The sequence below is a fragment of the Rosa chinensis genome, chromosome 7, assembly GCF_002994745.2.
Source record: "Rosa chinensis cultivar Old Blush chromosome 7, RchiOBHm-V2, whole genome shotgun sequence".
Classification (NCBI taxonomy): domain Eukaryota; kingdom Viridiplantae; phylum Streptophyta; class Magnoliopsida; order Rosales; family Rosaceae; genus Rosa; species Rosa chinensis.
Window position 1 is genome coordinate 32099088 of NC_037094.1, and position 118200 is coordinate 32217287.

The following is a 118200-nucleotide window of genomic DNA, read 5'->3' on the forward strand; positions in this document are numbered from 1 at the left end:
TAAATAGGGCTGCAGGGAGGTCATATAATGTGTCCTCAGATCAGAGAAGAGATCTCAGAGAGTTCTCAGTTAACATACAAACACAGGGGCAGGGAGAGCCAAGGGTGATAGAGAGATCTAGCAAAGAGGTTGGGGATTAGCATAGGGATTTCAATAAGTACTTGTAATCAAGTTGTTATTCTCCATAGTGCTAGTGATTCTCAAGAGAGATCACACAGAGGACGTAGGCAAAGTTTTTGTCGAACCTCTATAAAATTCTGTGTTCGTGTGCTGTGGTTTGTCTTGCTGTGATATTTTGCATCATCATTCTATTACTGTTTGCAGTCATAAGTCTATAAAGAGAAACAAGGTTCTGGGTAAAAGGTGCATATTTACTACAAAGTGGTATCAAAGCTCAGGCTCAAGGTGTTTCTGAGATGGCAGATGACAAGGCAGACACAGGCAGCAATGTGATGCCCATTATGTTGAATGGGAAGGATAACTTCACATTATGGCAGAGGAAGATGAAAAGTGTCCTGATTCTACAAGGTCTGTACGAGGCTATTCTCGGGATAGAGAATAAGGCAGCTGATATGGCAGACAAGGTTTGGCAGAAGATGGACAAGAAGGCAAAGAGCTTTATAGAGCTACATCTTGCTGATCATGTATTGGTTCATGTATTGGCTAGTGCCGGTGAGAATATGAACAGCAAAGAGACCTGGGATTATCTCAAGAAGGTTTACGCGGGTAAGGTTCATATTGGTGAGAATATGGACAGTAGTAAGACATTGGACAATGTCAAAGAGGTTGACGCGGATAAACTCTTCTTGAAAGACGAACTCTATAGTCTTCGGATGGAAGAAGGCAGGGATCTGCAGGATCATCTTAATAAATTTCAGATTTGTGTTGCCAATTTATCAAAGGTGGATGTGAGGTATAAAGATGAGGAGAAAGCACTTATGCTGCTAAGATCTTTACTAGCTTCATTCGAGCACTTCATCACTAGACTCGTTTCCGGTAAGGATTCTCTCAAGTACGGTGAGATTACTGAAGCTATTCAATCTTATTTTAAGATGAGTAGGGAGACCGAAAGCTCTCAAGAAGGAGGCATTCATGTCAAGGGCAAGGAGACAGGTCAGTTGACAAGTAAGAAGGATAAATCTGGTAACAAGGGTACATCAAAATCCAAGGAAAAATACAAGATAGGTTGCTTCAAATGTGGTGCTGCCGACCACTTGAAAAGAAACTGCAAAGAAGGGAAGATGAGAGTAGAGGCGATGGCAGGGAGTTCAAACACAGCCAATGTAGTCATCAAACCAGATAAAGATGACGGTGAACTCCTTGTGGTAACATCCAGCTCCAGTGCTTTCAGCAATTGGATTTTGGATACCGGTTGTACATTCCACATGTGTGCAATCCGAGAATGGTTTGACACATTTGAGGACAGTAGCAGTGCAGAAGTTTTTAGGGGAGATGACTCACCGTGTAGGATCCTAGGTATTGGATCAGTGAAAATTAGAATGCATGACGGAGTTGTTAGAACGCTGGAGAATGTCAGATATATTCCTAAGTTAAGGAAGAACTTGATATCTTTGGGTACTTTGGACAAGGCCGGATATAGGTATTGCTCTGAAGAGGGACGACTCAAAGTTCTTAAGGGATCACTTGTTGTGATGAAGGGCAACATTCAATCTAACAACTTATACAAGCTTCAAGGGACTGCAATAATAGGGGGAGTTGTAATTTCTGTTGAGGTAAAAGACAAGACTGAGCTATGGCATCATCGCCTTGGGCACATGAGTCAAAGAGGAATGCAGGAACTCCACAAGAAAGGTAAGCTAGAAGGTGTCAGTGTTTGCAAACTGAACTTCTGCAAGGATTGTACTCTTGGGAAGCAGAAGGTGGCATTCAAGTTAGCAAATTGTGAGAACAAAAGTAAAGCATTGCTGGATTATATTCACTCAGATGTATGGGGCCCGGCAACAGTAAGGTCTATGGGAGGCTTCAAGTATTTTGTTACTTTTTTAGATGATTTTTCGAGGAAGATTTGGGTCTACTTTATGAGGGAGAAATCCGAGGTTTTCACCAAGTTTAAGGAGTGGAAAACAGAAGTAGAAAATCTAACAGGCAGAAAAATCAAGTATTTGAGAAGTAACGGTGGCAGTGAATATAGAATGAAAAGGTTCTTACAATTTTGCAAGGATGAAAGAATCACGAGACACTTCACGGTGAAGGAGAATCTCCAACAAAACGGAGCTGCTAGAAGGATGAATAAAACTCTCTTGGAGAGAGAAAGAAGCATGCGGTTGCATGCAGGATTACCGGACACGTTTTGGGCAGATGCAGTTAACCATGCGTGTTACTTGGTTAATCGGTCACCATCAAAAGTCTTGGACTTCAAGTGTGCAGAGGAGATATGGTCTGGAGAACCAGTTGACTATTCTAACTTAAGGGTGTTTGGTAGCAGTGCATATGCTCATATTTCCAACAATGAGCAAACCAAACTCAAGCCAAAGTCACGCAAGTGCATATTTCTCGGAGTTGAGAAAGGAGTAAAGGGCTACAAGTTATGGGATATTGTCAGCAAGAAAAGGGTTCTAAGTAGACATGTCATTTTTGATGAGGAGACAATGCCGTTCGATGAAGTTAAGACAAGTGAGGTGAAGAAGAAGACTGATGTTGAAGAGAAAGCAACCGAAGTTCCTCTAACCAAAGGGATCATGGAAGAAACTCCAGCTCAGGTGGAGCATGATAAAGGGGTTATTGAGGATGAAGTCTTAGAGCAACAACAACAGTCATTAATACAAGCTCAGGTGGAGCAATTAGCACTGCGAACCAACGACTCAGTTCGTCAGTCACTTGGGCAGGAATTCCAAAGAAGCATAGCATTGGACGAGTATGCTCTAAGTTTGAGTCCAGGAGATCCAACCACGTATCAGGAAGCTATAGCAAATAATGTACGGGAAAGTTGGATAGGAGCTATGTTAGAACAGATGAAGAAGTCCATACAGAAGGACTTGGTTCAGGAGTCGATTCCTAAGCCCAAAGAAAGAAATCAGGTTGGCTGTATGTGGGTTTATAGGAAAAAGGAAGGAATGCATGATAAGGAAGCCATGAGATTCAAAGCTCGGGTATTGGCCAAGGAGTATTCGCAGAAAGTAAAGGTCGATTATGACCAAATATCACCAGCGGATAGCTACATTTATTATCGTGTGTTCAAGGATAGTATGGCTTTACTATTGCTATTTTATTTAGGTGACGTGTTAACTACATGTCAGGATATGTCTAGAATTTTGAAGTTAAAGACACAACTAGGGAAGGAATTCGACATAAAGGATCTAGAAGCTGCACAACAGATCCTAGGAGTGAGGATAAGGAGGGAAAGAGAAGCGGGAAAAATATGGCTGTTATATGAACTTGTGTCTTCTCCACCAGTAGCACACTTCCAGTTGAGTGTGCAGAGATCATCTACGAAGGAGTTAGATGAGATGATGAATGTGTCTTATGCAAGAGTAGTGGGATGTCTTATGTACGCTAGAATCTGCAAAAGACCAGGTTTAGCTCAAGCATTGAGCGTTGTGTCAAAGTATATGGCGAATCCGGGTAGACGACACTGGCAAGTAGTGAAGTGGATTCTATATTACTTGAGAGACACCAAGGAGCATGGATATGTGTTTGAAAGACAACAAGAACAAGCATGCAATGCTGGTCATGAGGGTTCAGATTTGGCAGGAGACTTAGACAAGAGAAGACCTGCAACAAGTAATGTCTTGACTTGTGGTGAAGGTTTAGTGAGTTGTAGAGCAACTAAAGAATCAGCTACGACGTTGTCTACCACTGAAGTAGATTGCATGGCACTAACAGAAGCTTCCGCAGAAGCATTATGGCTTAATGGGTTATTGAGTGAGTTTGGAATTCAACAAGTTGTTGTGGTGAAGAATGGGGTCATCAATTTGACAAGGAATCAAGTGTTTCAAGCAGAGACAAAACACGTTGATGTTCATGGTCATCGCAGCGAAGGTTGGGTCAACTCAAGGATGATAACAATTGAGAAAGTTCATTCAAGGGAGAATGTCTCAGATTGTTTGATCAGGACCATTGCCATGGAGGAGTTCAAGTGTTACTTGAACCTGCTCATTCTTACAGCATGTTGAGATTGAGGTGGAGCACCTCCTCACTTGAGGTGCGTTGAGGCAAATAGACTTTTGCCAAGGTGAAGGTTCTTGACGGTTCTAGGATTACTTCAAGAAGTACAAGATATCCTGGAGGTTGCAGCAATCAGATTTTGGTATCAACTCACCAAGGTGGAGATTGTTGTGAATTTGGCTCGTTGATATGCCTAAGTTGATTAGGATTCAAGGCAAAACCAGATGGGTAAATGAAGATTAGTGCGCACAGGAATTCTTCTAGTATCCTAATGGGTTTTGGAATAGGAAGAGTTATTCCTATTGATTTAGACCTGGACAGTGAGTTCTATTCTAGTTAGGAATAGGAAAGCTAGCTCCTTTTCCTTGTTCTAATAGTTTTAGGAATCCTAATGTGACATGTTTGTAACCAGCACCTATAATCTATAAATAGGGCTGCAGGGAGGTCATATAATGTGTCCTCAGATCAGAGAAGAGATCTCAGAGAGTTCTCAGTTAACATACAAACACAGGGGCAGGGAGAGCCAAGGGTGATAGAGAGATCTAGCAAAGAGGTTGGGGATTAGCATAGGGATTTCAATAAGTACTTGTAATCAAGTTGTTATTCTCCATAGTGCTAGTGATTCTCAAGAGAGATCACACAGAGGACGTAGGCAAAGTTTTTGTCGAACCTCTATAAAATTCTGTGTTCGTGTGCTGTGGTTTGTCTTGCTGTGATATTTTGCATCATCATTCTATTACTGTTTGCAGTCATAAGTCTATAAAGAGAAACAAGGTTCTGGGTAAAAGGTGCATATTTACTACAAGACCCTCAAGTTTCATGAGGCAGTTCTTGATCTCATCTTTGGTGCACTTGGGAAAATGAGATCTGCTCCACTTCCTCAGATTTTGTTTACATCTGGATAAATTAGATGACCAGAAAGACACATTCAAACCCCTTGCCGACTTTCTCCACCTCTCAGTAATTATGGGCTGACACTCAGAGTCATCAGCCTAATGCGCTTCAAATTTGAAAGAAGGCTTGGGCTCATGGGTTGGATTGGTTTCAAAGAGAATAGGATTATGGTCAGACCCAACCCTAGTCAGGTGAGTCAAACAAGAATCTGGCCAAGTCAAAAGCCAATATTCATCCGCTAAACTTCGATCAAGCCTCTCTTGGAGGACAATCTCACCATTAACTTTCCTTGCCTAAGTGAAACTTTGTCCCTTGAAACCGATATCTAGGAGTTTGTTTGTGTTTAGAAATCCTCTCAGATACAATCTGCGATTAAGACTCCAAGCAGCTTCGCCTTCTTTTTCATGTATGTTGACCATCTTATTCATATCTCCCAATACCACCCATGAAGTACCATCATTCCAGTTCCGATGATTCCAAGAATTCTAGAAAGCCTCCTTATCCTCATTGTAAGGGGGACCATATAGCCAAGTAACCCGGACGCGAGGCGATTAGGGTTTAGTAATCACTCTATCAATGTAATTCTTCGAAAAATCTATAATGCTGACTGTAAAGTCTGGCTTCCCCCACAAACTAAGGCCTCCTGTAGAAAGCATAGGCTCAACATTGTAGTACTTGCTATAACCAAACTGTCTTCGAATCTTATTTACCAAATGATTGTTCTCATGAGTCACAGATAAAAAAATGAAGGAAGGACGATGGGAGCTGGTAATCTCCCTCAATTACTGCCAAGGACTTCTCCAAGCCTTGACAGTTCCATGCGATGTAATTCATGGATCCCTTGCAGCTGCATTAGGCTAGCCTCCACAACCCTGGATGATAACACTCGTCCCGGATTTCACTCTCTGAAATCTGAAGTGGCCCTATGGGCCCACCTTAGAAGAAATCCTACTAAAAATTTGGCAGAACTTCCCCTAAAAATAGACTACCCAAAATCTGTAGAAAGACATTTACACTTCTAAACAAACCATACTTATTCCCTTGGAGCTGCCCTGCTCCCCAAATCACAACATCTCCCATTTCACAAGTACAAGTCTCAACTTATAACATTAATCCCACGGGTTATCATAGCAATTCTAATCCACTAGATAAACAAGGAAAACATGAATAAAATGAATACGTGGAAGCTGTACTGTTGACTATGCCTCAACTCCATGTACACCCGACCTCAACTAATCTAGCCTGCAACTGGGCAATTGAAACTGAAGGGCCCAGGAGAAAGTAATTGAAAAACACATTACCGTGAGTGGACAAAAAAAAAAAATAAGATACTTCAATTGGAGCAAAGTTTTGATACTTTCCCACGTAGTTAAATTTATAAAATCTTGATGCCTGCAACATTTAGAAAACATATTTCTTCATTGTCAAAATCTCGTAAAAGCATACCAGCCCCGCTGGTTAAGAGTAAACATAAAGTAAGGGGAAGATGAATATCACCATACAACATGGAGTCTCTCAGACTTGGGTTGGAGCCTCTCAAGCTCTATCATCGATTTTGACCCAGAAACACAAAGTAAGTGAGGAGGAGCTTCGATTGCCACTCACGTGAGGAGGAGAACTAAACAAACAACTTATATCAATCCAAGTATAGTGAAGAAAATAATTGAAAAACCAATAAATCCATAAATCCATAAACCTTCCCTAAAATCTCACGATAGAAAACACGAGTACGATTCCCAATCATACTAGGTAAATCTCATGATAATTTCATAAAATCAACGACGTGTTCCACACGTCAAAATAATCTCAAATCAATAACAAATAAGCGAGATCAAATGATAAATCATAAATCAGAAACAAAACCAAAACTGAAAGTCGATAAATAAACACGAAATATAATTCCATCGAAATCCCATTTCGAAAAATCTTTCAGAAATCTCAAATCGACGAATAGAAATATATTTAATTCTGGAAACCACCTTAGAAAATAATTCGTCGAAAATCACTATAAATCGTAAATCCAAGTTCAAGCATAGAAAACTCACATTCGAAAATCATGATGGAAAAACCAAACGATAAACCAAATTATAATCGAAACCAAAATAATATGCTCAACAAATATTATGATAATTAAGTGAAGCATTAATTTGAGAAATAAATGTCTGCATCATTATTTAATACAAAAGTCCACTCACAGTACTATTTAGGCGACCACGCATAAGGGTTTCTTCATCGAGCAGTAGCTTGGTACGTCGCCTTGTACACAATTATATTTCGTAAATAACTTTTCGCAAATTGATAAGAGCACAAAGTGTGACATTTTAATTATGTATTTTACCTCATTTTGCTAAGTTATTCTTTTAAAATTAACAATTATAACATAGTTTATGTTTTTAGGTACTGTAAGGACTGAAATGGAGAAAACAAGCGAAAAAGAGCAGAAATGAGAGTAAATGAAGGATGAGTTATTTTAGAAACTTTCTTCTTTCATTTTAGGAAATATTTCCTATTTTGTTTTAGGAAACTTTCTTCTTTTAAACTTTCTAATTTCTGATTTTCTTATTTTAAAAAGAGTCCATCCCATTAAGAACTCTTGAGTGATGTATTCAAGGAAAACTTAAAGGAAAAATCAGGAAGAATTCAAGGAGATAAAAGGGAGTGTTTATAATCAAATTTATTCTTGATTATCTTATTTCCTATTGATTATAGACACCAATTAAAATCTGATTTTTCTTGATTGTAGGAGTTCATTATGTGCACAATTAGAAGAAGATATTAGTGCAATTTAAAGGAAATGAATAAGGGATGTATCTGGTCACTATTCAAGGAATATACAATGAGTCATTAAGGGGAAAAGAGATCAGAAAAATCAAGACTTTGTCATGAGAAAATCAAGCAAATTTGGAGGAGAAATCACCTCAAGATGATTGGCCATGATTGCATCACAAGAGATGAGAATTCCACTATAAATAGCAGTCATTCTCTACTCCAAAATCATCACTTCTTCATACAAAATTCAGTTCATTAGCTTAGCTCTCTTCTCTCCAAAACCCTCTCCAAATATTCAGAAAAAGCCTCTTGTCGTGAAGAGCTTTAGGACTTCTCCAAGGCTGTTCGTGTTCTTGAAGGTCAGGCCTTGTGTTCTCTTGAAGTTCTCCAAGCTTCCTTGAAGATCAAAAAGTGTAATCCATGGCCCTTATTTCTGTTTTCCTTCTCTTTAGTATTGAATTTCAGATTTCGTTTATGAACTTTGTCATTGGAATTGGATTTTTGTTGAGAATGAGTTTATGTTAGTAATTTTCAGATTTGTTTCTTTATGTTCTTGATTTGTTTATGATATCTTTACAATATATATTTATCTTTTCGCTTTATTTCGTAGGAACTTAGAAACCAAAAGTTGAATCCCCCCTTTTTATGGTTGTTTCTTGTATAAATTTGTAGATAAATACTTGTTTTATTAATTACTAATTTAAATTGACCTTTTTGTTTAGGTGTACCCTACAATCCCCGGACTGAACGATCCCTGCTTATCTTATACTAACAACTACATTTTGCAGGGTTAAATTGTGAGGCTATTTTAGCCGCATCAATTTTTGGCGCCGTTGCCGGGGATTGTTAAAATCTCTAGCACTTAAAGTGTCATTAATTTTGTGTTTATATAGAATTCATGCTAAATTTTTGTACTACATTTGTGGAATGGTGACAAATTGCGATTTCTGCTAGGCCAAGCTATAATTGTGATTTAGTTTAAGTTTTATGAGTGTTACCAAATTAAGCATGTTTTTTATAATTGTTGTGCAATTTGTATAAGTTTTTTTTTAGGGTCCTTGACCCAAAGCCCCAAAATAAGATAAAATTATCCCACTTACCCCAACAACACATTTTTATTCTCAACCACCCAATTTAATTTAAAAAGACAATTTTACCCTCAGCTAAATTAATAAACTACACTATATGGCATCGAGCTCTCTCTCCTCTCCCTTATCTCTCTCCTCCGATCTGACTCTCTCTCTCTCTCTCTCTCTCTCTCTCTCTCACAGAGCCGTGAAGGTGCAGCCGGCGATGGTCGTGCAGCCCAGAAGCCGACTCTCGTGCAGCCCGTGGCGAGTTTATGCAGCGAGCTCGGAGTTCCTTTACATCACCTTGGTGCCCGGCTGCCCGCCGATGAACCTCGTTGTCGTCGCCGCAGTAGTTTCCGATCAGATTGGGGAGCAGATCCTTCATTCTCTCTCTCTCCCTCTCTCTCTCTCTCATATCAGATTGGGGAGCAGTACCACCGTCATCATCTTCTCTCTCCTCCCTCGGCTCCGTCGTCTTCTTCGTCGTCGTGGGTGGCTTCGCTGAAGTCGATGATGGCCGCAAAGCCGCACGCTAGGTAGGGGAAGGATGAGGTGAATCTGTCTCCGTTTGGTTTTTTTTTTTTTTTTTTGGCTTGCTTCGTTTTCGAAATAGTTCAGTGGCTCGTTGCGTTGCTTCAATTATGCAGGCGTCGCTTAATTGATTAATTCATAACAAAGTTCACTGCTCGAATTGCTATACGGTTGCTGAAAGAATCAAGCTCGTACGTGGGTTATAGAATTCCATGTGATATGTTGGTTCAAGTCATATTTGACTTATTATTATGAGAAATATTTTTGGCATTGTTCCTTTGGGATGGTATGCAGTTTGTCAATTTATCGTTGCGCCTTTCTGTTCAACAATTCATAATCAAAAAGTTCTACACAAACTACTTTGCTTTTGGGATGGTACTAAAATTGCTGCAAGCGGTCTATTGCTTTTGGGGGGCAATAGACGTCTATTGGGGGGCAATACATGGCTGATAGTCGTCTATTGGGAGGGCAATACATGGTTAATAGACGTCTATTGGGGGGCAATATATGGTTGATAGACGTCTATTGCCCCTTTATTGGGGGGCAATAGACGTCTATTGGGGGGCAATACATGGCTGATAGTCGTCTATTGGGGGCAATACATGGCTGATAGTCGTCTATTGGGAGGGCAATACATGGTTAATAGACGTCTATTGGGGGGCAATACATGGTTGATAGACGTCTATTGCCCCTTTATTGGGGGGCAATAGACGTCTATTGGGGGGCAATACATGGCTGATAGTCGTCTATTGGGGGGCAATACATGGCTGATAGTCGTCTATTGGGAGGGCAATACATGGTTAATAGACGTCTATTGGGAGGCAATACATGGTTGATAGTCGTCTATTGCCCCTTTATTGGGGGGCAATAGACGTCTATTGGGGGGCAATACATGGCTGATAGTCGTCTATTGGGGGCCAATAGACGTCTATTAGGGGGCAATAGACTATTGGGGCAATAGACGTCTATTGGCCCCCAATAGACGTCTATTGGGGGGCAATAGACGTCTATTGCCCCTCTATTAGGTGACCGAAATCCGGCGACCGGTGACCGGATTCCGGCGAAAGTTGGCCGGAATCCGGCGAACGTTGGCCGGAATCCGGAGGCCGGTGACCGGAATCCGACGGCCGGTGACCGGATTCCGGCGGCCGGTGACGGGCTCCGGCGAAGTCTCCCATGGTTTCTCTCTCTTCTATTTTTTCTCTCTCTCTCTAAGTAACAAAGGGGTGAGGGTAAAATGGTATTAAAAAAAATTAAAAACAAAAAAAAGGTATTAGGGAAGACTCCCTTAGAGTGTATTGGGTAAGAGAGAATTAAAAAAACTTAATGGGGTAAGTGGGAAAAAAATCCCTAGAAATGGGGTAAATGGACAAAATCCCTTTTTTTTAAGCATGTTGTAAATTGTATGTGTTTCACTTAGATTAAGCATGTTGTAAATTGTTTGCGTTTCACTTAGATTAATATACTTAGCTTGTTTTGAATTTCGTTAAATACTTAATTGTTGTAAATGTGGAAAAAAAAAATAAAGAAAATTAACTCAAAAAAGAAAAAAAACATTGTTGTCTGAGCAAGGAGAAGAGTCCAGGCTGAAGGACTATAAATATTAAGCGCTGCATGGGAGGCAACCCATTTCAACCGAAGCTGTGGAGGAGCCATCAACGAGAGTTTGACATTTCTATCCCTTCACTTGTTTAGGTTGAATTGTACTTGTGTCTCTTATTTTCGTTTTTGCTTCTTTGTTTTCGTATTTATTTTCATAAATTTCATTCCTATATGCTTAATTGTTTCATTGCATGCTTATGATTGATTACATTGAGGACAATGCAATATTTAAGTGTGGGGGAAGGGATTTATACTTTTGTCTTGAGTCATATATATTGTCAAAACCAAAAAAATAAAAAAATGTCAAAAATTTTAAAAAAAAGTTTCGTTGCTTTTATTTATTGAGTCAAAATGATTTTTGGGTGAAATACTTTCTTCATCGTAGGCGCATCTGATGGGATGTGATGTCTAAGGTCTAGTTTGGATCCGAGAAGTGCTGACAAAGGGTCTCGTCCCCTGTCAAACAAGTGAGCTGAGCTCCGCCAAAATCGGTCCCCTCTTCACCTGGTCATGTTCCAAAGGAGTTACCGAAATGAAAAAGGAAATAACCCTAGTCCAAAACCTTTTTGGTGTCAGTCTTAGTCTTTTGTTTTGTTTTGAGTCTTAGGATGCCCTTAACCGTCTAGGATGATTCAATATCTCTGAAATTATGGCTAAAAGAGGATCACAATATTGAGATGATTTTAAATAGTATTCTTTAGTTAATTGAGATATATGAAAAGCATATGCATGTGTAGTGGATATGGATTTCGTAACCTTGTGTTGAAAAAAAAATAATAATATAAAAAAAAATGCAACAACACGGCAATTATTTTCCAATTTGATTATGCTGCAATATCAAGATAACGAGATAGCTATCAAAATTCAAATAGTGGTCAAAGCAAGAGTTTTGTCAAAGTTGGAGGCATTCACGTCTCAATTCAAATCATGCTATACAGATTTTGTGGGGTTTGTTTCAAACTGAATGCAACAGAATCTATCTGCTATACATGACCTGCCATGAGATAAGCTGATTTGAAATTCAAATTCAAGACTCGATCCTATCTTCGACACACTCTATAAAAGCAAGCATAGTGCTAGAATGAAAGGACACGGGGGAAACACATCAAGAGGAAGGCGAAGCCCTGCTGCAAAGGAGAGAAGAAGAATCCAGCAACTTTGTTCAAGGGAGGAGCCAGGAAGCAGACGCTAAAAGGTTGATGCCTCTCTGACCTACCAGTGCTACTTCTTGTTTTTCTTTTGCAGTGTCTCTTTACTGGTGTCACCGCCATGGAGCTATGGAGATCCCCGAACGGTCGCAATCTCGTATATGATACATGTGTATCCACGAGTGTATGACCAATTGGTGGAATGTCATGAAAGTCAGCAACGATCCTAACCAAAAGCCTCCTGTCTCCCTTTCCACCACAGCGCAGCAAATGGCCTTGCACCCCAGTTGCAAAGTAAGCCACGCAAAGAACACACCAGCCAAAACATCAACTTCACAAAACATAAAATTGGTGCATGGAGAAAAGAATTTACCCTTGATGTCCTCTTGGAAGTGCTTCTAGCAACCTGTAAGCGAGGAGAAAGCAAATCAGAAACCTGAGACCATGCTGTGAAGCAGAAGCTTGCCCACTTCTCTATGAGAACATTGGACTCACCTTGTCCACCAAATCCCGGTGATGGAATGATGGTTGCTGTCAAAATTCCTGCTTCTACTTGCTGTCAAAATCCTTGCCTGCGCTGGCACTTGCGTCATTCACAAAAGGCTCTCAAACGGTGGATTCTAAAGGATGGCAAGGAAAAGGAAAAAGAAAAGAAAAGAACTTGGCCTGGAAGAAAAAGAAGGAGAAGACGACGATATGGAACCATGACTCTCAGAGGACACTCCACTACAGCTTTGTACTATTTAAAGCTAAAAAAAAAGAACAAGGAACAAGGCACTCTCCTGATTCATAGTCCAACACCGATGTCTACTACGTGGACTCTTCTCAACCAAAAGAAAACAAAAGCAATATTCAAAATATAATATCCTACCTTGATGATTAACGTGTGACCTGAGTTGTCACCTACACATGAAGCCATATAATGGTTAGTCATGGTAGACAAGCTTTTTGAAGCAAAAATAAAAGAAGGAGACAAGCGGTGGTGTAGAAAGGAAAAAGCAATAAGACTTTGGACTTTGATGCATAAAGAGACAAGGCCAAAGTGATGATGATGATATCCTCTGTAAATAAATTCTTGGCGGTGAGAAACTCAACAATACACATAAAAAACAAAAGAATCTCAAAGCATGATTTCAGAGCATGAGCATCCAATTATATTGTGCTGCAAGTTTCTAAAGTTTGTAAAAGGTGTGAAGCATGCTGTAGTTGAATGGCAAGATGACAAAAACACAAAGTATGCAGCTGAAATGATAACTCCAAGTTTGAATCGGTGGTCTACGTGGACAACAAACAAATGCCCAAAAAAAAAAAAAGAGAAGAAGAATGGTTCAATTAATTATGTGTTCACAGAAGGAGGTCGTACCAGAAAAGCTGCATAGCCGCAACAGGGATCTGTACTACACCTGCAAAGAAATTAAATCCGCTCAGCGTTTCAATTAATCAAAACCCAGGGAGAAAAGAGAAGAAAGCTGGAGGCTTTACCGATTCAAGTTTCCGATTAAGAGTGCAGCATCGCCTGCATGGATCCCGCTATTTATGAAGGGCCAGGCATGGAGTCTCCTTCTCCTAATTAAGCTAAACCAGTTGATCTCCATTTCCAAGCCAATCTTTATCCTAAGCTGATGATCACACCAGATATGTTCTCTACAGGATTTGAAGCTTATCGAGAAAAGATGCCTACTAGATAGAGTTTTGGGAGTTCAGTTTGTTGAGCAGATAAACTGGGTAAAGAAGAAAAGTCAAGTCGTGGATGTTGCAACTTGCAAGCTTTTGGGCTCATATCTCCTACCAACTAAATTTCGAAGAAGTGCAGGCCCACTCTAGAAAGCCGGTGCCATAGTTTCGCAAAACTTTGGGTTCGATTAAAGGAGGGAAAGATGGCACAAAGCCTGTTGCAGAGTCCATGGCCCATGATGAAGCTCGGCACATTTGGGTGCCCAATTCAAATCAGTGGACATTCTACTAAAATTGGGTGTTTACCAAAATATGTTTCCTCGACGAGTTCAAAATACTACCCGTTGAGTAAAAAATTGGTACAAAACCGAAAATCCCAAATGTTGAACTACAGTGGTTTGATCCCTTCACGGGGTATGTAGGCAGTCTGGATTTAAATCTGGATGCAACCGCGACCTTAACTGAATCCCTGGTTTTCCCTAAACCAAATTCACCAAATCCTAGTGACCACAGAAGTCATCCAAATTTCCGTATTCAAATCACCCAAACACTTAACCAAAGTTCTTTGGTGGGTCATTTACTCATCGAAGCATCCAAACCTTCCCAAAAATCTGAACTACGAGTGGCTTGATCCCTTCTGGGGTACGTAGGCAGGCTGATAAACACTCTGGGTACAGCCACAAAATCAAACAAACACACTCCTCTCCATGGAATTCTTGTCTTCGTATTTGGAATCAAAGGGTTTTCCCTTGAAGCAAGGGATTGTAATTAAGGGATATTATCTATCTCGAATGGGTCCGAACTTAACATAATAAAACTCTATTTCCGTTAATGAAATAGAGTGAGATTGTGTTGAGTATATTTATTTACTATTTTTGCTCAACACCTTGGTACAGAATATGAGCATGTTAGGATGAGTTTTGATCTATAAAAGCCATGTGAGATATTTGAGCCATGTCCCTTTTTCTTGGAGTGATAAAAAAATATATTCTTATTTTCTTGGCGATGTTTTGATGATCTCATTATCTTTCATTTGATTGATTGCTTGCTATAGATTAAGGTTGATGGACTAGAGAATGCTAGAATTCACTCTTGTGCTTGTTGATACTTTTATCAATACATGTCCCTGATTCTGGAAAGGATAGAGGCACCCTAGGAATCACCACCATAGCCAAATTAACTTGTGTCCATATTTGTGCCCGTCGTGGGACCCCCTAGTTTAACCACTTTGAGCCTACATTAAACCTTTTCTTTCATCACCCTTAAAATCCTTAACCCTGAACCTTAGTATATTTACAACCTTACCCTTTGTTCTAAAAATTTAGTAGAGCTATCTTTTGAGACTTACTGGATGAGGGTGGCAAAGATGAAGATTTAAAAGAGGTGAAAGTTCAAGTGTGGGGGTAGACTTGTCCATAAGAAAAAAAATGTGGAAGCCGTGACAAAGAAATAAAGAAAACAATGTGTACGGCTAGAAAAGAAAAAGAAGAAAAAAGAAAAATATGTCTATGGATTTTAGTCCCTCATACTTGGTGAATTTGGAGATTGTTTTGAATTGAAGGCCCATTACATAAAAATTTGGTCTTTGTCCAGTTCACGAGAGTTCAAAGGAAGTTTAGAATGAAGTTTGTGCCTAACATGAAGATATTAGGCCTCATATTTTGCCTCTATGGGTGTGACATTTTTTTTTTTTTTATGCCTTGGTGGATTTCTAGAAGTCTTTCTACATCAACAAAAGCTCTACTAGCTTTTTAGGATACTTTGACATTCCTTAACCTTTGTTTCTTAAAACCTTGAACCTTAGCCCTATTTCAACCCTTTAAAGTCCTCTTTGATCCTTAAGATGGGACAGCCTTTGATCTGTGGAGATGAGTTATAAGAGTTGAACCTATGGCTTGGGTCCATCCGTGCAAGTAGTTGATATCTTTCATGAGATCTTGAAAAATTATATTCACAAAGTGCTTTTCGTTTCTTATATATGTCAGCTATTTGAATGCCTCAAAATATTTTCTCTCACATATAATTGAGTGATTATAAGCTTTTAAGCATTGCCTTGATCTGAGAGAAGAAATAGTGGATACCTTGTGAGAATATGAATCATACTTGTCTGAAACATGCTGAGCTCCACCCATCACCATTGTTACACCTAAGTCCTACTTATTTATATGTGGATTATATGCTTCAATTAACTCTCGAATATTTAAATATTGATTCTTGATTAAGTGCTAATTTTGATGCCATGAGAGTAAGGATTTCTGAGACAAATGTTAAGGGCAATATAATCTTTGTGTGTCATTTGTGTAGAGTCTGGTAGTGAATTGTTTATTTTGGTTGAGTCTTTTGTTTTGATTTTGCTAAGGGACTAGCAAAAGCTAAGTGTGGGGGTATTTGATAAAAGCACAAAGTGTGACATTTTAATTATGTATTTTCCCTCATTTTGCTAAGTTATTCTCTTAAAATTAATAATTATAACATAGTTTATGTTTTTAGGTACTTCAAGGACTGAAATGGAGAAAACAAGCGAAAAAGAGCAGAAATGAGAGTAAATGAAGGATGAGTTATTTTAGAAACTTTCTTCTTTCATTTTAGGAAATATTTCCTATTTTGTTTTAGGAAACTTTCTTCTTTTAAACTTTCTAATTTTTGATTTTCTTATTTTAAAAAGAGTCTATCCCATTAAGAACTCTTGAGTGATGTATTCAAGGAAAACTTAAAGGAAAAATCAGGAAGAATTCAAGGAGATAAAAGGGAGTGTTTATAATCAAATTTATTCTTGATTATCTTATTTCCTATTGATTATAGACACCAATTAAAATCTGATTTTTCTTGATTGTAGGAGTTCATTATGTGCACAATTGGAAGAAGATATTAGTGCAATTTAAAGGAAAGGAATAAGGGATGTATCTGGTCACTATTCAAGGAATATACAATGAGTCATTAAGGGGAAAAGAGATCAGAAAAATCAAGACTTTGTCATGAGAAAATCAAGCAAATTTGGAGGAGAAATCACCTCAAGATGATTGGCCATGATTGCATCACAAGAGATGAGAATTCCACTATAAATAGCAGCCATTTTCTACTCCAAAATCATCACTTCTTCATACAAAATTCAGTTCATTAGCTTAGCTCTCTTCTCTCCAAAACCCTCTCCAAATATTCAGAAAAAGCCTCTTGTCGTGAAGAGCTCTAGGACTTCTCCAAGGCTGTTCGTGTTCTTGAAGGCCAGGCTTTGTGTTCTCTTGACGTTCGCCAAGCTTCCTTGAAGATCAAAAAGTGTAATCCATGGCCCTTATTTCTGTTTTCCTTCTCTTTAGTATTGAATTTCAGATTTCGTTTATGAACTTTGTCATTGGAATTGGATTTTTGTTGAGAATGAGTTTATGTTAGTAATTTTCAGATTTGTTTCTTTATGTTCTTGATTTGTTTATGATATCTTTACAATATGATTTTGTGCCATCCTTTATATCTTTAAGCATATGATTTTGGTTGAATAAATATGTTAATCTGTAGGTTAATAAAGCCAAATTTGTGTTCTGATTCACCTAATCGTTTTGGGGCATAAATTGATGTGGTAAAGGCTATGTACAATGGTCGAGATTATATGCTACATGTTTGTGCGTTTGTAACTTCTTATGGATGCATACATGTTTGGATTCATAATTCTAATTGCACTTAATGATTCATATTTAATGTTGACGGATGCTCTTCAGTATTAACGTGATGTTTTATATGAAATATTTTAAGTTATGGACTTTTCCTAACTTAGGAGATTAAAGAAGAATTAAAGTGGTACTCGATCTCTTCAGACTTGTACTTCGAATTCATTTCTGATATTTAGTGTTGGCACGATTTTAGGTTGTTTAGATTGAAATAATTCATTGCATGTTGATATGATTTGGAAATTCTGATTTGAGTGTGAAGAAGTCGATCACATGTATATATTTATCTTTTTGTTTTATTTCGTGGGAACTTAGAAACCAAAAGTTGAATCCCCCCTTTTTATGGTTGTTTCTTGTGTGAATTTTTAGATAAATGCTTGTTTTATTAATTACTAATTTAAATTGACCTTTTTGTTTAGGTGTACCCTACAATCCCCGGACTGAACGATCCCTGCTTATCCTATACTAACAACTACATTTTGCGGGGTTAAATTGTGAGGCTATTTTAGCCGCATCACAAATTAAATTGAATACGATTCTAAAATGAAAACGGAAACCCCTCGTAAACCAAAGTGTCCAAATCTTCTCGGTTCAACTCAAATTTTACCACTAACACCAATTCGTTAATTCAAAGGTTCTAGGGTAGAACCGAGAGAAATTGGATGGTCAGATTCTCGTAAATCGATTATCATGATAGCGAACTTCGGAAATTCAAAATCAATATCAAACTTCTCCGATTTCCACCAAAATTGTATCAACATGTTCTACAACTCACAATTAAATTAGCTAGTCAAAAACAGGAATTTAAAACTAGCCCTAAGCTCCTCCATGAGTCACCAACAGTAATACTTTAATACACATTCTACCTCGAAGGAGAAGACTGAATCCAAATGATATCGTTATGATTAATGAGTCGCACTGCTAGACAGTCTTAATCATTAGAGAACCAGGACAATTGTGCCTGAGCTCCTTCTAGGCTTCACCGTACTTCCCCAACCAAGCCTTTATGGCCATCACCAAAAGACTAGGGCGCTAATCACCTGTGTCGCCCTCTCTCAACACCCTCACGCATTTGATCATGCTCTCAGACTTGTTCATCTGCAAATAAATGGTGGAGATGAATCGGAGTGTCTTCGACCTTAACGCCTTGAGATCTATCATCTCTTCGCGAATCCTCGCCACACGCAATCCCTTCTCGTATACCTTCAGGTGCTGATGCAGTTGGGATTGAGATCAGAAGTCATTGTGGTTTTGGTAGAGCTAAGCTCTGTTTTTGGAGCCCATAACTGACTTTTTGCATGGAGTGAGTGAGCACATAAATCTTTTAGTGAAGTGGGTTCTTGTTGGGCTAAATTTCAGCATTTGATCAGGTGCCCATATTTAACATCCACTACTCGTATCCCAGAGTACAACGTGACATTGCTATATGGTAGTAGTCTGGGCCAATTGAATTGAGTTATTTATGTGAGCCCTGATGTAGGAGGTGAGAAAAAAGAAGTTAATTACATCCAAAGACCCATTAACAAGAAGTTGTAACATGAACAAATAAAAATAGCCTGAATCATAAATTTCCGACTCAAACGGTTTAGATATAATGTAACATACCAGCAATATCACATCAACTAATTCTTCAAACCTCAAATTGGATTCTAGACTAGAATATGGTAATATGGCGTGTAGTAATTTTCTCAACATATTTAAGTAGTGACACATTCCACTTTTCTAGGGAGAGAAACTCTCACTTCTCTCTAAACAAACCCACCGCTTGAGTTTTACTCCTCCTCCTCCCCCCTTTCTTGCCAGATCTAGATCATTCTGATCTGGATCTTTGCCTTGAAAGTCGGGGGGGGTACTGATAATCAATTTTCCCTCTTCGTGAGTCTTTATGTATCTATGCTCGGCCTTTTAATTTCAGTTTTCTTTCCGTCTGTTGTCCCGGGCGATTTTACTCAGAGTTTGTCTCCGTTTTGGCCCTGTTTGGTTCTTGTTGTTCCCAATCTTCCTTTTTCCAGTTTCTTCTGTCTTCATCCTCTTCCCCTTGTTCATCTTTCTTCTGCCAATATCGGTTCTCTCGCTCTTTGGAGCTTTCAAAGTGGGGTTTACCTCCTATCGCATTGGGTGGTGCTACAAGATTTTGTGTACCCTGTGGTGCCTGTTTCTGTGATCCCTTACCAGATCTCACCCGATCCTTCCATCCAGTTTATCTGGTTGTTTATCTGGTTACTTTGTTCTTGGCAGATTTGGTTTGATGTGGTGGAGATGGTGTTGGCTTTGATCCTTGGAAATCTGATGGCTTGGTGCATCGAATTTGGCATGGGTCTCACTCCTGCGCGTTCGACATGGTTGGATTTGGTTGCTGACTTCTTTGCCATGGCTCGGTTGCTTCGTCCTTCTTGTCGGTGGTTGCAGTTAGTTGGTGGCTGTTGTTTGTTTGTTTTGTTCTTAGTTTGGGCTTTTTTTAGCCTTGTTGGTGGTTGTTGCTTCCTTTGGGAGGCTGTTGTCTCAGTGTAATCTTTTTGTGTTTCAATAACACCTCTTGATGTTTAATCTCCAAAAAAAAAAAAAGTGCTCAACGAAATTGGTGACGCCTTTTTCCGTTTTCAATTGGAGTGCATAGAACCGTGATAATTAAGAGAAGTTAGTAACATGACAGTAATGGGACACTAAAAAAAAAGTGAATAATGGTCTTGATGACAAGAATAATATTTCCTTAGAAAACCAAGACAGAGATGTAGTAGAAATACTAGATCATTGACAAAAGTCAGTTAACTATTTCATTGGCAAACTATTGGTGCACTAGTTAGTCCAGAAATCAATTAACTAAGTGTTTGCCTCAAAATCGTCTCGGCCAAAATGAGGGCCGAGGGACCTGTGGTTGAATTGTCCTTCTGAAATTGTGCGGGCGTGCCAACTCGCGGCCGAATGGCCGAACGAGGTTCATATCTGATTTGCGCTTGTATCTGACTTCTTATCAAATGATTGAAGGCCGAGGAAGGAGCCCTCTCGGCCGTTAGGTTCTAATGCCTCTGTTGCAAGGACTTCGGTTAGGCGTCAATCCTGACCGGGATCTTCTATCAGGTTCACTTCTTGAGTAAACTCAAATGTTCAGGTGACAAGCGAGAGATCTATCTGGTGAAGGTACTCGCAGATCACGGTGAAGACGAAGGTGAAATGGACTCGGTTGTCAAAGCGTTGTGAGATTATGTGTGTTTGAACAGCGAATCACATCGACCCAATTCGGACTGGCCGAAAAAGATCAATGGATGATAATTCTACGTTATGAACTACTCCTAAGTGCGAAAAGAAAGTGCATATAAAGTAAATGAACAAGAAAGTAAAATGCTTGAATGTAAAGTACTGAATTGAAATAGAAAAAAACTAGAAATGAAAACAAGTTATGAAAGTTGAATCGAAGGTAAAGTACCTATGAGATAGCAAGAGCAAAGTTTGAGAGTAAAAGTTGTATATTGATTTGTTTGTGTGGTGCAGGACCCTTTACAATGAGTTACAAGGTGCTATATATACAAATCAAAAACCTAGGCTAACTTGCTCTCTAACACATGGAATTCAAGTAGGATTCATCTTCCTTTTTTTGGTTGATTCATCCATAAATGTTATGATTCGGCTGATATATGGAATCTTCACAATTGAAATCCTTAATTGATTTAAATTCTTTCCTCGTGAGGATTCCTTCCTTGAACGGACTCCTCGGCCGATGTTTGTCAGTTGGGCTTGGCCGAGCATATCTAAGCTCCTTCTCGGCCCATCTACGTAGTCACTCATTTGAACATGGATTTTCCAACCATGTAACCGTGTGATCCAATTTCATCATCTTTTGGGTCGTTCGACCCAAAATCTCAAACCTCGGTCGAGTGATTGAACGATGTTTTTATCTCAGACTCAAAACTCTAATCTCGATCGAACAACGCCCAGTCATACGACTCAAAACTATAATCTCGATCGAGTGACCGAGAAACTCTTATTTTGGTCAACACCTTCATTTCAATTAATTTCATTCTCGGCCGAATGATCGAGTGACTTCATTCTTGGCCTTTACTTAATCTCAGCCAAAATTCTCTCTCATCCAACAGCGAGAGCTTAGTAGGTCGACGTGCAAAAAACAGGTGCAAACACCAAGAAAATGAACTGTTTTATTGAGAATATATATCTAGCGAACCAGGCGAGAGAGGCTAGCTTTGGCTTGGAAAGAAGGTGTACCATATATAAAGAAAAGGGGAGTGAAATTCACACTCCCCATTTTACAATTCACAATCCGTATTTTATTTTTTAGTAACTTAAATTTTTCTTTAGTAATTTAATTTTTTTATAAGAATTTCAATCAAAAACGGAAAGAATGAGTGTGGGATTCACTCCTCGAAAAGAAATGTAGAAGAAACTTGTTACAAGATGTTAATATAATAAAATACGGGGTTGTCTATGGTTCTTGGATGTTTACAATACACACATTTTTCATCTATTTTAACCAAAATTATAATTTAATTGAACTAAATTTGCTACATGAAAAAGAAAAAATTACCACTATTTACATATAATTGAAACTGATAACTTGAGATAAAAAAATTTACTGTCACATCTATAAATATGTGTATAACATAAATGTATTTACCTTAGAATTTCCCAATATAACACGGTTTCTTTATAATAGACATTGCTCATGTTTGAGCTAATCATCGTGCTTGATTTGTGACTATTAGGGACTAAGTGTCACGCCCTGATTTTTAAACAAAATTAAAAATCAAATACAATCCCACAACATGCGTGATGGTTCAGCCATCAATACAAAATACCTGAAATTTTTTTTCCTTTTAAACCAAATACATACTGTTGCCATGAACCCACTATGTCAATACAGACTCGCTCCGCATATTCAAATACTACATAAGTTTTCAAATTAAATTTCCATAGCAAAATAATAAGTAAATGCAACTCAGAGCTTACTATTTCTGCTAAAAAAAAAACTCAGAGCTTACTACAAAGCGGAAGTCTTAATAACAGTAAAGTTACAAAATTGTCTTCCTACAGTAAAGCTGCAACTCTAGAAACTCAACTTCAGTCACAATTACCCTAACCTGCATGATTAACCACTACACCATCGAATAGTGCACTGGGTTGCCAAAAAACAAACCTTGTAAACTTATGAAAGCTTGTATGAGCAACTCAAAATAGAAAACCACACAACTCACACCAAAACGAGGAAAATCTTTCAACTCAAGAAAAATGAACACATATCATGCTTCCCAAAAACAATATTCTTTTCCAAAAAAAATACAACAAAAGTTTCTCCGTGAAAAAATCATGTTAATTGAAACTCCGACAATTAAAATATGATAAATCAATCCAACCTGGATAATGAAAATCAACAACACAACAAATTATATCTATTGTTAACCTAATAAATCGAATATGATACTTCGATCCAACCTGGACAATAAAAGTCAGCTCAATGATCAAATCATATAAATTGTTGCCCCAACAAATAAATACGAAAAACAAGTCCACCCTGAACATTAAAAGAAAGAATCCCCAAACTCCCTTTTAAAATACATACTCATGAGCATCAACTGACTCCCATCTACTCCCCATGAGTACAATAGCAACGGACTAGAACTCTAACTGATCGTATCCACAACACGCGGCCAAAGGTGTGGAGTCCCGATGTATATGGCTGAGGTCACTCCCAGTGACCCCGGGTCCTCAGGTCCCTGACCTTTAGATCAAAACATTTAAAAGCGGTAACTCAAGACCAAAATGTTACATAACTCTCAAAGAGATGTCACAACTTGCGACTCTCAATCCTCAGACCTTCGTGACCTCTGAATATTAAGCAAGTCAGATCAAAATATTAAGCAAGTCACTCTGGAACCAAAAATGTTAAATCAAATCAAATGGAGATGCCACCAGTGACCTCCGAATCCTTAGACCCCCGGTCGTCAGATTCATTAAATTAAGCAAGTCACTCTGGACCCAAAATGTTAAATCAAATCCAAAGAATAAATCACAATCTGTGACTCTCAGATCTTCAGATCACCGGTTGTTAGATCAAAACATTTAAAATCTCGTTTAAGGAACTCACACAAAATTTTGAAACTTTTCAAACAATAGAAATTCCCAATTCCTAACATATTGTCTCCCGAAAAGCCAAGCCTCAAAATAATGGAATGAAACTCATCATACATACTGTTTAAATCACCCATCAACCCATAAGAATATACATATTTCACGTAAATATATATATATATATATATGTAGTCATTCACTCACGAACGCTACTAATACCAACTGTAGTTTGCAGTGAAATAAATAACTCTCAAAACGATAAGGTAAACTCGTTCGTAAATGAATATTGTGAGATTACTCGCTTCTAAATCCCGCTGAGTCTTCTATACAGAACAGAGATAACACACCCACAAAATATATGTCCAAGAATACTTCATCAAGTACCTAATCACATATAGTCACATCTCAGTACTCGAAACACAAAGCGATTAAAGTTCGAATCCCCCAATGTTCGTATCAATGAGTAAATGATATATAAAATCAAAAGCTGCCCATGACATAGCCGGAAACGCCGCTAAGTGCTGCCATAGGTGGTGGCACACCGCCACTAGCCAAACTCAAAACCACAACAATCCAACTGTCCAAAATGGATATAATACCAAGTGGAGCAAGTTTAATACCTGGAGTTTGAACCAACTCAGCCTAGATCAGCCGGAATCAAGCTCACAAGCCGAGATATACTGTTCACCTCGAGTTGACTATGCTCCGGTGCAAATCATCCAAAACCACCACCATGGATCGAACGAGGATTCTCCCACGAGAAGAACAAGACCAGTTTCACCCTTGGCAGTCACCGGAGTTGAGATTTCCGATTGAGTCCGACTGTCTCTATCTTCGCGGCTTCGATGCGCTACCGTGGGTGAGATTCGATGCAAGCCACCACCACAAGAAGAACCGCCAGGCAAGTCTGGGTCGATCTGAGCGAGAGCCGTCGCCGGAGGTGGCCGGAATTGGCCGAAAAAGTGGGGTCAGGTTTCCGGGTTTGGGTCGAGTCAAACACAAAACCTCCGGATCCTAGGGTTTCAATGAGACAGAACGGAGAGAAAGAATATTTTCAAAAAGAGAAATTTTTGAAAATGTAAATAATGAAATTCCTAAAACATAAACCTCTATTTATATACTTTCCAAAATTAGTAGAAATTTCCGCTGACCATAACTTTCTCATACGAACTCTGATTTTCGGGTGCCGCATATCCACGAACTCGTATCGACGCGCTCTACGACTTTTATGAAGGAAGTTTTTAGAGAAACCAAATGAATAAAAATTCAACTCTTTGACCCCTCAAAAATAGACTGTGTCGAGTAATTATTCATCCGAAATACTTCTACCTCATCCTCAAACTACGTACACATACCAACAACCATCGAATAAATTCTGGACAGTCTTCGAAAAATAATGACGAATTTCTGGAGTATTACACTAAGACTACTCAAGCTTCTTAATTTGCAGATCTCTGATGGCCTTGAATTATATTTCTCTTACAGACTATAAAATGGTGCAAGCTACTGTCCTTCATCAAATTACCAACCTGATGAGGTACCTGTTATACTAAGTTTTTAAGGGAGTAAAGACACAAAACATCCACATACAAAAGAGAGAGTAAAAAGGTAGTTTGCACAACTAAACCTTGCCGTGAACAACCATGGCAGTTCCAACATAGCATTGTCATTGTAAATTATTACATCCAAAGGGCTCTTCATTGGAGTCTTCCATAGAGTCTCTTGCTGTTTTGCTAGGAGTGTGGTCATTATTGAGTTTTTCATTCAGTTGAACAAGAAACAAAGGAGCAAACAAGTTACCCAGAATCTATTAAAAAGATTCATGATAAGAACTAGAGGTGGCAAACGGGCCGGCCCGGCCTGACCCGGCCCATTTTAAGCGGGCCTAATCGTGCTTCGTGCAGTGCTTGGGCCGGCCCATTTATTATCGTGTCGGGCTCGTGCCAGCCCATTTACTTAAACATTAAGCTCGGTCCGGCCCATAGCCCGAGCCCATATCGTGCCAGGCCGTGCTCGTGCCTACCCACTATAAAGCACGATTTTAAAATCTTAATTTGAATAAATAAAAATTAATTTTATTTAACTATTTAGAAAATTAAAATAAATTAAGTTCTACAATATTTTTCTTAATCTTAGCTTCTTAAGATTAGTTTTCTAATATTTTTTATATTCCACTAGAAGAAAGAAAGAAAGAAAGAAAAAAATAACTCAAAATATATTACTTGTAGTATACTATTGTGAGATTAATCTTTATTAATATAATGAAGATTTAGTATCATATTATTATTTCCTTCATTCTATAGTTGTATTATTATGAGATTAGAAAAAATACTTTATGTCAAAATAAGGATATAATGTTTTATTTCACTATTTTGACAATATAAAGAAATAGCATTGGTGGAATTGTCTAGAGGTCTAAAATTCAATTCTCATCATTGTGGTTTTTAAATATTTTTTAAAACAAAATGAAATTTTGTGTTTGTAATGGGCCGGCCCACAATATGTCGTGCTCGTGCCGGGTCGGGCCAATGGACCAATCTTCCTAGGCCCAACGCGGCTCGTTATTCTAACGTGCTCGGGTCGTTCTTGGCCACTAACAGGCTTGGGCCGTGCCGGGCCTCTTTTAAGTGTGTCTGGTCCGTGCTGTGCTATGCTCGTGCTTAGCAGCCCGTTTGCCACCTCTAATAAGAACAAACAAGTAAGTTAAAATCACAAGGATCCAACTTATAATGACAGCTAGAGTCACCCAATTCCAAATGAGAGTTATACCAAAAGCAAGGTCAAGCTAATAAATATGGATGGAATCAATCACATCAACCATAACTAAGGACCGAAGCAGATCAATAAAACCTTTTGAATCTATATTGGTTTCAAATATGAAGAAAGCAAACAGAGCATAATTTAACCTAACAATCATACATCAAAAAGATAACTAACAGCAACAAAAGACACGCAGTGATCAATTGAGAGACACACATCGGACTACAAAGAACTAAACCCAAGATGATTAACCAGTGAAGGAATAAGATCCGTACCTGAGCTTTGAGGAAGCAGAGCACCAAATAAACTAACCGGGAAGAGTACCAGTGCACCAAGAATCCTTTCTTTCACACACGATCAGCCGACTGAGAACGAACCTGCAATCGGTACCTCCAAAGCCAAAGAGACGCGGATCCACCAATGAACGGAATGTACCTGAGACCATTTGAAACGCCTAATTCCAGAATCAATCAAGAGGAAAGGAGACCCAATCAACGAATAAGATAGATGATTAATATTGATTGATTTGCTTCTTTAAATTGACAATCTCTGAGTTACTATTGATTGAAACCCGGCCAAGGATCTTTCCATTTGATCACCAAAGCAGCCCAGAAGCCCCAGATGATAAACCCGGCCAAGGATCTCTGAGTTATTATTTTTTCTCCGTTGACTTGGTCAACGTTAAGTTCTTTTATTGGAGAGTTGGAGCTGAGATTGCCTTTATGGAGACTCCCTTATTTATGTTACATAAGCTAGGCTGAAAATTTATGAACACTGACAATATAAATTGTTCATATTGTTGAATTCTAAGTTGTAGCAGGTTAAATTAAAAAAGAATACATGGAGAAGAAAATAGATAGAGGAAATCAGTTGGTTATTGAAAAATACCTTATTGCCAACTCCAAACACATACATTATAGAATAGTTGTTTTGCTTTCCAAATGATATATAAAATAAAACTCCAAATTGACGTTGGATTTATTAACTCAATGGCTAATAGCAAAGCAAACGATTAACATCAACTCTAATGCCAAGGTTTTACTTTTCTGTCAAATATTCCTGGTCCATAAGTAGAAATGAAAGTCTCGATAAGGAGAGGAAACTGCATCCAAACAAATGAGGACACTGGGACACTTGCAACCAAAATGCTCAGAAGAACGATCCATGAATATTTCCCATGAAGCATAATGATAAGGGCACAAGAAAATGTGACCATCATAGCAACAATAGCCAGAAAAAGAGTGAAAAGACCTATCATCATTTTGGTGGGCAAGGATTTGAGAAAATCTTTTTCTGCATAACGTGAGATGAGGATTCCCAAAAATATAATCACCGAAGTTGTGGAAGAAATGAGTGACATAGTATCTGAAACTATAAAAATCATGAACAACTTTTTATCTATGAACACTGGAATGCCTGTGTCACCGTTATTTCCACCAGGAACTGTAAATGCTACAGCAAACATGATGGTGACAATGAGAGCACCAACAACTGTACAAGAAGTTTTCGTCCCTTTCATTGACATTTCTGCCTCCTCCATTAACTTCTTGTGGTTTACAGAAAATAGTTCAGCCGCTGTCGAATTAGTTACAATATCTCGCCAATCATGCATTTCAAAAGGTACCGTACTCTCCACTTCCTGCATTTTAATGAGAAGAAAGTTTATGATTTGGTCATGAAGTAACTAATTATTAATTCTGTTTGCACAATGAACATAAATGTGCGAACATGTTTGCGACACACTAAAGAACCAATTGCACACCTTTAAAGTGTTGGATATATGGTATCAAATATTCATATTTAATAAATTTAATTAAGCAACAAAATCAATTAAATCAATTGCACATCATATAGACACAAATAATATAAAGAAGAAGAGATATAAAGAGTCAAGCCTATGAGTACAAGAGAGGCACGACATTTGTTATCCTAAAGCCGTAGACGTCTCCTTACGTGCAGGTCATAACGGTCAACTACAGCTCCAAGATACAATCCTTGAAGTCTCACAGGATGTCTAATCCACTTTGCACGACTAACAATAGATAGGGTGCCAAGTGTTTATCGGTTGCCCAAAAATTAGGAAATAGGAATGGAAAGAAGAAAGATGAAGAGTAAGAGAATGAGAGAAGTACAAAGTCTTCTACTTTTTGTCTCAAGAGTTGAGTATTTATAGAACTCTTTATAACCCTTGGAAAAGAATCAAAAGATATGACTCTTCAATTTAAATAATAATAGGATTTTTGAATCTTAATAATTTAAAAAATAAATAAAACCAACATAAAGACCAGTTTTGATTCCAAGAGAGGAGCACGACTTAACTATTTTCTGAAAGATCAACTAGTTGAAATAACATGATTGATTCAACTTCAAAAGTTTAACAAATGATCAATTATGGGTGTCTCACCTTAAACCATTGAAGTTCTCTCTGCATTTGCAAACTTGCACCTTGAATATGATTTAGCCGTGATAGTGGAGATAAATTGCATGCACTAAATAGCATGGTATTGTTGGACATCGTTCCTGTTAGTCCAATATCTTCTCTCTTTTCTTTCTCAAGACCATAGATAAGAGAATAAATTTTTTCTTGGCGACATTCGATGGCAAATTGGAATATGTTGCCTTTTGTTACATCATAGATGTCTATTAGTCTGTTGTTTGCTTCACAGATATGAGTAACAAACTCAACAGCCCTTTTTCTACAGCTACGAACATTGAACTTGGAACTATCTCATGAAGATTATTTTGATTTCTTACAACTTGGCCCATCCATTGTAGAAACTTAATGATTTGGAGATGTTTAAGTTTCATTTCATATATAGTATTGATTCCTAGGTTTACAATGAAAAAATATTAGTTATGTTTGACCAGAATTGATATTCACATAAATAAGAATAAAACAGCAATGTGGATGTTACATACCCAAAAGTTTGAGTAGACCCTTAAGAATTCTTCTAAATAAACTCATCACTGCATTGCAAATACAGAATATGTTGATGAAAGACTTTCAAAAGAAATCACAATTATATAGATACTAGCCTCTGAGCGCATGCCAAATTGCTTTCATGATAAAAAAGAAAAATAGTGATTTTTTTTTTTAGAAAAAAAAAAGTGAAATTTTAAGAAAATAAAAAAGAGAAAAAAAAAATTGAAGGCAGCATAACGGTTCAAAACGTGGCATTTTTTCCTTATTTTTGGCTACTATTTCTTGGGAAAACAACTAATTTGATTTATTTACTATTTTAGCCTCATAATATAATTTTTATTTACTAAACAATTCAATTAACAAAGGGCATAATAGGATTTTCAAAAATTTAACCATGGGAAGTAAGAATTTGCTTAATATAATAGATGTAAACATTAAACTCTTCCAAAAATATTTTTTAAAGTGCATGAATACATTGCGACATAATTGTGGACTAGCTTCATACTGTAGTATACAACTATATGTCAATATTAATCTAAAGATTGAGTTATTTTATTTTCCATCGTTGGATCTAGATCCAATAATGGTTTATCATAATTTCATTGCTCAACAATAAGACGCCACTTCTACTTGCTAGTTAAATTATGAAACATTTAACATCAACATACCTGAGCAAAAGCGATTTGTTTTATCTTGATCTTCTTTTAAGTTTGAAACATTTATGGAAATACCAAGACTGTTAACATCAACTGCTTGTATATGTATACCTATCAAGAAAGGAAAGTAAAAGCTCAGTTTAACAACAACAACAAAAAAAAACCACACACACACAAACATTTATACTATTTTTTTTTTTAATCAAAGTGGGTATAAATCCATTAAGAAGTAGTGAGAGGCAAACATTACACATAATCCGCCCTATGATGGGCCCATCCGAAATAAGCCACTGCTAAGAGCCCTAGAAACTAGAACCCTACGTAAAGATGCGGTTGATAGCAACCGAACCCAAGTAACCAAGAGAATATGACACTATCAGATCGAATCATGTCAAATTCCCAACTCAATTTATTCTTAACACTTTTGGGACCTCTCTACACAGAGGAGGCTTCCCCAGAAGCATCTACTCTGGGCAATAGGCTAAACAGCCCAAAACGCAAAACATACCACTAAGCCCATAAAAACTGCAGCTCTAGCTAAACCACCCAACAAATGAAGGGAATTATTGAAACAAAAAACTAAGCTAATGAAATTTAATCAAGATGACCAAGCCCAAGTGAGAGCAATAAGAAGCCTATCACCTCCCTTGGCCAGAGAAACTTATGTCGTCGCTGCACCACCTACCAACCGTCCTCGACCAGCCGACCAACAACCCCCCTGCCAACCAACGACAGAAATCTGCGACGCCCCTACATCTCCAGCAAAGGAATCCAACATCCAACACCGCTCGGGCCTCTGTCGTACCTTGCCGCACAGCCATTGATCATCGACGAGAAGGAGAAAGCACCTTTACCCCTCACATCCATTACTCAGACTCAGCTAGACATCCCGTCCGACAGCACCTGCATCGCCTCAACGAGGTAAAAGATCCACATCAACCCGATAAGGCTCGAGATTTGTATCTCATTGACCAGGCTTGAGGTCCACATCGGGCCTACGAAATTCAAGGACTGTGCCGACACGGAGGGCAGCTGAACGAGCAATAGGAAAACAAAGGAGAAAACTCTGGTCTTGGGCGGCTAGGGTTTTTTTGATACAAACATTTATACTGTCAATCACTTTATTAGCCAAAATGGCTATGGAAAGGCATTATGTCATTAGACTATATATTAATTTTAAATATTATTTAGAGGAGATTATGATAAGTAACAAAAATAAATTAAAATGAAAAAACAAAAACCGTTCACTAATCCACTCTCTCTACATCCAAGTTTTTTCAATAACATCCACCATATTTGGAAAACTTCTCATTTTTCATTTTTCTATTCTCAAAGAAAAAACTTCATACACACATTTTTTTTTTTTTTAAACAAGTTGACAGATCCATTAATATTTAAAAAAAGAAAAATTACAATTTTTATCAAGCTACATCAAAATGTAGAGGCACCAAATTGTTATTACCAAATTCCAACCCCAAGCCCACACATCATTAGTTTGTGTTGATGTAATTGCCAACTAAAAAATTTAAACAAATTTCTTTTAAGAAAAAAAAATTGTTACTTTATATTCTCATTTAGAAAAGAAGGTTCTGTAATTTTTTTTCATAAATGTTAAACAATCATGTTAAATTAATTCCTACCACAAAAGTTCATAGCTAATAGAGTTCTAGCACATAGGCAGAATTCTTTCAAACAACACGCTTGCATGCACCCTAAACCCAAAGTTCGGCTTCTGTGCAATTCCTCTCATTCGATGGCGCATGATGTTGGGGCGAGCCACCGGCTTTTCCCTCTTTTCATGGTCTGCTGCCGAACGGGTGGTTTTTCATCATGGGGCTCGGGGAGGTCTGTTGCTACTTGAAGTCTGGCAGGATGGGCTTTGAAGATAGGTCTAGTGCAACACCCCTGAAGCAAGGTGGTCAGGCAATTTTGATTCTAGGGATGTCAATGGCAAATTGGGAGGGACTGGATTTCGATCCGCTTTGTTTTCTAGCAGCGACGCCGGCGTCTAGTGGCGACATCAATCTGGAATCTGGGTGGACTCAAATCGTTTTGGTTTTGAGTTTTCTTGGATATTAGTGTATGGGGCGCGTGGTGGTCAGAGTTGTTTTGTCGGAGGCATCTGGGATCGGTAGCGACGTGGTCATGGTGGGTGCGACATCGACGAGGTCGTGGTTGAAGCCACCATGTGAAGGAGATGAAGCATTGGGCTGGGTTTCGGCCGTTTTTCCTAGGGTTTGAGTGGGACTACTCTTTGGGCTGCTGTCAATTAGGCTTGAGTGAATTGGGTCTAGGGTGAGCCCTAGGCCTACCATTTAGGCTTCCATTTAGTTAGTTTTTTCTTTCTAAATAATTTCTTGTTTTTTAGGAAGCTATGCACTCCTGTGTTAGTATGGTGCCTATTTACTGTGATTTGTTTTCATAGTTTATAGGCTTTCTTGAATAAGTGAGTATGGGTACGGTCAAATTATCAGACCTAATATATATCGCTGTGGTTTACCATAAACTTTTTATCTACCCATTTCTGGCCTTAGTATTTTTTTTTGTTTTGTTTTTTGTTTTTTTTTTTGAAATAAAGGTTCATTGCATTAGATGACCAGCCAACAAGCTAGAGTCTAACATACACTTAATGACAGAAACAACCAAGCTCCTATCTAAGTAATGTAAACTCATTATAAGTCAATTTGAGCCCGCTTTGTAAAGCAAACCCATAGACAAAGAACAACTCCGTGTCTTCTACGGCAAAATCAAAGACTAGCATCCCCATTAGCCAGGAGCGCAATTGCAGTACTAACAGAGAGCCACTTCCTAGCGAACGAACAGGAACAAGTCTTTATCCACAAGCCGCTTAAAAAATACACCAATCTTATTCCAGATAATTACCAACTCCTATAGCAGTCTTGATTGGAAAATGATTAGTCCTGGACCATATACCGGCCAAAATGCCCAAGAATGTCCACCTCTTAGGCCAGACCCACTCCCATCACTAAGTGATCAATGAGAGTGGTAAGACACCCTCCCTACTGGCCTGCAACATGGAGCCCAGAAACCTAAGTTTGAGCCCAAGCCCAACTGCCCAAGCCCAAACTTGAGTAGAACGAGCAGAAACTCTTCCCTTCTATCATCTCGTCTTCACTGCCGCCATGGTATCCGGCGGCCTTGTCTTTCTCAACCGCCGCTCTGCCATAATCTAAGCCCCAATAAAGCAATCAACCGGAATCAGAGATGAAGGTGCCGACGTTGACGCCTCTTCCATGCTTCAACAATGTCGCTGCACAACACAACCAGACCCAACCTTACTTTGTTCCCTCCGATATGGTCTCCCCGACCAGACCAGTGCTCTTCTCCAACGCTGCTGCACGCGACCCTCAACGCCCAACAGTTACCCAAAAGCGTCCAGAACCCTCAATGAGAAAACTCGTTGCTGCTAGAGCAGCGAATGGTGTCGCCGCTCTCTACAAAACCTCTAGGGCTTTCTCTGACCCTCTAGTATGGCCTTAATCTTAACATATCAACATGATATTATTTCAAAAAAAATTAATTAATTCCTAGCACATAAAGCCAAACTAAACCCCTATTTTATGATTTAACATAAAAATTGATTGATTTATACAACTCATCACTTTATTAGGATTTGATGAAACAATGTACCTTTTTCATTATTGACCAACTTAGACTATGGATATAGTTATATACGAATCAAAAGGAAACAAAGTAACCAAAGAAAAACTATGTTTTTTTTTTCATCGTTGCAATTATAAGATGGTTGATGAATTTTTAAGGGAGAAAAACAAGATTAAGTGGTGATGGAATACGATTAAGGAATGGTTAGATGCGATGATGAGCTTTGACTTTAATTGCAATTTATGTTAACTAATATTTTTAAATAAATTAACTATTTTGAGGACATGTTGAAAATATTAAATCAAAAGTAATAATGTGGCATCTTTTCTTAACGATCACATTGATCCTAGAGAGAGATCGGCTAGAAACACAGGTAGAGCAATCCTTATGCACTTCTTCTTAAGACTTGCAATTTGATCACCTCTGTAAATTTTCAGCCAAATTGATTATCGTTAAGACATTCAAAACTGCGATTTACAATTTATATGTATGAACGGTTCAGGTTGAACAGATTCAGTTCGTCTATTGATTTAATCTAGTTTGATACCTTAACGATCACCGATTTGACTGAAAATTTGCAAAGGTGATCTATACATTAGGACATAAAAACTGAACGGTTGAGATTGCGAAATGTAATCGAAAAGTTAGTCTAATACCCTATCCCCAGAAAAGATAATAAAAAAGGGATCCCTTAATGGAAGGGCTATATATATATATATATATAGGAATTTTCTCAGGTGCGGACGTCCGTACCGAATTTTCGGTACGGATTTCCGGTTTTCGACCACTCTCCGACCATATTTTTACATCTTAACCGTTCAGTTTTTAGGTCCTAGTGTATAGATAATCTCTACAAAATTTCAGCCAATTTGGTGATCGTTAAGGCATCCAAAACTACATTTTACACGAACGGACCGAATCTATCGAACTGGAACCATTCATATTTATAATGGTAAATTGCAGTTTTGGATGCCTTAACGATCACCAAATTGGCTGAAATTTTGCAGAGGTGATCTATACACTAGGACCTAAAAACTGAACGGTTAAGATGTAAAAATGTGGCCGGAAAGTGGTCGAAAACAGGAAATCCGTACCTTCCGCTCGGTACGGACGTCCGCACCTGAGACGAACTGTGTCCGCACCTGAGACGAACTGTATATATATATATATATATATATATATAGAGAGAGAGAGAGAGAGAGAGAGAGAGAGAGAGAGAGAGAGAGAGAGAGAGAAGTCGACTTCGCCAGAGGTCTATTTTTGAACAAAATAAGAAAATTTTAGATAATGGTGCTAAAGTTACCTTAAGGGATCATGAATGAATTAACACTACATAACTTGAAGAGAAAAGAAAATGGAATAGCTAGTAGTGACATACGGTTGTAAACCCATTTTTGCCAGTATGTGAGTCGCGTTCCACTTAAAAATGCAGAGCGTGTTCCCGCCAACATTATCACAGGTTTATCTGTGACCAAGTTTGGGCAACGTTGAAGCAAGTCCCATGCAATATCTGAAGTACATAGCAGAGTGAATGAAGAAGTATTATGAACACTAACCTCCTAGCACACACCAATATATGTGTCAATTGTTTTTTTTTTCCTTTGCATATTTTACTTTTCTTATTTCTTTTCTATATATTTATTATTTATGTTTCAAGTAAGTTAAATCTACACAACAACAAAAAGTAGATTTAAAGAGATTTTGTTAAGTAAATTGGCTTTATTTGGTCATTGAGAATTTAACCAACTACACGTACACATATAAATATCGCAAACAAACGACGGTCTTAGACCCAATATTCTCAGAAAAAATATACGTACCCAACATTTTCAGACGGCCCAAACATTGGACCAGAAGCATAGCGCCATGGGGACCGTTTTGTGGCGTTAGAGCTTCTGTTGGAGTGACCGAATAGAGATATCGACCCAATTTCCATTTGCTCCAACTAGCAGCCTCCACAACTGGAATGCGATTACTAAGAGTAACAGGGATCGAAAATAATCTGTTGTTCTTTTCAACCATGTATTTTGCCATCTCGATCGCATCTCCTTCGACCTTGCACTGCCTTGCAAGGGCACCCAATGGTGTGGCACCATTGTGGCCTTTGATTTCCAAATCTTCCGGTGTCATTAGCTGCACCAATTCTTTCACAATATGCACCTTCCCATTCAATGCTGCTACGTGAAGAGCTGTGTTTTGATAATATGGGTCTGTTGCTCTTAATGCGTTGTCGGCATCTGATCCAAGTCCTAAGAGACACTCCTTTGCATTATCCCAATCACCACCCATGACGTAATCGAAGAACGGAGCATAGCGATCAAAGTTGTTGGCATTGTTCTCGCCAGCTGCCATTTGTGCATATATAGTCAAATTGCTATAACTGAACTTGAGTTTCAGAACAATGCATATGGCTATAATTAATCACTCCAATTTGGAAAATCTCTTGTCAAAATGAATCTTAAAGGACCTTAAAATCTTTAACATGAATGGTATAAGGTCAATAGATCGGAATGTAGGTCATCACTTTTCTAAAAAACAAGACATCCTTTTTGAAAGGGGAATGATGTGTGTGTGTGTGGACTTCACGTACATGCAGGAGCGGTTGATGCGAACAATTTTGCTTTTATTTTTTATTTTTTGAACAAAGATATTTGGACCGGGGAGAGGTGGAACGGGAAATCCAACTTTTTCCAAAGCTAATTACCATGTTATTGCAGTGAGATCCCGATTGCCTAGGATTTTTTCACCTTAAAAGCACACGGGTATTCAGCAGTCGGACCTCATGAGGATTTCATTACCACGTGCGGACACTTTTATTATGTCTGCAAGTTTTATTATATATATAGTCTCTAGTAAAGATTTTTTTTTTTTTTTTTTTGACCAACTCTAGTAAATACTTGAAAATGAGGATTTTATGAGATATTTTGAATTAACCATTCTATATAAAAGACGAATGCAAAAGAACAAGTTATAAAAGTATCTTGATCACGGGCCTGCCCAGCATCGATTGTGGTATCTCTCTCACCGTGTCTCTCTGCAAAAAGAATTATTCTTGATGCTTATCTCAACTTCTTATAATGTTGGGTGTGTATAACCAATAATGTCCAGGACCATTTAATTCTTAGGTTCAAGTTTAGCTTAATGCAAATTACAATGAGAAAGGAACATATAATTAAGAGATTTCATTTTTCAATGAAATTAATACTCCATTATCTAAATTATGGGAATGAGCATACCTGTTTCTTCTATTTCTGACTTGAGACGTAGCTTGAACTCTTTCTCCAATACCTCCCATGCTTCCATGGCTGTGTTGCTTTTACGGATAAAAGAAAACATCTCAGTCCCGCACGAAATGTTAATGGCATGTAAAGCCTTGGCATTGTTCTTCATCCACAACTTGTTTTCAGCTTCAGCATTTGGTATAGGATGTTTCCCTTTCACCACATCCCAAAGGTCTTCTGCCAACAAGTATGTCTTGACCCGAGAGCTCCACTCTTCATAGTTATGTTGGTTAAGAAGTTCGGGAACAATTGCATTGAAGTTAACAGTAGAACTTGCCATGCTCGCTCAATATCTCAATCAATTCGTTGATCGAGTGCTTGGTTAAAGGGATTAATATACTGCACTATGCATGGGCTCATGTCTTGCTTGAGCATCAGATAAAGGTTGTAGTGTTGTACCCTTGCTTTACTCTTTTCCTTTTTTTGCTTTTTGGAGAATAATAGTTTGTTCTAAATCTTGGCTTATGCCTTTGCTGCAATCGATAGTTATTCTTTCTTTCTTTTTCTTTCTTTCTATTCTTACCTCCAAATTTGGCATTTAGACCTCCTCACTTAATAGACCTCCAACTTACTTTTACCAATAATCATTTTGCTATCTACACCTCTCTAATCTTCCTATAATGCCCATTGTCCAATAAAATCAATAAAACTCCCTTTTTTTTTTTTTTTTTAAGATTCTATTCATACTTTCAAAAATCATTAGTTGGATCTCCTTTAGTTTTTGAAGATTTGGAATTGCAGCAATTTTTTATTTTTTTTTTGGAAGTTCATCCTCCATATACGAGTTACAGAGGTGTTAGCTAGCACTTTTTTCAATAAATTGTCAACTCTTGGTTAGCGTAGGCAATAATACCATGTTTGCTCGTCATCTTGTACAAATATGTTTTCCAAGTATTATTTTCATTGCATTTAGATGTCATTGTCCCTAAACTAATTCAATAGCAATTTTGAAATGAACATGGTTCTTTTGTTTTAGATATGTATAGGATAGTGGAGGAAATTACAATAATCAACCATGAGTCTAGTACATTCTATATAGATTTATATCATAGGGTTGAATTTTTCATCATATCTATAGAATAGTTCCACATAAAATTGCTCTGACTGATGATGTGCGGGAAGATCTTGTGGACAACTACCCATTGTTGCATTTATCATATAAACGTGCTGGAGTACTGCTTTTTGTCACTGCTCGTTCACATGTTTGTTTGCATTCAGAATGACTAAGGCTTCATCAACTGAGGTGTCTTTGTATTTCCCATTTTCTCTCCTTTTCTTTTTTTATTTTTTATAGCACAGTGATAGATCTTGTAAATTGTCAGCTATCTGAGCAAGGAAGTCTATCACTTTACGAGGACAAAGTCAAATTCTGAAAATTTTAATTACAACGTTAAATAACTTTTGGCGATATATATTTTAACATTTACATTGGAAGAGAAAGTTTTCCCCAAGTTGAAGAGTATTACTATTCGTAGAGATAAGAAGAGATTTTATTTATTTTTTTTCCTTATTTATGTCTTCATTGGTAATTTGACATGATTTGACAAAGTTAACTATTATTTGGCAAAAAAAAGAGATCCAAATACCAATATTGGAGGTATGAATAGAAGCTCTTTTTTTTTTTTTTTTGCCCTTTTTGATCAAGATAGTTATTCTTGTTAATAACTTTTTTTTTTTAGGGAAATTTGGTGTCATTCCATTCAAATGAAGACAACATTACATATAAAATAGCTCACCCCAAAAGTTGGGCTACTACAAGATTGAGCCATCATTAGAGAGCCCTATGGCTGAAACCTAATAGGACAAGATAATTAGGGTAACCTAACATGAAACATTATCTTAAAGAGGAATCCATTATCCCTAAAATAGTGTCAGGTTACTCTTTTTCTTTCACCACAGATTTGGAGAGTATAGTTTAGTTGGAATTTGGCTGTCGGTAAACACGCACCCACCCCCACGCCACCCCACAAAAAGAGAAAAAACCAATTAAGTGAAAAGTTTGAGAGCAATTTGGCCAATAATCCTGTTTCAAAGACTCAATTACAAACATAAGAACAAATCCAATACGAATAACACATTTTCAGAGTTCAGACTATATTTCAAGGAAAAGGTAGGATACGTTAATTGCATTATTACCCCCAAACAATACAAAGTTACAAATATAAGTTTAATTCTGCACAGCATAATGCTAACCATAAAGGGCCAAGCATTTCACCCAACTTGAAACTATTATAAAGCCAAAACTGTATGTATATACAGATTATACCGAGTTTAATATACGAGATGTGAAGATCGTGGGAATGAACTTGCTTACAATAATTTGCTCACTGGTGCTTTTTCGTGCCTCTCTATATATGCAGATGGAAACCACCCGGCCTTGCCCTTGCATTCCCCTTCAGACCATCCATTAGGGCCCACCTACAAAACAAAGACGAAAAGAAAACTCAAAAAAAAAAAAAAAAAAAAAGCACTACAGATCCAATCATCCAAGTAAAATAGGAAAATAAAATTATAAGAATTCTTTCTATTATGGCTTTGCAATTGTATGTTCATTGTTTTTTTCATCTTGTAAATTGAGAGGCAGTGTTCAAAGGTTGAAAAATTACTCAGATGATATAAGATAATGTACTTCCAGCTCAAGAGAGACATTTCTAGGGAATGCCATTCCTTTTATAATCTAGTCATCCCTTCCTATTAAACATCCAAGTGAAAGGTTACTAGAACCGTGCACAGGCTACAATTAAACTAGCAGTGGTTGAAGTACCTCACGAACCACAACATAATCATCAATTGATAGATTCAACTCTCCATCTGCTTGAGCATCAAAAGGGTGTATAGCCTGCATATGATGTAGAAGTAATTCAGTGGGGGGAAAAGCTCGGAATTACAAATAAAAATTGTAAAGTCAACTAACAAAACTATCCTTTCAGAAAGTGGACTTTTAATTAAAGTTGATGCAACTGATAGTGAGTTAAACATATTGCAAACAATCACATTTTGAAAGTTGAATAAAGTTCAGTAAAATCTAATATAAACTCTTAATGACAAAAAATCATATATATCACAACTAAAAAGGTAAAAAGAAATCAATTTGATTTAAAAACATGCACATACTCTTAGAAAACAAAAACTCAGAAACTGCAAAAACGAGTCACTAGCACATGCCCAATTTCATTTGGGTGTAGAGAATGAAATTATCTAGGATTTTGAAGGCCTTACTCTTGCAATGAAAAAATTGCCATCTTGAGTAAGTTGTTCATGATCATCAGATCTCTTTGAACTAGCATTTGGATGCACTGTCTCTGATTCTAATGAAAATTCTTGTGGTAGCTTCTCCAGAATCATCTAATCATTTAAAATGCAGCCAGTCAGAGTCAAAACTTCTCATGTGCAGACAAGATAATAGAAAACAGTACACAATGACAAAACAAGCAGAGCCCTACTCCATAATACAACCTCAGAATGTAGCTTCTCTAGAATAGCAAGCGCATGTTGATGATAAGATCTTTCAGCATCAACCTACAAAATGTTTTGCTACACTCAGTAGAGAAGTGAAAAATAAGAAAATAAAACTTCACACTACTGTACCGTACCAAATGTATTAAGAACAATATTATGACAACACCACCAATTACATTGCACAGTTGGACACGATAATTGTACAATCATAAATTTCAAAGCCAACTAAGTAGCAAGAAGAGCTTTGCACAACTTTGAGAGATAACTTAAATCTAAAATTATAAATCACTTCTATACGATTGTTTGTGGACAGATAAAGCATGCATTATCTTCCTTAAGAGTAATAGACCTGTTTCTCTCGTTTAATCTACTATGAAAATGCATGCTCGTCCGTGAACAAAACCACAAGTCAGATACTTCTGGTGTGCTTTTATTAGCTACCTAAGTAAATAGAGCCACTAATATTTCCTTTGTGCTCTACTTGAACGAACCATAAAATTCAGCAACAGTTACGGATAATTCCGTGTATGAAGTGATGCCAGTTCAGCAGAATAAGGTGGTCCAAACTTAAACAAAAACTACAGGGTGAAACTGCGAAAATCATATAAACTTGGCGAAATTAATAAAAACCAATTCACATAGAAAGAAAATTCCTTGTTATTCTATAATCTTAAATACTTCTAAGCCAATATTTTGCTATTCAATATCATGTAATTGATGCGATAACAAATGAATTAGAATGACATATAGTTTTTTGGATGATAATGTTGTTTTAGCTTCAATATGGAGGTCTTTTAAGTTGGGAAGAATTGAAAAGAAACAAAACATGGAAATTTTGGCACAGATAAATGTGGAAATTAGACTTGGTTAATTACTTTTGTATGTATCACACTTACAATTAATTTATACTCTAGGAAGAGTTGTTAATGGGTTGCCTGAATAAAATCGGCACCCTTCATTTGCATCTTAGTTTTGGCATATTGATTAAGGACTTAATCTTAATTCTTTCCCATTCGTGAGACCCAAGAATAGTGACTCTAGATGAAGAAAAACAAAAGGAACTACTTTTGGTCCAAGCTGAGTTGTTGTGTTGTACACCTAAAAAGTAAAAACGTTTATTGCAATAGTTAAATAAAGCTCCAACAACAGATGTTCCAACAATGGTAACAGATATCTAGAAATATGGTGGGGTAATGATAGCACCAATTTAGGATCACCATCAAGAAAGGAAAAGGCATCCCACTTAAATGTGTCACCAACCTTCTTCTTGTAACATCCTATTCCTATGACGGATGAGAAGAAGGATATGTCATGATAACTGAGAATGAACTTTCAAAGAATGGAAAAGGCAACAAGCAGTTTGGGTGATGAACAAACGGCAGTTAATGACTAATGAAACAGTTGGAAAGAATATACGGTCAAATGATCGTGTGAAACTAGATCAAGATAAAGAAAAAATTGACCAAATGTGAATTCAATCAATAAAATCAACTGTAAGAAATCGGCTGGACTATCAAGAGGCTAAATAGGCAGCATCACCTCCTCATAAAATCAGGAAAACACTTCTAATCAGCTCTTACTCCGTTTAGATCATGAGAACGTGTCAATGCGTCACTAGAAGGATAACTAAGAAGGGTCACCCATAATTTATAAAAGCATGTACAACCTTTCAAATGCACCTGTCCAAACATTTTCAATACCTTTTGTATATAACCAACAACCGATGCAGTCATTTTCTATCTAGAAATAAAGATGACAGAGTTGTGTACATTAGTATATAGCTCTTAACTATGAAATCGGATGACTAATGCACGTGTCTCCAAATAAAACAAAAATGCGCTTATGAAAGTGTCAGATGAATATCTAGGGGATTGCATGGTAAGGATATGACTTCCTATAGCAGTATCCATCATGTATAGTTAAACTCCATGGGAAGCATAACTAAGCAATAAAACCTTACATCCAAACCATTATAAGAGCTACTACTTTAATAACCTATCACATGAAAACACAATCTATTTATATTCATAAATGCAAACCAGGATTTATCAGTTGTCGTATAAAGTCAGTAATCATACCATAGTAAGAAGCTTTTGGAAAGTCATCTGTTGCTGCTGAGCCTCAACTGACAACATTGCAGAAGTCGCTTCTCGGCCAAGTGCCACTGCAGTGGATTTAAGCTCTGTCAATCTTGCTTCTGTATTTTGAAGTTTCAAGGAACTCTCAGAAGATCCAGAAGCCTTGGATTTCAATCGACGCCTCAATACTTCAGCCACCTGATAAGAAAATAGAACGTATACTCTGTGAATATGGATTCCTAGACCAAGTGATAAACCTACTGCAACCAAGAGATACCTGGGCTTCGACCTCCTGACGCAGTTTATCATAACGATGAGTCAAGTGACGAGCATCCTCCAAAGGAGACCCAGTTAGTTGTGCCCGTAAAGGTTCATAAACCTACAAATTTAAACCCCATAGCATGATTACAAAACAAAAATCAATGGAAAGATTGCAAATAGCTCCAAAATGGGTATTAAGTTTTGATAATTATAGCCTTATAGAAGGAGAGTTGATTCATTTGGTAAAGCCTGTTGTCATTGTCCAAGAGTCCTGAATTAGTACCACCATCACTAAGGTTGAGTGGGTTAATGAGATGCCGGGAGGCAACTTCTGTTTGTGTTGCCCATAGGCTCAATAGGTTCCACTGGAAAAAAATATATATATCATGACTTCTATAGCTGAATGCATTCATACAGTCAAACGAATGTCACGGGATCAATTTTGATCACAAGGTAGTGCATATTTTCACTCACTTTTTACTCAACTTTTCTCACAAAATTCTTAATTTTCACAGACAACTTCTTAGGCCATCTTTCTATCGGAAAAATGCTACCATATTTCAGTTCACAAGATTCGTTGCAACCTATTCCAAAGAACGAATATAGAACTACAGTGAAGAAATTACCTGCTCACCTAGGATCCTAAGGAAAGTCTCTCTCTCTTCTTCAATTGAATCATGTGAAGTACCAAAGTAAGTTGAAGCTCTAACTAGAGGGGTACTAGTGTTTTGATTTTCAGCTCCATATTTGCAGCAATCTTCAGCCAACTTTCTTACTAAATTATTAAGATGAAATTTCATCAGCTATACTTGTAGAAACAGTCAGCAACCAAATACAACAAAGCAGGGAAAGCATTGTCACCTATTTCCATTTGTTTTAAGCTGATGGAAATAAAAGCTTCAACTCCCCGAACAATACTCCGCTGAAAATGCTGGCAACATAATTTTTATAAGAATTTTTGTAAAAAATAAACCATTGCTGAATGCAATAACAAGTGGTGCCTCACACAAGTCACTGGTGATATCAAATGCATTGAATGAAAGCCAACTTGACAAGCATCATCATTGTACCTTCGCTGCTCTCGTAGAAGTGTATAAATCATGAAGTTGTTGATGGCACAGAATTTCAGCTTCATCAACCATAACAGCTTCATTACTTAAACTTCCCAATCGTTTCAATACAGCCTGCAACGTATTAAAATACTATTGAGAAGCCGGGTTTAACAAAATGGAATTATGTTGATTCAATCACAAAGTTATTTCTTCTTCTACGAAATTATCTAAAAAGTAACAAGAAACTCAACTCTGCACATGAGCTTTCTTCTTTTATGAACTTAAAGATCAAATGTGACTAAAAGCCTGAACCCAGAAACTACCTAAGGTCACACAAAAGTTCCAAAAATCTAGTTTGTTTGACGAATGTATCAATATCAAAACTTACATCACTTTTTTATGGATCTAACGTATAATTCATTCTTAAAATAAAAGAACGGACTTATATACCATAATCTTAAGGTCCAACCGACTACATAATCTTCCCCAGTCCTTGAGCATATAAAGGAAATACATATCATCTTGAGATGTTTTTGTCGGATGTCAAGACATTTTCTTTCTATTCACAACCGATAGTTTCGGAGACTGAAGCCACATAGATACAGAGCATGTCAAGGAATTCTAAATAACTCGATTAATCTGTCCAGAATCTCCAAATTATAACAGCCTGTTGGGAAAACCGTCCAATTCAATCTTATTTTATTTTTTCTTATTGTCTCCTGGTGAAGGATCAAGGAGTATCCACATGGAAAACGACAGAAAAGGATTTCTAAGTTGAGATTTAGCACTAACTATTTTGGACCTCTGCCTGCAGCTTAACACTATCTAACCTACTAGGCACGGAAGGTTCTTCACCCTTCAGTGAACTCCTTCGTACTTTTTGTTTCTTTGACAAAAATGAAAAGAATCATCCTTACAGTATATATGATCGATTCGGTAAGTTCAACCAATATTAAACTTCCATGTTGTTAGAACATATAGAATATTAACAAATTTCCATGAAAAGGCCTAATTTTTACCCTCCGGGTCTGCGATTTAGAGTATTAACAGGGTGTTGGAGCAAATGCAGTTTCATTCCTTCACATAATATTGGGCCTTTCTTATCACTATCTAGTAGCCATCTTGCTCTATATCGCCGTTCTCCTTCAGTTTTCATCTTGGTTCAAATCAAATGATATCAAAGGTGCATGATTTAATACAAACAATCCCAAAAGCCATGAAATTTTGGACAATGTTTTGGAACCATCAAACAGAAACAACCCAAAATTTGAACAATCCACATCCATCAAAATCAGTCAAAAACCAAAACCACCAAAACCAAAGGCTCAAGGAAAACGTTAGCTCATTTATTGTTCACAAAAATCAAACTAAGCAAAGGAGACAAACAGAAAGAGTTAGATGCTAAGCTAAGTTGAAGAGAAACTGCTGAGCTAGAGAGAGAGAGAGAGAGAGAAGCATAGACCTGCTGTTGCTTAGCGACTTGCTCCCTGAGCTTGCAGGCTTGCTTCCGTATGGACTCCATAAACAGCTGAAGCTAGATTGATGGGTCTGTGAGAGGAAAGTCTCGGTAGCTTTTTAAAGGGAACAGAAAGAAACAAGAAAATGAACATAGAAAAAGTGGCGACTTCTGGTTTCGTCCCTTTTTGGAGGAACGGAATATGAAGCAACTTCTTCTTTTCTTTTCCTTGAACTCCGTTTGATTACCACATTTTTATTAACTTCAGACCAAAAGGAAAAACTTTCTTTACCGTTTTTTCGATATAGGCATAGAGCTCTTTCACCCTCTGTGGGAAAATGACCTGTCATTAACTGCTGCCACTGCTTTGCATTTTGACCAGTTGATGGCGATTGTGAAAAGGTTTTTCCATTCCATGCAACAACACAGCTATTATATTCACCAAAAACAAAAAAATACAAACACAGCTATTATTGTTATTTTCTTTTGTAATCGAAAAAAAAAATTATTTAAGAAAAACAAGTCCCTTGAACAAATGCCAACTAAGAATTTTCATGCTATGGTTGCCAGAGAGGATAGATTTTGGAACGAAGCAGGGCCACCATGGCTTTCTGAAATTAGTTGATTTTAAGAGTTGAAGGCTTGAAGCTATGGGGGTGGTGCTTTTTTTTTTCTTGCTTTGGTCAAGGAGGATTTTGAATGAGGCCACCTTGATCCAAAAGTTGGATTCACCATTTATTATCAATGAAAATTTATATTTGATCAAAAAAGAACAAAAATACAAAAAACAAATGCTAACTAAGAATTTTGTCATTTAGAGGTCGATATATTAATCTTACATATTTTGAGATACCAAATATGCCCTTAACGCCAATATGTAATATTCACTAGCTACTCACTTTTTGAATTTGGTAAACCATAAATTTAATTCTTTCTCTATTTGGCGTCTTGATTAGTGCTGTACTCTACAACTTTTTTTTTTTTTTTAACGGAAGGTTGTCAGTCCATTAAGAATATAAATGTAGGTAACAATATCATGACTCACTGGTCTAGCTTCTGTGAGTTACATCAATATTGAACCATATATATGTTAGGCCACCTTAAATTAACCTAGATGAAATTACCCTTGTATGAAGCACTAATGTAACCAGTAGACAATGTCATGCTGTAAGATCGTGGTCCTCCCCACTGATTAAAAAAATTGTAGGACCGCTTCACGCAGGGAGGACATCCCCATGATCGTTACTGACCAAGACCATGGTCGGATCATCCTCCTCCGACGTTACTGCCACAGCCTCCTCATCTACCAGCTGCAACGCTCGTTTAGCTCCGCCACTAAATCCGAAGGTGAACCTCCTCTTCTTTGCCCCCGCAGCTGCCGACGTCGTCTCCAGCTTCCACAGATGAATCTCCTCCATCCTTGGCTTGTTTCGAGCTCCAAGAGGTCACCTCACTTCTTCAATTCATTCTATATTATCATATCAGCATCTAACAAATCTAAAGAAACATCTCAAGAAGAAAAGAAAAGAAAACGAATTTATGCGTCGTCCATGGGGCACCTTCTGCATACAAAAATTAACTAGTGCGTAAATAGAAATCATGCCAACAAAAGAACCGATTAACATAAACGGATATGAGAGATTGCGAGTGCTTCTCTATGGAAAAACCCTGGCCGCCCAAGATTTGTGTGGAGAGTTGCACAACGTTGGGCTTCCTCGGCGAGCACTCCGGCTGCTACCCTCTCATCGGTCTCAGTGGCTGGTGTGTCTCCCGACTTCAAGGATGGCGTTGACCATCATCAAGTCTCAAGTCTCAAGTCTTTCATGGAGACCGGCCGAATCGGGGGTGTGGAACTGCGTGGATCCATCCCTATTGGAGTTTAGGCTGAGGTGCTCATGTGATTGGAGCGATATGGGTTTCGGGTGTGTTTGGTTGCAACAGGTTGATTTAGTTTACTTCATTTTCGATTTTTCTATTGTTGTATTTCTTTGGAAGAGCTTTGGTATGGTTCCACCATTTCCTTGTAATTTTTTCTTCTTTAATAAATTTAGAATTTTAGATAGAGAAACGGACAGTGGACTCCTGGAAGTAGTGACTCTGTCATTGGGTATTATTGATCGATAGTTGATACCCCAACCGACTGCTATTGAAAAAAAATATATACTAATTTTGTCTAATCCTATGCTATTTATTTATTTAATTTATTTTTTTTAAAAGGAACCAATATATATTATATACATAACCACTACTATAGTTTAGTGCACAGATTACTTAAACTGACGCTAATTGAACAAAACTGCTAGTTCTACGTGACATATTGGTAATTTGGAATAACTTGCATTGTGTAAATCACTAGTTTAAATCTCACCTGCATCATGAAGTAAGTTGGGTGGGATGGAGATAAAAAAAATGAATATTAGATGAGAAAATACTTTTTATAACAGTAAAGTGAAAGGGTATGGACGAAGGTGGTGGACATGTGATAAAGCCGATGGAGCAGTGGAGAGATGAAATCTCCAAAAAGGGTGATCGTCTTCAATAAATTGAAAGCGCCCCTCTCCTATAAGGGGATAATTCTTAGGTGAACAAACATATTCACCCCTATTATCGATTAATATATTTTTACTTAATAAATTTATAATTCAACGGTTCATATCTTAAATTAGCCTTTAAAGATCATCTCTGTAAAAAATTAATCGAATCGAAAATTGTTTAATTATCTAAGTGAATCAAACAAATGGATGGTTCTAACAACACTTACTACTATTATGATGAACCGTTCATGCATTTCATATAAATGAATAACCAAAAGATTTTTCAATTTGATTGATTTTTTACGGAGCTAATCTTTTTATTAGGTTATACAACATAAATGGTTAGATTAAAAAATTATAAAGTTATTATGTGTTATCGCAAGAGATGATAAATATGTTCATTCACCAAATGGGTGATCCTAAGTATTGTCCTCCTATAAGGCTTTTTTTTAAAGGGAGGTTCTATTCATACCTTCAAATTTGGCATTTGGACATCCTAACTTAATAGACCTCCAACTTACTTTTATAGATAACAAATTTGCTATCTATACCTCCCTAATTTTCCCACAATGCCCATCGTCCAATAAAAAGTTGAACGTAATTCATACCTTCAAAATCAATAGTCGAACCTTGTTCAATTTTTGAAGATTTCACAATCCTATTTTACACTTCATACAATTAAGCTGCACAAAAAATAATAATAATAAAAAATATATATATATATATATATATCTTCAGTTGGTAATCAATACAGTATTTTTCATTAAATTAATTGAATATAGAAGCACATTGGTATACTGCTATCTGAGATGTTTAAATATTACTCCCAATTCTCAAACTTTTTAATTAAACTGAGTTTTTAGATACAAAGTTTTCATCACTTAATTATGATTTACGTACAGATGCCCGTACTGAAAGTGGTCATGGTGTTTCAAAGCCGGTCCAACATAATGCTGCTTAGCTTGGAGAGAGACACATATTTACTAATTGTTTCGAGTTGGAAAAAAAAACACAAGCAGCAATATAATAGGCAATGCACAGCTTAGAATTTTGCGAATTGCGTCATTGAAACATACTGTTTGTAAAGGTAAGAAGAGACCTTTTTTTTTTTCCTTTCTTCTTTTATGTGAGCTGTGAGCCTGTGATCTATTGGTTATCTAGGATAACCAATATCGTGGATGTCACAGTTTCAGACCTCACTGACATCATGGGAGGGGAGAAGTGGGGTGGGGTTAAAAAAGAATTATAGAAATTTTTTCCCTCTTTTGTGTCTTTATTAGTAATTTGGCATGAGTCAACTATAATTTGAAAAAAGAGAGAGTTACAAATACTAATTTTGGATGTATAAATAGAAGCTCCCTTTTTTAATTTATTTTTTATTTTTTATGTTTGGTTGCGATTAGCACATTTTTGATTTCCTTATATCTCTATAATGAGAAAATAAGGGCAAGCTTGGCTTCTAGCTTTGGTAGATTGCGTTGCGAGGGTTGGTGTTGGCGCACGTCAGAGGCGATGATCCTGTATCATCAAATGGGGCACGTCCCTTTCCAAGCACCCCACATCAAAGTTTCAGCTTTCATGGCTACGATTAGCAAAGTCCAGGTTTTGAAGGGCAGAGTGGCCGGTGATCCGTGTTTCTGCTTCATTTAACCCACAATTTCACAAATACAAACAGAAACAGAAGCCAAGGAAGACATTCAACCATCAATTTTGTGGGTACGTTGGTCACTTGGTCTCAGCACAGAGACTTTGAATCAAATATATGGAGCAGTCATATTGGATATAAGGTGTCTACAGGGAATATATAGTTCGCAGATCAATTGTGTTCTGTTGGATGTTCCATAGCGAAAATAAGAATCATTAAGAAGGTTTGCACAAGATTCGAGACTAAATTTTCTAAATTTATAGAAAGTACTTCAAATTCGATTTCAAAGTCAAAGAAAATACCATACTTAATTCTTTTATGCAATTCAAGCATCATCAAGAAAGCTAGCTAACATAACATACGTATTTTCTGATCATCATCGATCATATCATAATCATGTTTCTCCAGATTAGAGATGCTTAGTGCAATCAGTTGGCTTGAAGGAAACAGTCCCCTCGTCTAGGTCATAGCCCACCAGGAAGTTGATCTGAGCCAGGTTCCCAAATATCGCAACGTCATCGGACGGAATCATGGTAAAGCAAACCATATCATCCTCCACCCTCGCAAACGTGTTCAAAGCGTTCAACTTAACGTCGGCGCCGCCGCTAAAATGCGCCGTTATAACCGGAACACCAATATCATCTTTCTTGCTCTTAAAGCAGAGACTCAGAACGCCTCTAGGATCACTAACCCGCTCTGCATTAATAGCTGCCTCCAGAGCCGAAACGACGTCGTCGTGGAATCCGGGTGGGAGCAGCGTCAACGTAGTCCCGGAGTCAATGATAATGTTACCCTCACTTCCGGCGACGACCTTGTTTGGTTGGCTTTTGTAGAGTAACTTCTTTTCTCCGACGCTAATGGCTTCGAGCGTGAGGTAATAGAAGGTGTCGGGCTGTTTGGAGACCAAAGGAATCGAAACGGCGCCGGCACCGGAGACAATGCCAGCTTTACCGAAACTAATCTTGCTTGCTACATCGGATTTGGTTGCCGTAGGAACCAAGCAATAGGAGAACTTCCCTCCGTTAACCGATTTTGATAACTGAGAAATGAAAGAAAGTGGGCCGCCACCGAGCCCGATCAGACCAGACCCTGACTCGTCGAAGGTACCGCCATTTTCGTGGCCGCAACCGAAGACAATCTTTGGAAGCGAGACCCTATGGCCGGCGGTTGATCCGAGGATGAAGGTTTCGAGAGCGAGACTCCCACGTGTATAGGAGCGGTCTCCGTAATGGTAGCTGTACTGGCACGTGTCTTGGCCGTTGGAGGACTCGGCGGCGGTGGCGCAGGTGGCTTGGTCGAGGTTGGAGCATGAGCTGGACTGGCAAGGTAGGGTTTTGTAGGTGGAGGAGTGAGCTGGGTCGAAGACGGGAGGGTTTTGGTTGAAGCACTGCTTGCATGGCTTGCATTGGGTCCAGATGAGGTCGCTGCCGGTGTCAGCGATTCCGAGGACTTCCACCGGTGGGGTTCCGACTGAGACGTTCATGAGATACTCTCCTGAGCTCGAGATCACTCTTGACTCGATTGGGGAGCTGGTGGTGGCGCGTGTGAAGCGCGAGGCACGTGCGATGGATCGGAGGAAGGAGTCGCGGAGACGGTCGAAGTGGGTGGTTGAGGAGTCGTAGAAGGGAGAGAGTGGGGAGTCGCGGTGGATGAGATCGACGGTGAAAGCAGTTACAGTAGTAGTAGTGGCAATCACTGATATAAGGAGGGTGAAGCATGCAAGAGTTAGTGACGCCATAGTGAAGTACTCAAAAATCTTTTGAGGGAGGGGGATGATGATGGTGATGGATGAAGAAGGTGATGGAAATGCATTGTGGTAATTATAGGGATGATTTGGGAGGTCAAGGGACAACAACGGGTGAAAGACTGAAGGTCAACAGACGCACTATAACGAAAATTATATAATTGTAGGGGTAAATTATTATTACATGCATGCTATGGCATGGTAATATTCAATGTGGTTCATTTATGGTATGCTCAATGGAGGCGTTAATTAATTAAGAAAAAATATGGAGAGTCAAGAACTCAAAAGTTGATTAGCGTCCTGTCGTCCTCTCATTGATTTCATGACTTACAAGCTGTTAGTTTTTCTCTTAATTTCTGTATATTTTGTTGTTCTATAATTCACTTCTGCACTTATGTTTATCACGTGACATCAGCTTGATGGTTAATCTAGTACTCTATTACGAATTATTCAGTCCTACATCTACTAAATTTACTCATTCCAAATTATTTGATCCTTACTTACGATCTCAATAATTTCCCGTTCTCTTAGGGCTAGATCATTTTTAGAAATATACGGCTACAATTGTCCTTATCATAATTTGTGATTCAACATCAGACTGGCCAAAAGATGGAACATACCCGTTCTGCATTAATTTACCTTGTCATATTTGGGATACTAGCTCCAACATATATAGTTCTCTTTTTGACAAAGTTCCAACCTTCTTCTCTAGCTCCAACCATGCCGATCAACAACAACCAGAATTATATGAAAACTTATGTCTCCAAGTCAAATTTATGAGATTACATATGAAAAAATAAGGTTATGTACTCGAGATAGATTACATAGCAAAAGAATATGGTTACGCATTTGGGGATCGAAAAAAATTAAAACATACAACTCATGTCTCTGAGTTGAATTTATGAGAATACATGACAAAAAAATAAAGTCACGTACCTGAGGATCATAAAACATATAACAACTCATGTCTCTGAGTTGAATTTATGAGAATACATGATAAAAAATAAGGTCACGTACCAAAACAATAAAGTCACGTATCTTGAGATCCAAAAAGTTAAAACGCCGTTGCCGGGGATTGAACCCGGGTCACTCGCGTGACAGGCAGGAATACTTACCACTATACTACAACGACCATATTTTTTGATCGCTAGTTGTCTGGTACAAATACAAAGAGACTAGCTAGATTTGAATACATATTCTGGTACAATAGTTTAGTTATATCTTTTTTTTTTTTTTTTTGGATATAATAGTTTAGTTATATCACTTATGTGATTGCTCCACATTTAGATAACTAAATTATCAAATTAATTGGAGTATCAGTCAATTTTGGCTCCTAATTTCTTGCGCTGTTCTCTGCCTACGTTTAATAATTTGAAGCAATTGGAGCTACTTCTTGTTCATTTGCTACTTCCAGAGTTCCAGGTAATGTGGCCAACTTCCAAGAAGCAAAACAACTTCCATAGTTCCATATACACTTTAATGAGATTTACAGCAGGAGAAACATATTGACCACAACAATTTCAACCAACTTGTTGACGATGAAAACCAAACTTATCAATGACAATAGTAACAATAGTACTCTTTTATATATCAGTAACTTCATATATGCCAGTGTAATTTATGCTAGCTGAAGCTTGCTTAGTCAACTTCACAATTTTCTCAGCTTCTATGTGCTGTACTTCTCTTCCCCCTTCATTGCATTCTTTTGGCATCTTCGTCAGTTGTTCTTCGAGTAGCTACCCGAGCCTGACAAAAGCCCATTGTCGTATTTAATAAAATTGAGACCAAGCCATCAATAATCCCGCTTCTTTACTCTTTTGGTCGGATGAAGCACTTTTTCTTGGGGGAACACCAAAAGCAACCAATTTTGGTCAGCAGCAATGGAGAGTCCCTCAGACCAAAAAGCAATGGAGAATCCCTCAAAGAATTAGAACAAACCAATGGCGAAGAAAATGGCTGGGTTTTCACCTTTGATTGACAGAGGCTGTTTTTTTTTTTCTGGGATTCATTTGGGGTGGTATTGCACCTTTTGGGGACAAATTTGACGAATTCAAAGGTGATGAAACCAACCTATGTTACAGTTTTGATTTTGATATGGAATCCTATCTTGTTTGATGTTTCAGAGGCAACGTAATACCCTCTATGTTTCTGAGCCACAATTGAAGACTTGGAACTCTTGAAGTACAGGTAAAGTGGAAATGAATGGTCTGATGGTCCGAGGGTTTTGGGGTAAACTCATCCCATCATTCGTCAATGGAGGAGTTTCGGCAACTTGGCAAAAAACACAAGGATATCTCGAACTAGCCCAACTTAAAAGAGTATCTACACTCTGGAAAATCATTGCAATATCTTTTATTCACAAGACTCAGAAAAGATTTGAACTTGCGCCACAATCCTATAAATCAATCCCAGAGAACTTGAGAAAGAAATATGGATATAGTAAACATTACGAACATGCCATAAACTCTCTCAACTTGGAAGAAGCGAAAGAGCAAATATCTAATGGGCAGAGCAACATAATTCAACTATGGAAACGCAAATCTCTATGTCAAGATAACTTTTCTAGCACATTTCATTCAATTTCAACAATTCAAAGGAACTTCACCATCTATAACAACACAGCCTTCATGTATACCATTACTTACATATAAGATGATCACACAAACAAAAACATATTTCCACCTATACCTGCTAATTTGCTATTATCAAAACCAAAATTAATAATTACCATAGTAGTAATACTACTCTAATCATCACTAAGTTCATCATCAATACCAGTGACATTCATTCTAGCCGACTCTTGCTTAGCCCATTTCACAACTTTCTCAGCTTCTCTACTGATCTTCTCTTCCTCCTTCATCGCCTTCTTTAGCATCTTGCTCTGCTCTTTCTTCGAAAAGCTTCCCAAATCAGACAGGAGCTCATCGTCGTCGCTGAAATTGAGACGAAGCCCACCACCAATGCCCCCATTTTCCTTGCTCTTTCTCTGAGAAGAAGCACTCTTTGTCTTTGGAGAACACCAGAAGCAACCGGCTTTCCTCGGCGGCGAAGGAGAATCATCTCTCAACGAATTGCAAGAACCCAACGGTGAAGACAACCACCCAGATTTTGATTTCGATTTCAATTTCGATTTAGAACGCTGCTTCTTGCCTGAAACTCTCTTGGCCGGTGAGAAAATTGCACTATCGGGAGATGAGTTCGAAGAATTCGAGCGAGAAGAAACCGACCCATGTTTTGGCTTTGGTTTCGCAGCCGTCATTCCCTTTTCCGGTGAAAACTCCGACGATTCCAGAGGCGGTGACTCATACCCAGACTGTGATTTCGGATTAGGAACCTTTTTCTCATCTGGGTTTTCAGCCTGAACCGAATCATGGCGGAACGAAGCGGTGGTTTGAGGTGGGCGCGAGTTGGTGGTGTTGTGCTTGGTGACGGGGAAAGACTTGAGTCTGCAGAAGCGGGACTCGAGGTCGGTGGGGAGGACGGAGTCGGTGAAGCCGGAGCAGTTGATGGCGGAGAGCTGCTCGAGGAGGATGTGGTCTTTGGCTTGGGATAGGAGGTCTTCTACGGCGGAGTCTTCGGCGGAATCCGAGAGGTGGGAGAAATCCATGACGGTCAAAGTTGGGGAGCGAGCTCAGTGTAGAAGCCGCCCTACTGCTTTTTGCAGCACAAGAAAAAGAAGAGTAACGGCTACACTCTTTGATTTTGGCGTTTTGTGGGTGAAGTTTCAACGCGTGGGTCCGGCTTTGTCATTCCGTTGGCCCCACTACGATTTCCACCTCCTCCTTCTTCTAACGGACAGACGACCACTACGATTTTTATTTTGTTTCTTTTTTTATCATTTTTTTTCTTAGTGTATTCTTCTAGACGACCGTTTTTTATGAACAACTAATTTTCATTTGGGAGATCATCATCTTAATCTCATCAACTATAAACCAAATGGTTGTTTGAAGGTATTTAGAATCAATAATGAGTGAGTGGAATTATCCATCTCAGAAAAATTCAATGCCCGTTGGTAAGGTGAAAAGTTAGAGCGACCAAAATAGAAATGTCATATGCTCATTGCTTAGCCACCGTATCTATAAGAAGTCCGTCGTGATCTCAAGACACCATAATGCGATTATCTAAGTTTTGACAAGATTTGGAGATGATCCATGAAAGTACATACTAACTTGGATATCAAATTTTTTTACAATAGGCTAGACGGTACTAATTTAGAATGCAAAATCTAAGTTGGATTTTCTATTCGTATTATTTTTTTCAACACTACTCAAACTTCTTCCTTTTCACCTTTAGGTCACCTCGGTAGTTGCGTGTATTTAGTGAGGTAGTAACACAATGACTTTTCCATTTAGGAGGTCATGTGTTTGAGTCATATCAAAGGTAGGGTGCGATAGACATAACCATAAAAAATAAACGGTTACCCAAGTGTTGAGGCAGCAGTGGGAAGTGAACTGGGACCAATGATTCAAATTTCTTCGAAACTATCAAAAATTTTGTAATAAAACCTCATTAATATTTGAGCAATATCCAAGATATCATCAAAACTAGTTTTTGTCGTTTTTAAGTATCAATATTAATTAAAAAATATCAAAAATTTTCATCAATACTTGAAATATTCATAATGTTTAAGGCAAACTGAAATTGGGAGAGAATTGAGTCGTACTTTCATTGATAATATGAGCCTCTTTATATAGAGGATTATAAGGCATAAAATCAGAATTTGTACAAGGAAACATAATATTACATTGATTGGATATCTCCAAGATTCTCCGATATTATCTCTAACTATAACCCTATTACCACTAGGTCAAGTAACCTAGAGTTTGGGCCAAACACATATTCTGGATTTACTTGAACACTCCCCCTTGTGTCGCCCAAACGTGGTGCTCCTCTCGTTGCCTCATTAAAAACCTTGCCGAGTAACAAAAACCCAGTGGGACAAGAAAAAAAAGCACAACACACCCTTCATGTTTTGAGACCATACATATAGACATCTCCCCCTGATGTCTGCATCTTCCCTTGATGACTACGGTCATGGGAGTTCGGATAACTTCCACAAACGATGTTACCAACATGTTTCTCGAAAGTGGATTTAGGCAATGACTTAGTGAGAAAGTCTGCTACACTGCCTCAGATCGAACCTAGTTCACTTTGATCTTGAGGAGAGTTTGTTGTTACTGAATGTGCTTGGTGTTGTCGCTTTTGATGTAGCCTTGGTTCATTTGTTCAAAACAAGCAACATTATTCTAAATGCTCGTAGGCTCATCTGTGGTAGATTTCAAACCACAATTGTTCGAACATGCGTAATTATGGATCTAATCCATATACATTCACGAACCACTTCGTGAAGAGCAATAATCTCTGCATAGTTCGAAGATATAACAACTAGGGTATGTTATGTAGACCCCTAAGATATCGCGGTTTTACCCATGGTGAACACTTAACTAGTTTGGGAATGATCTTTGTGTAGGTCAGAGAGGTACCCAGAATCAACAAAAACCTTCCAAAACACTTATGTCATTTTGGGATGGGGAGAGGGAACGCATACCACTATTAGTGGCGTTCTTGACATATGATGGGTCCGAATCCATCGTCTTTCAATAGGGATAGAACAAGCCCATATCAATGGTATATCTCTTACACCAATCCAATGACATCTTGTTGGCTCAAAACTCTATCTAGCTAACAAGTTCACGGCAAATGAGATGTCCAATCTTCTGCATTAAGCTAAGTACAATAATGCTCCTATTGTACTTAAGTAAGGCACTTCTGCCTCTAGCTCATCTTCGTCATCATCCTTTGGACGAAGAGGATCATTTTCAGGATCAAGACTACAAACAATAATGGGGGTGCTTGAAGGCTTGACATTGTCAAAATGCCTAAGCATCTATCAACACAATATGCTCAAGTTTCAAACTGAGACATAATCTTATTCTCCCAAAATCCTTCATCTCAAAATCGGATTTCAAGTGTTCAGCGGTTTCCCTTAACTCTTTAAGGGCTTCCAATGAAGATCAAGTTTAACATGAACAACGATATAATCTGAAACTTGTTATGGAAACGCTCTGGCATATATCTTCCAATCAAGTAGTCACTTTAGTGAGCGTTTCAACCTCATTGTAAACGCGCTCCGTGGTCTAAAGTCACTTGACTTGGGTAAATGAAGTTCATCATGAACCTTCATGTATATTCTGTATCTAGATCCTCATAGAGATACGTAGTGACCATATTTGTAAGTTGCATGTTCAGTTATTCAGAAACTACCGAACTGACAAGGTAGTGGAGTGCAATGACATCCATTACGAGAGAATATGTCTCATCGTAGTCGATTCCAGGGCGTTTTTTGAGAAGTCTTGAGCCGTAAGGCTAGATTACCATCTCTTTTTCTCATCACGCTTTCTAATGAAGACCATTAGTCAACAAGTTTTATGTTAGGAGCTGTTGGTATCACTGGCTCGAAAACCTTCCTCTTCGTTAGAGAATCCAACTTAACCTGGATCACATCTTTTTATTTAGGCCAAATTTCTCTACATTGTCATTCATTCATCAACGAACCGTGGTTCGATATCATCTGACTCAACAAACTCATGAGCTATGAAATGCGCGAATACATCATCAATCATGATGGAGTTTCTATCTTACGTCTCATGTACACTAGTGTAATTTTCATAGAGCTCTATATTCTCAGGAATAGGTTCTGACATTGAGGCGTCCCCTAACGATGACCTTAATCTAGAAGATTCTCATGAGATGGATTTTGAGTGTCGGTAATCCAATGATTGGTTTGTGCCAAAGTATCCTTCGAAACCCACTGGCCTCCCACGCATCCTAGTTGGGGCCATGACCTATAATACCAGAGTGCCACTCTCTATGGCGTTGGTGCCATGCCTACCTCCGTATAGGGTGGCGTTATGTCCTCTCGTAGGGACTTTCATCCTTGCAAGCATGTTTGTAGCATATTTGTGTGATCTCGTCACTTTATTAGGGATCGAGACTAGATATAGTGGGAACAGACCACAACAATTCCTGTCATTCCTACTGAACATTCATGTTCTTATCTCCTGTTAATGATGGGAAGACTGTTTTATCAAAGCGATAATCCGCAAATCTAGCGGTAAGGGGATCGCCTAGGAAGGGTATTAAGTGGCGGACGATTGTTGGAGTCTCAAATCCAACTTAGTTGCCCATTCATCTGTAAGGACCCATTGTAGTGCTCTGTGGCGGCGCAAGAGGCACATACAAATATGTGTAACTACGAGATACTTGTACCCAGTCACTAACTGTCACGCAGAGATAGATTGAGTGGCAGTGGGTCATAGACGAATTAGTATAGCTGCATGCGATATTGCATTACCTCAAGTGGATATAGGAGATTGGTGCGCATTACCAATTTTCAGGCTACCATCATAATCGTTTTCGCGAGATCATTTGGGTGTGTCTATGGGAATATAATGTCCAACATCAGTCCTAATGCAATAACCATTGAAAGTCTTCAATGTAAACTCTTTAGCATTGTTAAGTCCAATTGACTGAATGGAATGATCCGGGGAGTGAGCCCCTCATGGTATGTGCTAAAAGTGTAGCATAAGCAGCATTACAAGTGGACAATGGCACAACACAGGACCAGCGTGTTTCCATGTCAATCAACATCATGAGATATTTTCACGTCCGCAAGTTGGTTGAATCAGTCCACATAATCTCTACGGATTCTATGTAAGAACAGAATGAGTATTTTCGTGTCCTTTGCATAGGACGGTCTTAGTCCTAATTTCCCTAAGGAATAGGCTTTGTAAAAAAAAAGAGCGAGAGACCTTAGAAGCAACGAATAAGGATTTTGGTTGGGTCTGAGCGTTTGAAATGCTATTTGAAGCAAAGTTGGTGATTGCAGCATCACCTGGGACGCCAACACCATGATGGACGCCATCCATGGCATCATGGATAGAGATTGTGCCAACCCTAGGCTGGTGGTGGACGGCAGTGGCAGCGGTCATACTTAGTCCAGGAATTAACCTTTGATTCGTGCTTCGTTTCGCTCAAAAGAATGGATGTCTGTGTGAAGTTTTTAGTAGACGGATCATCATATCATGACCAGAATGACCTATCTTGTCGTGACAAAATCCAATATGTGTCTAAATCTAAGAGATCTTATCTCATGAATTTATTGGATTTAATAGCTCGAATAGTGACATAGAGTCCACTAGATAGACACATAAACTTCTCTAAGATGCGCATGTGTTCACAATCATTAGATGTATTGCAAAAGAACTCATTTCCGTTCTCTACATGCGTTTTCGCATGGAATCCGTTAGCAATATCATAGGGTGCAATTTGTTCTAGGAGCGTAGAGAGTTTTTGTGACAGTAATCAAGGTGTCATTTGGCAAGGGGGAACTTGGGCTTTTCCATGTCCTTGAACTAATACTAACAACCCAGCCATCGTAGTCACAAAGTAATATGCTCAGAATCAAAATGGAGTCATAATGAAAAGAACTCGAAATTTTATTCATAAGCTAACAGAGTTACATCATTGTCTGTTTGACCAAAGAAAATCTAATCCAAAATGCTAGCCAATGCAAAATAATGGTAGTCATCTAACTTCTTTCGATAACTCCAAAATAAATGTAACCAGGTGAGTAGAGAGATGTCGGTGAAGCAAGGCTCGCTTAAGTACCACTAATCTCAAAACCTTCCTAGACATCACACTTACTTTTGGTGAGCCTACTTTGAAGAAAGACTAAACCATTGGCATCTACTACAAGAATATACAGTAATTGCCTATTACATCTCTTGGAAAATAAAAAGACTTAATCAAAATTGCCAGTCTCTGGATCCTAGCATTTGAAGTCTTTAATCCTTAGAGCGAGATCGTCATCTTGATCTTCTTGCTCCATGTAATTTGCTTCCCTTGCTTCATGATACGTCTTCTATGCGTTAGTAATATTTTGGGGTGCATTACATGCTTTAGTCCAATGTCCGAATGCTCCAAACCAAAGACAAGCATCATTATGGTCAATCTCCCTTGATCGAGGCGCGCTTAGGGCGTGTTGGGGACTACTATGATCCTTGGTGGTGCCACCACCATAGCCGAAGGCTCTACCTCTCTCTCTCTCTTCACATGTTGACCTCCACAGTTCCGTGCACGGCTATCTTGGCTGTTTCCTTCCTCTTTGGGGTGAGAATATGGATCAGAACGTCCTGAATTGTCCCTACTCTTAGGGTTTCGCTCCTTGCGTCCTCCCTTCGGGCCGTGACTATAATTAGACTCCGGAATAAACTTGGTTCCCACGGGTCTAGAGTTATAGTTCTTCACAAGGATATTGTCATGCTTCTCAACTACGTTCATGGCGCCAATAAGCTCATGAAACCTTGTGATGCGTCCTGCATTTACATCGATCCGATAATTCTTTGTAATCATCAGTGCAGACATGGGGAATGTAGAGAGAGTCTTCTCGATCAACATCGTATCAGTGATGGTCTTGCCACAAAACTCCATCAAAGACTTCATACAAAGAGCTTCCGAATTGTAGTCAATTAAGTACGGACTTGAAGTCATAGAAGTTGAAGTTATGCCATCTCACTCCTAAATCTAGAAGCAGGGAGTCACAAATGTTGCCAAACCTCTACTCGAGTTCTACCCATAGCTTTCTAGGGTCCTCCTCATTTAGGTACTCATTCTCGAGTGCGTCATTCATGTGCCTTATCATGAGAATTGTGGCTTTAGCTTCATTGGCCTCTCTCGTAGCTTTATTTGCTTCATAAGCGGCAGCTTGTTCGAGAGTAAACACATTTTGACTTGGCTCTTGGATCGTATCTAGGATCCCATCAGCCTTAAGATGCTGGCATACATGACGGACCCACTTGTAGTATCCTGCGTCTGTTGTCTCCAATGGAACAAAGTTCAACTTGTTCAGGTTACTCATCCTGAAAAACAACAAATGATTAGGGTTAGTTTGTAAGCGAAAAGGTTACCACAAAAATAATAAAAATTTCTGAGTGTAGTCACTTCCAAAAAATTAGGAATTTCTGAGCATAATCGCTTCCAAGAAATCCAATTTCAAGACGTATTGGATTAGGTTGAAACAATGATGTGTTTGTGGTCGATCATAACATCTCAACAAACTCTAGGTTTGGAGGAATCTACAAGCTCCAAGTTTGGAGTGACCGAGTGAGCACGAACCCCACAATTCGGCTTTTGGTCTCCTCTATGAAGAAGAAAGGGAGACGTAGAAGAAAGGAGGTTGCAAGTCCCCAAGAAAGAGAAAAGAAATTGAAATTACGAAAGCAAAAGGAATTGAATAAAAGAAAAAATACCCTTTTTTTTCTTTGACTTTGACTGAATGTGTAGGCCTCCTGTTTTTTTTTCCTTTTTCTTTCTCTTCTCTTTTTCTTCTTCAGTAGTGGGCCACAAGGATTTCTTTTTCTTTTTCTAGCACTAGGCCCCGTCACTTAGTGGGTGGCCTCTTTTCTTTCTTCCCTTTTTTTTTATTTCTCTGGCAGTGGGCCGCATCACTTCATTTTTTTTTGGGGGGGGGGGGGGCTTTTCTTTCTTCCTTTTCTCTTGACTGAAGACACGTCTTCTTCTCTTTCTGGTTTTTTTTTGGTTTTCTGGTTCGAGGCGGAGTTGCTGCGTTGGTGCCGGAGGCTGCAAGGGAGTTGGGCGCACGAAGGGGCTAGGCTGGAAGTGGGCACCGCAGCAAACTGGGCAGATGCAGCGACTGGGCTGGCCGGTCTGACGTGATGTTGTATCAACTTTAATTGGCCGGTCTGGTGATTGTGTGGCCGGTTCTGAGAATTACGATTCCGGTTCCTGGGTCCTGGAATCAAGGCATAGATGGTGACCAAGTTTGAAGGTAGAAGGCGGTGTGGGAGGATGCAAATCGGGCAGGGATTGTTTTTATCTTCTGGAGGCCGGTTCGGTACTTTTTTGGCAGATTTCCGGTGACGCCGCCTGTGGTTTTGGGCTCCTGGGATTGAGAGCTTCAAGGTGGGGTCGGTGGTTGCTAGCTAGGGTTTGAAGGCTACAATTTTAGAGTTTCAAGGTTAGGCCTTCGGGCTGATAACGTGTTTAAGGAAAACTGAAATTGAGAGAGAATTGAGTCGTACTTTCATTGATAATAGGGGGCTCTTTATATAGAGGAGTACAAGGCATAGAATCAGAGTTGTACAGGGAAATGTAATATTACATTGATTGAATATCTCCAAGATTCTCCGATATTATCTCTAACTATAACCCTATTACCACTAGATCAAGTAACCTAGAGTTTGGGTCAGACACATATTCTGAATTTACTTGAACACATAGAACTTTTCATAAATCTGAAGTGCCAAAATTTTCATCGATGCAATCTACAGTTGAATAGGTAACGAGTTTAATTCACTATAATTTTGAAACTCTCTAACACAATTCAATTTTTCCTCACTATTCATTTGACCCGAGATGATAAAGCTCTCCTTGAGTTCTTGTGCAATGATCGTTTTTCTCTTTCTACCATATCATGCTAAGACATAGGCATTAGGATTAGATGAAAAATTACATTAACTCAGAACTACATCAACATTCTCTCTTTAGAGCTGAAAGATGTCACATCAATAGGCTCAGGATGATCAAGAATCCACACTTGGATCTTCCAACAAATTATTATCCTCACTTGATTCATTAGCAACAATTTTATTAGTGAGCTCATTAATTTGTAGCAAAATGAGTAATCTTATTAGCTAAAAGTGCTAAGCTGTTCTCTTGTTTATCTGATAAGCATCCAATCAAGTCAAAACTTGTTGGCTCATTTGATCCAGGATAAAGAGTGTATGAATTTAATACCTAATTACACTTGGGACATTTCAAGGTCACAACTTTTAATACTAATAGTGTCCTAGGGGCGTTGTGGTCGGACGAGCTATGTTGTCTTAACTTGCTATGAGGTAGTGGTGTCCTCAATCATAAGAGGTTCATGGAGCGTGAACCATCTTGGATCAACTGGGTTGGTGGAATGCTAGAAGTGGCGGCCCGATGCTGGTGATGGTGTGACAAGGACAGTGGGCATTCGGCAGGGACTGTACTTGAATTGGGCTGAGCCGTACATGGCTATGATCTCCTTGCTAGTGCTTGGGCTTGGGCTCATTTCTGGGGCCCTGCCTCAGCTTTTATTTTATTTAGAATTCTTGCTTATTTATGTTGTTGAGTTATATTGCAATTTTTGCAAGTAATAAATCTCTACATTTGTTGTGTTGGGTTAATTGAGCTGTATGCATGTGTGTGCACTCAAAGTGCCTTGTATGCTCTAGGTAGGCGGCAAGTTTTTTGCTTTGTCAAATGATCGCAACCACCTAGTGGCATGATGAAACTAAGTGCCACCAGATTTACATTTTGGTGGCAACATAGTGGGAAAGCTGATCATAGTAGTAAATTATGGCTTCACCACAATTGTAAAGTAAACAGAGTTGCCAATAGAGCACTTTTCGCTAATTGGTGCTTATTAGTATACGTTTCTTTAGTTAAGACTCCTGTTATTATCTCAGATAGTTCTTTTGATACGTTTTGTAATCTGGGGTATAGACATCACGTTCCCCCATATATTCTAAAGTTTCCTTAATCAAAACTTGAGGCTAGGGCAGCCTCACAAGCCCTTACTTTAGAAAAAGAAATTTATCTAATATTCCTCATAATTATTCTTTTTGCCAATTACATTGTGAAAATTTGGATCAATTCTTTAGGGAATGTATTTATGTATATGAACTTTGAAATTCTTTAATGCTTACTTCAGCTTCAATTCTCTCCCATATTGAAATCCTGCTGATTGGCATTCTTATTATCATTGCCTAATGGAAGAAAAATTTACGGTTTTTGTTCTTTTCAGCCTATTTTTTTTTTTCCATGTTTATGGATAAATTCTGCCTATTTTTACATACAGGATTTACATAGTACAACAAACAGTCCTTCTCAGGTAAGGATATCCTTACCTTAGCTAAGGAACGGATTTCCATATTTTGGCTACTTTTCGATCACATATTCACATCTTAACCGTTTAGTTTTTAGGTCCTAATATATAGATCACTTCTGCAAATTTTCAGCCAAATTGATGATCATTAAGGTATCGAACTCGATTAAATCAATGAATGAACCAAATATGTCCAACCGGAACTGTTCGTGTTTATAACTGTAAATTATAGTTTTGAATCCCTTAACAATCATCAATTTGGCTAAAAATTTGCAAAAGTGATCTATACATTAGGACCTAAAAACTGAACGGTTAAGATGTGAATATGTGATCGAAAAGTAGTCAAAATATAGAAATCCGTTCCATAACCTAAAGTAAGGATATCCTTAGGACCTTAGCAGAGAAGGCCTGGTACAACATATATCACTGTCAAGAGCGAATTTTCTATTATTTAGATATTTCAATTTAAAAAAAGTTCAATAGTAGAAATAAATAAACAAAGGTAATTTTTTTATGAAATAAAATATTTCAGGTTTAAGATGCTTTCTTTCTTGTTAAAAGGTCCTCTTATTGGAATTTTGGGATGCTCATCATAGTTCTCGTACAAAGTTACAACATAAACATAAAAATATAATTGGTTGGGAACCTTCTCTCTATCTAATGCCTTTATGTTAAACTTTAACATACCTGTTAGGTTTTGTCATCAGATCACCACAATGACATGGGCACGATATTATTGCAGGTTCATTTTCAATTGTTTGTGGTTTAGTACGTACTTCAAGCTAAAGTATTAGGCTTGAGAATAAGATTTAAAATTTGGGCAGATAGACATTGACTTCATCAATTACGGGTAGAAGGTGATTCTTTCGTCTCATCAAGATACAGAAGGGTATTTAGAAATTCGTTGGCGAGTAGCGACCATCATCAAAAACATTTTTGAGAAAGAAAGCTTGCTGATCCAATTGGTAATATGAGATGTGATATTTAAATGCATCAAAATTGTATTAATTTGGTGCAACCATTTTCTCTTCGAGTATTTTTTTTTCTTTTATCAAAAGAAATTTCACTAATCAAAGAATGGACTACATGAAGGAGTACGTATATAGTGGCCTCATTAAACCCACCAAACACCGGTTGGAAAGAGTACCACACTCTGAGTCTCAAGCACTGGACTCATCAACTAGGATATTGGTAAGAGCCACTCCGATCTTTTTATGCAAGGGAATCAAATTAAAAAAAAACACTTAAGTGTACTTAATTAAAGAAAGGAGTGCGTACTTAAGTAACAAACCTCCTTTTGTTTTCCTTTTTTTGTTTTGTTTTGTTTAGAGTTGTAATAGTTCATGAATTAATAATCTTCATCCACATAAGTATTTACCCTATTCACCTGAGTCAGTGTATTGGTTGCCGACAGTTGCATTCCTCAGCAAACATGGAGTTTATAAATCCATTCTCTAAAGAATTTGGTCAGGTACTCAGGTAACGTATAGTTTAGGCTCCAAGAGTCATTGACAATAAGTTAATACATATACTGTAACCATTATTCATCCAGCTACAGGTCTTATTTTCAAATAGATAAACACCTAGCTAGTTGCATGTAACTTGTTGAGTTGTTGTAAGAGCCTAACCAAACTAATGAATTCATGCACGTCACTGGATAATTTTTTCATGGTTTAGGTAAATGCGTAAGGAAACGAAAAGGCTAGGGGTTTCACATGAATATATTAAAACAAGAACCGAAAAATATGACAACCTTTCAGGACGAATGACATGAAGGTATTCATATAGTATTATGCATGGTCCCTTGTGGAATCAGCAGTCTTGTCTTTGATGGATTCTGTATTAGCAAGATCAAGAGGAAAAGCCGCAGTCCCTTTGGACTTGTTGAAGTAGAGAGTAGTCTACAGAGATATTAGAGCATATACATTTAGGGTTAGTTGAAATGGAGCAGGATATGGACGGCTATCCGATTCAATATCATTCAATACCACATATTTGTTGTTATATATAGTTAACTAACCCTTTATTATTCTGTTGTCTATGTTTATTTTCTTCTTGAGATCAAGACATATATTAATATAGATGAGCTACATATTGTATATAGCTCTTATAGGATTTATGTGACAGATAACTTGAAGCTGTTGGGTTCTCTAGTCATAAGGTTGGCTGCCGTATTACATGTTTTCTCGATCACGTAGCAAAACTCTCGAAATTTACTTCTTTTTTTTTTCTTTTTTTTTTTAGCAACTGATGTAAAGGAGTACGTCATCATTTTATATGCTTGGGCAGTGATACATATAAGAGGGGTCAATTTAGAAAGTTGAAATGAGGAAACATTGTTTTAAGACATGATTAACAAAGAGACTCTAACGAAAGTCATAAATTAAGACGCAAAGTTTCAAATTTATGCGAGTAAAGGTTACATTAATGAAAGCTAGCTAGACATTTAAAATACTGGTTGATCCGAATAGATCACACTTGATCAAGGTTGGTTGAGATAATCTGAGGTTCTCAACATATAACGAAGGTGATCAAATCAAACAGAATCAATCAGATTGGCAAATGACACGCACAAGTTAGCCTTTGAATCTTTGCAGTTAATTTGGCTTGATTTGTAAACTAATTAAAACTCCAAGGACATGCACAACTGAAAGTGTTAAACTCAAGGGACTTGAGTGGAAATCCAGCAAAATCAGCTACTAAAGTGTCCTTAAGAACTAAACTAAAAACCTTCGCAAAGAGAAAGAAAAACTAAACTAAAAATATCTTGTCACCTTTTGCATGAAGACACTACGTAGGAGACAAAATCACAACAGAAGATAATGTTACCCTTTTAGTAGAGTGGTTAGAGCAGTTGAAGAAAGAATGTCCCCTTTGTTTCTCTCTTCAACATTTAGATAAAGAAACCATGCCTCCTCTACTCTTTGCATCAAATGTATTTCACCCACTACCCAATATTTCTCTAATCTCATTCAACAATAATGAGGCCACAGCCCTCATCAAAGCCATGGAGACCATTCACAGCGAAGTATTGCTGCTCGGCTGAAGACCAGACATTCTTTGGCAATTTCAGCAGGCCCTGCAGGCCTTCGAGATCAGATTTATCAAGGGATGGTCCTCAGCTACCCTCGTTCCGGCGACTGTCTTTCTCTGATCTCAGTCGTTCTTCCTCGACGCGTATCATGGATGATCTTGCACAGTCTTTCGGGTCTGAGTTGCATGATTTTCAGCTGAGTGAGCTGCGTGGTATAACTCATGATTTCTCGAGTAACTTTTTGTTGGGGGAAGGTGGGTTTGGAACTGTGCATAAGGGCTATATAGATGAGAACTTGAGGCAAGGTTTGAAGCCACAAGCTGTTGCTGTTAAGCTCCTGGACATTGAAGGCTTGCAGGGACACCGCGAATGGCTCGTAAGAATTATAATATTAATTTTATCCTTGTTTTTACTTATTTTGAAATGATGTTTTCCCTTTTTACTACACTTCAAAAAAAATTTCCGGTTCGAAATTATCTTAATAAAATAGTAGTTTTGTCGATTAACCTAACTCTTTAATCACACACGCATTTGTAGGAATATGATATAAAACTAAATAGCACACCTTATTAGATTGTTCATTTTGTTCACATGTAACTTGTTTATTGCAGGCAGAAGTGATATTTCTTGGGCAGCTGAGGCACCCACATTTGGTCAAATTAATTGGCTATTGTTGTGAGGATGAAGAAAGACTTCTGGTGTATGAGTTTATGTCCAGAGGCAGCTTGGAGAATCACTTATTCAAAAGTGAGTTTAGGGTTTTACCTCTTGTTATATGTTGTATACACTTACTATACTTATGCCTCCACATAGTGCCTAGGGGCCGGGGTCAGTAGGTACATTTTGTTTTATTACCAACCATAGTTATTTTGCTCTTCTCTTGTTTATTTCAAAGAAAATGGTAAAATATGTTTGATAAAATATATCGCAAAGCAATTTATAAAATGATGGCCAGTGGTCCATACATAATCACTTTATTTATCTCAACAATATATAAAAGTTTATTTATACTTCACGAAGATAAATTTTCATCTCCGTCACTGCCGGTTTCATCTTCTTCACTGTACTTACATCTGATTGACTACAGGGCTTTCAACATCATTGCCATGGGGTACAAGAATAAAGATCGCAATAGGAGCAGCCAAAGGCCTTGCTTTCTTGCATGATGCCGAGAAGCCAGTCATTTATCGGGATTTCAAAACTTCAAATGTCTTGCTAGATTCTGTATGTTTCCATATGAACACTTACCTTCTATCAGCAAAACTTTTGCCTCCTTTGAATTCCTGAAGGTCTGATTAACATTTGTCGTGTGTTTTATCTGGACTTGATAGGATTTTACGGCAAAACTGTCGGATTTCGGACTTGCAAAGATGGGACCTGAAGGATCAGAAACACATGTTACAACAAGAGTAATGGGTACATATGGCTATGCTGCCCCAGAATACGTCTCTACAGGTACCACAATTTAACCGTTCTACATATTCTTGTTCTTTCAGAAAGTATTCTACCAGAAACAAATTTGTATGTGGTACTGATGACTATAACAACTAATGGATGACTAAAATGCATTCAACATTTCATTGTATTTCAGGGCAGTTGACAACAAAATGTGACATATACAGCTTTGGGGTGGTGCTACTTGAATTGCTTACCGGAAGAAGAGCCATGGACAAATCAAGACCAAAGAGTGAGCAGAATCTCATTGATTGGGCAAAACCTTACCTCACAAGTACTAGAAGGTTACGCTACATTATGGACCCGAGGCTTGCCGGACAGTATTCTGTGAAGGGTGCAAAGGAGATTGCCCTTCTGGCATTACAATGCATAAGTTTGAGCCCTAAAGACAGGCCAAGGATGCCAGCTATTGTTGAAACCCTAGAAGCCGTGCAACTTTTGAAGGACATGGCTGTGACACATGGGCATTGGCCGGCGTCACCCAAATCTAGTAGAAATGGGGTTTTTGGTGCTAAAGCTAGAATTGATGGAAATAAAGTTGCGTATATCAGGAAATCCTCTTCAGCTACAACAGTAACTCAGAAATCTTGAGCAATATATTATTCAAGGCTTTATATATCCAAGTGTAACATAGAAAGTGTGTGCATTGTTATTAAAAAGGAACGTTTGAATCCGAGAGGCATGTTAAGTTGCCCATGTAAATATATAAAAGCATTGCTATATCGCCTTTATATATACTACCTAGCATCTTCGCATCTGCTTGCTCTCCCATAATTGTTCCTCAATTGTGGAATGATCCAAAGTTTTGCTAAAGGATCCGCTATAAAGTTTACCTCTTATAAATGGAAAACAAATGTCGTTGAAAGTCAAAGTTTTCTGTGGCACCCCGTGGGAGGGGTTCCACAGCGCCATAATTCTGAGCCAATAAGAAACAACATGTCACGAAAGACATCTCAATAGCTCATTAACTCAAAACCGTAAGGCCTTTTGGGTTTAGATTGTTGGTTTACAAAACATTTTTAAATGAGCAAATCATACTAGCAACCCAAAGACTTGAGCGAAAGTTAAAATGAGTTATAGGCCTTGGGCACACAATTAAAGCCCAACTTGAGATATTTACAACTAAACTACAATAACATGAGGGACAATCCCTAAGGTTGCGGGTCTCTCTAATTGAATAGTAAACAAACAGAAAGTAAATGAATTGGACACCTTCAAAATCCGAACGAAAATGCTAAGACCTTTGTTTCATAAAGTTAAACAAAGTATGCCAAGCCAACCACGTGCCTCCATTTCCTGCCCCTTGACCACATGCTCGGAACTTGCACACTATTATAGAGGTGAGCTTTCGTCCTCGCTTGCCCAATAAGGACCGACCCTACCATGCTAGGTTTGAAAAAATAAATGTACATACATGTGCATTTGCAAGCATAATTAGCTATATTGAGCCACGCTCAGGGTACCGCCAGGGGTACCAACGCCCACCTCATGAGTGACTGGCGTAAAGACAGCTAGCCAGGTTACCGCCTGAGCCCCGGATCAACCCCAAAGCACCGCCGACGCGCCGTGTCAAGGTAGCATCAGAAGCTACTGAAACTGGGAACTGAAGCACATCAGTCCCACATCGAAAACAAGGAGAAGATCATCCTCTTCCTCACCTATAAAAGGTCCTCTCCTCTCTCCTCATTTATGACACATTCAATACTTACCTACTGTTACTTTGTCAACATAAATACATTGACTAACTTAGGCATCGGAGAGTTGAAGACCGCCCGGCGCGGTCTCCCTCTGACGCCCATTGTATTTTATTTGACAGGTAACGGGAACCACTCACAACATAGGTATCGATCCGCCCGCCGGATCAGCGTTAACTAAGGTCCAGCTACCGCTAGACTTTTAAACATTAACATTGGCGCCGTCTGTGGGAATCCTTGAACAGAAGGTCATCCCATCACAATTACCATGACTAACGGTAGCGGGGGAAATGTCGGAGAACAGGCAGACCAGTCCGCCGTTCCCCAACCCGCCCGCCCAGCGGTAAGCATCAACCGCGCACTATTCAACACCCCGGTCAACCCAGGCGGCGAAACAAATCCAAGCAGCAGCCGTCCCCCAGGTCAGGACCTCACCGCCTTGTATGAGCTGGCGCTGGCGGACCTCCACAAAGCAAACAGAGAGCGCGAGCAGGAACGCAAGGAGAAGGCGGAGGCCCAAAACCAAGTTGCCACGCTGATGACACGTTTCGACGAGCTAAGGCGAACACTGGACGCAAACGCCAACCCCGCACGAAGTGAGCAGTCACACAGCACCAGGCACAGCCGGCCTACCGCTGGTATGGGACCCATCGTGCAAATGCAAGTACCACTAAACCCACCTGAGCTGGCAGGAATGGGACCACCCCCTATCCCACAACTGCTAGAGCAGGAGGCGGAGTCATCGCTGCGCACCCACCACTCGAGGACAAGAACAAGGACTGAGGGTAATCTACCCATTCCCGGGCGGGGGTTCGCTCCGCGGAACGCCCAAGCGGGCCCAGCTGGCGACGCAACCACCCAAATTTTGGAGAGGATGCAGCAGTTAGAGCGGAGACTAATCCTGGCGGAGGCAGGCACCCCGGCGCTAGCCCCAAACCCACTCTTCGCATCCAGGCCAGGCCCATTCACCGCTACAATTTTGCAAGCCGTCAGGCCAGCGTTTGCAAAGACCCCAAAAATGTCACATTATAGCGGTAAGACCGACCCCTTCGTCCACATGGACACGTTCAAGAAGGTCACCAACAACAAGGGATTTGATGACGCCACCCTGTGCCACTTGTTCAGCGAAACGCTGGATAGTGAGGCAATGAGTTGGTTTTTCGAGTGTCCGCCAGGGTCCATCGACTCATTCCACGCATTATCTCATGCCTTCCTCTCTCGATTCATCTTGTTGTCCGCCGGTCATCACAACACGAGCCAGTTGTTTGGCGTCAGGCAGGGAGGGGACGAATCATTGAAGGCATTCGTCACAAGATGGCGAGCGACAGCATCTCAGTGCCGCGATCTCGACAAAACAATGGCTTCGGCGGCTTTCAAGCAGGGACTCCTCAAGGGACCATTCCTCTATCACCTCAACTACAATCATCCAAATGCGGCGTACGATCACCTTATGAGTGAGGCGGTCATTCATGCCCAGGCAGAGTTTATCACATATGGAGAAACCCCACCGCCACCAGCAGCACCAACAAAGTCATCTCAACCCTCCTCCAGCCATCAGGAGACCGCCAGCAAAGCCCCCACTGCACCGCCAGCCGACAAGAAGAGGGAGTGGCAGCAGGGCAGTTATCAAAGCAAGAGGCAGAAAGACAACCACTACAAGGGCAACCGCCCATCCCATGGGGACAATCGCAACAAGCAGACGGAGTCCTCTCAGCGGTATGCAGTATTCACCGTCCTCACAGCCTCGTACGAGGAAATTTACAATCAGTGTAAGGATCAGATACCACCGCCACCCTCACCGAAATTCCCCAAAAGGGGTAAGCCAAGAAACACCGGCATGTGGTGCAAATACCACGAGGACAGCGGTCACAATACCAACAGTTGCAACGCTCTCAAAACAACCATTGAGACCCTATACCGTGACGGCAAGATGGATCAGTTCAAGGTGCGCCAACCGCCACCTGTGATTGCCAACATTGAGCCACTGGGCCGCATCAACACCATCGACGGCGGGGCTCCAATCACCAACATGTCTCACAGGGCAAGAAAGCGTTACACACGCGCCAATCACCCAAAGGAAGTCTGTAACATCCGCTACGAGAGATCCACCAAACTCCCAAAGTCTGGTTGGGAGCCCATCACCTTCTCAGAGGAGGAGGAGCGCGGAGTACATCTACCCCATGACGACCCGTTCCTGATCGATGCCATTCTCGACAGATGGTCAGTAGGAAGAATCTTGGTGGATAGCGGATCTGCTGTCAATGTCATATTCAGCGGTTGTTACAACAACCTTAAGCGGAACAAGAAACTACTACAAGACCATGAGCCATTGCTTAGCTTCTCCGGCGATATCACTCAGCCGCTGGGTTCTGACTACATGCGGTTAACCATCGGCTCCAGTCCATGTATGGCGGAGGTACATACCGAATTTATAATTGTGGACTGTTTCAGTTCGTATAACGCCATCATAGGACGGCCGGCACTCAACAAGCTCAAATGCATCATCGCCGGATACATGCTTCTCATGAAGTTCCCCACACCCAACGGCACGGGCTGTGTCAGGGGAAGTCAGCAACTGGCACGAGAATGCTACTCTACCACCATTGCGCGGTCAACCCGCCGCCACGAAATCCTAACGGTAGGAAATCAGGCACCGCCACCAGATATCTTCGAGGATCCTAGGGATGAGGAGGAGAAATACGTGAGGAAGGAACCGGTCAATCCGGAAACATCGTTGAAGGTCATCAGCATCTCTGACGAGCACCCAGGGCGGACAGTCCGCATAGGAGCTCAGCTAGACCCAGAGGTGGCCGCAGAACTCACTCAATTCCTGCGGGACAACGCCGCCGTTTTGCATGGTCATATGCGGACATGCCAGGTATCTCTCCCGAAATCATCACACACAAATTAACCATTAAGCCATCCTTCCATCCCATCAAGCAGAGGCGAAGGGCCTTCGACGAGGAGAAATACCGCGCCATAGGAGAAGAGGTCGCCAAACTCCAGGGCATTGGATTCATCCGCCAGGTAATCTATCCCCAGTGGATCTCTAACCTGGTCATGGTCAAGAAGCCTAGCGGCAAGTGGCGGATGTGTGTCGACTTCAAAAATCTCAACAAGGCATGCCCAAAGGACAGTTTCCCTCTGCCACGCATTGACCAGCTGGTCGACGCGACCGCCGGGCATGAACTCCTCAGCATGATGGACGCCTTCTCCGGCTACAATCAGATCAAGATGCATCCCAGCGATCAGGAGTGTACCACCTTCACCACCGACAAAGGCCTGTACTGCTACAATGTCATGCCTTTCGGTCTGAAGAACGCCGGTGCAACTTATCAGCGGCTGATGAATGCTATGTTCGCTGAACATTTGGGCAAGATAATCGAGGTCTACGTGGACGACATGTTAGTCAAAAGTATAAAAGCCAGCGGACATGTGGCAAATCTCAAGATCATAGTTACCATCCTCCTGGCCTATGGCATGCGCCTCAACCCAGAAAAATGCTTCTTCGGCGTCACCGCCAGCAAATTTCTGGGTTATATTGTCAGTGAACGAGGAATCGAGGCTAACCCGGACAAGGTACAGGCCATACTCGACCTGGCGGACCCTGAATATAAGATACACGTCCAGTGCCTCCAGGGCAAGTTAACCGCCCTCTCTCGATTCATCTCCAGGCTCTCTGACAGGTGTGCCCCATTTTTCAAGCTCCTCAAAACGACTCACAAGAAAGTTATCAACTGGAACCCAGAGTGTCAGACGGCGTTTCAGGGCTTGAAGGATTACCTAGCGGCAGTCCCACTACTCTCTATCCCTGTGCAAGGAGAGACACTGTTCATATACCTAGCGGTATCGGTATCGGCGGTGAGTTGCGCCATTGTCCGGCGGGAGGGACAGGACGAGCTCCCAGTTTTCTACGCCGGCAGAGGCATGAACGGGGCAGAAACAAGGTATCCACCCTTAGAACAGCTAGCTCTTGCACTCATCGTTGCCGCCAGACGCCTCCGCCAGTATTTTCAAGCGCACACAATCCATGTGCTGACCAATCAACCACTGAGACAGGTGATGCAGAACCCTGAACATTCAGGGCGCCTCAGCAAGTGGGCCATCGAGCTCAGTGAATTTGACATAGACTACAAGCCAAGAACCGCCATGAAGGGCCAGGCGGTAGCGGACTTCATCGCCGAGCTCACTGAGCGTCAGCCCAATCCCAGCACGGAGAATGAGCCCGGGACGGAAATGGTCACCGCTAAGGAGCCAGCTCCCCTACAATCAGATTGGAACCTGCATGTGGACGGCTCCGCCAGCGCCAAGGCCAGCGGCGCCGGAGTCATCCTCACAGGCCCTGGGGGGCTGAATGTGGAATACGCACTAAAATTCAACTTCAAAGCCTCCAACAATATGGCAGAATACGAAGCACTCATTGCCGGCCTACTCCTCGCCATCGATTCAGGGGCTGACAGCGTCAGCATCTTCAGTGATTCCCAGTTGGTCGTTAACCAGGTCAATGACAGCTTCCAGGCCAAGGACCAACAGTTAGCGGCGTACTTGGGGTACGTTAAGACACTCCTCAAGAAATTCAAATTTCATAACATCACACAAATCCCCAGGGAAAAGAACGCCAAGGCTGATTCACTGGCAAGGCTGGCAACCGCCCAGCCACATCAGAGTCCAGCGGACACAAGAGTGGAGTGTCTTGACAAGCCAAGTATCACAAAAACCCTGGCGGAGATCTTCAACATTGAGGTCAATACCAGCTGGATGGACGAAGTCATTGAGTACAAGCGCAACGGCACATTGCCGGACGACAAAGTTAAGGCGCGACAACTCCAGCGGAGGGCAACCCGCTACAACATCCAGAACGGCAAGCTGTACCGCCAGGGATTCACCCATCCCAACCTCCGCTGCCTAACCCCAGAGGAGGGAAAGGTCGTTCTGGCAGCAATTCATAGCGGAGAATGCGGAAACCATTCAGGCGCCAGATCCTTAGCCAATCGCACAATGCGACAAGGCTATTTTTGGCCTACTCTCGGCGACGATGCCCGCCAGGTATCAAGATCATGCCACAAGTGCCAACAATTTGCTGACATCCCGCATGCACCGGCGGAACCACTATCGGTCATCGTCGCCCCATGGATCCACTCAACTTGGGGCCTGGATCTGATGGGAAAATTTCAAACCGCCAAGGGCCAGTTCAAGTACATCATAGTGGCTATCGACTACGACAGCAAGTGGATAGAGGCGGAACCACTAACAGCAATAACTACCGCCAAGGTAATTCACTTCCTCTGGAAGAACATCTACTGCCGTTACGGTGTCCCACACACGATAATCACCGACAATGGCACACAATTCAACAACAAGGAGCTCATCTCTTTCACCGCCAACTTGGGTACTAAGATGAGTTTTGCATCTGTCGCCCACCCCCAGACCAACGGTCAGGTCGAAGCAGCAAACAAGATAATCAAAAAGCTGCTGAAGAAAAAACTCGACAAAGCAAAGGGTCTATGGGCGGAGAAACTCCCGGAAGTTCTATGGGCCATCAGAACAACCCCAACTTCCGCAACTGGTGAAACTCCTTTTTGCATGATGTTCGGAACGGAGGCTGTCCTGCCTATTGAGGTCTCTCAACCTACCGCCAGAGTCGAGGGCTACCGCCCAGAGACCAACACTGACGGCATCAACCTGGACAAGGACCTCCTGGAGGAAAAGCGACACAAGGCCCACCTATGCAACCTGCAAAACAAGCAGCGGGTATCGCGTTTCTACAACGCCAGAGTCAAGGCCCGGAACCTCCAACTGGGGGACTGGGTAATGAAGGAAGTCGTTCCACCACCAACAAAGCTTCGCCCAACTTGGGAAGGTCCATACAAAATTGTGGAAGTCGTTAGCCCAGGCACCTTCTACTTAATGGACAAGGATGGCGTCACAACGACCCACCCTTGGAATACCGAACACCTTCGGTATTATTACAAATAGTCATGCCGCTACCCAAGAGCATCTTGACTTAGCTAAATTTTTGTTCAATATTTAGCTAAGGGAAGCTACCCAACGGGTACTACCCCTCTTTTGTAAACGCTGATCAGTCAGCTATCAATGAAACGAGGAATTATTCAAACCATTGTTACCAAGTCTAGCACTGAGGGCAACTGGCAACGCCAGGAATCGTCAGCGGACCACGTCCGCTACGTGGTGCACTTGGACCAATTTTAATTCCTTTAATGTTTCATTGCTTGGCAAAAGAAAAATCTCTACGTCAAAACTCTAGCGGTACAAACACATCATGACAAACGTCAAACTCTGAAATTTCATTTCAGGGCTGGGACTCCCCACCCAAAATAGTTCATTATTACAAAGTGTAAAAAAAAAAAAAAAAAAAAAAACCTATGGAAGTCTCAGCTAGCTTCAGCGGTTGTCTTCGGCTTCTACGGCTTCAACTGGCGGCGGCACGACCGATCGGCTCGCCTGATCGGACCCTCGAGCTGTCGGACTGGGAGTCTCCATTGTACCATCCGCCCGGGTGTGTGCCTCCAGAAATCCGGCACGTGACACCTCCGACGGGGTCTGCTGGGGAGTCTGCTGGGACCTTTCCGGCGGATGGGAGCCACTTTCCCCGCTGCCCGAATGAGTACCCGCCGCAGGGGCAGGCACGACTTCTGTCTCCGGCGGGACACTCTCGACCACCGGCACGTCGGGCTGTGACGCCTTTGCAAAGTCAATGGCGCCCTTCCGCTTCAACATGTCTATATTGGCCCGGGCCCCAGACTTCGCCGCTTCGGTCAATGTCTTTTTATACTCCGCCGACAGCTTGAACGCTTCAACGGCGGCGGCAGCAGAAGAACTCTGTTCATTTTTCAGGCGGTTAACCTCCCCGTCCAGCCGCTGCATCTCATCCAGTCTGGCGGCAGACTCCCGCTGCACAATAGTGAGCTTCTTATCTTTAGCGGCTATCCGCTCCTGCAGCAATGCGATCTCCTGCTCCAACTGGGAGACGCGTTCATTCCTCTCCAGGTCCCGCCTTATGGCCGCATTAAGCTTGCCGCGGGCGTCCGCATAGTCACACTCCGCCTTGACCAGCCCCCGCTCGGCCTCCGCCAGTCTCTCCTTGGCCTCCGCCAACTCCCTCTGGAGACCTCCGATCTCTCCCCTGAGCTCTTCCTCAATCCGGGGCTGCTTAGACGCCGCCTCGAACATATCATGTAACCCCGCAGATATTTGACCAAACGCCGAGCTGAAGGGCGATTGGTCAATTGCCGTCGGGCGCGATATGCCCGCCAGACCCCCGAACCCCAGCCGCTCGCACAGATGGAAAAGGAATGCCCGCTCCCCTTCTGTCATGAATGGCGCATACTCGGCAAAGGAGTCCAGATCACTGACGGCTGCCGCCTCTCCCTCCGCCACTGCAACCTTCGACGCAGCTTGTCGAGCCTTCTTTTGTTGGCGGACTCCGATCACCACCTCTTCTTCCTCTTCCTCGACGGGGGAGTCAGGCTGCCGGCGCTTTTTCTCCAGCGCCAGTTGTGTCCCAGCAGCGGTCCTCGTCACCCGCACCGGCGGCTCACCCCGGGACTCGGTGGCAGTCTCCGTCGGCTGCACCGTCTTCTTTTGAGGACCGCGCCGGGTGGTAGGCATCCGCTCCCGCGGCCTTGTACCAACAATCTCCCTCTCCCCGCCGCCCGCTTGGGTGTCCGCCTGCACTACCGGCAGGCCATCCTCACCCAGATGGGAGTGGTGCGGCATCGGCAGCTCCACCGCAACCTCGGACTGGCTCAGCACCAGCGTCTCCGGGTTCACCACCGTCTGCTGGGCCGCCAGCCCCTCGGCATACATAGCCTCAAGAAAATTCTCTATCTCGGCGCGATCCATTGCTTTTTCGAAAGCGTCGCGACTAGATTTGTTACCGGGCGGGGTTTCTGAAAAGAAAAACACAAACACCCGTCAGTCCGGATCACTTACAAAAAAAAAAACAAAAAAAAAAGAGGTGTGGCAGAAATGTTCTCACCAATAGAGCGAGTTAGCCCCAGGTCGACCAGCAATTCCCAACCGGTCAGAAGACGGAAGTCAAGCAAATTGCGGTTCCGCCAGCAGCCACGGATCCTCGCCACGCGACACTCCTCTTCGCGCGTCAAAATGTACCTTAGTCCCGCTGCACAAACACAATAATCATTAGCAAAAACCGCAGGTTTGCAAAAGTTTGAACCCGCCAGTTATTTTTAGCGGAAACCAGTTGCCAACCTCGGATGGGCTGGAATTCCGACTTAGCCTTAAACGTCGGCCCCTCCACATTCGACCTGGTGTGGTACTCCCAGCCATCTGTGGCGACGCAGAAGGTCCCCCGCCAGTAGGACATTGAGTCCCTTAGATTCTCAATCAACTTGGGCGCTCCCTGGCGACGGCTCAGGTTCACACACCCTCTGCAACCTCGGCGCTTCACATACACTAGCTCGTAGAAATGAAGCACTTCCGCCACGGTAGGCCCCTCGCACCCCGACAAGCGCCACAAGGAGTTCATCGCCAACATCAACCGCCACATGTTGGGACAGATCTGCCCAAAGGCAAGGCCAAACTCGCACACAAGAATTTGGAGATTGGGCACTAGCGGGAATGTCACTCCTTGGCGGAATATGGCCTCGTGCACGGCAGCACATCCCACTGGGAGCATCGAGGCCTTCTCATCCGCTGTCGGGGGGCGCAGCTTCACCGAGCCCGGCAACCGGAACGTCCGCTTCATCCGGTTAACAGCGGCGGCATCCATCCGCCCACCTGCCTCGTCGACGGCGGTACCATCTGAGAGGTACCACGCCGACTCGACATTTTGGCCCGGCACTTCCCCTTCGCCAGCGGAGCCGCTAGCAGCACTATTGCTCGCCAAGCGCTAGTCGCGCCTAGCAACCTCACCCGCCTTAGAACTCTCTGGACGCGAACCACGACCCATGGCTACTTCCCAAGGGATGGTCTGAAGTGGCTCAACTTCAAGCGGTTCTGGCAGTGAGGTTCCTGCATGGGCAGACGGACACAACGAGTCAATAAAAGTCATATCCGCCACGCTGAACGACACGTCAGACCCGGAATCCTCACTGCTCGAAATCTCTATGACGTTGGCCATCCCAAACCCTAAAACCCACATCAGTTAGCACAAATACAGATCTAACCTACTCTCACATCAGACATAGCCAAAGATGTCAAGAACAATTACCCACAAAAATACCAAAACAAAAACAACCGCACACTCAACCCAGATTGGACCGTCTAGCAAAACCCAAAACCCCAACTTTCTGTCAAACACCATAACCTCCCTCAAATCTCTCCCTACACCCTCCGAGAATAACACAGAAGCAATATCATACCATTAACAGAGATACCAAAACCCAGAAACCACCATTGCAGATTCAATGAAACAGGAAAAGGATCCGAAATACCAACCTCACGTCGAAGACTTTGGAGTGCAGCTCGTCTTCACTGACAGATTTCGTCCTCTCCAGTCCGACTACTCCACGCAAACCCGGGGATCTCCTTCGCAATTCGCAGACGAACAAGGCTCGAAGCAGGCAACTCAGATTTGAAGATTTTCCAGAAATGTCGAAACTCGCTCAGTTCCCCCCTTTTTATGTCAACATCAAGTAATCCTGAGCCGTCCGCTACAAAACTACATCACGTACCAACCGTACACGTGTCCCACGTCTTCACTAACCCCCTGGATTAGCCGAGGCGTCGCCTCGGTTACGAAATCCATCATTACTCGCATTAATGACGAGAAGACGGCTAGGCTTAGGAGACAAGCCTCCAGACGCTAACCCTCTGGGAGTTGGCCACGTGTCAACCGTCATCATTCTTTAGCTTCCAAGGGAAGTAACCACCTGACAAGTAAACCCCCAACCATGGCAAGTCTCCGCTGAGCGAAAACCCCGCTCAGCGGATCCATCCTCACTTGCATCTCCCAAGTGACGGAGTCTCCGCTGAGCGAAACCCCGCCAGCGGATCCTCACTTGCATCTCCCAAGTGACGGAGTCTCCGCTGAGCGAAACCCCGCCAGCGGATCCTCACTTGCATCTCCCAAGTGACGGAGTCTCCGCTGAGCGAAACCCCGCCAGCGGATCCTCACTTGCATCTCCCAAGTGACGGAGTCTCCGCTGAGCGAAACCCCGCCAGCGGATCCTCACTTGCATCTCCCAAGTGACAGAGTCTCCGCTGAGCGAAACCCCGCCAGCGGATCCTCACTTGCATCTCCCAAGTGACGGAGTCTCCGCTGAGCGAAACCCCGCCAGCGGATCCTCACTTGTCATCTTCCAAGTGACGGAGCCTCCGCTGAGCGAAACCCCGCCAGCGGATCCTCACTTGTCATCTCCCAGGTGACTGTCCACTGAGTGAAACCCCGCCAGCGGAGCTTCTCTCGTCATTTGGTAAACGGGGCGTCCTCCGCTACACAGCGCACCGCTGGCTGACCCCTTTTCTCATCTGACAAGCTGCGTACTTTATTCAGCGCAACACCGTTCAATAAAATACCACCAAGCACGTCTACTTGACGCTGCTTCCTGCTACATCTAGCGGGGGGACTTCCGCCAGCGGCGGATCCCGAGGCCACGCCTCTCTGACAACGCCGCCACGCGGAGTTACGGTCAGAATGTCCCTACGGGACACGGGGACTAGTCAACAGTACGACAACCCTGATCAGGTATGTTGACCCCCGTCACCTGGGTGCTAAGATTGGGCTCGCAACCCAACACCCTCTGCTCCGTGCAGCGCTGCTCCGTGCAGCTCCCCCTCAACAAACAATAACAGCGACCATCCGGAGGTCCATCTTAGCCGGGGAGTGGGGGACTCCCTGGGGGGCCTAGCAGGGGCCCACCCGAAAGGGCACAAAGCGTTTGCTCAGTAAATCCATGGCTGACAACGCACTGACGCTAATTATGCTTCTGCAAAGTCTAGCGGGAGAAACGCTTCAAACCGCCGATCAACTCCCCAACCAAGATTGCCCTCCTTGACTGGGGATTTGGGGGACTTGTACATACATGTGCATTTGCAAGCATAATTAGCTATATTGAGCCACGCTGAGGGTACCGCCAGGGGTACCAACGCCCACCTCATGAGTGACTGGAGTAAAGACAGCTAGCCAGGTTACCGCCTGAGCCCCGGATCAACCCCAAAGCACCGCCGACGCGCCGCCACGCGCCGTGTCAAGGTAGCATCAGAAGCTACTGAAACTGGGAACTGAAGCACATCAGTCCCACATCGAAAACAAGGAGAAGATCATCCTCTTCCTCACCTATAAAAGGTCCTCTCCTCTCTCCTCATTTATGACACATTCAATACTTACCTACTGTTACTTTGTCAACATAAATACATTGACTAACTTAGGCATCAGAGAGTTGAAGACCGCCCGGCGCGGTCTCCCTCTGACGCCCATTGTATTTTATTTGACAGGTAACGGGAACCACTCACAACATAGGTATCGATCCGCCCGCCGGATCAGCGTTAACTAAGGTCCAACTACCGCTAGACTTTTAAACATTAACAATAAACTTGAAAAGTATGTATTACATAGTATTGAGCACATTTATCTAAAACATTTGAAAATGTAGAGACCACAAATATTTTTTTTCTTTTATAAAGCATATGTAGTATGTTAATCAACCTGAGCTCAGACATACACATCTGCAAGATTTTCAACTCACCTGTGACTGAAAACCTGGTTTTCTATACCAGGCCAACTACCAATCATAGTCAAAATCCATCAATATGTATTACGTACTCACTTTCCTTACTAACCATGGGTATCGAGAGTGTCCATTTACTAGTCCAATGCCATATGAAGTCACTGTCGAGTCCCTACGTACACTGCTAAGGTGGCACAGGCTCAACACAACATATGGTCATATCGCCCCTCCGGGGGTTCATGGTTTCGACACCGTAGGAAGCATCGCACCTATCACTCTCATATCACAACAATCATATCATATCTCATTATAACAAGCAATGTTTAACCTCGGTTTTCATTCACTTCCCACAATTAACAATTCATGCAAGAAAAGTCATCGAGGCATCGACTATGGCGTCCATAAACATTTTTGCAAGAAATATAATAATTTATAAGCATATACACACACACAAGAAAGCCACTAACAAGATAGGGACTGCTCATCCTACTTGGAATTGGAGTGCTCGTCAACATTTGGGTTTGTTCCCGACTTTCAATCTTTTGTCCAAATCCAAGTGCACATGCTCGAGTACTTTTGACAAAAACTAAATCCTAATCAATTCATACTTTCAAATTGTTCAATTCCTTTATAAGTTACCAGTTTATCTCTAACCAATAATTAATGGTAACCATTCTAGAACAATTCACTTAACGTAGTAATTAAGCTCATTCGGGATATGGTGATCACACTTCTTTCCATGTTAAAAGTTTCGATCAACCGGATTGACCTCATTTTATTTAACCTTTAAACCTTATGAAATTAAATAGCAACCACCATTCCCGAATGGTTTCATTCTATGGTAATTCCGGGATATGGTAGGTTTAGAACATTTCAATTTGTTACTTGTTTCATGAACCTTAAATTGAACATCCCACATATTCATTCACATGTCAAAACCGGTCCTTTCTTATTTACTCTTTTTTTCATGCATTTTACCAAACCACCAATTCCATTCTAATTTTACACTTCAACGTCGATAACAAATTCATCTTTTTAATTCTCAAGACAATTCTCCTCTAAACAATAAGCCAATTCATACTTATTCATGCCAAGTTTCCAATATAACTGTTAATACACATGCTGCACAACCATATCTCATTTTGTTTACTCAACATACCCACACTTTCTATCACTACAAAAGTACATAGCCAAACATATCCAAGATGCAGTCCCCTACCATTCTTCTATTCAAAACTAGAAGTCAATTTAACATGGTTGCACCACGACACCATCAACCATTCGAACCCCTAGCAAACAGAATAAGAACAACAATCACCCCATCACCAATTTTTGTATCCAAAATAGATGCTGCGGAATGTCCTTACCATATCTAATTTTGATCAAAACTATCCCAGTAGCTCATCTTTTCCGAAACTCCAAATCGCAGAAATCCATAAACCTGAATTCCAAATCAAACGACAGTGGGTTAGAGTTTCTCAATTCGCAACAACCAAGAGGCTTTATCCAAGGAGAGGTGACGAAATTACCTAGTTAAGATGGTCTAGAAGTCCCGTGGCGATACGCGGCGGCACAAGGTTGGCTCACGTGACAGCTGCAGCGCGTGTCACTGTTCTGGTTGAAGTCGGAGGTCGAGACAAGAGGGCTTTGGTAGACATTGAGGTGCTGGTCCTAGTCTAGCTGTAGCGTCATTCTGACGACGCTGGAAATGATGAACCGATCTAAGCAGCAGAAGAGATTCTGGTTACGCTCGTATGGTGTCTTCTGACATTGGTGGGCTAAAGGGCTTTGGGGCCTTGACCATCAGCTCAGACTAAAGGAGTTGGTGATAGCGGTGAGCTAAAGAAATGACCGAAGATCGATGATAGTGGAGGAGTAGCGGCGTCTCAACTTTGATGAGAGTGTGTGGAGGTCGGGGTTGATCCATGGCTTTGATTTTAGTTTGGTTTGGGTCGGTTTTGGGTTTCGGATTGATTGGTGGTGGTGGTGACGTGAGATGGTGGACAGAAATGGTGTTTTCTGGCAATGGCAAAGAGAAGGAGAGAGGAAGATAGAGTTCGGGGAGAGAGAAGAGTACAACTGAGAGAGGGAGAGTGTTCTTAGGGCTTTCTAGTTGTTAACTCTCTATATATACTTATGAGAATGAAATGACGATTTCACCCTTACGGAAAATTACTCAATCCTCCAAACTGATTACTTTCTGGTTTCGGGCTCGTAACCTTTGATTATTTTTCATCAACAATATCATTTTTATATGGACTAAATACTGTTTAGTACCCTGTGGTATCGGTCCAACATCGATTCAGTCCCTCAACTTTCAATTTCATCAAAAACACCCCTGTGATATCATATTCTCATCCAATAGGTCCCTCCGTTGGGATTCCATCAATTTCAACCGTTAACGGCTGTCGTGGCAATCCAACTTAGCAAAAGTGGGACCCACATGGAAGTCAAATACCAAAAATAACCCTGGCCAACCAGATATGGAAAAATAAAAAATAAACACTCAATTTTGAGGTTGGGGAGACTCAAACCCACCCCCAAAGATGTGCAAATCAAAAGCCCCAACCACCATACCACTTGGACGATAATGACACACTTCCAACACAATAATATATATCTAATAGCCAACTAGATATGGAAAAATCCAAAATAAGCACCACATTTTGCGGTTGGGGAGACTCGAACCCATCCCAACAAATTGGCAAATGAATCCCCAACCACCGTACCACTTGCTCGATTTCTTAAAAATCCACTTTGTCTTCATTTCAAATTAACTTTGACAATTTGTCTCGATTAACTCTAGTAACATTCTAGGCCCAAATGAAAGAATATTGGCCCGAACTTGAATCATATGGCCCAAATTTGTAATCTCATCACCAAAGAAATCTCTTAAATCATTTTCTTCCACTTCTATCGCCTAGTTAATTAAGTTCCTATTGGTGAAAATTTCCTTCGAAAATTAACTAAAAATTTTCAGGGCCTCACACTCTACCCCCCTTAAAATAAATTTCGCCCTCGAAATTTGTCCAATGCATGACATGAGAGAGGTTACTTCTTTTCGCCTCGGACTCGAGTGTGCACAAGACATAATCTTACTTTCCCATGATACTTTTCGATCATTCATTTTTCACATGTTATATCTTAATCCACTTATGGAGACGAGCTTATCAAACTCAATAACCATTTGCTCTCACAAATTGCAATTCTTTCCTAAATCACGTTGTGTGTGTTTATGCATGCATTTGATCTCATAGTCCCATCGGACTCCTCTGAGCTCAATGCCATAGACAAAAATATTATTATTTCATTCTTACCTTTTTAATCAAGCAAACTTTTAAGAAACCAGGGCCTAACATCTAGTCACCCACTAATTTCCATAACAGCATACTGCAAAGTAGTGGCAAATCCAATTGTCGAACACATTGCCACAACTAAATAACCAACACTTTAGTGTCAAAATTTCTCAAGCATTGCTTGGAAACAATTCGAGTGGAATACTTCATTATAAATCAAGTTATGCAACACAATAACATTCATAAAACTTTCACATTTTATTCTTCCATTAGCTACATATCCCTATTCCGGAGCTATTTTTATCAATTTAGTAAGTACTCCTATTATGCTTTTCATAGGATACACTTTGCTCTGTGATTCTTATAATCCTTACATAACATTAAGTATTTGATGTCTTAAATAGTAATTTTGAGTCTTCACAGAACACCACTTGTACCATTGATACAATTGATCACAAGTTGAGAATTATTTTGAATGAAAGAGAACCAAATTTTGTCCATCCCCTTAAATTTATTAAGGCAATTGAACTAGCGTGAGAGGGATAGGGGACATAAAACATTACCCCCAAAAAAGAAAGTTGAAAGAGAAAAACAACACAAATCATCCAAAAAAATATTTGATTGAAAACAAAAATTAGGCAGCCCCATAAAATCTCTATTGTAAAAAAAAAAAAAAAAAAAAGCAACAAAATACGGTGCGTACCACCAAACTATTGTAGTTGAAGTGAGAGCAAAGTGCAAGAGTGTTTGCAAAATGGGTCCCTTCATAAAAATGATTGGAATATCAAAATTGTGTTTGATAAATGTGGTGCAAAAAGTCACTCTATTTCACTCAAAATTGTCAAGGCACCAAGTTGGGTTATTAAGGAATGAAGAACTAAAGTAGAATCAACCTCCAACCACTCATGTTTCCACTCCCAAATCCAAGCTAGTTCGATTACCTTAATAATTGTCATTATCTCAGTCGCCACCAGTCACTTAACTTTGAATATCTAGACTAAAACTAAAATTACCAAGAAAGCACCTTTGAAATCCCGAAACATACCAACATAGCCTGCTTGACCTAAGAAACTCCTCCAAGAACCATCCAAAAAATTGGGTTTGTCACTCCTCACTGTGAGGATGAAAACACAGGTTTGTGATTGACCTAACTTTAAGGTACATCTATATGTTTTCTTCGCCAAAAAAAGAAAAAGAAAAAAAGAAACTTTATAAGGCTAAATCTCACCATAAGAGAAAACAAGTAATGTGACGAATGGAATTCCTCACAAAATGTCCAAATTCCTCGCTTAAACTAATGAGCGAGGAAACTCATGCGTGGCAAATTTTCCTCGCTTAAACCTCCTTACGGATACCTATATGAGAGGATTTTCGGTTTCCTCACAAATTATTAATTGCGAGGAATATGTGTTCCTCACAGATTAAAAATTGTAAGAAATGAAGAATCCTCGCAGATTAATAATCGCAAGGAACAAATATTCCTCGCAAATTAATAATCCCAAGGAATGATGATTCCTCACAGATTAATAATTGCAAGGAATGAAGATTCCTCATAGATTTATAATTGCGAGGGACGAATATTCCTCATATATTAATAAATATGAGGAACACATTTTCCTCATAGATTAGACATTTCAAGGAATGTGTATTCGTCGTAGTTAAGATTATGCTTGTTCATTATAGAGACAAAGGGAAAATGCAAATGACTTATAAAACCTACAAAATTATATTAAATTTAGGCTAGTCACCAACATATTATTGTTCAGTAATTGAAATTCTAAAAGCATAAAAATAAAATAACCTAGGATCGATTGTTCAGGACTAAGTAGTTCCTTAACTACATATGAGAAATATAATTCCTAAGTATTACATTAAACTCAAAGCATTCTAACCCTCCATACCAAGATAGTCATCAGTTTCTTCAATACCATCAGTTCCTTGAGCAGAGCTATCATTAGAATCATAATTAATGTCGTCACTCCCATTCAATTTGCTAAATATTGCTCACAACATAGATTTCAACTTTGCATTCTCAGATTCCATGCAACATATAGTGGATGTACTTTTGTAGATTACCTTTCATCTCATTCCACTCAGAATTTATTGGCATTGAAGAATAAGACGAGATATCCAAGCGAGGGAAAGCCCCTAAACCTTGAACCTTGCCACCTTTTCTCCCACACTCCTCAACCATAATTACAATCTCATCATTCAAAGCCACTTCTATTGATTCAATAGGAGTACCTTCTGGTGTCTCTTTAATGAGCTTTGCCTTGACATCTTCCCTCTTCTACTTCATTTTCTCCTGCAACAAAAAGAATGATATATATATATATATATATATACACACACACACAACCTAGATATTAACAAAGTCAGACTAGATATAATGCACTATACCTGACATGATTATATACATCACTTTCTAATATACAAATCTAGATATTAGACATTGTACACATAATTCAATCAGCGTGGAACTATGTATACATATGGATACAAATCACAGACTTGAATTCTAAATCTTCTATTTCTATTTTATAAAACTTATATATTTGAATTGAGATATTGATTGATAACTTACATGTCTCACTCGTTTAGCCTCACTAACTCACTTATGCTCTACATCCTGATACATGTTTTCATAATTGTTTATAAATGATACAGGCTTACCACCTTCCTGCACTTGAAAAAACATACAGTTCAATATATAAGAGTTTATCATAATAGAATGTCACACGAGCGGCCATTATTTTATTAACTTTGCTACATGCGAAGCATGCTGAATAAATAACATTGCACCATCCCGATGGGTACTTTCCTATTGATCTCGGTTTTGAGCACTAGTAGTGCAGACCTCCTTTCACTACACCAATAACTTAAACACACAAAACTTTTTGCACAAAAAAAAAAAGTGTTGTGTGATGAAGAAAAGTGAATCACACAACACGTTTACAAAACTTGCATTGTATAAGGTGGTTAAAATTATGAACTTTTTAGATAGTAGATCATTGCACAACAGTTATAAGAATAGTTTATTGTGTGAATGAAAAAAAAATAGCGGCAGATTTCCCTCCTAGATCGACCCCAAATTTGGTACTTCATTGTACAACAGAATAGTTATATATGTTGTATGAGTGTAGTTTGCAAATTGTCACACAACAGTTTTTGTTTTTGTGTTGTATGATCAAGGAAAATATATTAGAGGTTTCGATGCGTCTCCAAACGCCACTCATTCCTTCGCTCCCAAACTGAACTTTACTTACACATAGCGGGAACTTTCCCTCCTTGCTGCCACAACTCAAATTTAATGTGTGCAGAATCAGACAACATGTATATGGAAAACATGGTCTAATGCCTTATACATGCATGCATCAACTAATGGCTTGTCTGGCCATGTGTCCATTTAGATCAAATTAGAACACTTGAAGAAAAGAAAAAAAGCCTTAGACTAACCCTGACTCTCTCTTTTCACAACTCCACAGCTACCCGGCCCCCGACTCACTCCACAGCTACGCCCACTTTGAAGCCCTAAACTCTAAATCCATCACCACCGAAGCCCTGACTTTCTGGTACCAATCCCTGCCTCTGAAGCCCTAAATCTGAGATTCATCTTCGAATCTAGTTAGTTCTCGTCCTCTCGAATCTGATAAGCCCTAAAATTTGGGGGTTTCTGGTTTCTGGTCCTCTCACCCTCACTATATATGCACGACACTCACTTTTGATTTGGATTCTTCACAAATTACAAATCACATTTTTGATTTCAGGTTTTGATTAACTGAAGGTTTTCGGGTTCTTCACTTTTGATTTGGGATTCTTCACAAATCACATTATCCAAGGCGACCTGTCTTTATATGAGCAGAAGAACCCGAAGATCAAGATCCTTCAACCTCATGAACGGTTTAAGAGATCGAGTCGGTGCCTAGCACAGATGACGAAGAACCCCATCGCAGCTGTCCAGCTCCAAAGCTGATTCTCTCCTGAAAGGTAAACATCCCCAATGTAATTTCAATTGAAATTTCTGAGAGTCTCCTGTTATTGTTTTTTCAGGTTCTTGTGGGAGAGAATTGGATTCTATGTTAAAGTGTGCCCAAGAAGATGGGTTTGGCTTCAGTTTGATGCAAGTCCCGGAAATTCTTGATTTGGGTATGTTTAAATTTAGATACTTGAAGTCAATTTTGGTTTTACTAGTTTGTTTTTAGCTTTATTTGCCTATCTTTCATTTGTTCAAGAAAGGAAGTTTACGGTGGTCATACTGAAAAAGATTACAGTCTGGTGTTGATGTGGTTTTCCCTTCTTGTAAAAATAGTTTTTTTTTGCTATTTATTCGAGTATCTCTGTTTTTTAAGTCTTGTCTACACTTCATAAGAGGAGTACAAAATTCAAGTTGATTTAAGGCTTTATTTATGTGTGTGGGAAGAATGGCATTGACGCGGTACCAAATACGAAATGAATAAGGCTTGGCCGATCCAGAGCTATACAAAGCCACAGATAGAGATGATCTGGAGGCCTTACAGGAAGGCGTCACCATGACCGGACTCGTCGGCGTCTTATACAGCTCGGCGACCTTGCAGAGTGAGCTTCTCTTTCACTCTTTTGATTTTGCGGTGATTGATTTCAATTTCGTACCAAAAATTGCTGTTTTGACCAGAATGAACCTCTAGGGTTTCTAGTTTGGAGTTTGGGGATGATAATTCGACTACTGTGGTGGATTTCTATTTCAGAATGTTGTTCTAAGAGTTGGGCTTTCTTACTAGATTGACTATGAGTTTTGATTGTAGTGTTTTCTAAGTTCTTACCGTTAAGCCTTAGCAACTGGAATTTTTGACCCTTTTTTTGAGATTTAATATGTTGGATTATGGATTTTAGTACGACCAGACTTGAAATACAATTTGGATTTGAATTTGATTACTGTAAATCTGTTTGGAGAAGTTGCTTAGTTCAGATAAAGTAATTAACTTACATATATTGCCTTCATTGCACAGCTAAAACTTTATCAAACAGTTGTACATGGTTTAATTTTAAATGGACTCATGAGAAATGGAGCTCTGATTAGGTTTGCTGCTGAAATATGTGGCCACTGATGTCAAGATAGGAGGTTCTTTTGTTTCTTAAATAATACATAAGGATTTTCTTTTTTTCTTTAATTAATTAGTGGCCATTCTATGTGAGGAAGAGATTAGGAAAGTCGGCATCTGATGGATCAAAAAAGTCAAAAAGCTGAGGATTCTCTTTTGCTTTAATAATTTGATTGTTTTTTTGTGGGAGGAAAAGATAAGGGATGTTGGCATTAAAGATGAAGATCTTCTTTTGCTTTAATTATAGCTTGGTTTGCAAGTGCACATGTATGGATGGTCTTTGCTTTATTAATCATTTATTTTTTTGAACAAGCTTTATTCATATAATTTTTAAGGGTCTGCTATTCATTTACATCAGTTGCTTAGAGGTATTCAGAAGCTTTGGAAGGAGTAGGACAGGGTCTGCTATTGGTTTTGTTTTGTTAGAGAATTTGGTATGTGCTTGTAGTCATTGAGATTGGATTGCTATTTGTTTTTGCTGCCTTTTTGAGCTGGTTTGATGGACTGTGCAGATTCTATCCCTTTCCCCGAAAGGGCCATGTCATTGGCATGATATCCTCAATGACCTTGTGGAGGTCAGCTTTCTCACTAGTTTTTCAATTTTTCAATTTTTCAATTTTTCAATTTTTCAATTTTTCAATTTTTCAATTTTTCAATTTTTCAATTTTTCAATTTTTCAATTTTTCAATTTTTCAATTTTTCAATTTTTCAATTTTTCAATTTTTCAATTTTTCAATTGTTGAATCTCAAAATTTTGGGAGTTTATACATAGGGTTTTGGCATTGAGTTTGTTCAACTTGGTTTGTATGCCAGCTTTTCATTTTTTATGTTTGATTGCTTTGCAGGTAGTGAAGAATTGCTGCCATGACTCTGCTTTAGGTCATGACTCTATTTTAGTCTCTTATCTGATTTTGACCTCTATTTCTTCCTCTCTTTTTTTTTTATCTAGAATCAGCATGGTCCTCTTTATCCTCCTTTTTACTAACCCACTGGCAGCCTAGTAAGTTTTTTGTGCTTTAGTTTCTGAAATTTGTCTAATACAAGTCTGATTAAGTTTTGGTGTTTGGTATGTGATTGCTTGGTTAGTATTCAAATCTGTATTGAATTGTAGATATAACATGTTAGTTACAAGATTTTGATTCGTCAATAACTTGATACAAGGTAAGATTTCTTATTAATGAAGCATTAAAGTTTGTACTCAACGTTTCAGTGGCTTAATTGGTTTTGTACTTGAACTCTAGCTCTACAAGTTATGGGACTCTTAAGGCTTTTGTTTTTCAGGCCCTACTTTTTCATCTATGAAATTTCATGACGGTTACTCTCTTTCTTGTTTACTTTGATTTTTTTAGACTTACGTACTCTTTCTAATTTCTAATGTAGGGTGTTGATATTCAACTTGGAATGGCAATTGATAGTATAAAAGAAGTAACTCTCATGACTTACACTCCCACTTGACTTGTTATAATCTTGCTTCTTTTTTATATATATTTTTTATTTTGGGAACTTAGCATGCTTCAGAGTCTCTTGCTGTTTTTTTTAAAAAAAATTCTTGTGGGAGAGAGGTGAAGTGTATGTTATAGTTTGCACAAGAAGATGGGTTTGGCTCCAGTTTGATGCAAGTTCCCTGAGATTCTTGATCTGGGCATGATTAAATTTAGATACTTGAATTCAATTTTGATTTTATTAGTTTGTTTTTACCGTCATTTGCCTATGTTTCATTTGCTCAAGAAAGGAAGTTTAAGTTTTTTACTTCCGTTTGATTTTTTTTTGTTTGGGTTTTGGTATGAAATGGTAGTACGTAGTAGTGTAACTAATTCAAATGGTTTCAATACAATCTTGGACTATATGTTGATTGGGGGATATAGGCATAATTGGGACCTAGTAAATACTTGGACTATATGCAAGATAAATAGCTCATTTGTGTTTCTCTCTGTTGTTTTTTTTTTTTCCTTCATTTGTACAGCTTTGATATTAAGATTGTTTAACTGTTAATATGTTTCTAGGTGTGGGATGCAACTGCAGCTGATCCTAAATTGCTGGTCTTTTTGAAATCGTACAGGAATTTCTTACACACTGAATCTGGTAATTAGATCTACCTAGCTTTTCTAATTCTACTCTGGTTTAGATAAATCAGTGGTTCATGAATTATGAGATTCTGAGTGCATAACATGTTCACGAAGTCATCGAAATGTAGTGTATAGAATTAAAAATGCAGAATAATATGCTGAATTTACCTAAGAGGATAGCTATTAGTTAATCATTATATCCTAAATTTGTTTAATCTATTATTTTTAATGGGATGTTTTCCCTGTGGTGTGTAGGAATTAAAGCAGTATCTCACTTTAAGAGTGGAAGTTGGGAATGCAAGATTTGAATCGCTGGATAGGATGAAAGAAGAGAGCAAGGAAGCAACTATGCAGCTAGTTGATATGGAGTGCGGTTACCTCACCATTGAATTTTTCCGCAAGCTTCCTCAGGATATTGAAAAGGGGGAAATCCGACACACTCACTTTTCGACAGATATGGTTGGTAAGTAGCTATAACTTGAAGTACATGTTAAACCACCTCAATCATCTCCTTAGTCTCATCACTTTAACAACCCCTTTATACTTGATTTAAATTCTACTGATATTAGAACCTCCACTTAAAGAGATATAATTTCAAAATGAATTATGCTATATGTTAAACTACTACTGCAATGTGTTAAACTATGTGAACATGGTGTGCTCAAGTTTAAGGATTTCTATTCTAAAGTCTACTGTCGACTGTCAAGTACGAGACGCCAAATGCAGCTTACTCGATCATTCTTTTGCTGAGCTAGGTTCAAAAGGATTTATTGTGTTTTTTTTTTCTTGAAAACCCTTTGTTTTGAATTGGTGTAGTGCTATGCGCATGTATAATGCTGAAAAGAATAGGCTGTAAGTTTCACCATCTAACTTATTGATTAATTTTCTTGTGTTTAGGGCATTCCTCCTCAACCTAGCAACAAGGAGTGCGGGTACTTTATCATGTGCTACATGAGAGATATCATTGAGGATAAAGACATGTCATTGTTTCTTTCCAAGGTATCAACATAGCTATAAATATAGTCACTTGATTCAATTTCTCATAGTCATTGTTTCCTTCCAAGTTATCAACATAGCTATAAATATAGTCACTTGATTCAATTTCTTATAACTTTGTTATTATATCCATGCCTCATTCACCAAAACAATTAAGTAATCCCTTTAATATAATAAATCAATTTCAGTGGGAGAGGAGAGGCAGCAACTAATACACCCAAGCGGATATTGATCAAGTGCGAAATGAATGGGGGAAGTTTTTTGTCAACACTTATGTGCATGAGCCATGAAGTAGCGCGCTTGTTGCTGGTCCATTTTTGCTAAGGAAAGCATCTTTTTTTGTGCTTCACTGTTGGCCCATTTTCATGCACCATGTGTGGCATGTTTTGAAAAAATAGATACATATGTATCAGCTTTTTGATGTCCCAAGTAGATGGGCACGCACTAAATGCTTTTCTTGTTTAAAATGTTGGGTTCAATGATTAGTGGTTTGCAATGTTTATATTTAGTATGTAAATGGATCAAATGCACAATCTAATTTAGGAATGAGATATGTTCAAATAAGCAGACAACAGAATAAATATAATGATAACTGCCCGTTGTCTGAATGGCCAAAAATGGAGACAAATCACACTGCAATCATTCATATCACACATCGGTTTTTAACAAATCACTGTCTTCTAATCTACACTCACACAACACAAGTAATTGAACTCTGTTGTCTCAATGTAAATCAGACAACACACAAAATAAAAGTCTGTTGTCTGACAAGCTTAACATACACCAGCTTGAAAACAAGCACTGTTGTCTGAAGGCAGTGCCGCGCAGCTGCGCCTGGCATCTGCCGAGCTATCAGACAACATTTTAACACATACCCGCTGTCTGTTTGTTTCTCAGATAACTGTGTTCCACCGTTGTTTGAATTTTCATCAGACAACGGGTCGGTCTACAACGGTGGGTCTCCAAATCCCACAACGGTTTTCTGCCGTTGTCTGATAATGTTTTTGGTGTAGTGTTTATTAATGAAACAATAGAAGCATCAGATTATCATATGAATATATTTTTTCAATAATCAGAGCACATTCCATGAATATGTAATGAAGTATAACAGTACACACCATATATCCCTCATTGCTATAAAGATTATCGCACAACCAATGCCAATGCTCTAGAAGTCTACTATTCCAAAGGTCTGGGTCAGGCAACTTGGCTCGTGCCCATTCATATGTTCCACACTCCTAGCTTGTAGTGATTATGCAATCTCCATTTAAACTGAGTGTATGCTATAGCTATTATTTCGTCCATATATGCAGGAACTTTTGGATGATGGAGATCAACCTCAAAAAGGGTTTAATATCAAATAAGTGAAGCATTAACAGTGCATTATAATAATAATTCAAAACTAAAACCAATAAACAAACAAACCTTCTATAATTTGAAGCTTACCTCCAACTTCTCCAGCAATTTCCTCTTAGTATCAGGCTTGATCTCAAACCACCCTTCATAACATACCGGACCATAACCTCGGATAGTAATTCCAATTTCAGAAGTGAACTTTTTACTAACTATCTTATCACTAGGAACCCAATGATCTAGATCCCAAACCACAACCAATTTCTTCCCTCTATTTGCTGACATCAAATCAACGGTTCATTTTCCAATTGACTTTCCACTCTTCCGTTTTGTGCACAAAAGTGTAGAGAGTCAGAATCCCCTACAAATAACATGCATGTTTCAATTTTAAAATATGCATAGTTTGATACAAACTCATCTTGAATTTGAAGTTGGTATATTCATGAGAGTTGTAGTATACATCTTAAAGACTATAGCATTGGAATCACCTAAAAATTATTTTTCTGGATTAAGTAATGAATTTTTGAAATCAGGGTTACGCTGCAGTAATTTTTTATAAAACCTGCTGCATTGTACCTTAATATGTTTTTATTTGTATTATTAGTCTGATATTTGAAGTCAGTGTCTTCATAAAATTTGTAGTATACATCTTAAAGGTAATTTCAGATTTAGAATCACCTAAAAATGATTTTTTTAGATTAAGTTATGAATTTTTAAAGTCAGGGTTATGCTGCAGCAATTTCTGTAAAACTTGTTGTACTGTACATCAATATGTTTTTATTTGTTTTACTGGTCTAATATTTGACCATGGTGTCTTCTTGAAAGTTGCAGTATACATCTTAAATATAATTTCAGATTTAGAATCATCTTAAAATGATTTTTCTATATTAAGTTATGAATTTTTGAATTCAGGGTCACGCTGTAGTAATTTCTGTCAAACCTGTTGCACTCTCATTATGTTTTTATTTGCTTCACCCTATTTCTTTGTTGAAAGATAGCTAGGGCTTGCAGAAACATAAACTAGACATAATAATTACACTACTAGACATAATAATTACACTATTTTTGAAATTCATATGAAATAGTTATGCCATTGTGAAATTCTTAGGGTGAGGCTATTGCCACCCTACTATTTTTTAAGTTCACTCTACAAACATTTGAATTATTGAAAGACTATATTATCCAAGTGCAAAATGACTAATAAGTACACTAATTTTCTAAAATTTAAATTTGTAAAGAAACTAAATACATAACCAATTAATTAAATATAAAGACTACTTAATTTCTCATTGGATAACATTAAGGGTCTTTCTAAATGTACCAAGCAAATTTCTAAGTATACCCAGCTATTCATTTATATTTAAAATATTTATTAAACCCAGAAAATATTCCCACAATACCTATCCAAATAAACTGATGCTCATGAGATTTGTTCCCAAAATCAAGAAAACAAATCCCAACCTCTCCAATCAACTTTAGATTCCACCAATTTGATGATCTTCTCCATGCCATACCTAAGATTCGATCCAACAATTCTTCCTCAAATCGCTATGAGAGGAAAGATGAGATTACAGCTGTGTGCATATAACAAATTGCAATGAGATTACATTTAGAAAAATGAATATTCCCTGTGTTCTAGATGAGATTACGGCTGTGTTAATTTCCAAAATATTTCCTGCGATTTGTTCATCTTCTCCAATTTGATGTTCATATACCCAGCAAACTGAATATATATGTGAACAAATAGCAATGAGAAGAAAGATGAGATTATGGTTGTTAGAGAAGAAAAGGAGTAGGGACTCGTGATGATGGGATAGACACCCAGATCCAACCACTGCAGCAGTCAAAGGACTTCTGCTAGTTCTAGTTCATACCCATAATCATGATTATCCATGAGCTCCATCAAATTCTTATATATATATATATAATCTTCTTCATTTGAAGAGATTAGAATTCAAAGTCTCTATCCTTGTTGAACAAGATCATACAATTTTAAAACAATACTAGTATCACCAATTGAGTAGAGGGAATAGCTAGGTAAACCTAAACAATTTTTCTTTTTTCCAATCCCGAAGAGTGCCATTGATGAAGAATACTGGAAATCATGAGATTGTTTTTGCTGGGTGCATGGTTTTGTTAAAGATGGAGGGTACTCAGGGAAACTTGTTGAATTTAATTAGATGTTTAAAAATAATATTTAAATATAAATAATTTGCTGGGTACATTTAGAAGCACCCTACCATTAATTAATCTTTTTCTTCTCCACCCAAATTTGAATTTATTACTTTTTTTGTTGTCTTTTTGTTCTCTCCTCATGGTTAATTCGTTATTTAATTCACAAAATCATTAGTGTTAGCTTTATCAAAATCTTTGCAATATTCTTTATGAACACTGAAAGTAAAAAATTAAAACACGACCAAAAAATCAATCTTTTCTTCATTGCTCATAGTTGTTAACTTACTAATTTTTTGATATAGATTAAAAAAGACGAATATTGAAACTGAAAAAAAAAAAATGAAGTAAATCAGATTATGATTTTATTAAGAAACTTTAGTATATTTTAGTTTTGTTATTGGTATAAATTAAATGAGAGATTTTTGTTAATTTTTTTTTTAATTGAATATATCGTATAAGGATATTTCTGGAAAGAGAAATGGTTTAGATATGTAAATTTAATAATTGAAATTAAAATGTAGGGTGTAATGAGCAAGTAGGGTGAATAAAGTAAATGATAAGGTGGCAATAGCCGCACCCAATTCTTAAGTCTGGAAGACAACTTTATGTTTAAAAAAGGGTAATGTACCTCCATTCTGAGTTGTTGATTGCTGAGGTGCTATCTCTTGATATGGTGGAGAAGCTCGAGATTGAGAAGCATAAGATGGTTCAGGAGTTATTGTTGCACCATTAACTATTATCAAATTGGTCAGTCATTTACATTAAACCAAATAGATTATGGTATGCATCACATTCATCTTCCAGAAGTAAATGTATTGAATTATCAACTTTTTTTATAGTCTATATATATTTTTATAATCCAGAAACAATATTAGATATGAAGTTCTAATATGAAAATGAAAGTTCAAATTGAATTCAAACTTGTGGGGCACTGAGCTGCTCGCTTTTGAGGGGGTCTAGTCACACGTGCATGAGAAGCTGGAGATGGTTGTGGAGCTAGAACACGGTGATGTGCTAGTCTAATAGGTTGAGGAGTTGGTGTTGGTTGAGAAGCCGGTGTAGGCTGAGTTCTTGTCACAGGTTGGGAAGCTGTTGTGGACTGAGGTCTTGCTATTTGTTGAGAAGATGATGTGTTTTGAGGTGCTGATGTTGATTGCAAATTTGGTGTGAGTTGAGCTTTAGATGTTAGGTGAGGAGGTGGTGTAACTTTTGGAGGTGGATGAGGGAGTTTGAACTTAATCTTTCGTATCCTTTTCCCTCTTGTTTGTGGCAATTGTGATTCCATTTGCATATAAAAATTACAAAAAAAAAAAAAAATTACAAAAAAAAAAAATTACAATTAGATATCATAGCATGCATACATCACATATATCATCTGAAAAGCATAACATTTAACAGTAAGGAATAAGTGTAAACATTTAAGCAGCTAGTTAGAATTCAAATAAACTATATTCAATTTTAACCAACTTACCAATAGTGGTGATACTAATAATCACTATCATTCTCACTACTTATATTAATTTCACCTTCACTTGATGATATGCCATCTTCCATAAGAGCATCATCATTAATATAAAATTATCATCAATGAAATCATTATCATCAACTACTGTTCTTTCAATACCAGCCCTACTCAAAGTAATAGTTTCAGGTCCTACATCTTCTCTACATAACGAGTCACTAGTCTCTTCATCATCCACTTGAACTTCCAGATTAATCTCATCAGCCTCTTCATCAGACTCTTCATCGTTTTCCTCTTCTTCTAATGGTGCTTCATTATTATCATCTTCTCTCTCAAGGACATCCCAAACATGTCTATACTGAATTTTCTACACAACTTTCCAAGGATGACCCAACTTTGTGTCATCAAGATAAAAAAGCTTTATCTGCTTGTGTTGCATACACATAAGGATCATTATTATTATACCATCTAGTATTCACATTAACAGACATGAATGATAGTCCACCTTTCTCTTATACCAATGACATTGAAATAGAAACACATTGTAGCCACCTTGAAACTTTAGTTGAACAACACTGGTCAAGCTTCCATAAAAGTTGAAGGGTTCATCACCGTGCATGTGAACCAAGAGTCACAACCCTACTATCTTGTGTGGTGTGAGATCTGTCCATCTGTTTGATCGCCCATCCAATTCCATTCACAGTACACCAAGAATACTGAAGAGTATGTCGATCTGGACCCTGTGCTAATACATACATCTCCTTACTAATCAATCCCGTGTCGTATAATGTTGTGGCCCTCTATTTAAATCATTCCGGAAATGATTCCCTATTCTAAATTTTCAGGACTCTCAGCTTGTAGTAATTCACGATGCTCGCTACATGAACATAAAATATGTAAGTTTTAGTTTGATAGATGTAAGGTATGTCAAAAACTAAATGATAATGAAAAATACATACTTGAGATAGATTTCGATCTCGACACAATTATTAAATATGAACCAAGTCGAATGAAAAATATTTCCATTCTGTGTAAGCCCATCATGATATTGTTCTGGACGATTAAAGGCTTTGTCCACATCAGTAAGATACATAGAGCAATATGTCAATACTTCATACGAAATGTATATCTCGGCAATGGAACTTTCTGGTCCAGCTTTGTTACATACATATTTCTTTTATGTTCCCAACAACCTAATAGTTACTAAACAAATTAGCAATGAGTTCAAAAAATAAATCAAGAGAAAAAAGTAACAAAGTATTTAATAGAGCAATACCTCTCTATTGGATATATCCAACGGTATCCTACCGGCCCACCAAGCTTTGCTTCATGGGGTAAATGGACATCTAAGTGCACCATGATATCAAAGAATGCCGGTGGAAAAATTTTCTCTAGCTTGTATAATATCAGCACAATATCAATTTCCAACTTATCTAGTTCTACCACGCTTAATGTTTTTGCATAGATTTGTTGAAAGAAATGTGATAGCTCCATAAGCGGTGTGCACACTCTCTTTTTCAAGTAATTTTGAATTCCCACTGGAAGAATCCTCTGCAATAGAACATGGCAGTCATGGCTCTTTATACCTAACAACTTTCATCTTCTACACTTCGTGCTATATTAGCTGCATAGCTATCTGGAAATGTAACTGAGATAAAGAATTCACAAATATCTTTACACTGAGCTGGTGTGAGTACATATTCAGCTACAGGAAAATCAATCTCATTCCCCCTCTTTGTGATCCACAAATCTTTCTTAATTTTCATATTTCTCAAATCTAACTTGGCCTTGTAAGTGTCCTTCGATTTTCCGTCTATATGCAGAAGCGTCCCGACAATGTTATCACATATATTCTTCTCTATATGCATCACATCTAGATTATGTCTGAGCTTTAACTTAGACCAGTACTCCAGCTAAAAAAAATAAAGAAGCTTTTTTTAGTCCAGTTTAATTCATTTGCATTCCTCTTCCTCCTTATATCCTTATTTTTAGGATGTTTACCAGGCCTGCTTGGTCTAATGTCTTCAAATTGAGCAAGTATATCATCCCCAGATAACTCTTTAGGTGGAGGCCTCATCTCTCTCTTCCCATCAAACGTGTCTTTATCAGTATCTTTTCGCCATGGATGGTTTATGGACAAAGAGCAACGATGTCCAATATATCCAATCTTGTTTGTCAGCTTCTTGTGTGGTGTGTGTTTATTGCAAATTGGTCATGCTAAGAAACCTTTTGTGCTCCAACCAGATAAGTTTGCATAGGCTGGAAAATCATTTATTGTCCACATCACAGTTGCACGTAGATTAAATAAAGACTCAGTCATCTTATTATAGGTTTCAACCCCTTTTTCCCACAACTCCTTCAGCTCATCAATCAATGGACTAAGAAACACATCCAGGTCCCGACCTAGGCCTCGTGGTCCAGGGATTAACAAAGTCAGCAGAGAGAAAGGTTTTTTCATGCATATCCATGGAGGCAAGTTATAAGGAATAATACCCATAGGTCATGTACTATAAGATGTACTCATGTTTCCGAATGGATTAAACCAGTCACTAGCAAGGCCTAATCTGACATTACGTGGGTCTGCAGCAAAGTCAGGATACATTTTGTCAAATTCTTTCCAAGCAACAGAATCTGCCGGATGTCTCAACTTTCCCTCTTCATCACGACATTTTTCTTTATGCCACCTCACATCTCTTGCAGTGTGTCTCGACATGAATAATCTCTTTAACCTCGGCACTAATGGGAAATACCGCAACACTTTATGAGGAACCTTCTTTTTCTTCTGACCTTCATTGTTAAGAGCTTCGGGAGGAAAAGCTTGCTGTATAGGGGCAGATATCTAGTGTCTGATCCTAACCCTAGATATGCTGCGACGGAGACTGGGTTTATCCACCTATAAAACCTTAGCCAACGTCGAGCCTACCATGACGGCTGCTCCATCATCAGAGCTGGTAGGAGGCCCATGATCTCCTCCTAGACTGAAATTGATTCACTAAGAGCCTGTGTTGAATCGCTAACGCCATCGAAGTTTGAGATGCCCAGAGCAGATTTTTCCAAAAAATAGGGGCGGGCCATCAACCACCCAAAAATTGGAGGAAAAACCTCACCTTTTGCTCCCTTATAGATCTATAAACGATTATGATAGCCCTAGATTGAGGCCATGGTTCCCATGAAAGTTTTGTGGTTCACCCTTTTCCTCCCAATCTCTGACAAGAGATGACCAACATAATGGTGATTGGAGATTGTGGCGGCACTGACAGGACCAAATGAGGTTTTCCCCTTCTTGAAAATGGCATGTGTGGATGCAAGGTGGGTAGAGACTTCATCGACCATGGTTGATACGCGTGGATGCTGAGACTCACTGCAGCTTCACTAGTCCACCATATAATTAAACAATTATAGGTGGCTATGTAGCAATAGTTAAAAAGTGCAAACAAGTCGGTAGGTTTCTGTCGGCTTTGGTTCACATGTTGCTGCATTTCAATCTTTAGCGATATGTTTCTAACTTCATGCTCTGGAACCCATGTGCATAACTAACTGCAGATTAAAACCAATGACAACCAATTCAGTGATAGTGAAGGACTCCTAAGGCATCATCACGAAGCTTATAAACAATCTCCATTGGAGCCGTAGGGAGCCAGCAAAGAGAAGGACATGCCAATCCCAAATTCGCCAAGCAATCTACCACTGAGTTGGCTTCCCTATGAATATGATTGCAATGAAATTGCATCAATTTGAGACGAGATAAACAATTGCGCCAATGAACACGCAGAGGCCAAGGGGGAATGAAGTTAGATGACTTCAACCCTTCAATCACACCCATAGAATCACTCTTTAACCAGAGAGTATGCCAACCAAATTGAAAAGCAAACTCCACTCCAATAATCACTGCCATTAACTCCGAATAAAAAGCATTCTGGAAACCCAAGTTCTGACAATAGCCTCCAATATAACGCCCACCAGAGACTCTAAAAATGTCACCACATGCAGCCACCCCAGGATTCCCTTTAGCAAGGCCATCAGTATTGAGCTTAATCCAGGAGTGAGTCTGAGAAAGTCACCTAACCATATGAGGGAGTCGCACTTGTTGAATAATCGGCTGAACTCCGAAATCCTTAAGAATATTTACATCCAGCAATCCTTTCGAACCACCTGGAAAATATGGTGTAGAAAAACGAACCCAAAATTTAATTGAACAGAGAACATGCCAGAGAGAGGGCTACTTATTTTCAAAGACCAGCTTGTTCCGCACCTTCCAAATCTGCATCAGACCAAATAGACCCGCTGCTAACCAGATATTAGCTAATTGAGAAGAAAATTTCTTTCCAATAAAAGAAGACCAGAAGTCATCGAACGACCCATGAGAAGGAAAAGAAGTACCAAAACAACAAGCTAACCACTACCAAATATGCTGGGCAAAGGAACAATTGAAAAAGAGATGCACTGAATCTTCCACACACCCTGAAAAGCACAAAGGGACATTTCAAAGCAAGGGTAACCCCACGGCGCTGGAGTTGCAAATCCGTGGGTAACCTATCATAGAAAAGCCTCCAAGCTAATAATGAATACCGGGGAGGAATAAATGATTTCCAAATGCTAGTAACCCTAGCTATTTTTCTTTTGAGCATAGTTAAATAAATAAGCATATGAATACATAAGCATAACCTCATTATATGAAAAACTATCAATTGCCACATCAAATAATTAAGTTCACAATCTAAATTAATTAGTAGGTACCTAATTATCAGGTCCTTTACCTCATAATACATATATATATACATATATATATATATATATATATATTTTAGGGGAACGAAAGACTGATCCATTGATATAAAATCATACGACCTCACTCGGTCAAGCATGAAGGGTACAAACACCCCTCATATTACAATCATTGCTCAAGTAGTGCACTGACTGCACATAAAAAATGACTACTAGCCTAGACTACTACTGCGCCTTGAACTCTAAGAAGATACAACACCAAAAAAATCAGTACATCCGCCTAAGACCTTCTGACAGGACCCGACCCAGGAATCACCCCAATTACCTGGATACGAGCCTGCGGGGCCCACGTTAAGCGAAATCCTACCGAAAATTTGGCAGAACCTCCCCTAAATGTGGGCTACCCAAAAATTTCACAAACCTGGATATGATTACAACATTAACTTCTACTCAACCTACGATATCATATTTACCATCCAAGCACATATATTACATCCGGAAAGTTCAAATCCCAACATAATCCTCCGTAAGCGACAACATCCATCACACTTAAAAGAAAAGGTTTATCAGAGCAACACTAAACTAAGCCGATATCATACAAGGTAGGTTAAGTAATAACCTACGGACAAAAACGGAAGCGCTGATTCCAAAGTCCTTGAGCCTGGACGCAATCTCTGCTAATCTGAAATCTGGGCATTTGAAAACGAAGGGCCCAGGGGAAAACATATAAAATCCATTAGAGTGAGTGGACAAAACCGAACAAGAATCAAACAATTTATGGTATGCTTTCCCATTTCTCTTTCCAACAAAACAAACATGCAGCTAGACTTCATAAAAGTTTCCAACTCACTCTTTTTCCAAGAAACTCTTTCGATGACTAGGAAGGATTGCTTCCTAGGCATCTCATGCCATCGGGGAGGGACTGCCACCCGATGACGCACCAGAAGGGACTGCCAACCGGAATAGGAGGCGGTGGTTAGATGGGACTGCCAACTAGCCACAAGTAGTAGACGGGACTGCCGACTAACTACCTCATGTCATCTGGAAGGGACTGCCAACCAGATGATGCATCGGATGGGACTGCCAACCGAGCTGTAGTCTGGACGGGACTGCCGACCAGACTATTACCTAGAAGGGACTGCCAACTAGGTAAGATACGCATGCGCCAAAACTGGCCTCCTTGTCAACGGTTTCCTTTTTAAATCCTTTACTTTCCACAAGTCACATTTACTCGAATAACAATCCATTTCAAAATTTAATACCATGCTGCATGCATTATTTAAATAAAGTAAAGGTCCACTCACAAGTGAGTCCCGCAGCTGACCCTGCTGCCTGCATGTGTCCTCCTCGCTCGAGGGCTCAGTACGTCCTATCACAATAGAATAGGATATAATTAACCATATAATGGAATACTCTCAAAAACAACTCATTCCCCTCGGAATAAGCATCCGTTATTTACAAATTGTTATAAAACTCCCATCCTTTAATTTGGGATTAAATTCTATCATTCCTTTACAACCTCGATGCCCTCCAACTCATAACCACTCAATCGATTCTTAAATCGATTCCTTAACAAATTTTTAATTCACTTCCTTCAACACAATTTACCACCAATTTATAAAATAAATCCTTTTCCAACAATTCCACATTCTTTCTTAATTTTTCTCCTTTGCAAAAAAAAAATCACAATTTCAACTCTAACAATCTCAAATTCTCTCTACTTCCTAACAAATAATTCATAATAGCCCTTTACCAAGAGTTTTCACCCAACACTACAAACATGACAAATCCATCAACCATGTTCAACATCACAAACCAAAGAAAACTCAATATCCAACAAACCTCAAGTTTAACACAAACTCAAAGATTAAATTCAATTCCAATCAACCTATTTATTCCAAAATCAACTTCATAAACCACACAACTATCTCTATACTTGCAACAGCCACCAAAAACAAGCAGAAAAGTCGAAATTCAAACCCAAAAATATCAAGAACTCGACAGCACTATTCACGCTACTGTTCACGTCTCCAAACACCCTCAAATCTTCCTCCACCGGCCAACACAAGCTGCAATAGTTAGATATGATCATCAACAACAACCCAGCAACCCAAAACTTCAAAGAAATCCGGCGGAAATAAAAATTGAATCGGAGCCAAATTCCGATTTCTCCCCTTTTTGCAATTCTCCTCAAATCTATAAAACCGAAGCTACCCAAGGTGAAATACTTACATGGCTAGAAGGAGAAGGAAGAGAGGATCACGCCGTGCCCAACGATGCGTCCTGAGGTGGCCGGACGGCGACGAATTCGCCGGAGGAAGTGCGGCAGCGAAAAAAAGAGAGGGGGGGGGGGGGGGGGGAAGACTCGGGTTCGTCCCGTGCTCTCTCTTCCTTTCTTTTTTTTTTTTGATTCTTTTTAACTTTCTCTCTCCTCCCATCTGATTTTAACCCCTCCTTTCCACATATAGTAGCTCACAAAAAAAGAAAATCATGCCAAAAATAGAAATTTCTATTTTTGGTCATAACTTTTCCGATATAAATCCAATTTAAACAAACTACGTGTCCACGAACTCGATTTTTCGTATTCTACGACAATCTCAAATAAATTTTCTAATTTACCGAACTAAAGAAAAAGTCACTCCTCGATCAACCACAGTAAAAAGTAACTAGTAAAGACTTTAAGGTACGGGGCATTACACCTTCATGGTGTACATCATTACTGATCCTTGGGCACATTGTAATGTCCTAGAGAAACAAGGTATACAAGGCCAAGGCCCACTGCACCAACCCGTAAAAGAGGGAGCCTTATTAGACAAAAAGAAATAACAAAAAAAAATGACGTTGGGCCCAAAGCAAAGCCTAGACCCAAAAGCACTCAAACCCTAGCCAACTCCAAGCTGCAGCAGCCACCCCGGTTACAACTTACAAGACTCTAGCCACGGCTACCTCATAATATATTTTAACCAGAAGAAAACATCAGAAATGCAACCGATCCCTCACGAAATAATTAGGATATTGTAAATTAAATTAGTAGGAGGTTTCTAATAATTAAGTCCTCTCTCAAAATGTATTTGAAGAAAACGTTAGAAAATGCAACAGATCACCCACGAAATAAATGAAGCCTAAATACAACCAAGGCCTCAGAACACCAACCAGTAAAGCACAAAGCCAACCAGCAAAACAAAACAACGCAAAAGACAGCCAATACTCTCTGAATAAGTTAAAATGCTGCATTAATTTGACTTCAAACCTTCTAATGGTATCTCCCCTAACGTGTGGGGCGTGACTTTAGCTAAAAGAAAGTTATCAACATCAAGCATCACCACATGGACAACCTATTGTGTTTTTACATTAGAATTGATCATTTAACTCAAAATCAATCCACAAATAGGTAAAGAGAAAGAATGTATTATTTTGTAAGGATTACCACTTCGACAATGTGGTTTACTCTCAACAAATTAAGCATCCAGAGAGGCAGATTGGGGCGAACGTAGGCTATTAGTTCTCTGTCCAATTTTCTAGTAAGGCAGGAAAGAGCTTCTCATATTATGTGTTGAAAGGTGAGGAAGACAAAATGTTGAAAGAAATTACTCAAAATAAGTTGTACAAGACGAAAAAAAAGTTAAAAAAGTAAGAGAAAGTATGTTACGATTATGTATTTATCCGAGTGCATCTTAAACTTTTAATCTTAATCATATATATCTTAATGAAGAGGAACCTTTTGAATCCGACAGTGATTGCACCGACAAGTTGGGCTGACCCTTTTTACAAAAATTGTAAAATAGGACTAGTATAAATGGGAAGAGATTGCTCAAAATCGTTTAGTCTAATGACATAAGTCTCTCATAAGTGTGATGTCGTAAGTTCGATTCACAATAAATTAATTGTTATATATGAGTTATTTATTTGATAAAAAATTGGAAGAGGGCAATAATATTGAATTTTGAACCCAACTCATGTAAAAACAATACAATTTCCTATAGAAAATTGGAGATGATCGAAGTAAGGAAAAAATAGAAAAAAAGATGAAACCTATAGAGCTGAAGGATAGTTACAAAATGTATCATTCTTTATACAAAGAAACAACCTCTCGTATGCCAATGCCATCTTCCTCGCAGTGAACATGGAACTCGCGTACTCTCTACACGCTTTCCCTCGTTGACTCATCCTTTTCGACCCTTCTTTCACAGCCAACTCCAAAGCCTCCAGCAACGACGCGACGTTCGGAGCAAACATAAACCCGAACTCATCGTCGACGACAATGCTTCCTTTAATACTCGGAAACCTCGAGGCCATCACCGGCTTCCCACTCATCATCGCCTCCATGAGGGTCAGGTCAAGACCTTGCGGCCTAAGGGTCGGGTTCACAAAGACATCTATGGCATTGTAGAAGGCATGTAGTTTAGAAGGATTCATAGAGCCGAGAACAAGTACACGAGGACCTAAATCCTTGTAACGCTGCTCCCATGGTCCAGAACCGGCCACAATCAGATACACATTTGGATGTTTGGCTATGAGTTCAGAGAAAGCTTCATACAGAATCGGATGGCCTTTGTCCTTGACTAACCTACCCGCCACTCCAAACACCAAGCTAGCATTTTGGGGTATTCCTATTCCACCTCTAAATTCTTCCCCGAGCTTCGAATCCACACCGAAATCTTCTTCGTTGACACCGTTGAGTATGACATGGACTCTCTGGTTCGGAATTTGGTACACGTCCCTAAGCATTTCTCCACAACTGTCGCTAATAGCTACGTGATGGGCGTAGTTATGGAAGAACCTGATCTCGTTGAGGACTTTTGGGACTACTCCTTGTAAACTTTTGTTGAAGGCCGGGTCTATTGGCTCGCCTTGCTTACGTGTCAGGTCCTGGAAGATGTTGGAGTGCAAGCTCTCGAGGGCTATGCCGTGCCAGGAGACGGCGAGGTTGGGGAGGCGGCGAGCTAGCCAATGAGGAAGCGCCACGCTTTCGGAGTGTACCACGTCGAACTTCTGTTTCTGGTCTTCTTCCAGGAACTGCTCGTAGGCCTTGTTGTACCTCCAGTAGCCGGGGTCGCCCTCGTGGAAGTGAAGGTAGGGCGGGGAGGAGGTAGGACTGAGGTTGAGGTGTTGTTGACTCATAAGCTCTTGCGTTTTGACTGGGGAGGTGAAGACGTGGACTTGGTGGCCGAGGAGAGAGAGAGCGGTGTGGAGAGTGTGAGCGTGGCGCTCCATGCCGCCGGGGGTGGTGGAGATGGGCCATTTCCGAGAGAAGACGGCTATTTTGAGGGTGGTTGGGGGATTGGGGCGGCGTTGGAGGAAGGGGAGGCGGTTCCAGGAGAACTCGGCGGCACGGAGGTCACCGGAGAAGGGGGGGTTGTTGAGGTGGGTGGAGAGAGAAGTGCAGATAGAAGAGGTGGTGGAGGTGTGGAGGAGAAAGAGGACGGGGATGGTGAAGAGGACGATGAAGAAGAGGGTGGTGCAAAGATTTGATTGGGAAGAGGAAACGGGTTTCTTGGGTTTGATGATGGAGGCCATGTTTAGCCGTTTTTGTTTGGGAATGGGAATAAAATGGAGAAAAATTAATGATGATTAAGGTGTTTGTGCTAGATGTTTGGTTTTGCTGTTTGGAATTTTATAAATTTGGTTGTGGTGGAAAAAGTGGGGAGGGTGCCCACGCACTGAAGCAAGTGAGTGCTTTGGGCTGGAATTTTCTTTGAGTGCGTTTCTCACGCTCTTTTTGAGAGAAAGAATATTCATGTGCCGTGGCATGAATTTAGTGACGTCTTTAAGGCTTGTGGTATTTCCAATGATCGTTAAAGCCTCTGATCAAACTACAATCAACAGTTTTACCGCTTTCAGATACCAAATAAGACCTATGCTAGATGTGTCGTATGTTCGTTTTTGCTGGCTAGGTGAAATTGGTTACAATTCCAAGAAAATTTTAGTTTTTGTTGGAGATGTACTCGGTACTGACAGATTGAGACATCATGTTAACCAAAACGCAATAAGTCATTAATTGTTGAACGCACACGTTTAATTGATAAATTTACTGTAAACAACACACTCTTGTGGTGCAATTCTTAATCTCCATGTTTCAAGGATTAGAGAACGCAATCGAAGAAGAAAAAAGTCGAGATGGATTTGGTTTTCAAACCCATAATTGATGATGAGTCGATAGGGTTCTTTTGAAGTTTAAGTCAATTATGGATTAGATGATGATGCTTGCAGGAGCTACTAGTTTGGTGTGGTTTTGGACGCCACGACAATTCGATAAGAATATCTAATATCACACATGCACATAAAAAATCAATTTCTATGTGTGTTTATTGACAATTAGCTTGATTGTTTAGCTAGACTTAACAGTAGACTCGATACAGTTCTAATTTTGACCGTGTTCAGCTTAAATTTAGATAATACTACTTGACAGCTGATGCCTTCACTCGGCTGGGTTAAGCTAGGCAATCGAACCGGTAACAAATAAATTAACTTGAGGTATAACCCTTTGATGGATTTATGGTAGTTTAAAATAAACGCATGAGCCTGTTGCCTTTGACTTTGACTTTAAGTAGACGCATCTGCATATTATGATACTCAAGGATTTATAATTTTGTTAATATTATATCATATTCTTAATTCTTCAATAAAACATTAAAATAAAATGAAGAGTCTCACTAAATGTTGCATTAAATAACCAAAATTCTTCTTAAAATACTACAATAAGGTAAGCAAAATATTGTATTCACAAAAAATAATATTAAATATTTATAAGAACAGATTATTAACGGATCGGACAAACCTAAATAAGTATTTGATCCGTTAAATAAATGGATTAATGGATCCGGACTATTATCGGATTAACGGATCAAATTTTCAATTCAAGTTCATCCAATAACAATAGATCATGACTGGATAAGGATCAAAGTTTGTTCCATTGATAGGTCCAAATATTGCCAAAAAAAAAAAAACTACTAGCCAAAGAAATGAGAGAATCCACGGTCAACCTAAATGTCAATATTTTCAGTTAAAACAACATTTTTTTTCATGCTAAAAAAATCCACTCATTTATTATAAACTCTTGGGTTTCGGTTACAAACCAAAAAAAAAAAAGAACTCTTGGGTTTCGGTTTTCTTGAGTTTAATTTGCTTCTGATTTGTGTCGTTATGATCTATTGGTTTCCTTAGTCCTCAGTCTATCTTACCCATAATTTTCTTTTTTAAAAATGAAATGCATTGAATCAATTAGTGATTACAATCACGTACAATGACATCCCTTATAATTTCGGGAGCAACAACAAACCATGCTTGACTCTCATGTGAATTCAAGGCATAATTTGTGCGCAAGTATGTGAGTTATTTTATTAGCTTCATGTGGAGTATGGAGCACTTTAAACTCTAGATTCCTGCTCAAAATCTCTTGAAGTCAATAATACGTGAAAAAAATTGAGTCTGCAATTTCAATACGCCATACTTAAGTTTTTTTAATTATATTTTATACGCGTTTTACTAACTATGCTTTGTAATATCAACTCTCCATAGTGTACTCTGATCATGAAAAGTCCTGGGGGAACATGGGCTATGTGATAACACTCCTCAGGGCTTACTAGAAATATGCGAGTGGTATCAAATGGTGGGCCAATAAGACCCAAGAGAGGAATTTTGAACAACTCCCCCTGTAAAACCCGAAATCCATGTGCCATATTGTCTCGTGCGGTGGTGTAGTGACATCTTTCAAAGCTCCATAGTTTTTACGAATATTATAGGGCGGTTCTGTAAAGAAAAGAAAATCTGAACCATATCAAAATAGAATTAGTTAAAATTCTTACTCAAATCAAGGCTTAGATGCTGTTGTCTCTTCCTAATTTGGAAGATGGAATCTGATTGCAGATCAGATTCCATCTTCCAAATTAGGAAGAGACAACAAGAAACCTCTATAGCAAAGAACATGTGGCAAAGATCCCCAACATGTAGCATTTTATAACCAAGTTAAAATCTTTACTCCTAAGCACCAAATTCTAATCATCATCTCATTTACAGAACAAACAAACACAAATTCTGTAGATGAGTTGTGGCCTGTTGATTAGTTAGTCTAACTAACACCATGGAGGTCACGGGTTCAAATCTCACTGACATTAGAGAGGTTGGGTGGGGATTTTTTTTTTTGGTCAAATAACTCATTCATTATATGAAACATATATTACAAAGGTAATACATAGACAATAGAAGTCCTAGGCCCAAAGACCTAATAGACAAATCCATAACTACACTGATACTAAATGACAAGCCGAAGCCCAAAAGCCCAAAATACCAGAAAACCCTAGATCTAAAACCACAATCTTCACTACAACACAGGTTGGCCACCATAGTAGTACTCACAACCAAATCAGCTCCGATAGATTCTTGACTTCCTGAGGCCAAATAACTCTCCACCATCATTCTCCACACTGAAATTGCAAGCACAGGAAGAACAACAAGAACAAACAAAGAACTTAGTAAAGGTAGTTGTGGAGGTGGAAACCACTAGCAGCACAACACCACTGGTCCGGCTATGTCCACAAGCTTCGGTGGTTTGCTGGTACTGCTGCAATCTTCAGATGTGAAGTTAAGTGAACAAATCCCTGTCAAGACTTCAAGGATTGAATGTAAAGATGAGGTTGTGGAAAAAGAGAAAATTTGGATGAAAGATGAGAGGGTGAGGTGTATGAGATGGAGGAGGATGGGAGGTGTGGTAGTAGATCTGAAAATCTGATGAGAAATTGGGCTAAAACAAGGAGACAGAGAATGAAAAAGAGACATCAAAACTGAGACCAAGCTCAGAAAAACTCACCACAAAAGGGTGGAGATCGACACACCACAGAGGGTGGAGAAACTGGGGAGCTGCCGACTCTCAAAACGGCAGAGGAGAGAGGACAACGTAGGTTGGGTGGAGAGTTACATTGTTGTTCCGAATAAAATAAAATTTAAAAAAACAAATAAACACAAATTCTAATCAGCATCTCTTTTACCCAGTTTCGTTGAGGCCACAAAAACAAAAACGATGAGAAGCCGAAGAAGAAGCCCCATTGAAGGGCCTTTGCCTTTTCTCCTGAAGAACCCTAAACAGGATGAGAGAGCGAGAGAGAGCTTAGAGTTTGATAAGTTAAAGAAAATGGGATGGCCTAAACCCCTAAACGGCTAAACGCCATGAGCATCTTTGGGTTTCAGATTCTGCTGAGTGACCACTGTCACGTGACTTTAATGTCATTTTTATTTATTGATTTATTTTTTTGTAATACTCTGATGTCATTTTTGTACCTCATGACTTACTATTCACTTTGTGATGTAGGCCTCATCATTTGGCCCACGAATCAATAGGAGGCCTGCAAGGCCCGATAGGTAAAAGCCCGGTAGGGGCTGCATCTAAGCCCACAAAAGGCTTGGCCTCGGTGAGTAGAGAGCCGGATTTGATTTAGGGGTTTCAAGCCCGGCCCGTAAAATCCTGTAAGTTAATATATGAATTAATTTCAGTTTACCCCCCTGAGGTTTGGGGGTGTCATCATTTCACACCCTCTACTTTCAATTTTGAATTTTTACCCCCTAAACTTTTCAATTTCAATCAACCATGTCCAATTTCTCTTATTCCGTCCAAAGTCAACGTTAACTTTGACTTTTGAGGGGTAAAATGGTCTTTTCAAGATAAAAAAATATATAAAAAAATATATTTTTTCGTTTTTTTTTTCTGTTTCTTTTTTTTTTTTTTTTTTTCTATTTCTTCATTTTTTTTTGTCTTCAACCTATACACCAAAAGTTATAATAGATTTATAAAAACAAAAAAAATATTCTAGGGGGTTGAAAGCCGCTTGCTGGTCTACGATATTTGTGATATATCTCCGATAAAGTGAAGAATTTTAGGATATATCCCCAATAAAGTGAAGAAATATCTGTAAAAAATAATTTTACACTTTATCTAGAAATAAATATCTGTAAAAAAATAATTTTACACACTCGCTGGTCTACGATATTTGTGATATATCTCTGATAAAGTGAAGAATTTTAGGATTCCCTAATAAAGTGAAGAAATATCTGTAAAAAATTATTTTACACTTTATCTGTAAATAAATATCAGTATATTCCCAATAAAGTGAAGAAATATCTGTGTAAAATCATTTTTGGTCTACGATATTTGTGATATATCTCCAATAAAGTGAAAAAATTTAGGATATATCCCCAATAAAGTGAACCAATATATGTAAAAATGATTTTACAATTTATCTGTAAATATCTGTATATCCCCAATAAAGTGAAGAAATATCTGTGTAAAATCATTTTTTACAGATATTTATTTACAGATAGTGTAAAATTATTTTTTACAGATATTTCTTCACTTTATCAGAGATATATCACAAATATCGTAGACCAGCGAGTGTGTAAAATCATTTTTTACAGATATTTATTTCTAGATAAAGTGTAAAATTATTTTTTACATATATTTCTTCACTTTATTGGGGATATATCCTAAAATTCTTCACTTTATCGGAGATATATCACAAATATCGTAGACCAGCAAGCGGCTTTCAACCACCTAGAGTATTTTTTTTGTTTTTATAAACCTATTATAACTTTTGGTGTATAGGTTGAAGACAAAAAAAAATGAAGAAATAGAAAGAAAAAAAAAAAAAAAAACGAAGAAACAGAAGAAAAAAAAACAGAAAAAAAATTATTTTTTATATATTTTTTATCTTGAAAAGACTATTTTACCCCTCAAAAGTCAAAGTTAACGTTGACTTTGGACGGAATAGGAGAAATTGGACACGGTTGATTGAAATTGGAAAGTTTAGGGGGTAAAAATTCAAAATTAAAAGTAGAAGGGGTGAAATGATGACACCCCCAAACCTCAGGGGGGTAAACTGAAATTAATCCTTAATATATATTGCCTAGTGTAAGAGTTGAGCCTTTTTCCCTATTGAAAAAGGTAAGAGGTTCGAGTCACGTAGACCCCCTCCTTTCCATTAGATGATTTGGAGAGCAAATGCACTCAAGGGATCAAAATGCCCTTGAAAGATAATTATTTAATGGTGAGGTAAGAGCAAATGCATTAAAGGGATCAAAATGTCCTTGCCTAAACTTGAGTTATGAAAACACAAAAATCTAATACTAGATTATGAAATTAAAAATGACCTACATACTTCCGCCCCGGTTTGGGTGGGGGGGGGGGGTCATTTGTGATTAATCCTTACAAAAAAAAATACTTTACCACTTTTAATAATTGGAGGACAATCCTTAGGGATTTGTGCACTTTTGTCGAAACACAAATCTACCTCTTTCAGTTGTGTACGTTGCAGAGGCATCACACTTTAGCCCTGGATTAAATCCGATCGAGCTGACAATGGCGATCATCAAATGATCGGGCATGACCCATTTATCTAGAAAGTGATTATTATCTCGAAACCACTTTTCTACTTAATTGTCTAATCACAATTCATATGCTTTGTCAAAGTTAAGGGAAGCGGTTTTAAATTCATGAATGGTACATGTTTCGTACTTATTGTATTCATGTTCACAAAAGAATTCATTCACCGTCCCTTGTACATAACATTTCCAAAATAATGCAAGTTGACTTCGTTCCAAAGTCGATAACTATTAAGAAGAAAAATTGGTGAGAAATGCATAATGAAAAAAGGGAAACAAATGAAAAGAAACAGAAAGCAAAATGAAAAGAAAATAATAAACTACCTGTAAGGATTTAAAAGGACAAAAAGGTTTAGGTTCCTCACAGAATACGATAGGTTTATATCTGTGTATACCACTAGGATTGGCTAGGTCTAAGGGTCATCATTTGGCTCGCGGGCCTAAAAGCTCATGGGCGCCCGCCCGGCCCGGTCAGCAGAAAAGCCCATCTCGGCCCTGCCCAATGGGCACGAGGCAGGGCTAGGGCGGAGGGTTCAAAGCCCAGGCCCGGCCCGCGGCCCGGCCCGTTATATGCCCATTAAAGCCCGCCCGATAGCCCATTCAATTTTTGTATTAATATATTTTTATGTAGTTATATTGAACTAATTATTGCATTAGGCCATATGTTTTTTTAATTTTGTATTTTATTTTGTTCAATAATTAACATATCATCATTTTTTCATAGGTTTTTGTATTTTTTTTAACAAAATAATATGACATATAAATATAATGGGCTCGGCCCTGCCCACCCAAAAAAGCCCGGCCTGGCCCGGCCCTAAAAAGCCCGTAAGGCCCTGGACCCATAGGCGGCCCTGGGCCTTGATTTTTAAGAGAAGCCCGGCCTTGCCCGGCCCGAGCCCATTAATTTTGGGCAGGGCAGGGCCATTGACAACCCCTAGCTGGGTCTATGGATGTTGTGTTAACAGGTCATAAACCGTGAAGAGTGAAATGCGCGCGCGGTTCACTGGCGGAGCTATCTATCGCTTTTAGAACTTGAAATACAACTTGTAATGTTTGGTTGTATGGCTTTCCCGCTCCACTTAATGGGGGAAAGAAACATAGTAAGAAGAAAAATGAAAATATTGTTTGTGCTTCAATGTGATTGACTGAAGTGATCAAGGAAATAGAGTAATGTTAATATTTATAGGCGTTTTCTCCCCCAACAATGAAGCAAATGAAGGAATAGAATGCTTGGAAAAAGAGGACGGAGGGAAAACTCAGTGTGAAAGTGAAGAAGGGAGTGTTGCGTTTACGTCTGTTGAGATTTAATAATATTTATAGGCGTTGTTGGTGAAATAAAGGCCTTGCATGCCTGTATAACTTACCTAAATATTGTTATTTGGTTAAACTAGCCAGCTCACTTATGCGATGCTGCGGGTTTGTGATTTTTTTTTTCCTGAATTTTATACACATAGAATAGTAATCACAATCTAAGAAATGTTAACCAAATATGTTATTATTTTACATATTATAAAAACTGATATTTTAACCAGACTCAAACAATATGAGCTGGAGTTGTTATTTTAAGCAAGCTTCTGTATTTACATTTTTCCGAAAGAGGGATATCTTTGGTTAGAATGTCATTTATACAAATTACAGATACATAATTAAAAACGAAAGAATTTATTCATCATGAAAAGCGGATAGTTGATTTTGAATTTAATCCACAATATGCTAAAGAGCTCACTTTTGTCAGTAAGCCACTCTGGAATGTCACGAACAATTCATACATCATCCTTCAGGTAATCAATGAAATGATCAACATCAAAGATACCTTCAAATTTTCTACAGATTTTTTCAAACTTTAATGAATTCTAAAGCAGTACACCATTAAAGAACAAACATAAAGGCATAGTTATAGAGTGATTCTTTTTTGATAAATCTAAGCACAGGCAAATGGCTTATTAAAAAATATATATAAAAGGTTGCAATCAGAGCATGACAAATCACACTTTTAAAATTAGAACTCGCATTTATTTTCTAATGCTATGTGTATCTGCAAACTAATTTGGTAACCATAACTAACATATTGTAGCAAGCTGATAAAACAACAAACTTGCTGCCACAGATAAATTGCAAATCACAAAGCAAGTTTGGAATTTTTTGAATTGGATGGTGTTAACTACCTCAGTCCTGTAAACTACCTCCTCATTTATTGCAGAAAACATGACTTCAGTATTGTTCACATGGACAGAAACTGAGATGACACATAAGAGTCTAGTGAGTAGGTTACATGTGAATGGTGCATGTAAAGCAGCAACTCAACCAGAAAGCAAGCAATTCTGATACTACAAACAGAAGTTCCTTGAAAAGTGATAGAAACTATCTAGATTCGATCAATATAAATGTCGATGAATGAATAGGTTCAAGTGGTCAACCATATTTCATCTGTAAGAGTATATAACATTCCAATATGGTTCAAAATGGCTTGACATATCAGGCAACGGATAATCCTATATCAACATGGCATAGGCTAATACCTTGCACTAACATAGTGAGAGTGCATTGTTAAGCACAACCAAGCTGATCACGTTATGATAGAAACTACAGATTCTTATGCCATTGTACTCCATCCCTTTTCTGAATATTCCCACCTATGAATCTAAGATACCATAAATGATAGTAAATTAGTAATACAATGAAAATGAACATGTTTTCTTCAAAATTGACATAGCAAAAGTTCATATTCTGAAATCTAATCTGTAAATATCACAACAGTTTTGTCTGGGGACGGAAGACTTGCATGATCGTTGACATTTTAAGTAAATGTCACAATTCATGTGTTTCTGAAATAGGGAAAACCAAAGACTGAAAAATGTGGGACAAAGCTGTGAAGCAACACAGCTAAGATTAAAATAGACGCATGAACATGTTGCCTTTGACTTAGAAGACTTTAAGTAGACGCATCAGCATATCGAATTTGACTTAGAGCCCCCGTCACATTACACTCAGCCAGGTTTTTAGGTGATTTCTGATGCACGTTATTGATTTGAATCCATGCATGTTAATATGACTTCCTTTTCAATTGCTTACTTTATGCTCCATTTTCTTAATTTGTTTTAGTCAACCATGCATATAATTAAGCAAAGGGTAGCTCTGATATATAGGTTCTTTGGGAATGAGGAAGTTGGGATACCTTTGCTTTCCCGTTGTCAAAGTCAATATGTATGCATGACTATGACTATGAGAATGATATCCGCCACTTCATCATATGCTATATGTATATTGGTAATACCAATAATATTTCTAGATGATATCAACATTGTGGCTCTTATACGTTAAGATATTGTTTACAGATTCATATGTACATATGTCAGCTACAAAGGACTAGCTAACTAAAATCTAGTCTTATGATAATTCTTTTTGGAGAATGAATGAATGAAATGGTTTTTTAAATATGACCACAATTATCAATGTCAGAGTATCACATAGATCAAAACTTTTTTTTTTTTTTGAGTGGAAGGCGTCAATAGAACCAACACACACAACCATGCAGTGTATCCCAGCATAGTCAGACTAATCACTGCACCGCAGACGCACGAACCATTAAGTGTTTTAACTAACCCAGGTCCCTCAAATCTGCTGGCCACGGGATGGAGCTGGGATTCGAACTTTAAATCTGAAGGTTCCAGACTAGGCAGCTCGACCAACACACCACACCACGTGGTTACATAGATCAAAACTTAAATCCTCATAAGAAAAATATGTCTTGTCTTCAATAAATAAAGCACTCTTTTTTTTTTGGTCTGGAATAAAAAAAACTTAATTATGAGAAAACAAGAAGAAAAAAAAAATCTTATCAAAACAATGTATCCTACTCCACCAACCTGGACACTCACATAACCCTACCCC

At 39.3% G+C, this 118200-nt stretch overlaps 7 protein-coding genes and 1 long non-coding RNA gene across 11 annotated transcripts; 2 read left to right on the forward strand and 6 right to left on the reverse strand.

Moving 5' to 3' along the window:
- Nucleotides 1-11828: 11828 nt before the first annotated feature.
- LOC112180609 lies at nucleotides 11829-13929 on the reverse strand. 2 transcript variants are annotated; one of them, XM_040511938.1, is made up of 5 exons: nucleotides 13622-13920; nucleotides 13503-13542; nucleotides 12635-12723; nucleotides 12513-12545; nucleotides 11829-12414 (listed from the first exon to the last, which is right to left on the reverse strand). In XM_040511938.1, exons 1-5 carry the CDS (start codon nucleotides 13732-13734, stop codon nucleotides 12366-12368), a joined length of 324 nt encoding a protein of 107 aa, XP_040367872.1. In that variant the 5' UTR covers nucleotides 13735-13920; the 3' UTR covers nucleotides 11829-12365. The 2 variants fall into 2 exon arrangements, 1 of the variants encoding a protein (XP_040367872.1); XR_005803852.1 differs by lacking the exons at nucleotides 11829-12414; nucleotides 12513-12545; nucleotides 12635-12723 and adding an exon at nucleotides 13007-13042 and having other exon boundaries at nucleotides 13622-13929.
- Nucleotides 13930-27783: 13854 nt separating this feature from the next.
- Nucleotides 27784-37137, reverse strand: LOC112177784. 2 transcript variants are annotated; one of them, XM_040512184.1, is made up of 6 exons: nucleotides 36750-37137; nucleotides 35334-35858; nucleotides 34892-35023; nucleotides 29902-30000; nucleotides 29230-29277; nucleotides 27784-27949 (listed from the first exon to the last, which is right to left on the reverse strand). In XM_040512184.1, the coding sequence occupies exons 1-6, from the start codon at nucleotides 37072-37074 to the stop codon at nucleotides 27924-27926; spliced, it is 1155 nt and encodes a 384-aa protein (XP_040368118.1). In that variant the 5' UTR covers nucleotides 37075-37137; the 3' UTR covers nucleotides 27784-27923. The 2 variants fall into 2 exon arrangements, with proteins under 2 accessions (XP_040368118.1, XP_040368117.1); XM_040512183.1 differs by lacking the exon at nucleotides 27784-27949 and adding an exon at nucleotides 28826-29138.
- A 1721-nt stretch (nucleotides 37138-38858) lies between these two features.
- LOC112180836 (SH3 domain-containing protein 2) lies at nucleotides 38859-45332 on the reverse strand. 2 transcript variants are annotated; one of them, XM_024319395.2, is made up of 11 exons: nucleotides 45107-45332; nucleotides 43663-43776; nucleotides 43454-43523; nucleotides 43219-43367; nucleotides 42808-42957; nucleotides 42609-42710; nucleotides 42332-42529; nucleotides 40251-40313; nucleotides 40014-40139; nucleotides 39559-39633; nucleotides 38859-39212 (listed from the first exon to the last, which is right to left on the reverse strand). In XM_024319395.2, exons 1-11 carry the CDS (start codon nucleotides 45164-45166, stop codon nucleotides 39105-39107), a joined length of 1215 nt encoding a protein of 404 aa, XP_024175163.1. In that variant the 5' UTR covers nucleotides 45167-45332; the 3' UTR covers nucleotides 38859-39104. The 2 variants fall into 2 exon arrangements, with proteins under 2 accessions (XP_024175163.1, XP_024175165.1); XM_024319397.2 differs by lacking the exon at nucleotides 42808-42957 and having other exon boundaries at nucleotides 38870-39212; nucleotides 45107-45327.
- Nucleotides 45333-49688: 4356 nt separating this feature from the next.
- On the reverse strand, nucleotides 49689-51017 carry LOC112177785 (aspartic proteinase CDR1). Its single transcript, XM_024316040.1, has one exon. The coding sequence runs from the start codon at nucleotides 51015-51017 to the stop codon at nucleotides 49689-49691; it is 1329 nt and encodes a 442-aa protein (XP_024171808.1).
- Nucleotides 51018-53567: 2550 nt separating this feature from the next.
- Nucleotides 53568-54709, reverse strand: LOC112177992. The gene has a single exon (XM_024316218.2). The coding sequence runs from the start codon at nucleotides 54628-54630 to the stop codon at nucleotides 53770-53772; it is 861 nt and encodes a 286-aa protein (XP_024171986.1). The 5' UTR covers nucleotides 54631-54709; the 3' UTR covers nucleotides 53568-53769.
- Nucleotides 54710-66887: 12178 nt separating this feature from the next.
- LOC112179297 (probable serine/threonine-protein kinase PBL15) lies at nucleotides 66888-69173 on the forward strand. Its single transcript, XM_024317677.2, has 5 exons — nucleotides 66888-67367; nucleotides 67603-67738; nucleotides 68079-68215; nucleotides 68323-68446; nucleotides 68583-69173. Exons 1-5 carry the CDS (start codon nucleotides 66939-66941, stop codon nucleotides 69035-69037), a joined length of 1281 nt encoding a protein of 426 aa, XP_024173445.1. The 5' UTR covers nucleotides 66888-66938; the 3' UTR covers nucleotides 69038-69173.
- Nucleotides 69174-91020: 21847 nt separating this feature from the next.
- On the forward strand, nucleotides 91021-93700 carry LOC121050309. Its single transcript, XR_005802640.1, has 5 exons — nucleotides 91021-91590; nucleotides 92169-92247; nucleotides 92487-92694; nucleotides 93129-93230; nucleotides 93416-93700. It is a non-coding gene; the product is annotated as an uncharacterized LOC121050309 (long non-coding RNA).
- Nucleotides 93701-106873: 13173 nt separating this feature from the next.
- On the reverse strand, nucleotides 106874-108539 carry LOC112178715 (phosphatidylinositol N-acetylglucosaminyltransferase gpi3 subunit). Its single transcript, XM_024316907.2, has one exon. The coding sequence runs from the start codon at nucleotides 108457-108459 to the stop codon at nucleotides 106975-106977; it is 1485 nt and encodes a 494-aa protein (XP_024172675.1). The 5' UTR covers nucleotides 108460-108539; the 3' UTR covers nucleotides 106874-106974.
- Nucleotides 108540-118200: the final 9661 nt, after the last annotated feature.

Excerpts from the sequence above, each read along its gene's own strand:
- LOC112180609 (XM_040511938.1), bottom strand. The coding sequence starts at position 13,734 with ATGGAGATCAACTGGTTTAGCTTAATTAGGAGAAGGAGACTCCATGCC. Across the intron at positions 12,724-13,502 it reads GCGGCTATGCAGCTTTTCTG|GTGCCAGCGCAGGCAAGGAT; the intron begins GTACGACCTCCT and ends TGAATGACGCAA. Across the intron at positions 12,415-12,512 it reads CTTCCAAGAGGACATCAAGG|GCCATTTGCTGCGCTGTGGT; the intron begins GTAAATTCTTTT and ends CTGGGGTGCAAG.
- LOC112177784 (XM_040512183.1), bottom strand. The coding sequence starts at position 37,074 with ATGGCAAGTTCTACTGTTAACTTCAATGCAATTGTTCCCGAACTTCTT. Across the intron at positions 35,859-36,749 it reads GTCAGAAATAGAAGAAACAG|CTGGCGAGAACAATGCCAAC; the intron begins GTATGCTCATTC and ends CACAAATGGCAG. Across the intron at positions 29,139-29,229 it reads GGGTCTACTCAAACTTTTGG|GAATCAATACTATATATGAA; the intron begins GTATGTAACATC and ends TTGTAAACCTAG.
- LOC112180836 (XM_024319395.2), bottom strand. The coding sequence starts at position 45,166 with ATGGAGTCCATACGGAAGCAAGCCTGCAAGCTCAGGGAGCAAGTCGCT. Across the intron at positions 43,524-43,662 it reads CTTCTACGAGAGCAGCGAAG|CATTTTCAGCGGAGTATTGT; the intron begins GTACAATGATGA and ends TTATGTTGCCAG. Across the intron at positions 39,634-40,013 it reads GCAATTTTTTCATTGCAAGA|GCTATACACCCTTTTGATGC; the intron begins GTAAGGCCTTCA and ends CATCATATGCAG.
- LOC112177785 (XM_024316040.1), bottom strand. The coding sequence starts at position 51,017 with ATGGCGTCACTAACTCTTGCATGCTTCACCCTCCTTATATCAGTGATT.
- LOC112177992 (XM_024316218.2), bottom strand. The coding sequence starts at position 54,630 with ATGGATTTCTCCCACCTCTCGGATTCCGCCGAAGACTCCGCCGTAGAA.
- LOC112179297 (XM_024317677.2), top strand. The coding sequence starts at position 66,939 with ATGAGGCCACAGCCCTCATCAAAGCCATGGAGACCATTCACAGCGAAG. Across the intron at positions 68,216-68,322 it reads CAAATGTCTTGCTAGATTCT|GATTTTACGGCAAAACTGTC; the intron begins GTATGTTTCCAT and ends TGGACTTGATAG. Across the intron at positions 68,447-68,582 it reads CCCAGAATACGTCTCTACAG|GGCAGTTGACAACAAAATGT; the intron begins GTACCACAATTT and ends ATTGTATTTCAG.
- LOC112178715 (XM_024316907.2), bottom strand. The coding sequence starts at position 108,459 with ATGGCCTCCATCATCAAACCCAAGAAACCCGTTTCCTCTTCCCAATCA.